Source organism: Chelmon rostratus, chromosome 3, assembly GCF_017976325.1.
Source record: "Chelmon rostratus isolate fCheRos1 chromosome 3, fCheRos1.pri, whole genome shotgun sequence".
Classification (NCBI taxonomy): Eukaryota; Metazoa; Chordata; class Actinopteri; order Chaetodontiformes; family Chaetodontidae; genus Chelmon; species Chelmon rostratus.
Window position 1 is genome coordinate 2,162,965 of NC_055660.1, and position 143,823 is coordinate 2,306,787.

Here is a 143,823-nt window from a genome sequence, read left to right on the forward strand (position 1 = left end):
TTCTCATCACACACACTTTGTCACCTCTATAAGGGACCCACTCTGAAAACACTTCCTATTCAAACGCTTTTAATCCACTGACTCTACCTTTTTCTTCTCTTCTCTTTATGCAAATCAGGTGAGTTATTGTCTTTTTAGTGTGAAATTCCCTCTTTGTGATTCCCTCAGTCTGACTCATAAGCCTGCCATCGTTATAGTTACTGCTACTCAGCTATCTGTGTGTTACTGTTGTCGCTATACGACACAACAACACACTAAGAGTTAGCAACCGACAAGCCGAAAATGGCAAGTTCTCCTAACCCTGACCTGGTTGCAAACAGTGCAAACATAGACAAGCTAGCAGCTGTTACCTTTCATTTCAGCCATTTTTTGACATTTTGTAAGGGCGCGTCGCTGCATCCCGGACTGAGACGACTGTGATCGGTTCAAGTAAAAAGTAAGAAGCCAGTGTTTTGCTCCTGTGCCAGAATGACGATGGGTTCAGAGCTTTCTCCAGCACTGTGTGGACATGGGTCTGGCTCTGCGAGGCCGTGTTTTCCTGGACTGGACTGCTGCAGAGCCGTAGTAACGCAAAGAGGAAATTTTATACTAAAATGGCTTCAGCTCTGGACTTGAAACAATTACAGTGACCAATAACTGTTTCACTGTACACATGGGCATGTGAGTATTGTTTTAAGCCAGACTTGAAAAATTGTGAACCTATCATTTAACAATGGGACTCAGTGCAGTTAGTCATGCAAAGCAAAAATAACAAAAGAAGAAAGGCAGCCTATGAAAACACAGACATACACACACAACATACACTAATTATAAGCCTGAGAGAGCAGCAGAGTTAGTCTGTTTGCTTTTGAATGTGGAAATCGTTGTGACTGGATAAATAAGCAGGGGGCTTTTTTTGCTGTTTTTGTTTCAGTCAGAGAGCACAAAAGCATCCTGACCAGATCTACAGTACAGAAAACCACCAGCTGATAGATAACCTGAGAGGTCTGACTGGAGTGATGTCAGCGAGAAGGTCAGAAACCGACTGGGAAGCCAAACCATTAAGAGCTTTAAAGATTATTAGCACAATTAATACACACATGTGATACATCAAACATGTTTTCCCTGCAGCTGTAATCTCAGTGACACAAAAATCGCTCAGAGTGCTTCATTATATCAGTGGTACTTGGGCAAAAGTAATTAATTTGTCATTATTGTGGTATAAATGCTGTTGAGGTAATCTCTGCCATATGTGTATGTTCATTAGTCAATGAATGAAAGTGGTTTGTAAGACTTCACCCAGCATCCAGGAGCGTAGAGCAGCTCTGGACCTGGCACTGTCTACATGCAGCGCACGTCCCGCAGCTCCGATCTGCGTCGTTAACAACATCACTTTAATCAAAAGTCCAACGCTGCTCTCGTAACTTCTTTCTGGCGCACATTCCGGGAGGATGAACCGGAGGCCGCAGAGAGCCGTCGGCACGGCTCTGCTCGGCAGATAATTGTTCCTATCCTCTCATTTCCCAGGAAGATGGATTAGGCCATTTCCGAAGAGTCGGGCCATCAGTCGAGAACATGAATGCGCCCTGTTTCTGCCTTTGAGTGACTCAGATGATTTAATCGATAACAGTGACCCTTCTCTGGCAGAATGCTGACCACATGAAAGCAGGCAGGGCTCTGGTAATCAAGGCCGCAGAAGGCCATCCCTGCCTCTAAATCAAACGATGCCCTCTCTGCCTCGGGCCGTGGGCCGTGGCGACACAGAGCGGCGCTGTCACTGTTATTTGAAGTCTTCTTTAAAGATGCGGCTGAACGTCCTCCTGAAGTTTCTCTACAGACAACTGATATGAGAGAAAAGGCGGCTTTGACAAGCCACCATCATGTCTCGTGGACAAATGCAAAGCATTACAAAGACGTGCACCAAATGACATTAGAGCGCAGGTATGACGCAGAACAATAGCGTGCATACGCACCAGGCTTTTGTTCGTTCTCTAACACCAAGGCCACTGCAACATTACATGGGTGGAGGAGGGATTAAATATAGTTGTCTGTGCTGAGGTTGACAGATTTGAAAAGAAAATTTCAGCCTGCGGTTCGGACTCGTATGAAGCATGAATAACAGGCACCAGGTACGCATTCAGCAGGGCTGTAAGTACCGGGGCCAGACTCTGGCAGCTTGTGGCCGACTCTCCAAATGAGATTTATGATGTGCCTGACCAATACAGGCTATAAATACCATGTTCTCATGATAAACTGTGATTTTCCAAATATTCCACTGAATCAATATGGTAAACCAGAAAATTAGATAATACCATCTGTGGGACTTTAATAGCATACTTAGAGCCCAGCACTGCATGGACAGCACAGATAAATGTAAGCTTAATTATTCCTGCTGAGATCCCCATGAGGAGTGTTGATTAGTTTTGACAGTAATCGAGTTTTAATTGAAGACAGCCCCGGCCAAATGCATGTGAGCCCGGTGGTATATATACTACGTCTGGCTCAGGCATGAACACGGCAAGTTTACCCTAAAGTGCTGCTTTAAAACGTCCGCAGTAATTACAATGGCGTACGGTTTTTGGCCTGTAACTGGCAGACCTGTCTTCTCGGTACTGCAGCCAATAGCTGTATCAGCAAGTTAAGTAATTTTATAACCAGAGTTATACAGCGTGCTATAGGTGGAAAAGCTGTACGCAGACATGCTGTGGCCGGTTTATAAAGAGTCTGAGCTGATCAACAGATATAATTTGAAGTTTATTATGTGGCTTTGCTTTCGTACATTTCAAAACTAGCACCCTATTTTTTTTCTCTGCCACATAGGTAGGTTACAGACAGACAGCAGGAGATAGTGGAGACCAAAGTGGAGCTAAAAGAACAGTAAATATTAGACTTATGTTCATCAGGTGGACATAAACATGATTACAAATGAATGCTAACGTTGCTCCGCGTCGACCGGATGTGCAAATGAACAAATGTTCACCAAGAAGTTCTTTGTATCAGCTTTATAAAAAAAAAAGGCCAAATTTTGTTTGTAGCTTGTTTCTGCTGCCCCCAAGTGGCCAAAGCACTCACTTATACAGTGACAAAAACTCAAACAGCGTTTATCGCATTATTTAGTCATGCGATAAGATTTGAATGTCCTCCTGAACCCTGACCCGGCTCGCAGGTCACATCTTGTGAGAAACTCGCCCGGCAGCTCCGTGTAATCACTCTGTTATGTGTTATTGTGTTGTGTTATTTGGGGCTCCTCAAACTCTTCCCTCCCGGCTTCACTCTGACTTCAGATCTGCCATCCTAAAAGGTGCGTCTTTGTTGTTCCTACAAGCAGCTGCGGTGACATCATTTTTCTGTGATCGCTCGCTATCGGTGTTACTGCGTCGCGCTGGATTGAATGACTGCCACACAAAGCTCCATTGTCCCCAAAGCTGTGATGTCGGTGCACAGGAAAGTCACGGAGGTGGACCTCTTTGTGCGTTTCGAGCGTGGGCTTCTGTCAGTCTAATTCCCTCACAGATCTTTTCATCCCTGCACATTTGTGAACACTCACTCCATTCAGCACTGTGTACCTGTGAAAACTCCCTGCCTGGTTTCTTTTTTAATTAAGGCATACCGTTCTTATCCTGGTTCTTACTTAGCACTGAGTGGGAGTATGCACTGTTTACTGGAGATAATAGCTTTACATAGCAGAGGTGTTGGACGTTAACAGACCATACCAGTGTGTTTGCAATTAGCTCCTTAACCACAAATCACATGTACTTTACATTTTGCTGATCATTTTCAAATGCTTGCATATTTTAGATTTTTGGATGTAATTTTCTTAATGTTCCAGACAGCCAGTTTTTTTCCATGAACTTCCGCACGGTAAGAAAATCTATCAACCGACTCACGAAAGCTGCTGGAGTTGTGTAATCCATCGCAGTGAACGTTTAACCTTTATTTATTCTGTGGAACTTTGCTGAGTACAAAGCTCTCTTTCTCAAAAACGCTCACATTCGCGCACTCGAACGCGTTTTTTTTCACTGGCAGGTTGAAGGTCTGCATCAAAGCGCCGACGCGCGTCGAGTCAGAGCGGACTCGGTGCCAGCTCCAGTGACACGATGCATCATAATCATCACAGAGAGCAGAATAATGCGCCTTTTGATGTGGGAGACTGTGAACTATGAAGTGCTGGAAAAATGACATGCATTGCCTCGTCCAAAAGTGAGCGGCCTTGTGATGCATTCATGTCACATTGTTACCATAATTACAAGTGTTCGGCTTGTCATGTCAACTTCCAAGTGGAAACTGCAACTGGGGAACTCTACTTCCTAATGCGAAAGTGCCTGAAACAAATATGGATGCTCGCATCCGCTGAAGTCCATCATTCAGTGTAAGTAGACCCATATGTAATGGTTATAGTGTTATTTTGTCAATGCGCAGTATTTTAATCCTCGCATGATCCGCTCTGACACGAGCAATCCCAAGGCGTCAACGTGGGAATCTTTCCCATCCATCCCATATGGTGCAGGATTATCCACTTTTTCTCTGTTTGCCATATAAACTCGGTCTTTTCAAGCATAGGCCAACATTAATAACCGAGTCCGACTGTCCTCAGATCCCTTATTGATTAGGTATCGTTTCATGAAAGTTGAATTATGAATGTGGGCACCAAGGAGCTTTGCCATAATTTATTTCCAATCAAAATGAGCTCACCTGCCTGGAGGCAGTCCTGAGCAGCTCCTGTGGAGCAGCGGGAGGTTGAGAGCCATGCTCAGTGGCTCCACAGCAAACCTGATCCGGGAGGGGCAAGCGCTCCTGCGTGGGTTGTGTCGCAGTCACTTCCTACAGTGTTCACAATGTAAAAAACTCATTCCAAAGGAACCTCAGGGTGTCATGAGAAAAAACTATTGACACATTTCAAATCAATATTCCCAATACCACCGTTCACCGCGTTACCACAAGCATGTGCGACCCCTCCTTTTAATTTCAGATGTTTTCCGGTTCAGTCGTGGGTCACTCAGATATGAATATTTCTGGTTTGGACAAGTGTGAAGATGTTGTGAAGTCAGAGCTCAAACTCTCTGACCTCCCCATCGTAAAGAGATCGCTCATCTCCGGACATCCAGGCTTCTCGGTCAGAGATGAACAAACTGAGTGCCAGCATTCAGTCAACACCAGCGACCGCTCGTCCGCAGAGGAACGTAGCTGAACACACATTTATTCTGGCCGCAGCATCCTGCTTTCTCAGCGACACGAACACGTGGTTTAGGTGCGTGAGTCATAAATCACCGATATCCTGACGTGGACCTTGAAAACCTCGTTACTCCCACTCAGGGCAGCCGGAAGCCATAATTGTGTCATAGACTTGTTACCAAATACTGTTAAAGCATATTTCCATTTTATTACATCTTCCTGGCAGTGCAGTTTTGGCTACTCTGTCTTTTGGTTGCTGTGACAGTAATTACTGAGATCTGGGAACAGAGCGACATCACCACAGTGAAATCCAACGGGGCCGAGAAGCAGCCAGACGATCATGAGGCTTGAAACAAAGCCAGCACTTCGTCCAACGGCCCAAACACGATGTGACTTTGGGCCGTCCCAGATGAAAAATGACAATTACGAGAGAAATGTGCCCAAATCTTTGCTCGTCAATCACAAAAATCAGCCTAACGCCGAGCTAATTACAACATCAGACTCTGAGACACGTTCAGAGATCTGGGCAAGTGGCTTCTCCTACGAAATGACGCAAAATATACTGACCAGTGCAAAACTGTGAGCATCCATGAATGTATATACATGTAAATGTCACATTACAGGCAAGAGAAACCAAGACGTTAGGAAAAAAGCACCAAATTGATGGCATGTCTCTGCTTAGATCGCCTGACGGAGATTTGATTAAAGCTAACATGCACAGTAAGACTTGAATCTCTCAGGTCGCTGTTGCAGCACACTGTAAAGAGGCACGCTGCTGTTGGAGGTTTTTTCTTCCTAGCACGTGTGAACTGGGTGGAAACTGGGGGTTTGCTTCAGTTCTGTATGATCACCCGGCTGCTGGTGTTTCTACTTTTTAGCGATACTGCTGCGTTCTGAGATCTCAGCAATCAACTTGTTGAGCACGATGTTATTATAATCAATAAAGCTGAAAATAAGAAGCTAAATTAGAAGTGAAATGCGGCTGCTCTCCACATCGTGTGTGTGTTGGATTGTAAGCAAAGTCTGCTCTCTGTTTTCACTCTGGATGTGGCTGATCAGTGCCGGTGAGACAGACGGAGGCACATCTTTGGTCTCTGGGTTTTCAAGCTCGGCGCGTGGGGCCTCGTAGCGTCAGTGCAGGGGCGTAGCTATGAATTATGGGCCCCCCGAAGGACTATTATCTCTCTGCACACTCACTTCTCTTCATAAAATAATCCTGCAGGAATTTCGGGCCTCTCAAATTGTCACAACCTTTCACCCTTCCAGCATCAGCAATATCGGCGAAGCACAGGGCTTAACCTCCTGGACAACCTCCGGACACTCGCTGCACTGCAGCTGCATGCCAAACATCCATACATCACAGAACAACGGCGAAAGAAACGTCAGCGTGTTTTTTATTACTGTCATCTGTCCTGGTGCTTGCTGTTTTTATTGGTTTGATGTGATGGGACCAGATGTCTCCCGGTGTTAACTTTGACCTGGTGAAACCTGTTTTGTTTTTTTTTTGTCTTTCGTCCCACACCAAACCCTTGAAAGGTTGGTCAAAGATGAAGCACATTCCAGCAGTGTGTTTCTAATTTCCCTACAGCAGTGTTGAAGTGAAGCGATTTGTATGTGCTAACAGTGATAAGTCAAACTGGCAACTTCCTTTCACGTGTCCTCGGCCAATTACCGTGCACTGAGCGCTCCGAGACGACAAAATAAGGGACAGCAGTCTTGTTTCTGAGCCACCATTAAACTGGCTGAGGGCTTATCTTGGCAGAGCATGACCTCATCACTTAAAAACGATGCTTTTACGACCATGTGGCGAGGTGCATCCTCTCTGCTCACAGTATGTAATCACTGGCTCCTTTGTGCCGGACTGGCCGACGCTGCTGTACGTCTCTCCCTCTGCTCATCCAGAAGCAGACGAAAAGCCCTGAACAGAGGTATTCACAGTGGACAGCTAAGAATATTCCCTTAATGGTGCAACATCAACCACGAGCTCCAGTTCTGCCATCAGCGTTCACATATGCTCCGAGCTGCTGGTATGAATAAAAATGACAGGCTTTCATGAATGATGAAAGCTGCTCCCATATGATTCTGACATTGTTTGCTTGTTGTTGAGGGTTTAAACTCATTTCATGTAGTATTATTTTCTTACAATCCCTCCCCCCTATTGTGCAACGTGATTTGCAGGACCAACCACTGCTGTTTCTAAAATATCTTCACATCTTAAAGTTTTCCTCCTCAGTCAGCTGTGGAGAGCAGCGACCACAGGAACATTATCAGTTTCTTCAGTTACTTCGTCTTGCGGGCAAGGCCGCAGATCTCATTACAACTTAGGAGGACCGCAAACGTGGAAAAAAAAAAGGCTGACGTGCTGTGCGCTCACGTCCGGGCTGTTATAGGAAGTGTGATCAACGTAACCTGCAAGCCAGACAGCTGCCTCTAGATATGGACGTAGCTGAGGATGAGTTAGCTCACTTGAGAAGGTCAATTAAGTGCTTGAAGAACCAATCACCACTAAAGCGTGTGCATGCAAGAGAGCCAATAACAACAAACTGAGTGATCAAAGTTGTCAGATTGACGTTTAAGGTGTCTTGATTGATTCATAACATGCATTGAGTAACATGCAAGAAAACATTCCACCTTAAAACGTGCCGGCAGCCTTTGAGCAGCACAGTGAGTTCATTTATTTTTTTCTCCTGAACTGGTAAAGATAAAAAGGCAGCAAAGCATCTTTTCATGCATCATTCACTCTTTGTGATGCATTTGTAAAGACACATGATAAACCCACCCTGTTAAAGTTGACCAGCGTGTGCTGCGCTCACAGCGCCTGCAGGGAATGACAGCTAGCTTAGCTGCATTAGCTTCACCGCGCATCCACAACGATGAGAATAAGACTTCAGGTTGAGGAATCTAAAAGTTCCTTATCGACTCAGCGTGTAAACCGTGTGCAGCGAGGTTTCTGTTTTCACTTGTGAACGTCAAAGCCAAAGCACTTGTTGCTTCCAGTAACGCCACTGGTTCCAAACAACGTGTCACTGGCAAGAGGGCCCAAAGAAAAAATTAAATCCAAGATAAAAGATGAAAAGGGCTGTTGACTTCGGCTTTACAAATAAGATCCATGTGCAGGCGGGGAAGGTATGACAACTATGAAACTACACAAACTGTGTGATTCAGTGTGTTTATCTCTGTAAGTGTGTGAATCCAATATGTGCTGTAATAGATGCCAGGCGCCCCGCCGCTCTCACGTAGGAGCGCGGTGAAATGGAAAAGACCCGAAAGTTGACCTCCACAAACGTGAAAACGCGCCGGCGGCGGACGGGTGATGCTGCAGTGTGCAAGGTTGCCTACAATTATACAAGACAGCTTCTGTGACTGCATGAGATGACACCGCAACACGATGAGTGATGTGAGGCAGAGCGGTGTGGGGCGAGCGTATTTACATAGCAGATGTTAGACTTCGTGGAGGTCTGCTACTTGAAAAGACCATTGATTTACACTGACTGTCTCAAAAACATTAGAAAGACTCTAAAAAGCACTGAGTCAAACCAAATTAAACGGTAACGGTCGGGTTGGCAGCCAGAGCAACACAGCCCAGTCAAAAAAAAAGGTTATTTAAATTCTCATTTTAAGAGAGCATGAACGAGTCTTCTGCAATATTCGGTCAAGTTTCAGTTGGCCCTAATTGTGGCGCAGAACCACATTTGTCATGGTGGTTTTGACAACACTCAAATGCTAAAGGGGTCTTAGGAATTTCTCAGAGGCACGTTGACCCATCACCTCCCCGGGGAGCTGTTGGGGGCATGTGTGATGCATATTGGGCATGTTTTGCTCCTCAGTCACTGCACAGATGCCGTGGACGCCGGTTGGAGCTCTGCCTCGAGAAAGTGAACAAAGTGTCTGTGGTCAGCGGGGGAAACCGCGGCACAACGAGAAGATCCATTCCTCAGGCGACAGTCGGGAACAAAATGTCCCCTTCCCTTTGCATGTAAATGACATGCAAAACATTTCCCAGAACATTTTTTTTATAACATAATAGCTCCGGGCCATGTGAAATCCAAACCCTGCACCTATTACTTCAAACCCTCCAGCAAGCAGCTCGTCTCAGACTGCGAGCGTAAAATGGAGAGCTTGGGCTGAATAAGAAATTAGTGAGTCCTCAGAGACAATTAGAAACCGCTTAGTATCATTTCTCGCAGCTGAATTGAATTAAAGCATGTAAAATGTATTTTATAAAGCACCATCGAGACAGACTTTCACGCTCACTGAACCTACGAAGCTTTGTAGAAGCAGACGACAGGGCTGAAACATGGCGCACAGTAATTACAAGAGGAGGCGATGCTGAGGATGTTACACAGAGTTCAACTCGCGAGCCGGTGACGGCACATGAGTTTGATTTCTTGTAAACAGTGGCTGCAGGATCTGAAATACCTTTTCCAAGAAGAGTTTATGTTTGGTGAAACCGAGAGGAATCCGCTCACAGCGGCCGGTCAGAGCGGCAAACAAGCTGAGGCTGACTCAGATCATGCAGATCTATAATGATGGTTATGATCAAAATATTAACGTGGTTCAAGCTCCCAGCTTCCCTCCACACACAACTGAGCTGCTGCTCCTCAAACAGGATTTCAATTAATTAGAATAAATCCTTTGTTTAGGTTTCAAGTGTCATAGAGTGAAGCACAATTCATTTGCATGTTTAATCCCGATTGATAAAAGAGGAATTTTAAGCTTCACTTAGCGGCTTTCTGCAGAGCTTTCCACTGCAAATCAGCAAATGAAGCTTTATTACTTAATATTTACCGCAAACAAACCATTAACAACCTTCTTGAAGGGGTATTTTAATGTGAACTCTTTGTTTGTTTTCTTTTTTATATATACCCTCAAAAACATATTTCAGCATTTAGAGAAAATCGATACCGCTCTTATATCTGCCAATTAAATTTGAAGCTGAAGCCAGCAGCAAGTTAGCTTAGCTTAGCATAAAGAATGGAAACGGGTGGAAACAGCTAGCCTGAACAGAGCCAGGCAAAAAACACATTTTGTGGTTTTACGGGGGGGTCCTGTGTGCAGCTGTTCAATTTTAATTCTCAAGCTATTCGATTGAGACATGAATGAACATTCACTTTAATCTTTGAGTTCTAGTTTCATATTTTATATAAACATTTTTATTGTTCAACACATAATACTCGGATGTGCTGAATGACTTTTACAGTAATGTAAGTTCATTGTGTTGCCTTCATGCATGACTCACGCGGTGATTTTGGAGTATGTCGCGAACATTATCTGTTACAGTTAAACCCCGTTATTACCCAGATACAATATCATGAGGCTTCACCTGAATTTCTGAGGTTGAATGTGAGACAAGACTGAACACTGCTTTGGTCAGAACTGTGCCAGAAACCGGGCCAAATGGAAGTGTAGTGGAAACAGTGCAGGCAAAACAAGAAGCCCTTTGAATGGGTCGTTAGAGCAAAAAACAAACGGTGTTCCTGGGAAAGAATCACAAACTCTAACCAATCTTTTTTTATCTGTTTACACTCTGTATGATATTACTGCTTATGTGTGCTTACGGTACATGAAAGCCAGCAGACAGGGTGTTCGCCTACTGGAGGTCCTTATCCCCGGGCTAATGCAGGATAATATTATAATGTTGAGGTTCAGAAAGAGCAGACTGGGCCTCAGGCAAAAACCTCTAACCACACAGGACAGGATAGATGCTCGACTTTAGAGGGAAGAGTCAACAAAATCACCTTATTGGGCATTAACTTCACCTTGATGTATAGCTCAATTAATTGGAGGGCGGTTTATTACAACAGGCTCTGTTTGATTTTCAGGAACCGCAGAGAACATGGAAAAACACAGAGTCATTCGCTGTGAGCTGGGATCAGTTTGACGTGTTAGCACAGAGCGAGAAGTGAAAGTTTTTTAGATGCGTGTTGTGTGTGACCGTTGTTTCAGTGGCTGTGCTTCATATTCAGAGCTGCACCGATCATAAAAAGCTATTGCTCTGCTGTTAACTGTCACTTGTGGCCACAGCAGGCAGCTACAAGATATTTCCCTCGGGAGCTGGTGGAGACGTAACAGTTAGTTAAAAGGAGTTAAAAGGGGAGTGAATATTGGATTTGCTTTCATCAGATGTCTGGAAACTCGACTCCAAATGAATGCTAATGTCTGCATCTGCTGCATGCGTAAACAGGCAACTGTTTGTGAGTCAACACGTTTTTCTCACTTAAACTCACTGATCTCATTAGATTTCTGCCCCAACGTGAAGATATTTATCATGCTTTATTTATTTGATAGGGCTTATGCACAACATTAAATGTTACCATTCATGTGTTTGACAGAATTAGCTGAAAGCTTTTCATCTGCGGCCCTTTGGCCGGTCGCTCATCATCAGCAATTTCTTCGTCACAAAGAAGAGAATATATTACATTTCACATTTCATTACTCTGACATTCGTTGCAGCCGTCTAATCATTTCTGTGGCTAAAAGGGGACGCGAATAAAACGCTTTCGTGATAACAAAACCGGGAGTTTTGAAACAAAGCTGCGCTCGGAGTCCAGCGTTGAAACGAGAACACGACGTCCCCCCCAGACGCTCATGTGGTAACAGGCGAAGGCAGAATTGATCTCTGTGAACGACATTGCATCCCGGGCCTGGAAACGTCAAGAGCATTTATGTTGAACAGCAGTGTTCACTTGCAGAAGACAGTGAACGAACCGTCTTGAGGTGGATCGTTGCACGTTGGCATCTGAACACACCACATCATAAAGTAATGACCTCCCTCGGGGTGCACATTTGATACTGTTGGTGGGTGCATATTTCCCTCGCTGTGTACTGAGGATGTTTTCCAATAAGAAATGTTGTGGAAATCAACCCGAGTGTTGCACAACTCCCTGCGAGGCTGGGGCTCATTCTGAAATCACTTTCAGTCTTGTTTTCCGTCAGAATAAGCTCTTCTCGAGGCGCTGGCACACACTCGCTCTGTCGTTTCACATCGAACCGCCGCTTCCCGTAAACTTAAATAGATGCTGTAATAATCCAGAAAGCGCTGTTCAGTCCTGAATGCACATTGAACATTTTATCTCAGACTAATGCGTGAGGAGTCTGGTTTTAAATTCCTGGAAGCATGACGTTCCCTAGATTACCATTCTGGACTTTTGGCTCAAATCCCAGCAACACTGGTCGAATCCCAGTCATATTTGTGACATTAGATCAGTGTGTGTCTCAGCTTGCGGCTTCGTTGTGACTGAGTGAGAAATATGTGGGAAATTATTTTGAGTTCTCAGCATGAAGCAGCCGTCATCCTGCTGCATCGTCGCCTACGTCCACTTTTATTCAGGTTGTCATCGCCCGTTCAAACACCTCAGGGTCCAAACCAGAGCTCAGTTTGAAGTGACGTTGGAGTAATGATGATGATCTGATGATCTGATTAGGACCAAGAGCTGCAGAACAGCTACTGGATGGATGTCACTGCTGCAGGAATTACCCTTCCCAACGAGGCCGTTAACTCCTCCGGTTCACCTAAAATGACACCTGACACCTCTCTCTCAGCAGGACGCCATCATTTGTTCGTGCCTTCCCAAATGTTTTCTGTTGAAATATAAATCAGCGCGCTGATTGGTTTATCTGTTATCGCCATGTTGTGTCTGCAACCTCATAATGAATGTTGCTGGATCGACGAGTCCGGCGCAGGACTTCCACCAGCGGGTCTGGGCTTTGTGTCCTGCGTGGAGCTGTAATACCGTTGACTTATTTTTTTTGAGACGTTGTTCTCTCATAATTTTCAGTTTCTTTTTTTATTTTTTGCTGTGTTTATGCAACAAAATAAGTTGTTTAGGTTTAGGAACAGATCATAGTTTGGGTTAGAATAGAGTCCATGTGTTACAAAGGCTAACTCCCCCCACATGCGTGTTTGCTCTGAAGCTTTGAAATCCAGACTGCGTGATCGGTCAGTCGCAGCGATGGTCCTGGAGCAACATGGTTATGATGATGTAACGTCAGATTGTGCTTCACGGTCTGACAATGACATGGCTGGCGAGGATGGCGGCTCGGTGGTTAACACTACCCCCCTCGCAATACAAAGCTCTGGGTTCAATTCTCAGCTGGGGCAGGGCCGTTAGGTCACTGCTCCTCGCTGAGGCTGCTTCAGAGCGCCGCACGGTGGCTGCCCAGTGCTCTTCAGGGGTGGGTTAAAAAGCAGAGAATTAATTAAGCATGTTTGTATGTGTCAATAAAGGAATCGTTCGGTTATAAACTCGTGAAAAACACAGATCACCTCGACCTACTTAACCCTCTATGGTACGCACTATGATCCCAGTTGGTAAAAAAAATGTTTGGGCTGTTTTTTTGTCTTAAAATAGACCAAGTAAACATAACGAAGAGACATTTTTAGGGTTCGTTGCCATACGGCAACACCGTACCATAATGGAAAGTAATGAAAACAAGAGAGTTTTGTTTAAAGTTGTATATAACCTTTATTTTAAAACTCATGTTATAGTATAAACGATCCCCAGCGGCCTGAACAACAACATTTAATTAGAATACATGTACTGTACTTTTTGAGTAACTGATTTGACTTGTTGATGGCCGTCTTTGCCTTCCTGCTTGTGAAAACTGATGAAGCAGTTCGTCTCAGTCGTGGGGGACAGGTAGACGTCGCACTATGTGTACTGAACTCTGACAATCCCAGTGCAGCCTGGGTATTTGCACCAGCCCTTTTTCGACATGACCTGATCTGTGTTGTGTTGACGCACAGCTGCTGGTGGCACTGGTGCAATGGGACCTCTGTTCCCCTTCCTGGCCTCAATATGCTGGGACGGTCTTCCCCTCTTCTTTAGGGCTTTCCTCTCCAACATGCCAGGCTAGCAATCCATAATGGTACGGTGTTGCCATATGGCAACATACACATTTTTAACTTTTCCTATTATTTATTGATCGAGTACAATGCATGAAACTACATAATAATGAACTTAACTCACCTATTGTTGAGTATATTTTTTTCCCCCGTTGAAAAACTTAAAAAAAACACTTTTTTTGTTGAATTTTTTGGAGTCAAATGGTGAGGCTCCTCCCGTCGATGATGTCTGCAGAAAAGGGTTTCAAAACGGCCTCCAGATAGTCATTTGACAAATTTAAACACTGCTGTTGGTTTCCTTAGAACCCCACCTCGTTTTTAATGCATTGCATCATAATTTGGGATGTATTATCTGTGTGTAAAAGGCTTAAAAGGGGGTTGTTGCCATGTGGCAACGCTGTACCATAGAGGGTTAATGCCAGTCTGTCATAACGTTACCTCACTTCTAGAAAGCTTTAATGAAGGATCCCAGAGCAAACATGATTGTAATCATTAACAACAATATACCATTCATTTCCTGATAGAGTTCAGTGTTTCATGTTCAGCTCCAGTCTGTCCGATTCTCAAAGGAAAGAGCCGGAGAGCTGAGGACGATCGGATCTCCCACGACCTCCTAACGCCACTGGAACAGTTAGATCTCACATCATTAAAGGTTTTATGGTTATAAATAGAGAATTTTTGGAATTTCTGTCACCATATTTTTGGATAACCACAGTGAGGTTCCACCACGGCCTGATGTTTAATTCCCAGAGACGGAGGCTCGTGATATTCCAGGAAGTTGCCGTTTAGTATGACAGGAATTCTAATTACAAAATTTTATCACGGTAGACACGCAGCACTTGGAATTCAAACATGTTTGTTTCCTGTTGAGGGGAGGCTACAAAGGACATCATTTTTGTGTGAAGTAGATGAAAGGCCGTGTGGCAAGTGGGGGGTTAATTGTGTGGCCCCTGTACTATTCAGGGACCAAAATGAGTCACACAGCCTGTTGTTAGTCCTGATTGCTGCTGTTTTCCAGAGTCCATAATGAACAATTCCCCGTAGTCACGTCTCAGGTTCTGCTCATTTATTTATTTGTGAGGATAAAAGGAAAGGGGAGGCGGAGGAGGAGGGAGAAACAGATCTGGTTCAATTACAGGACACCCTGTTTCGTTAGCACGTCCGGACTTAAGTGATCCGATGCTAAGTGGCCGCGCGCTGGTAGCCGAGCTGCGAAGTGCATTGTGAATGGAAAACATAAAGGCTGCATTTAGTCCGGCTATTTATCGTCTCACCGGTGCTCCCATGTACTGCGGGCCTCTGTGTGGCTTCTCCTGTTCCACGCATTGTTTCCAGAGTAATTGCTGCAATTCATGATCAAAGCTAGAACAATGTCCAAGACAAATACAATCGTGGCATCGGATGGCAGTACATCTGATGATACGGGGAACCTGAGAGTGCCTGAGCGAGCTGTGCCAGGGGGAGGCTGAAACCGCATCAACACGCTCTTCTGCAGGTAAAGGCGACTGGAAGTCAATCACAGGTGTGTGAGTCGACCACATGAACCCAGAGTGAACCGCAGCGCATGATTCATGATTCACAGAATGTGAGAGGGGTCAACAACGTACTCTAATCCAGAAACTGTGAGACAGATCTGTGTCAGGACAAATTCACTCTCTGTAAAGCTGAAGTCAAGACTGGTTTTAAGATATGAAGCTAAGAAACGAGGGAGTGTTTTTTCACAAACAGCACAGGTGTGAATCATGACACGAATGACGGCTGAAGTCCATTTAGCTGCTTCAGTTTCAGGGTCCTGGTGCGGTGCCTGCTGGCTCACTGTTACTGAGACGTACAGACACATCGACCAGCGTCGCCCTGCACCATCATCCGTCCAGCTGATTCTCCTCAGCAATCAGCTGGCAAGTCTGGTATCAATTAACCGATCAGCTGGCATTCCCACCAGTCTATTTAAGTCAGATCAGCATTTTTAAACAATTCATTTGTCTCTGTCATTGTTCAAAGCAACTTTACACTGACAGCTTTTAAATCAATCATTCAGTGCATTTTTGATACACAGATTGTGGTGGAATTATTACTATTCTATAATATTTAAACTCTCAGTCAAATCTAGACATGAGAAAACTGTTACACCAAATCACATGACATGCAGAGAGTCAGAGCCTGGCTGGGCTTTAGCATGATCTTTGTCTGTCTACTTTGTGCTCTGATCCCAAAATTATATCCAGTAATAAGGTGAAGAATCAACGGTGTTCATGCATTAGCCGTAGGATCTGATAGTTAACCCAAAAAAGCAGGAAAAAATGTTCTGTTTCGTGCAAAACAGGAGAAAAGTAAAACATAAATTATCAGTATAGCCTGCCTCTCACAAATACACTATATAAATAGCGGACAGAGCCTGAAGCCAGTGCCTCAAACCTGCATTCCTTCTGTTGGCCAGGAGGGGGCGAGAGCATTGGCTGCAAAAAGAAGTCTGATTGTATGCAAGCTTATGAGAAAATGACCCTACTTCTCACTTGATTTATTATCTCACTAAATCGTTTCGGAATGAGTTTCTGGTTTAATTCGCTACTTTTCAGTCTTCTTCAACACACCATGATTTTCATTTTGTAAATGATGGCCTCGTTTAGAGTAAAATACACAATAAAGCTGGGTATGCTTTAGCGTGTGGCCACCTGAGACTGACAAGCAGCTACCACAGCGTGTCCTCGCCCTCAGTCAGATCAATCAGGATAGAGGCAGAGCAACGTGCATCATCCCCAGTTCCACCGTCTCGTCCAAATGTGGTCACATCTGGCTCCAAATAAACAAGATGGCACATAATGCCCAATGTCCTCTCCAAGACCCTCCAAAGGATAAGCGGTTATAGATAAGTGATAATCGCCTGTATGCTTCCCCGTCTGGCAATACAGCATAAAAACATGGAATACATAACACACATAGAGCACGCGAGTCATGAAATAAACACATTCTGAGGTTTATGCAACTGAGCAAAACAAACGCAGGAGGAGGCTGAAGGGAAGACGGCTTCTGCCAGCAGCAGCAACAAGCAAACATCAGCACACAGCGTGAGTGAAAGTGTGAAGATCAGCACCCTGAGATGAGCTGGGTGCGGTGGGCCGCTGTCAGCTGACTCAGCACGGCGTCATGCTCGACTTCTAGTGCTGCCACAAGTCATTTATATAGTGCTGAATCAGAAAATGCTGGTTAATAAAATGCAGGCAAAATAAAGGGCTTATTATATGGTTAACAACTGGGCAAACGACTTTCTGTTAAAGGCACCACAGCTTTAATTTACCTGGTGGTCCGACCTCCTCCCGGCCCTCTGCCTTGACCTACATCTGTTTACTCTAATTACTCCGATATGTTTCCTGACAGATTTGTTTGTTAGCTCCACTTTTAACAATGAAGACGCGCCTTTACTGACTTATCTCTAATTTGTTTAGAGACCTTTTGGAACAAGCCGCTGTAGAAGTTAAAGTAGTCATATTTCGCAGACTCTGTGAGGCCTTCTGGGTGCAGCCCTCCCTCCCTATGCACTCATTTCCACGTCCAGATGCCGCCTCGCTCTCGTCGGTTCAGCTGCAGCCGAGTGCATCTGAATAACACAGAGCGTCTTGATTCATCTGCTCAGCAGCTCCCTCACATTCGATCCGCTCTCATCGCACTTATTTTCGAAAGGACAAACAACTGCGCTCCAAATTTTATCTCTCCCCTCCCAAAATAGGGCGGTTATTTTAAGTTTGCCGTGGCCCACATGAATCAGAAAAAATAATCGTCTCAACATTATAATTAAGCTTTCTTTATTGTGTGGACGTGATTCGCCCATGTGCTATGAGAAAAGACTGTTTTGATGCATAAGATGAGACCGTAAAGCAACAGCTCACCCGGCCTCTCCTCATGTGAGGCATGACTTCACTGTAATCCGACTACTAAACATGCTGAAGCTGTGTCCTAATGTCATGTGGACGTGAAGCGTTTTGACGGGACATCGTCTGACTGAGCTTTTAATTGCCGAGCGTCCAACACAGGAGCATTTTAATTGCATGTTTGTCAGCTAAAACTACACTTCGGTGCAGTCGCATGTAGGGAGCACTGTGACTTAAAATCCCTTCGCATCTATAAGATAATGAGGATGATTATGAGAATAAACCTGTGAGCCTCACAGGTTCCCACAAAAATCTCCAAAACTATGTTGAACATGCTTTTAAATGCTTGTTATTGATAATTCTCTGATTACAAACATCCAAATCCACTATTGCTGGGCAAAAGACACTTTTTCTTAAACTTACTGTCCATAGGATATCTTATTTTTTTCAGTTTTTTTTTTTTCAATTTTTGCAATTGTTTTTGTGGTTTGCACAGTTGTAGTTTATTGCTCCTTTTGTTCTTATTTGCACCCTTATGGTTCTTATTTTGCACCTTTATTTTTCTTATTTTGCACATTTTATTGTTCTTATTTGCACCTCCATTTGCTGTTTGCACCCACACACACACACACACACCCCTTGTGTGTTCTGAAGAGCTTCTGTAATAGTGAATTTCTCCATTGTGAGATTAATAAAGTCTTAACTATCTATCTATCTATCTATCTATCTATCTATCTAATTGATAAAATTCACATCTTTTGCATAGAAATAAATAATAATAATAAAAAAAAGACATGGAAAAGTAACAGCTACTAAATCTGCTCCACACACACACAATTTGTTGGCTGACTTCAGATCAGTGTAACTTTTAATGCCAGGAGCATTACCAAGTAATTATAATGTGTTTGGTTTTATCCATTTTTATCAATGTGGTCGATATGATCTGCGTCTTCGCCCAGTTTCATTTACTTTAACACGTTACACTCTACGGCAACACGTGAGGATTTTCTCAAATCGAGAAACGCTCTGCTGCAATCACACAATCAGCTGAGTGGGCTGTTTCATTCCAGCAACGCTCCACCTTCTTCCAGTGAATTACACCTGTGAACACACACGTTGAAGAACATCTGTAGGGAAAACAAGAAACACGTTGCCTGTTATAAACTGTCCGGGTTCAGGAAGACATTGAATTTCAATTAGCTGGTATGACTGACTAAATAAAAAGGATTAATGTTGAAGGGAATGACAAAGACTCAGTCAATTTAAAATAGATCAAAAAACCACCTACAGCTAAACACGAAGTCACTCCAATATTCAGACCAATCGAGTGTGATCCAGTGTTTGTTAGAAGCTAAACACTCTGTCCCAAAGACAGAAACCAGAGCGGCTGAGATGACAGACCATGACACATTCAAGAGACAAAACCTTGAACCACAGATTGAAACGTCTGGATGCAGAGGCAGAGAAATGTGTCTCTATCACACTCTGATGCAAAGAGTATTGATTGCTGTGTTATAGAAGTCTTCAGAGTGAACCTGCTGTGTGTCAGAGTGTGACTGAGCTCTGGGCGCCCCCGGACGCTGCACCAACGCACATTTAAAGAAGCGGCGATTGATTTAGTTATATATAATTTTATGTGGCTGTTTTTGTGTGCTTCAAAGACTTCTGAAAAAGTCACGCACATTCCTGCGGCCAATAGGCTGAAACAAATAGAGCCGCACACCACGCAGCTCCCGTTAGGAGGATTTTAATGCTGTGCAACATTCCAAGCACACCATCACCATCTTAAATACCCATGATGCATCTAACAAGCACATGTCGTACACAGCACCGGTTGCAAAGACTCATCAGTCAGATAAAGCACAGTTTAATACATCAAGGCTACACATATACAAATTATTGATTTAATACTGTGTCATATCTCTTACAGCAACACTGCTGTTTTTATATGTTCTCTATTTTTGAGTGTTTGGCTACGTTCTCCCCATAATAATGTATTATAATAGATATAGATATAATAGATAAATAGACAGAGGAGCCTCTGATAGGAAGCATATATGACGGTAGAGTACAAATTATTATGAGTGCGTGATTTGTATAAACTGTATACTGTGAATTTTCTTTGTATATACTGGAATTTTTGTCATTTACCTTTTGTATGAGCTTAATATTGAAATTCATTTCGTTACTACTTTTTGGCTGACCATTAGCAACAGGCGTGCTTGTCATATGCATTTAGTAAATTTTGTGTATTACAGCTATTTAGCCTGAGGTCTTAATGGTGGGAGCATCATCTGTAATTACTGTATCCTGTGACTGTTGTATATTTGTATGTATGTATATTCTCTCTGACTGATGACTGTTTCGGACAGTTGTGGTATGTTACTTCTGCTTGTTAAATGCATCATGGGTATTTAAGATGGCGACTGTGTGCATTTATCAGAGGTCTGAGAAGCAGTAAAATTCTTCTACAGGAGCTACTTGGTGTGCAGATCTATTTGTTTCAACTCTTGTGTAAATGCTGTCACACATATATATTCATGCATTCATATTCATATGTTGTCTATTAATTCATTCTGGAGTTCTTGTGCAGCCGGTCATGTGACCACACCGGACTTGCAGATGAGCTCTGACAACCTTTCTCCTGCTGTTTGTCTGTTAGCTCGTTTAAGTCTTGAGAATCATGTGATCGGTAAGTTTGTAAAATTTTGCGTACAGAATAAATAAATTATTTTATTTTTTGTATTTACATTCCCATAGATTTACAAAAACACAAGCAACCATGATGCAGAAAGAGGAATGTTGATTCCTCTCATAGTGAATATGACATTCTTCATCATGATAGGAAACTCCTTGTGTTCTTCAACGTGAGTTGACTGGCGGAGTTCCTCAAGGTTCAGCTCTAGACCCCTTGTTGTTTTCCATTTCGGTTTGATAAATACTTCAGTCACACTCAGACGATGCCTCAGTGATATTTCACATGTACAGCTTGTTCACATCGCTTCAGTTCTGCCTCCTCTGGCAACACATTTCCCACATTAAACATCAAGTCCTCATTTCCTCATGTTCACAAAAACAATAAAACCAAACATTTAAGAATCGCTTCTCATGTCCTGTCAGGCCCCCTGTAGTTTAAACCTGTGGATATTACACAGAAACAGATACACTGTTTCTTCTGTCTCAGCTATTGCATCCTGCACCGTAAGTAGGACCCTCGCTGTGGAGGGTCATGCCAGCTGTGGGGGGGTGTTACGTGCTAATCGTCCGCCTTTTATGCCTGACAGTGTATCTGTTGCATAGGAGCCTGGAATTCTTCTTTTCCAGTCCACCAAGGTTGTGAAACAGATGCTTTCCTTTGATGTGCTCACAAACCTTGATGCATGATCTTTCTCCCTCTGTATAATCTCTTCATATTGAGCCTCTGGCTCCTGAGGTAATGTTCCCGAGGCTGTCTAGCCTCATCCTGACATGGTGTGTTGACAAGAGAATCATAAAGCAGAGGGATTTATCAGACTCCGGTAATCTTGTAGTAATGAGTGTCTGCTGAATCCCATATCAAAGGCCTACGTGAGAAAGAAGCACAACATACATGATGGTGGCATGAAGAATGATTTCTTGCTGTTTTCTGGCTACCATCATGTTCTGTACCTAAACATCAAAGGGCTTATGAAGACCATCACCACTTGAGCAAATGATGTTATCAGATCATTGAAATTAAACCATCATACATCCATTTGATCCGTTTTAGATGGAAAGCATTAGTAAACACTGAGCTACACAGCACAGCACATCATCGTATCCCGCTGAGTCAGTAAATGATCTCGCTCAATAAAAGCACATTTCCAAGCAGACTCTCTATATTTCATAATTTGGGAGCAGAGAGTGAAGCGTATGTGAGGACATGGTGTGATGAGGATTAATTCAACCTCATCACGTCCATGCATTTTTAACATATTTTAATCTTTCTAATCTGACAGACAGTGGCTGAAGTCCGTCTTTAAATGAACAGAGTAATCCAGGATGAAGCTGCCCCTTAAGATCATAACAGAGCAGTGTGTTAACCATGTGTCAGAACCTTGTAAAAACCCATACAAGTTTTTACTGGAGCCCATGAAACAATATTATCATGACGGTTCAGATGATGACACAATGATGCGCTCTGCCTCTGCCCTGCACACACCTGTGAGCACCACTGAGGCTTTTCTCGAATCTTAACCAGCGTCCTGCATCACCGCGCTGCCTTTCGCAAAGTAAAGCCTGTTTTTATCATGACTGGCTCTGAATGAAACTCAAACCAGATGGAAGGAAATTGGAGATAAATGCAGCTGGAGTCCATGTAAGAGCAGAACCTTTTGGTGGTATGGGATGAGACGGTGCTGATGTCATGGCATACGATGCTGCACGCGTGTAGAAAAGAACACGTATGGAGGAGAAAGCTTAAACTGCTGCCTTTCACATACTTCATAATGACTAATTTCTGTCTCTTAAATGGTGACACTTTATTTCATAAGTTTGATCATTTCTTTATAGGTTTTGTTATTTTTGGTACTAATTTCCCATGAAGATAGAGGCAAAATTCTGATTCAGTGCACACGGAAAGGTATTACAACTCATTTATCTGTGCTTTTAATACAAAAACAGGAAATTATACGGTAGACATAAAAGAGGAGCTACAGTTTTAATGAAAATTAACTGAGATTTGAAAATACTGGAAACATTATTCAGATTTACAGATTTACAGAGAGACTCTATCTTAAATCACAGTATAAATCATATCATCAATCATATATATATCAAATTAATTGCTTGATCAACATTTATATGTATATTTTATTCTTTATGAGTTAACACTGATGCTGTTTATTGGCCGTTCATACAGCAGGTTTTAAGCTATGTATTTGATACTGAAACTATGATTGTATATGATTATAACTGTAGTACTATAGATTCTTTAACTGTTTATAAAGGAAAGCTAGTTATAGTACAGTATAGTCGTGTAGTTTTCGAAAAGACAGCCAAGTACTGGTGACACCAGCAGGAAAAAAGCCCTTTATGAATTGAGCATGCTGTGTATTTATCAATCATATCTTATATATATCTATACGAATAACAGTAATATTCACGTTCTTTGAAACACTCTGGTTGCAGAGTGTAAAGTCTGGCATGAAGACTTCAGTTTCACTGCCTGCAGGGAAATGTTGCTCTAAATAAAGGTGTAAATTCTGTGCAGCCATGCGAGCTGAAATGAGGTGCCGCAGGTGAGCGCAGGCTTGCAGCACGTTGTGTAAACGGTAGTCAGAAGACTGTAAATTCTTCTGGCACCTTCAGCTTTTTCTCTGGCAGGATGCCACGCTGTAGCAACACTGAGGGGGGCTGAAAAGTCTCGAAGCAAGATCTGATTGTGGGGCGAACGAGCCGAAAAAGTACTGTGCAAGTAAGATAACATCAAGACGATATGGATACACACAGAAACAGACACCTGCATTACACAGAGAGCACTGATCTCCTCCAGACAGTGAGAAAGGCCCAACAAAAATCATACGGCAAGCTCTCCAAAACCATTTGATCATTTTCTGCGTGAAAACAGAGCTCGTCTTTTGAAGTTGCACTGACGACCCAGCTTGATTACCAGTTGAGATTGAACAAGATCTGGCGAAAGGTAGAAAAAAAAAAAAGAAATGCTGCTGGCAGGTCTCTTCATTACATCTTGGAGTTGGATTAGATGAAGTATCCAGGGTATTTCTGACAGAGCCACTCTTCTCGGTCTGGATTTAACCCTGTATGCTCCACTCTCACTGCGCCGCTGCATCTGGAAGCCAGCTGCAGCTCTTCGTACACAGCGTGCGAGTGTGTCTGAGTCTGATTAGGGTCACTGGAGGGTCTGTCTCATTCAATATACAGCTGATTGACCAAATGGGAGGTCACAAAAGTTCCTCAGGCAGGGCCTAAGCCATCACGGGCATTAAATGCTGCTCATACACAGTAGATGACAAAGCACTTTGAAACAGGTTGGTCACAAAGACATGAAGAGATTTAGAGCTATTGAGTCGTCACAGGCTGCTGAAAGCTGGTGACGTCTCATCAACGTAAGCTAGTTTCTGAAATACATGAAATGCAGCGCTGTCGCTTCAAATTAAGTTGAGAAAGTTAGATATTTAAAAGTCTTTGGTGTGCACGTACATAAGTGTGCGTAACAAACCCAAAGATTACAGAAAGGAAAAAGTAAACAAATTGTTCTTTTTTGCTAAAAATGTTTTATTGGACAAGGAAGATTACAAATCTGATCCCTTGATGGTAACCATCAACCATCTGTTTGTACAGGCCAGCTCTTAAAATGAATTACCACATGGAAAATATTAGCAACCCAGGAGGGAGGAAAAAAGATAGAAATGATAAAAATGTAACAGGCACCAAAACTACATGCACAACACTGTTAAAAACAGAAAAAAATGCAATGTTAGGACAGAATAAATAGACTAAATATGACACAAAAAAAAGTTTTTGCAAGGAGTTTTCGGAAGGTCGGGGTCGCACATCCCAATAAAAAAAAAAAAACATGTTTAATACTCATCTGTGTTGCAGACCGTTTCTTCAACTACTGGACCGTTTCAGTGTAACGTTAAGACAAGTGGGACAAGAAGCAGGCGTGTGCGCATGTGTCCAAATTCAAACGAGACATCATGTGAATTCACTTTCTGAAGACCAAGGCACTCGACTTCTACATCAAACACTCGCGAGCACTTACCACCGCCGCTGGCAAACGCACAGCGCGGAGCAACTCGCTCGGGTTCCCGTCGGGAGTGACGTGAACTCAAGCAGGTGCAGTAACTTCTTAAATTTGGACGTCGCCGACACGACATTCATCCGCACGCGCCTATTTAAGTACTGGTCAACAGCACTTTCCATTGAGGTCATAACAAGCCTTTTTTTTTTTTACACAAGATTTCTGTGAGCAGTCATCAGAATATACAGTTATAAAGTTAGTGAGAAACACAAACGTCTACCTTGGAGGATCTTTTTTCATTTCTTCTCTGACCTCTTCTACTACAGTATATTTCACAGAGTAAGTTAAAGTACGTGAAAGACACAGAGTTAAAACACAAACATGGTAAGACTAAAACAGCTGAGTGTACAGGTGCCACAGACAGAAGCCAGAGCGTGGATTTTCACGGGAGATGATGAGTGGTCCCCACATTCGTCATTTGAAACCAGCGTGTTTCTGCGACCTTTAGGCCTTCTCCAGAGACTTGTAGTATTCCTTCAGCACGGCCCAAGCCTTCGGCGCCATGAAGCCGTCGGGGGGATTCTCCCCCTCGCGGGCCATCTTCCGCATACGTGTGCCTGAGATGAAATCGTAATCTTGATGGCTGAAGAGAAAGAAAACGCATTTTTGAGTGACAGACGTTTTTTTTTTTAACCAATGAAAAGATGCTCATCGCCAGCACAGGAAATACAGGCCGGTTAGCATTTCTGCAAGCGCAATCCAAAGATCAGAAACAGGACGAAGCTCATCCCACTTCTGATCGACGGACCCGATACTCAGGGTGGGCTCGGATCCTTACACCCCGCCCGGTAAAATGAGACGTGACGGCTCTGTTTTGACATTTCTGGCAGCTGATTCAAATCTTCCAAATCACTCTGCGGCTGGAGAGACACTGTGACAATCCAGTGGGCACGACACTGCAATGATGGCTGCAAAGCGTTTAAGATACTTCACGGGTCGTTACTGCGTGCCGCTGTCAGCCACAAAATCTGTTTTTTGTTCCTGCCAACAGGGGTCGCCAGAAGCAAATTTTTCAATATTACATGTGAACACATTTATATGTTAATTTTATAAGAAAAAAAACATCCTGCTTTTGTTTTTGATATTTAAAGCGTTATTATAGTATTTTTAAAGCTGAGCCCAAAAAATTTACACAAAAAGATTTGGGATTGGTCCAGGCCGGCTGCTGCAATACTTCACTTTGGATCCAAACTAACATGTTAAAACACCAAAGTCAGACAATGACACAAACAAACAAACTGTTCGAGGCAGCTGTAGCTACTCCTCTGTCCTGCGAGGTAAAATTACTGTTTTTGTCAAAGGAGTTTGGTGTTTTGAACAGAGCGACCAAACAGCTATTTTTGGTTAACAAAAGGAATCTTTCTCTTTAACACAAAGGTCTACCTCTGTGTTTTCTATACCTTTGTCAGACACTGTCAGTGGACGTACTTTGACGGGATTCACGCTGCAGCCGCTGCAGCCTGTTTCACAGCTGCTGGCTGAGGAAATCCACTGGACTTATTCTACAACTATTTATTATTATATTACCAATCGGTCATTTAGACACCAACATATGTAAAAACCCAACATTGAGCAGATTGATATTCAACACAGCCTGATTCTAACACATATGTGAATTAATGTATGAAAAACAAACATTACTGCAACTACTTTATTAAATTAAACCCTGACCGCTAGCTGAGACACGTTCAAAACCCTGGATTATCACTTTAAGGTATCACACACTACTGTCAAACATCTCCACCACCAAACTGTCCGTCTGCATGAAGGAATGTGGCCGTGACACGCTGCCGTCAGGAAGCTTCTTCCCGATAATCAGATTGTCATTTTTAAATATCTGCACATCTCCTTGGTGCTCTCTCTCCGTGACAGACGGCTTCTCGCCGCACGTTCAGAACAGACGTGAACAGCTTTGTTTGTAGCGAGCGGACGAGGAGAGCCGTCATCTAAGACCGGTGCAGAGCTGGCACCGGTTCATCACGTCTCAGCCTCGTCGATGGCTGTCAGCGATAATCGAGACATCTTGTTAGCAGACATTCACACTTATCTTACATTACATTCAGAGAGGGTGAAAGTCCTGCTGCTCATGAGGAAAAAAACAAACCAAATGACATGACAGAGCACAGAGAGGAGCCAGAGAAGACCCAACAGCTCTCATGGCGTGAGGTAAAAGAGCTCCGGGCAAATTCTTCCCAGAACATTTTTATACAGTGACAAATTAGAAACAGCTTGCTTGTGATCTGAGCCATTACACTCGAGAGAAAGAGTGGGGGCTTTTGCCGGTGATTAGGATAAGCATCCATATTCCTCCTGAAATTTGGCAAGGCGCTGTCAGCGTGCATGAGAGGATGGAACGCCGTAAATCTAACTGAGTGACGACTGCAGACTTCGGAAATCCAGTTACCATCTCGCATTTGCTCTCTAGCGTTAGCGTTGAAATGATATCAGGCCGTCAAAAAGGCGGCGCAGTGTGTTTAATGAAGGTTTAGTGAATGTTTTAAAAGCTCATTGATTTGCCGTGTTTTGATACAGCTACCAAGCATATTATAAACTTGCATATAATTTTGTCCCTTCATGATAAATAAACTTGTAAACGTTCATCCTAACGAGGAGCAGTGACGCTCAAACGAAGGTGTTTCAAACTCAGAGGGAAGCTTTTTTTTTTTTTTAACCTGGTCATGTCATAACTTCAAAGTCATGGAAACCTAAACAGATGAACAGATGGTCGGCCGTATTTTAAAGCACTAGATGTTCCCAATCAACAATTTGCTTTGGACCCGACGTCATAAATACGCATCATGGAAAACAAAGCAAATCTTTTGATTATTCTGGCCATATTTACTTTTAACTTTCCTGGCCAAACTCAGCTACGGTTGCATAACCTGATGGCGGAGGCGGCATCAAATCCGGAGGAGATTCTTGTTAGTCATCATGTGCAGCGTTCGTATACAGACTTTAATTAATGGCAGGTCTTTGTAATTTCTGAGCAACAACAAAGCTCAAACTAATCCACAAAACCTTTTCACTGTATAAGAAAGAAAAACAATTCCTGTTATTCTTGGCTTGGTGTTTTACTGTAGAGGAGGAAAGAAAATGGATGAAAGGGGTTTAAAAAAAAAAAAAACAAGACAAGCCTAATGAGTAATTAATTTAGAGAATGTAATTTGTGTTTAGGCTGCTGGCTCTAATTGGGCTAAATGAGAGGTATTACTCTGGACTAAATCTACAAATAAACCATTTAATTTAGTGTGAGCGGGCACTGCTGCTTTGACTCAAACTATTCCTTCGTTCCCCGACCTGAACAAACGTAAAGATAATGGGAAACAAGACGCCGGCTTTAAAAAATGAAATTATAGCATCAACAAGCGCTCACTTTTTGGGGTCGTAGAAGTCCATCGCTCTTTTGACCTTGTTGTAAGCAGCGACTTTAAAGGGGACGATCTCCAGGGTGATGAGGCCTGGGGCCATGGTGAGGACCTTGGCCCCGTGGGTGGGCTCGTACAGGTCCTTTCCAGTGTCAGGGTGGGGCATGCCTGCGGGGTCGCGGCCCACGATGTAGAAGTTGGCTCCGGCCACCATTCGAGCTCTGCAATGCCACTGAACCTGTGGACGAGGAAGAAAACAGGAAGAACAGCAGCGTTGACAAATACCTACTGAATTTATTTCCTTTGTGCGGCTGTGACAGCTTTTTACTGCACACTTAAACAGAAACAGGAAAAATAAATGAATAACATCAAATTATAACGACTGGGTGCCTGGCTTGGCATCATATAAGCCATTTTTACAGGCTGCTGAATGGGAGTCATTTGTGATAATGTCGGTTGGTTTTGTTTGGGCTCAGCCTGCGTCTCCTTGTATTTGCAGTAGCTGGTATTCAGACTCTGAGCCCCTCGTGCAGTTTGCTGGGGAATCATGCTGCACACCGCCCTCACAGTTCCCTTCACCGGTCTCACTTTTCCACATGAGTTCAGCCAGCCGGCCGTTAGGAATCTGCATTCACTGCAAGCACCGAGGCTCCTTTTCTGTGTCTCATTATCAATAATTGCTAAATCCCCACATTACTGCCTGACAGTTATTGATGCTAGCGCCATTAGCTTCCTGTCCATACACAGTTTGTATATTTTAGGATCTACAATTTTAGGCTTACAGAACGAGTGGAGGTCGCAGGCTTTCATTGCGTTGCTAAAGAACAATGTGGCCAGAGAAACTGGAGAAATAGCTTTAATATCTGAGTGGCAGTTAGACCTCTGCTGTGGTATGTTGTTATTAGAGGGGAAACAAGGTCAGAACAATGATACTAAAGGCTGGGGCTCCGCCTGGCTCTCTAAACCTCTCATTCAGAATTACAAACTGAATAAATTCCCTGCTTGACATCCACCAGCCTCCAATCTGCTCTCAATAATTTGTGCTGCAGCTTTCCCATTATCATAAGTGAATGATTAAAAGATTCGCTGTTACACAGCTACGCTCAGTCACACGAGGTGGTTTGTGTATGGCATGTAAAACACTAAACAGAGCGCCTCATGACAATTGTAAATCCCCTTTCCTGCCATTTTTAGCCCTCAAAAATTTGCAGACACACAGTATATGAGAGCATCTGTTGTCATTTCTCAGTGCTGCAGTTGCATTTTTCGTTCCATGACAGTTTTTAGGAAAACGTGGCTGTTTTAAAAGAAACCTCAAGCATGTAACCGCAAACACAACATTCTTGATCATCATCACCTCAGTTGGCCCGGCATACATCATGGGCGAGGGAAAGATAGCCACGATGGTGGAGTCGGGATTCAGGACGCCCTCCTCCAGCACAGCGGCGTGCTGCTTCATTCGCCACGGCAGCGGCACGTCGTCGTCCTTGGTCCAGCCTCCCAGCGGGTGGAGCAGCAGGACGGGCCGGCGGTAGCCCCGCTCGATCAGACGCTTGTGGGTGTCCTGCATCAGGAGGGCATGGCCGTTGTGGACTGGGTTGCGGAGCTGGAAGGCAAATACGGCGTCTGAACGGACGGAAAGAGGGAGGATGGGGAGGGTTTGTTGAACTGCGACCGAACACATCTGAACACATCTGTACAAAACAAACAAAAGGCCACAGTGTACCCAGAGATAATCAAGCAGCTAAGTGCCTAACCACTGAAACCACATACAGTGAAGGACTGAATCACACCAGAGCTTTCTCTCCCGTGACTTCTCCGCTCTGTCTCCCTGACGCTCTTCCCAAAGACTAAACAAAGAACAAAAGGACTGAAGCGGCGGATTACCCGGCGCGTCCTCTCCTACTTAAGAAAAAAAAAGGTAGCAGTTTATAAATATTGTGACGCTGCTGTCTCTCTGAGAGTCCCTGGTTGAAGATCTAATCACCGTTTTATGGACAGAAAATAAACAAACCTGCATTCATTTCTTTAAACTTCTGTTTGAGCTCAGTGGGCGTAAGCCGGTACTGGTCCAGTCCGTCATTCCAGCAGATCCTGTCCAGAACCTGCAGGTCTCCCCCGACCAGCCAGTCCCCGCTTTCCATCACCATCTGAAATGGGAGTCACAATCATCATGACTGGGAACACGACTCAAACATAATCCAGACTTGAGACACTGTGGTCCATAAAAACCTCACTGTGCTGGAAGCGGGCCAGCCTGGACTCTAATAAAACCAGAGTTATTGCCCAGTTGCAGCAGGGGCACACCAGCATAAACCAAAGACTGTTTGGTGTTAAACAACTAAACTCCAGCGTGCCGACTGTTCTGCGCTCGACTACCTTGATTTCAAAAACAGAGCAGAGACAGAAAAAGATTGTATTCCACAGTGTAACCTGGAGATGAGCTCATGACCACATCGGAGAGAAATTTTCCCCTCCAGAGATTAATCCAACAATGTCACAGAAGTGCTCAGGATCCAGGCAGAGGCTGCTATTGTTTCAGAGGAAATCTTCCTCCTGCCTCTTGTGAGACTGTAGCTAGAGTTACTGAAAACACCGGCCTGTGCGATGTTAATGTGATAGAAAGTGACAATTCTCTGCAGGCTCTGCAGGAACAGAAACACGGCTCCGGCACCGAGACCAAGAACTCAGAACAACAGAACACAAATGAAACCAGAAGTCTGTCGGCATCGCGAAAAGCAGATCTGGAAATTGATAACAAAAAAAAAGATATTAACTCGTTTCATTGACATGTAATTTATCATGCGGAAAAATTCAAAGAAACTCTTTGATATCCATACTTTACAAACAGACCGCCGTCAGTTTGACCTGGCGAACGATGCATAGAAATCAGAAAGCTGTCAGAACTGGAGGCGACTGCGTGATGTGATCGATAACCGCTTGGCTCCCTCGTAAGAGCTTTTCAGGATCGTGTCGTGATTTGTTTTCCACACTTCAAGTAATCCAACCTGTCCACCGCTGGCCTGAGAAGAGTCATGAAAGATGCTTAGCAGTCTTATTCTTTGGAGAGATCGGCAGCGTAGACAAGTCGCGATTTATCTCCCTAACATAATGTCTGCGTGGATGCACCAAATGAGCATGCCTCCACTTACACATGTGCTCTGTTTAACCGTTGCAAGCGCCCCAGGACTTCACATGTGAAAAGGGCCTTGGTCAAATAAACAGCCGCTACGCCGCAGTTTCCGATGGAGGGGGCTCCCGTCTGAGTGACGGACAGGTAAACAGGAAGCAGTGGATTAACTACATGTAATATAGAGCGGGTCGTTTCTGGTCGGAAAGGGACGGGATGAAAAAAGATTTGTAGCTACCAGCGCGGAGGTGTGTTGACAGACTGGCTCCGGCGCGGGGAGTTAAAACACACACTTATGTATACACACACACACTCTTTAATGAGTGAAACCTTAATCACAGCAAGCTGAACACACACGTTCGGCCGTGACAGGTTAAGAGCGGATAAAGAACGGCAGTTGTGGAAATACAGAGCACTCGGCGCGTGTTTAAAGCCAGCGCTGGGCCATCAGGTGTTGACACTGGAGAGTCACGGTACCAGTTTATGAAACTGGCAGCCTCTTTAAACACATTACCAAGCCAGATGTAATCACGAACACGGTGAGACAAAAAAAAAAGATATCTGCTGAGATTAAAAGTGTCTACTCACTGAGCTGAAATATTGAGACAGCTGTGGGCTGCTGTTCAATTTAATCTCCATCCAGGATTTTTAGCAGCATAGAGCTTTAAAATGAGCCAATGAGCCTCACAGTAAGTCTGACCCCAGGGAGAGAAATCACGAAACACCCCATAGGTTGCTATTAACTTTGTCTTGCACCTTTGCCAGTGTCCAAGTGGCCAACCAACTGCACTAATCCTGAAAACAATGGGGCTTAAAATTAGCCGGACATGCAACTTTTAAAAGTAACCTTGCAGTCCCAGTCCGTGCAGATGGGCTTACGAAAAAGGCGATCTGGCAACTATATTTGCCTGCGACACCAGTCTGCTACAAGCCGACGCCACCTTCCGCAGGGTGTGCGGGATCATTTCAGGACGTTATCTCGCCACTGAGTCTACCTGAGCCCCAAAGCAGTCGATAGGAGACAGATGGAAACAATTCGCGGGTATATTTGGAGAAGGGTCGGGTGATCGGAAAGGTGGAAGCTGGCAGGGATCCCGCAGCCCGTTGAGCTCTGCGGCGCATTCTCGGACGCATTTGGTGGAGGCTGAGCGAGGGACTCAGCATCCAAATATAACACCTGCAAAATGAGGGTGGACCGAGAAGATCAAGTGATTACACTGGGCGTCCTGACAGACTGTGAGAAAAGCTCTGTTCCTCCACCTATTCAGTCTTTCCATAAGCAGTGGGAAAAGGCCAGCTCGGATCTGTGTTCTATCAGTGCCGAATGCAGGGAGGCAGTTTGCTTTCACATGCAGTGTGTGTTTATCACAAAGCAGACTGAGGCAGACCGTCTGCAGCTCCGCAGTGCTGCTCAGTGCTTTCCAGGGTCCCACACATTAGCCCACAATGTAAACTCGGTTTTCAGTGAATGAAAGCTGTGACCCTGAACGCGTCATCTCAGATATTCACCTTGATGTAAGGGTGGTCCTTGCAGGTGGTGCCCCACTGGCGAGCACATCGCTCCTCTTTGCGGTGTTCATAAAACTCGGGGTTGCGAAGGATGGCCACTCGTCTGCCCTCGTAGACCAAAGCCATAGCCGTCACGCCATCTAAACGCTCTTTGTCCGCAGTCGACACCGGCAGCACCACAGGCACCGACAGGTTGATGACGCCACCTAGAACAACAGAAAACACAGAACATTTTAATGAGGGGAAATGAAAATAAAACAGATCAGAAGTAAATTATTGTTTTCATTGTCAAGCAATCTGCTGATCATTTGCTTAAATAATCAACTTTTTTGCCTAAAAATTCAGAAAACAGTATGCCAGTTATTATTTCGCAAAGCCCAATGAGGCATATTTAATTGATTGTTTTGACGTACGATCCAAAAATGTTCCGTCTACTATAGATCAGAGATATCAGACAGTCCAAAACAACACGTTGGCACATGACCGACTCCTCCACTGATCGACATGAATAATTGTTGCTAATTAATTTTCTGCAACGAATTCAGAATAACAAATCGTTCCAGCTCTGAAATAGACGTGAAGTGTGGTACTCATTATATTAATCATCATATTATCCGGTGAGTTAACATCCTGATTGTCCTCTGATGCAAGCAGCACAATCCTCCAGTTCAAGCTCCATTAAAGGCACCCTGTGGGGTTTATGAGCACCAGTGGCACTATGGAGCAACGTTTTCACGAGTGCCCCCTCCCCCCTTTTTTCTGCATCATGCATGGATACACAGGCAACAGGACACACAGTCCTGCCACTGTTTTCAAGCTACTCCACAGATCGGCGGTCGGCGGTGGCAACAAATGAAGGAGTGAAGAAGATCACTGATGAATGCTGTTTTAATGAAAAACACTGAATGTAAGCAGAACTTTTGTTTGTTTACAAGAAAACCCCACAGGGCACCTTTAATATCAGACATGAATGCAAGGAAAACGATGTGAAGGGTCCCGACGCTGAGAGCAGACATCCTACAAAAGGCAGGTTAAAACGTTCAAAGGTATCAACAAAACAGCTCAACCGTTCTAATTAAGTTTCCATGCTGTACCCCTTCAGGCTAAATGTGGAATATACAGCTAAACCACAGGCTACAGTGAGTCTTCAAGGCTGCAATTTAGGGAGCTTGAGGAGGAAAATCCCCTCTTAAGCTAAGCTGGATCTTGACCCTTTCTCATTTTATGATTTGAGGCTGTGTAGTGACAGCGCTCTGTTGGCGGCTTCGCTTTGCCGTCCAGGTTGATGAAAACGTTTTGGACCGGCACGCTTTTCACATCACATCAGATCAAATGCAGTGGAAACGGGAGGGGACGCCGACTGTAACAGCCCCCGGACCCTCTTCTCGTCCCCTCTGTCACAGTGTAGAGCTCACAGCTGGTTCCAATAAAACACACACACACAAGGCTGCAAAATGTCCGAGCGAGAGAGACACAAGCTTGAATTTGGGCCTGTGTTTATTTTTGCAGACTATTTGATTAGTCAAACATGCCGTTTTTTTTTTTTTTGCTTCCCAACCAGTTTTGGTGTTGGAGTGCGGGCGATCAATTCTTTCACTGTCAAACCCTTGGAAGGAAGTGAAAATGTAAAAAAAAAAAAAAAAAAATGGCGGTGTGTGGTGTCAATCAATACAGAAGCCTCTTCCTCTGCGACGGGAAAAGCGGAATCGAGACTTTTCGCATCGATACGTGTTTCTGCCTCCGTCTTATCCAGACAGCTGAGTTCCTCGGGCCAGCTGTGGTTCTGGGGAGGGAACTGAAATCATCTGTGATTTTGTTCTACGCTGTCAGAATCTGACGGTTTTATCCTTCAGTGAGGACAGTGGTTGGATTATATCAATATGTAGAAATCTGAAAATGAAATACAGGCTATGTTAACTTTCAGTTTCTTTTATTTATTCTTCATTAAACAGCGTTCGTGTATGTAACTAAATATTTGGCATGACAACATACAACTTAGGTTTGAGTGGTTGTATGGGCAATAAAAATAAATTGACTTTTTCTTGGAATTTCAAACAACACATGAGAAATTGCTGTAATTACACCAAGAGACTCTACACCCGATGTGATATTTGTTCTTTAAAAAGTGCCAAAAAAACTGAGGCTCCTGGAGATTTATGTCACCAACATGATATGCAACATCATTCTTCAAATTCTGCCTCTAAATCAGCTGAATTCTTGATTCTATCAACGCGTCGCTGTGCCACCTAGCCGAGCTGCACATCACTGCTGTATGATGGTAACTTCTTCAGCACGACGGCCTCCTTTAAGCCTCAACACATCCAGCTGTGCAAAACATGCATTGAAGTGTTTGCTCATCTACTTTAATGCTCCATTTAATCCAAGAAGGACACAGCTGACAGACATTTGAGATCCAGCTGATGAAAATAAAACTCCCAAGTGTCAAATGACAGATGCTTAGAAATTAACCTGTTGGCTGAGAGCTAACAGGTAAACCAAAAAGGACAAAATGTGCGCTGGTTTCCCGACTGAGGAATCCATTCTGTGAGCACTCATCTCCATCTAGTGCCTTTTCTCAAGTATAGCAACACTGATTTTTACAACGAAATCTTCAATTTGTATTTTTCTTGAAAACATAAAGAACTTACCATCCAGCAGACAGTCAAAGTGAAGACACTGCAAATACTCTCTCTCTCTCATAAAGCCATTCAGAGGAGTGGCCCAGCCTTCAGCCAGCACCTGCACCCACTGCATGTCCACCTGCGGATCACACAGTCACACACGGTAGGTTATATATATATTGACCAACATCTGATCATATCCGCATTTCAAATGGAAAATGTATTGGTGGCTAGATAAATAACTGCCCTATATACAGTATATAAAAGGCTCTAATCAATAGTAACTTAGCATCGCTTATTTCTTAAAATTTACCAGAACTGAACAAAAGTAAATCAGAAGCACCTTCCCAATCTGTACAGCAGGCAGAGTCTCTGCATCAGCCTTCGCCAGGTCCAGTTTATTCTCCTGAACGTACAGCTCTTTCACTTCATAAGATGCATCAACAGGAACTATATCCTGCAGAACCACAAGATTGTGAAATTAATCAGTAGAAATAAATCATTACAAAACATTCCACATAATCAACACATTGGTAACGGTTTACTATTCATTAAAAAAAAAAAAAATACATGATACAGTGCAGATGCAACAACATCAACGCTCATACAAATATGAGGCATCACTGTCCCCTAGTGGCTGATAGAGGAATGATGACACACTTGTATATATGAGTGTGAGCCTCAAGCCTTTTGCAGTCTCTGTAATGATGGCACAAACATTCTTTAAAGGTAAAGACTCTTAAAATGACACACATATTTCAAACATGCCAAAGCAGGATATTTCTTTTTCTCACCCTCTCCTGAAGCAGGTCAACAAGCTGCTGTATGCACTCATTCACGCTGCAGGAGTCGGTCTTCAGCACCAGCTCTGGAGCCTCGGGCTTCTCGTACTCTGAGTCAATTCCAGTGAAACCTGATTAAAATAAACAGAAGTAAATGCAGAGTCTGAGCTGTATCTTCAATACAAAATCAACAAGCCCTCACCAACATGAAAAGCTTATGTTTTATTCTACTTCCATTTTGTATGTGTTTGAACTGAACACTGTATAAAATAGGCATCACGATGATTAAACTGCAGCACTTCTAAACTTCATTTCAAATTTTAAAAAGTTCAATCTTGAAATACCCTTTAATCAATAAAGCTATAACCATGATAAACAACTACTTTATTCATACTCTCCAATGAAGAATCACTATATGGGTTTAGCGGAGTTTCAGCCAGGAAATAGCCATTGATAAGAAAACAGTGATTTATGTTACAATAAATCAGAGTTCTTCAGGTTTCTTAAGGATCAAAGTGGAGTTCCAGGGCCGAATTATATTTAATTAATGAATCAACTAGCTAAGACAGAAGAGAGACTCTAACAAAAGGACAATCTGCTCTCCAGAAATGAAAGAAAAGTCCGGAAATTGGGTCAAGATCACCACAATGTGTGTTCACCACCGCAATGTGATAAGAAACACTTCCTCCAACAGTGATGCATCAGTTTCACTGCCGCTGTCGTGTCATTTCTGTGTGATTTGATATGATAAGAACTAGTGCAAACAAAAAGTGTGGGAAATTATAGTAACTACATGTGACATACAACGGCTGTACTGAGTCTACTGAACTACAGAGCACTCTAAAAACAAAGTTTTTGAATTTAGAGATTTTAGATTTTCCCTGTTTGAAATTAGAGTCTTTTTAAGTACTCAGTACTATGTTACAGATGTCACTGTGTATCCATGACATATGTAACAAGGATCCAGACCTCAGATCTATGATGCAGTGCTCATAAACAGTATTAAATTATACTCTACCTCTTATCTCCCCCGCCCTGGCTCTCTTGTACAGCCCCTTCACGTCCCTCTGCTCGCAGACATCCAGTGGAGCGTCCACAAACACCTCAAAGAAAGGCAGCCCTGCAGCCTCGTGGATCTTCCTGGCGTTGAGACGATCCTGACAGACAATAACCAAACAACATGATTTAGAGTCAGCGACGGATAACGTGTTGTCCAGGCTGATCGGGTTTGGTTTTCACCAAACAAGAATGATGAGGACAGCATTCACCACAGTGTGCAGTAAGTTAGTTCCTATTGCAGACACACAGCTCAGAATTGACTTCCAACAGTAAAACACAAGTACACTGCGTATCATGCACCAAAATCCTTCATTGTAATGTTGCACTGCAAACAATATAATGCAGAATATTGAGTAAGAATATTTTTTAATCATATTTTCATTTAGTTTTGCTTTATTCAAAATGAACATTATTAATTCATTTTTAAATAACTCAAATAGTGAGTCTGGTATGCTTCAAAATCCAGACTTTATCAGGCTACATCACATCAGTTTCAGCAGGATAATGATGATGCACAGTCACGTGATCAGTAACATCATCATTATCAACCCAATATCTACAAGCACTCTAAAAATAGATGTGAAATTTACGATGCTGTAATGCCTGTTAGTGCCAGTACAATTCAATACAGACTGTTTAACAGAATGAGAGAGAGAGATACTCCAGTATATTTAACCCTGTCGTCATCCGTTTGTCTCATTCGACTGCTGGTGCTTTCTTTGGAGAGTCACTCACCCTGCTGTAGGGAGAGATGAAGCTGGCGATGCAGACCAGCCCAGCATCAGCAAAAAGCCGGGCCACCTCAGCAATGCGCCTAATGTTCTCTTCACGGTCCTCTGGGCTGAAGCCGAGGTTTTTGTTCAGCCCCTGGCGGATGTTGTCCCCGTCCAGTGTGTAGCAGGGGATGCCGTGACACACCAGGTACTCCTCCAGAGCCATGCTCACTGTGGTCTTCCCTGCACCAGACAAACCTTGACGTGGGAGAAAAGAAACAGCTATGAGATGACGCACAGGTGCAGCTGGGACACCTTGAACTTCGTGTATATGAAAGCTGCTGACATGTCATAACCTACCACTCAGCCAAACAGTGCACCCCCTGAAGCCTCCTCTCGTGCCCACAACCTGGCCACGCTTGTTTCGGCTGACGTGATGAGCTTGATAGGTGACATTAGTTGCACGTTGCATTCCCTGAAATGACAGAGGTTTACCGTCAATTCAGCTCCTGTGGCAAATGCACAAGTTTATGAAACGATTAAAAGTGGTTTCTCTTTGTAGGTAAATTTATTTTAGGTGTATTTATATCAGGCTTTTCTGGTCTGACGACCACTAAAAATGCTTTTTACAACACAAGTCTGCATCCACCCATTCACACACACACTCACACCAACACTGGGTTCGGTATCTTGCCCAAGGACACTTCGACATGTAGACTGCCGAGGCCAGGGATCGAACCAGTGACCTTCCAATAAGCAGACGGCCGAGCCACTGCCGCCCCTGTAGGCTATTCTATATTATGAAGAAAGCTTGGAACATGTATGTAGAGCTGGAAGTAACAATTATTTTCATTATCAATGTGCCATTTTGTTTATAAAAGGTCATAAAACAATGACCATCACATCTGAGTGTGATGATGCCTCACATCCTGCAGGCATTTTACCTTAAACGAATGAATCATTAACAAAACTGTTGCTGGTTATTCTACTACGTGCTTCTATGTATCGTCTGCTATTATTTTCTGATTAATGCATTGTGATTTAAGTTATATTTTTATCCTTGATGACTGTAAACACAGTTCAGAGTTAGCCTTGCAGTGTGTTTTTAGCACGCAGCAGAAGGTTACCTGACAAAAGCAAACAAGGCTTTGCAAACAGCATGTTGCTGGCACTGATGCTGGAATGAAGAATAGTGTTATCACAGCCGCGAGGGCGTTAAACAAACAGTTGATGCCCTTCTATTAACTGCATTAGCACTTGACTGACTAGCCACTTTTTCCAGTCACGACGCTGCTAGCAAACAAGGCGCTACGTGTAAGTTAGAGCTGGCGTTACTGTAGCAGCATGCTAGGTGTGCTAACTAGCTAACCGTCTGCCCAGTTAGCCTGTTAGCCCAAAAGAGGGTTAGCTGGTTAGTGGAAGTGGTCTGACGTGGCGAATCGATGTGTTCAATTAACATAAGTTGGCCAAAGAAAACTCACCCAGCTCTCGGGAGCGTTGCTCAGCTTCTGCTTCTTGTTCGAGTTGCCGTAAGTCTCCATGGTTGGCAGCAGTTAGCGGCTGTTTCAACCGGCTACCTCTCTGAAAACACACGAAGCAACAAACCGCGCGGCTCTTCCTCTGCTACTTCAGGTGTCTCTCGGTTTTTCTGTTTGTTTGTTTTTTATCTTGGCACAGGTATCTCCGGTGAATGGAGGAGACCGGAGCCGAGGAGCCTGGCACCACAACCGGGAAGCGCTTTCCACCGCCGCCACGTCACCGGCGACACGGTGACGCACTTCCTCAGCGGTCGCTCCGGTAACAAGCTGATCTGGCGTCAGTTTTGCGCAGTGAGCGCTGCTCGTTGTCGTGTCTCAGCGCAGTGACTGGCTGAGTGACTCAGCTGATCTGCAGCCAGTCCTAGCAAAGCAAACGGCTCGTGGTCGCGGGGAAAAATACAGTTCCCATTAAGATATAATGAGATTTAATGGTTTGGACTGTATTTATTGAAGATGAAAACAGTATTTATGGCTAGAAATGTGTGAAATTACTTCAAGAGCACGAGCTTAACGAGCAAAAGCATAAAAAAAAGGATTTTAATGGTGTTTTATCTCTTTTATAAAATTGTACAAATAGAATATATCCTAGTTTATCTCAATAGTAATTCCACAATTACCCACCAATAATAAAACACCCTGCAACTCAGCCCCAGCTGGTTTAAATGCGAGTATATCAGAACCCCTATTTTAAAACGAGGCGAGTTACAGGGCGATGCTCGTGCTGATTACAGGACAGCAGCTCAGAATTAAAGGGGATGAGAGGCAGGAGGCTGCACGGGGCTGAGGATGTGCGGGGCCGCGGGGAGGAGCGCTCTCAAAAGCGAGCGGCACCGTCGGGTGTGTAGCAGTCCAGCCTGACGGAGCAGCGAGCACGCAGGGCGCAGCATCAGGGACTCAAGGACCTGCGAGTCCAGGAAGAGGCAGCAGGAGGCCCGAGGAAGGCAGGTAGGATGCCAGAATGTGCAACATGTGAATGTAAACACGCATCTTCTCATCGGCGGGCTTGTTGTGTGGCTTTCATGTGTGATCGTTAACAGGATGCTGCAGCCGGGCTGGATTGTATACTCCTGATGGCATTCAACTTTTTTTTTTTAATGAGTGTTACAGATACAGAAATACATGTATGATGAATTCTGGACATATTTTATCTTTGAATTTCCATTTGTAATACGTGGCTCGTGAACGCGCATAAGGTAGATCGATGCAAAAAGTTTCATTAGGCGCATCAGTCGACATGAGCTGGAGGACTTCGGGTTTATGGTGTGATGATGTCAGTCAGTCCTCAGACAGCATTTTATCAGGGTATTTTTCAGTAGCGTCACGTGGTTCACATATGAAGCTCTCAGACCTTAGAATGCGGATCCAGAACATTAGTCCAGAATTTGCTTTGTTGCGACACATCTGCTTTAATTCCGTTTTAATCATTTCAACTCCCAACTAAGCTCTGACTGAAAACGAGAGGGCTTAATTACAGGACATGCAATGACCTGTCGCCCCACCCAGTAGTTCTCTTATGGGACTGGGTGTTTAGCAGTGTGTGTGTGGGGCCACTGTGCTACACCCCGAAAGTAAACTTGAAAACCGGACTGCCGCCCTGTAATATATGGGAGGCAGCAGCCAGTCCTGAACCTGACATTACTGCCAGGATCCACCCCACATGTGGTTCTGGCACCCAGAGAAGCGGGCCTGGCCCCATGTACACTGTGGCCTTTTCGGCTTGTACGCCATAAAGTTGGATGTCTTTTCAGAAAAAAAAACAGCTAAATTTATTTGTTCTGTCGACAAAGAATATGTGTTTGTGTGTTTTGGTGAACGGCTTTGCACAGTCAACTTGTGTTACGGCCTCATGTCTTGGTCCAGAAGAGAGCGTGGTTGTGTTGGTGAAAAGGTTTCAAACATTTGCTCTCTGTCATTCACATTATTATCACGACACGTTTCAGGTAAGTGAATGAACAGGATTATTATTAATGACAAATGGTTCTAATGTGACTGTCACTATTACCACATGTATACTTTTTCTATTAGTACTACTTCCTTTCATGTCACCTAACTGCAACCAATCAGTGGTAGAAAGTAACTAACTACAATCCCGGTAAATTAAAGCAGAATGCAATCATGTCCAAATGAACTCTGTTTACCTACAGCAGCTTCAGAGGTTTTTTACATGCATTAATCTCCTTCATCCAATCATGTGTTCACAAAGTGTTGAGCCTCGCTCCATCCTCGCTGTGAACCGCTGAGCCTTTCAATCATGATACTATCACCTGTTACCAATCAACCTGTTTACCTGTGGAATGATCCAAACAGGTGTTTTTGGAGCGTTCCACATCTTTCCCAGTCTTTGGTTGCTCCTGTCACAACGTGTTTGAAACATGTTGCTGCATCAGATTCAGAATCAGCAGATATTTACAAAAATCAATGAAGCTGATGAGGTTGAATATTAAATATATTGACTTTGTGCTGTTTTTAATTGAGTATTAGAAAGCCTTAGCCAGTATATCAGAAAGGATCAGCAGGTGATCACATTCGGTTTTATTTATGTTTTACACAGCGTCACTTTTTACTCCCACTCCACTTCATTTCAGAGGTGAACAGTGTACTATTCACTCCAGGACATTTAGTTGATAGCTATGAATACTTGAGCCTATATAATATGATGTTTTGTTTTATATTTAATTCATAAAATAGTTAAAATTAGCTCCATCTGAACCAGCTACATGCAGCAAAATCCTACGTAGATATTAAAGCATGACTAACAATCCAATAATATAAGACTCAGGGGTGATTTGTGTGGATAAAGAAAACTTTTACCTTTTTTTACTTTAAGTACATTTTCTCTCAAATGCACCTTATTAGTATTTTTACATTGAATTACTGTAGCTTTAACTTAAGTAAAGAATCTGAACTTCTTTCACCAGTGCTACTGTTAATAATGATCTTTGCAAAAGCAAACACATCTCATCATATCTCAAGGCACAAAGAAATAACCTTTTTCTCACAAAGCCATTAATAAGATGTGGCTTCTTCACTCGCATCCTTTTCAATGAGACTTCTGAACTATTCAGTTCACATTTTGAGTATCTGCAACTGAAATGAAACGAAACATGCAGGAAAACAAAACTTAAACCTAAACATGATGTATGCTGAACATGTAGTTTCATTTATCACATATACAGTCAGCTGCTCACCAGCTCCAAGAGGGCAGGGCCACCTCTTGGTCTGACTTATTTTTAGCCCTCCCTTTGATGAAGACAATCCACAAGATGTGAAGAAGAAAATGAGTGGACGGCAATAGTAGCATGTTATTATGAAGGCCCCAAAATGGAGTCACAGCCCTGGTAACCCTGGAGTAAAGTACAGCCTTCAAGGCAGCTGGGTGGCTTCTCTTGAAATAGCCTGAGTGAGGTGAGGCAGCCAAGTTATCCATTACAGCGCTGCGACCATGTGGAATAGGTTTTTCTGCCAGTTTTCCATCACCACCCATCCCTTTAGAGTGCTGGGTGCTCCGGCTGGTGGGAAAACACTGTGTACTGTACACTAGGGAGAAGAGGACCAGTGGAAAACTAGTCTAATGGAGCCACTCTGCTGACCTCCTATGCACAGTGCACATGTGCAGACCTGCACTGAACACTATGTAGTAAATATCTCCATAAATACATGTGCTTTGCATTGAATAATACACTGATCTGTCACAATGTGCACAGATACAAGAACATATAGTAGTACGTAAAGAAAACTGTTATTTTAAGTGAAAATCCACCCCAACACAGAAAGTATTGTGCCTTTTTCAGCAATGTTGGACAGTAAAGTCAATATTTACAGCAGCAGTGCTCTCCAAAAGCCAAAAATAAGAGCATGAAGACTTAAAGTGACCGTCAGCACCAGGAAAACGACAGAACAAGCTAAAATATGTTTGTTTTCCCAACCTGTGACGTTGTGTAGCTGTGCGAACAATAACTGCTTTACATCACATCACATCACATCAACAGTCACAGTTGGTTGCTGTTAAACGTGACCACAAACTTTTTGTAACCTTAGCCAAGTAAACCTGAAAGATCATTTTTGACCTTTGAAATGGTCGTTTGACAAAACCGTCCCAACTCAAGGTCCACTTACTAGCTTTTTAACCCAACCACAATCTTTCTGTGACCTTCACTAAGGAAAAGGAACCAAACCTTAAAAATGTTATGCAGGTTTAAAATCAGTGTTTTCCTGCCCTCTCTGGTTGAAAGTGTTCTGTTTTACACCCTGGAAGTGCACACCTGCACCTCTGCAGAATTCCTAATGTTTGAAATGTAAAAGAAATATGTTTTATTCCTGAAAACCAGAGGAAGCCTTCACCCCATGATGTAAACACCTTGTTCCTCCAGCAATACAGTGACTGCATAGCTGTCCTCGACATATAAGATCGCAGCTTGCAGTATAACTAACCGCAGAGCTGCAATCTCACTAATAACATAAGGGACATGGCATTGTAATTGGCTTATATTGTTTGTCTGCTCCTGTTGATCTTATTTGCCATCTTGGCCAGTATTAATATACCTTATGGCCCCTTTAACCTCCTTAAGGTCTGTGAGACTTTGGTTGTACTCTGTAGTCATCCATCAGTTGTATAACAGAGGCTGAATCTGCTGCGGGTTAGTCAGAGGGCATTCTACTATAAGCCTTTTTCCACTGTAATAATATTTTCCCAAAAATTGATCCTGAGGAAACTGATACTTTCAGCAGCTCTCATGTGTCCAGCCGTACTCTATTTCTATCCCATCTTCTGTCCCAGTGCCGGCGTTGTCTGCGAGTGGATGTGCCGTTGTGTACGTATCCCAGATGACATTTACTGTGATGCATTTGAGGGCTTATAGCAGTGTCCTCAGATCCATTAATGGAGCCGTTAAAGGGACGAGAAGCCTTTCAGATATGAAAGAATGAAAATGTTCATTGCTGCAGTGCTCTCTCAAGTCAACAACAAACATGGTACCAGCTTGTGTCCCGCGTCGCTCGTCTTCTGGTGTCATTACTGATTATTCATCTCTGGCTCCCTTTGATTTTATTTTATTTTGTTTTGTTTTATTTCATTCTGTTCTATTCTATCTTGTTAGCATTAGCAAATCTCACTACAAGGGCCATTTAGTGGCTGGAATAGAGTCACATGGTCTTCTTCAGCAGATGCAGTTTGCTCAGTTGTTGTGGACTTTGAAGCCACCATTGACAAGAAGTCCTTAAAGTGCTGTGGTGGTGAGACTAGTTTGTCATCTGCTGTTTCCAACGTCAGCAATGAACTCTCAATCTCAACAAGTTCAGTTTACTTTAGTTCAGTTTTGGGACGAGCAGGAGAATTCCTCTGCAGCAACAGGTCGTAGTTGACCATGAAAACCGCTGCGACCACGGCAGCTTCTTGTTGACGACAAAGTCGGAAAAGCAGGACGGCGAAAAGACTTTGGAAGTCTGAGCGAACGTCCAAACAGAAAACTGTCACGGTGGTTCTGGTGAGTGTCCAGGGAAAGGAAAATATAACACACGGAGCATTAACTCATACGACCACATCGAGAATAGCTGCCTGCTATAAACCCAGAAATAGCCTTTCAGTCTAAAATGGACGTTTGAGTCAGTGGAATCGAGACCTTTGCATCAATAAAAGATCCATCTCTTTCTCCGTTAATCCCTGGGATGAAGAAGAGTGGACACAGAAGTAAATTATAGTTCATCTCCCTGCTTCTCATCCTGGTGATTTGGCTCTCTTAGTGCAACCTGTTTACTTCTGTGCTTTTCTATCCTGTGCACATTATAATAGCACGCTTGAGCTTTCCAAACCGAACTGTTCGGCAGTTTCCAACCTTTTGTTTTCTCTCACGGCAGCTAAACAGCCTCAACCCCGAGGAGCGGCGTCCGTGGATGGACAGTGCAGGCACCCATGGCATCACAGGAGCTTGTGGATGCGAGAGACTCTGCCACTGATAACCTGAACCCGGGAATGGAGGGCGGCGCTGTGCCCAGCGGCGGTAAAACATGCCCCGTCCACACGCCCGGCGGAGAGGACGCGAAGAGAGGCTTTCGGAAAGGCATCGGGAGGCATAATGACTACGTGAAGATCTCTGTGCCAGAGTCCAAGGTCAACCGTCTGCCCATGGAGTGGTGGAAGACGGCGGTCGCGTTCTTTTATGCTGGTTTTAACTTGGTCCTGACCACAGTTGTCATCACTATAGTCCACGAGAGGGTCCCGCCCAAAGAAAGCAGCCCGCCTCTCCCTGATAAGTTCTTTGACTATATTGACAGGGTCAAGTGGGCTTTCACAGTGACGGAGATCAATGGCATGGTGCTGCTGGTCATTTGGCTGATCCAGTTGTTCTTCTTCAGATACAAGTAAGAACCTTTGGTCCACTTTCATTCATCTTCGAGGATGAGTCTGGAGATATCTTTTAGTTTCTGTGGTATCTATTATTTTTCACGGGATTCGCTGACAAGAAGAATAAAGAATAACACCAGCCTCATCTTTTGATGTAGTGTCTTTCAAAAACACCTGAAAACGAGATGAGTGGAGAAAACGTTCAGTTTTGGCTTTTTGTATTACACATCGAAGGAGGTAACTTGTCTGTGCCCGACACGTCTCCTCCTGTTACTCAGCAGCTGCATCATATTATGGTCTATTAAGGCTACTGTCAGTGATGAAATTGTATTTCTGTCTTCTCTCCAAGTTTTCCCTGAGTGATTGTTCAACATAGTTTAGAAAGCGGCCCCAAAACCAGACCCTCCCTGCTGAGGTTTTCATGTAGAAACCTGAAAAAGTCTTCCACATTTGGCCTTTTGCCTGCAAGACAGAAACAGCAAACTGATCACAACGTTGATTACAGCATATAATGAAGGGTTTTTATTGTCATTATGTTGTCTGCTTCATAAAATAAAAAGAATTCTGTAGATTGAAGATGATGTTGATGCATCTTCATCAGACCACTACACTCACAGCGTGCATCAGTATGTGTCTCTAACGGCGTCCGTTTGCAGGTCAATAGCGAGCAGGCGATTCTTCTTCCTCATTGGCACCCTGTACTTGTACCGCTGCGTCACGATGTACATCACCACCCTCCCTGTACCCGGCATGCATATGACTTGCGCTCCTAAGGTGAGTCGCATGCAAACATCAGAGCGGCGCCTCAGCTGTCGTTGCTCAGCCGTGTACTCTGGTGCAGCCTCTGGGACTCATTTTGCACAACCACGCAAGAGAGGCAGCTATAAAAAAAAAAAGCCATTTTGACTTTTTACTGCCTCAGGACAGCAACAATATTGAGGTGCATCGGTGTTTGATCAAAAACATGTGCTGCTGGCAGTTGTTTGCTGGGTTGTGTGTTGCAGGAGGATCAGAGGTTGGACAGTTGAGTTGTTGTTTTGTTCCCTAGATCTTGAAATGTTTTGGACAGTGTATGAGAGCCTTTAGCTACTTGTAAGAAGTGAGTTATCAGCAATTTTACCTGTAAACGATGAGCTTTGCTCAGTCATTTCAGCAACAGGAGCACAAGGTTTAAGCATGCATAGTTGATGATATTGTTGAACTATCCTTCTTTTACTTCCTCTTCTTTCTCACTTCACATTTCCCGGTCGTGTAAATTACCACTTCAGATTATGCCGCCTTGATCTGAAGAGATCAACAGAAATTAAAGGAACGGTGTGACATTTTGGCTAATCCACTTATTCGCTTTCTTACCGAGAGCTAGATGAGAAGACTGATACCACTCAAGAGCAGTTTAATGAGTCTGAAGAATGCATGAGCTCTAAACATCCCTCATGGATGTCCTATTAAACTGCACTTAAGGAGACTACAGGACCTATTTTCAAGTTGCCTTTAAGTGTGCTTGTGTGCGTGACTGATGTGCATTGTTTCATATATGAAGCTACAGACTGTCAGCTTAGGTTAGCACAAAGAGAGGAAGCACAGGGAAACAGGAAGCCTGGACCAGCACCTCTAAAGGTACTGTTGCTCAGACAAGAAGATGAATTTGAAGATGTTATGTTGAGCTCTGGGAACTTTTTTTTTTACTTTTTTCTCACATTTTAATGAATAAATTATTAATTTGAAACCATATTTAAGGAATGAGCTGACACTGAAAATGATGGTGAGGCGCAGCCCTTACGTTGCTGCTGATCCAGTGTACATTTCTCCGTCTTTATGTCCACTTCCTGTTCTCTAACAGCTCCACGGAGACTCCCAGGCAAAAATCCAGCGAATCCTGCGCCTGGTCTCAGGTGGCGGTCTGTCCATTACAAGCTCCCATCTCTTGTGTGGCGACTTCCTCTACAGCGGACACACTGTGATGCTCACTCTCACCTACCTGTTCATTAAGGAGTGTGAGTACTCCGAGCGGCACTTGTTTGTTGTTGTGCTTGTATGGAAACATTTAAGTGAATTTGCCATGAATAATATATGAACACGTGGTCCTTTTCGGTACTAATGGGGTTCAAATAGGTGACGTGTGTTTCCACCATTTATCATTTGGAGTATTTGTTTCCAGGTGTGTTGGACATCCTGCAAAGCTACATTACGTTACATCTAACCAAAGCTAATGCAGTCTTATTCAACAGCCCGGCAATAAATTGTGCCTTCGCGAAGGTTATAAAGTTCAGTTTTATTTCAAACTCTTTTAGAGAGAAGTTAATTCAGCTTTATGGCCATTTTTGAAGGCTGTAGTTTCTGCTGCTGTTGAATTATGTTGTGCTTTACTGAGAGGTGTCTTCAATATTTTATCCACGGTATGAATAGGGGTAGAGAAAATGTTAAAAGCCCCTCTCAGGATAACGCTATGTAATTCAACGACACCACAAACTGCAGCCTCCTAAATGAGTTAAATCAACGCCTTTATGAAACAGTTTCAACACAAATTGAACATTATTACCCTCATAGGAATAGGATCGTCTCTGTTTTTTGCAGGGTTTTTGTATTATCTAGCTCTAAAATGCAGTCTGAAAATGCAAAAACATGTTGTGAGGATGAGAAGCTACAAGCAGAGGTTAAGTTGTAGTTAAGTTTCTCCTTTAACGTGATCTTTACTGTGACCCTGCTTACCGTGTGGTGCAGAAAATCCCTCTTTTTGTCACACTGCACTGAAATGCGACAGACTGCCTTTTTATAGTGGAAACACGGAAGAACAGACCACGGGCGGAGGTTGTCATAAATATTGCAGACACTCTTATCTCTCCTTCCCTCCGTCTCTAGACTCACCGCGGTCGTTTTGGTGGTACCATCTGATGTGCTGGCTGCTGAGCGCCGTGGGCGTGGTGTGCATCTTGGTGGCACATGAGCACTACAGCGTGGATGTGGTCGTGGCCTATTTTATCACCTCCCGCCTGTTCTGGTGGTACCACACCATGGCCAACTTACAGGTCTGAACACAGAGCTGAATACTGGGTGGCTGTTTGTGTGTGTGTAAAAAGGAGCTTTCAAAGCTGAAGGCTTCCCTCTCATTGAACCTTGTTGCACATTAATCATTGTGCACAGAGGCCTTTACTGTCTGTCTGGTGACACATGGCTGTGTTTTGTTCACAGAGTTTACCTCAAGTGTAGCTGCTAAAGGTTACATGCCAGCACTAGAATTTATTACAGTTTATGTTTAAAGGAAATGGTCTATATATTACACATTATAATTACACATTTACAGTAAGTACAATCTATATTTTTATACTGTTTGCCAGAATTCCTTTAAACAGTCAGTATGTAGCTTCTCAACATGGCTAATTACCCCCTCTACTGGCCAGGAAATAGACAGAAGAAGTTTTTCCAAATTATATTTAGATATTTATCACATAGTTAACATGTTTAACACAAGATGATGTTTTTCTGTCCCTTTATTCAGATTATTTTAGTTAAATAAAGAGGATGGCTGTGTAATGTATTAGATTTGTACGTTTTCTCCACTATGCAAGAGAGCATCACACATTTTAAAAAATTTAGTCTATTTAAAGTAATTTAACTGTTAACAATCTTACACTGTTTTGGAAATGTGTTAAAGGACGCGTGACAACAGTATATTCCAAAATGTATGTGAAGCTAATGATGCTTCTGCAGCATGAGTATCTTTTAAAAAAAAAACCCTCTTTATTTCACTATCCCGCCACCCCAGCATGGAAACACGAGGGAAACAAAAACAGGTGAATCTGTGCTAAAAGCCTAATTTAATTAAAGATAGAAAGATGTGTTATTGTCATTGCATAATAAACACTATGAAGCTTGATTTGGCAGCAATCCACTCCACTTAGTATCATGTATCAATAAATAAAAGAAAAAAATATATATATATGTGTGTGTGTGTGTGTGTGTGTCTGTGTGCGCGTGTGAATAAATCTAAATAGTCATCATATACAGAATAAAAGCATAAATAGTTATAATCATACATACATGGTGCATGAAATTGTAAAAACAAAATAGCATTGGCAGGTATTTCCCCATACGGGCAGTATGGGGAGTATTGTTTTAAGACTTGCAGACGATCCTGTGATAATAGTAAAAATCATCCATTATCCATCCATTATCTATACACCGCTGAATCCTTTGCAGGGTCACGGGGGGGCTGGAGCCTATCCCAGCCGTCTCTCGGGCGAAGGCAGGGGACACCCTGGGCAGGTCGCCAGCCTACCACAGGGCTACACATATAGACAGACAACCATGCACACCACTCAGTAAAAATCATTAGATGTTCTTTTCTGATGCACCTTTTAGACTCTGAGGCTCTTTTGTGATATGACTTCCAGAAATATTGGACATGCAATCGCATCAAAATCAACATAATCAACTCACATCTTGACAAAAAGAAGGAAACAAAAACTTTTCTGAGTGCTGATATTGTTCTGAGTGAAGTTTTTTTCTCTTGACAGACTCTGAAATGCTCACCCAACAACTACCTCACCAACACCTGGTGGAATCCGCTGTTCAACTTCCTGGAGAGGAACGTCCAAACCTCGGTGCCATGCTCTTACAGTTGGCCCATCACCTGGCCTCCGGCCTGCCTTAAGAACCCCTGCAAGAAGTACTCCATGGTACAGAGCACACGAGAGGAGTGACCCCGGTGCCCCTGCAGCGCTGCCTGATAACCCCTCGAGTGGTCTCCTTTCATTCAGTCTGGAACAGAATGGTGGCAAACGCATCGCTGTGAGAGAAATGTTTCCTCAGAAACGTGTAGAAGGATAATCATATTGTCTCTGTGTGTTCATTGTCAGTGTAATTTATTTATGAGGTGAAGTCCCGCGAAGCCGTCATTGTTTTCGTAACTGCTGCTCGTGTCAGCTCCTAGTGAATCTCACCCAGGAACGGACAGTTTGGTGCAACTGCAGCCGGTTTGTTGCAGCATCTGCAAGACTTGTTTTGCATTATTTTAGATCTGCTACCATAACTATTTCATACTGTAAGTGTTGACGGGGTTTACCTCAATATGATATCAGTGTGCTCAAGTCACAAGGTGCCTTAGTGTGTTTAACGTCAGTAGGTGTTCTGAAACTGCCATTACGTGTCGTACCTGTATTTGTTTTTTTTTTCTATGAGTTTTTTCTAATTATTATCATTATTGATATCGCATTCATTTTAGTAGCCTTGAGTGTGTATATTCTAGCTGTAGTCTCAACATTGTACTATTGTATTAAAATTTACCCATACTAAGGCTTCACTGTGCTTTTTGATTGAATGAAACCGTCAGTCAAAAATCATAATCATGTTATATACTGCAGCTGCGTGTTTTAGACCATTTTATATTCTGTTTGTCACAAGTCACAATAAATCTATTTTTCCTCAAATAATTCCAACAATAAATGAAAATAAAGTGTAAACGACAGCATTAGAAAAACCAAAAGAGATTGCCATTCAATTGAAGAGCCAAATACCATGTAATTGATGGATTACTGTGCGACTTTAGTCACATACAAATAATGAACAAATGGCAAGAGATGTATGTAGATAGATAGCCTGGAGCCTGAGTCTTCTACGAGAGGGACAGAGCTGGAGCTGTGAGTGGAGAGAGGGAACTGGATCATGTATGAAAATAAATTCATCACATTGATACTGATGATAGGAACTATTGTGTTAAAAGCATAGGCTATATAGAAGTTTATTACTATAAAGTATCACTACTACACACACCAAAACTTCTTTTCTGTCCTGCGGCTGTTATTTATTTCTTCTAATCCGGAGCTTTCCCTGGACCCTCAGTTTAGCAGGCTCATAATCATTATCATATGTTCTGTCACATGTATATAAATACACATGTTCAACCTCTTCAGTGTCAAAACTAGCAGTGAGATCCATATTCATTGACATTAAACTTGACCGAACTCGGCAACAAAAACTTTCCTTTACTCTGATTCACTGCAACCTGCAAGCTGCTGCTTCATTCATTTTAGTCAGGATCTGGTGATGTGTTGTTCATGAGCCGGTGTCCTTTAAGTTAATGATGTGACCTGGTTTCTTTATCTATATTTTTATATTTTTGTATCTTTTTTATCAATGCAAGACAGAATCATGGGATGATCCTATAACATATGGATTACATATGATCCAGAAATGTCTAGTTTTGGTAATAACACTAAGACCTGAGCAGACTTTTGAATGTTACGCTGGTCACCAACATACAAAACATAGTTCAATAAAAATAAAATGTTCAATACACGTGTGTTTTTGATACGTTTACATTACTTAAGTTTTTTTATACCTAGGTTAATGTACAGTTATGGTATGATGGAAATTATAAGGTTTAGTATAATTGTATTGAATAATCAAAGTGATACATGAGCGCACATGTCATTCATAGGTGCAACAATTACTAAATTTGTCTGAATTAAAAGGCAGAAGTGGAACTGGATAAAGAGCCGTTTGGGAGTCGAAAGAGTCGACTCTTACTGCCGAGTCAAATGAAGCGACTCACTAAAAAGAGCCGGTTTTCCGTCACGTGACATTGTAGCAAACAGTGCGCAATGGTGCTGCCTTAAAAACTTTTTTCGGGGCTGAAAATCCCACTTGTCGCTTGCACCAATCACAACAGGCCGCAGAGCAGTCAGCCAATAGGGGGCCAGCATCGACTCACGGTGTTTCACAACAACACAGGACGCGCGTGAGCTGCTCCGTTAAACAAACGTCCCGGAGTTGACGCATTGAGAATGATTTTATAAGGATTAATTGATTGCTGGCAGAGATGGGATGTTGTTATCAGCCCACTGAGTTCAGTGTGTTTTAATCCTGACATGATGGCGCCGTGGCTGCAGCATCTGCGCAGCTGCGTGCTGTCCCACGTAAACGCCGCAGCGCTGATCGTGTTCTTGTTGGTGTATTTTTTAGTTAGTTTCTATCAGAAACGACGGCGGCTCGCCAACATTCCGCCTGGTCCGAGGTCGTGGCCGATAGTCGGCAATTTCGGCGGCTTTCTCCTCCCGTCCTTCGTCCAGAGGAGGCTCGGGAAGCGGTCCGCCGGCAGCGGCTCCAACGCCGCGTCGGTTCTAACGGAACAAGCCGCCGTGTACGGAAACGTCTACAGCCTGTTCGTCGGCAGTCAGCTGGTCGTGGTGCTGAACGGCTACGAGGTGGTGAAGGATGCTCTCTCCAACCATCCCGAGGTGTTCTCCGACAGGCCAGGTATTCCTGCCATCACCATCATGACGAAACGCAAAGGTGAGCTCCTCGGAGGCAGTGCCCACTTTACTAGGTACACCAAGCAACAGCTGATGCAGCACAGTAAGCTTTTGTTTAAACGTTAGAAATGTGTTTGTGCTGCCTTTACTCTGCTCTCACCTCTCCGCAGCCACAGCCACGTTAAAGGATGTGTGCACATCTCCTCCACTGTATCTGAATATATTAGTCATGAAATACATTATAATATGACGCTTTGGAAGAGTTTTGGGTCGGTGGGACCATAATGACCAGAGAGTTGAATCAGCCTCTCTCTGGAACTGTTCCAACCTTAAAAACTGATGATAACATTCATGAATGGAGGATTTATTGCAGGAAAGCTGTGTTAGGTTGTAAAGGTGAGTGAGTGGACGCATTTACAATGTCAATAAAGCTGTGACTTTGAATGACAAGCATCACTGTGGAGTCCAAACACTCTGAAATGTGACAAGTTGAGCTTACTTAAAAAATCTAGGAAACTGATTGGACTAAAAAGGTAAGTAAATATAACTGATAGTCTTAAGTTAGTTCATATCTACTTATTGAGTTTACTTTAAATCTAGTTGTGTTTACTTAATTTTGGGAAGTTATTTAAACTTAAAAATAGCAAGTACCACACAAACTTCATCTTTGTAAGTGTAGAGTGACTGCACTGACCCAAACCACTGACCCAGAGCACTGACCCCGACCTTTCTGCTTTAACTGAACTGCAGGAATAGTGTTCGCACCGTACGGGCCAGTGTGGAGAAGGCAGCGCCGCTTCTGCCACGCCACCCTCCGGAACTTCGGCCTGGGGAAGCTGAGCTTGGAGCCGTGCATCCTGCAGGGCCTGACCACCGTCAAATCAGAGCTGCTGCGACTGAGCGAGGAGTCCGGTGGCGCCGGCGTGGACCCGGCCCCCCTGATCAGCAGCGCCGTGTCAAACGTCATCTGCTCGCTGATCCTGGGTCAGCGCTTCCATCACGAAGACCACGAGTTCCGCACCATGCTGGGCCTGATGGTCCGTGGGCTGGAGATCTGCGTGAACAGCCCCGCGGTCCTCATCAACGTCTTTCCGCTGCTGTACCACCTGCCGTTCGGGGTGTTCAAGGAGCTGCGGCAGGTGGAAGGAGACATCACGGCGTTCCTGAAGAGGATTATCGCGGAGCACCGGGAGACGCTGGACCCTGCGAACCCGAGGGATCTTGCGGACATGTACTTGGTGGAGATGTTGGCTCAGCAGGCAGCTGGAGAGGAGGACAGCAGCTTCACGGAGGACTATCTCTTTTATATCATCGGAGATCTCTTCATCGCTGGCACTGACACCACCGCCAACTCCGTTTTGTGGATTCTGCTCTACATGGTCCTGCATCCTGACGTCCAAGGTAAAAGTTCATGCTCTTGTTAAATGCAGCACTTTATGTAGTTTACTGCGACATCTGAGATGTGTCCCATCAGATTCTGTCCAATTTTGACAAAGTTATAAAATAAATAGCAGTTATTTCTTTCTATTTGCCATCCAGAGTATTCCCCCCGCTCAGAGATGCCATGGCAGACTTCTGGTGGGACTTATTTCTTGAGTTTGTGATGAACAAAGGAACTTAACAGTGTAGAAAACGTAACAATATGCATACAATCATATTTTTTTAAAGACACAATGCAATTAATTTATAATCTCAACACATAAAATCAAATAATTTAAAATACATTTGCAGGTGAGCAACATTGTCAAGCTTTAAAGTTGAGACACTGACGGGTGAAATTTATGAAATGTGAAATGTTTTAGGCTCACATGAACCGTGTTGTCGACATATATCTGGAAAAAGGAATTGAAAATCTTCAGCAGGAAGTCGAGTCTCAATTGCTTCCTGTTTTTAAGACGAAATGTCTGTCTGGATTATGCGTTTACCCACTTCATCAGCTGTTTCTCAACCACACTGATTAGCACATCAAAACATGCATTTTACGATCATTTCCTAGTTTCTGGTGTCCAAAAGTTACATTTAATTTCCTGCTGATTGGTTGAGACGAGCGCGTCATTGATCATGCAGGAATGATGCGCTTCATGTTGCTTTGCATCTCCTGTGGATTTCAGACAAGGTGCAGGCCGAGATCGACGACGTGGTGGGCGCACATCGGGTCCCGTCTTTGACCGATAAGGGAAGTTTGCCTTTTACTGAAGCCACCATCATGGAGGTGCAGAGACTGACTGTAGTGGTGCCTCTGGCTATTCCTCACATGGCCTCCCAGACAACAGGTAAACTTAAACAACACCTGTGACCCCTCAGGTGTCACTAAATCTTCTGTTAGTGCTCGGCTGAGCTGGATTTGGCTGATTTCTCTTAATTTCATGAGCATCTGATTCACTGACGGGGACAATGTTTTACTAATGTGTTTGTTTTAACTTCCTTTTTCAGAGTTTAGAGGATACACGATTCCCAAAGGAACAGTTGTTTTGCCCAACCTGTGGTCTGTCCATAGAGATCCCACCGTGTGGGATGACCCAGACAGTTTCAACCCTGCACGCTTCCTGGACCACGAGGGAAAGCTGCTCAGGAAGGAGTGCTTTATACCGTTCGGGATTGGTATGTCAGTCATCACTCCTGTGCGATCAATACCTGAAGCATTGACCTGTGAATGAATTTGAATTGTCCGTGCTCGACCCGGTTGTGGTGGTTTATCTCCTGCATCCTGCAGGTCGCAGGGTGTGCATGGGAGAACAGCTGGCGAAGATGGAGCTGTTCCTGATGGTGACCAGCCTGCTGCAGGCCTTCAGATTCAGACTCCCGGAGGGAAGGCCCCCTCCTCCCCTGCAGGGACGATTCGGCCTGACGTTGGCCCCCTGCCCATACACCGTGTGTGTGAGTCTTCGCCGATGAAGCCGAAGACTTTTCAGTAAGCCGAGCGCTCTGATGCCGAGGACGATGCAAACGCTGGTAAAGATCTCCTGGAGAGAAAGAAGCCTGCTGATTATCTGTCGATATTTTATCATTTTATTTTACGATGCTTATCGCTGATTGACAGAAATTAGCGCACATATCCGTCTATGTAATGTCCTTATTGGGGCTTTCAGGAAAGAAAGATTTTAGTTTTCTGAACCGGAGTTCATCAATGTATTATTGGCAGCTTGTCAACAGAACAGATTGTCGTCATCATGATTACCTTAATTTCATGACAATGAAATGAAAATCAGGAATATTTGTTTTTTAATCCACTTTTTACCGTTTTCAATGTTTTTCTTTTAAATTGTGGCATTTTATTAGCCCGGCGAGGAATTTACTTTCCTTTATTCAGGACAGTGGAAGAAATATTTGGCTGTAGTGTCTTAATGCTAGAAACACACAAACAGTGCGTCTGTTGTCTTGTATCTGTCAGTGATTCACAGTGACATTCATGTTTATCATTTCAATCACTTTGGTTTATTCTGAAAGAACAAACTGATTCTAAACTGTCATTAAAAAAAAAAAATCAGTATATAAGAAACACACAGCTCAGGGTGTAGTGTCGTTTACACCAGCAGAGAACATTCTGGCACTTTTTTGAGGAGTTTACTGAAAATGCATTAAGGTCTCTAGAATGTAGAGTTACAGTCAGGTGACCAGGTATTAGAGCATAAAACAAATATCCAGTCAGCTTTCAGTCAGTCTCTTTTTAGCTTTTTTTTTTTTTTTACTGTATATACATATAAATACACACATACATACTGCTGGTTAGCCTGTGAATATTCCACCAGGGAGCAACAAACTCTGATATGATAATAATTTATTTGTTGATTATATTTTGAATCATTGATTTGAAGCTGGAAAGTAACAAGTAACTAAACTTGTGAAATGTAGTGAAGAAAAAAGTACAATTTACCTCTGACTTAAAGTGGAGGAGGAAGTGTAAAGTAGCAGAAAATATAATTACTCAAGTAAAGTACAAGTACCTCAAAACTTCCCTTAAGTACAGTACTTCAGCAAACTTTTAGTTATTAAGTTATGTTATTAATAGAAAAGTAACTGAGTAGAAGTATAAGGTAGCAAAAGCTGTAAGTAATCAAGTAAATTAAAGTACCTCAGACAGATTTTATATGATCTATAATAATGTAACTGGCCGTTCAACATGATGCTTTTCACACGTGAAGTCCAGTTTGTGAAGGGGGTCCAGCAGGACCTGGACTAGTCCGGACTGCAGCGCTGTGACGTGTTTGATGTGTGTGAAAGGTCGTGGAACGTGTCCGCGCGGTCACGTGACCGCCGACCTTCCGCCCACTTCTCGTGTGCAGCCAAGTCTGCTTGACTCCTGAAGTCCACAGCAGCAGGTCCATACACACCATGGCCTTCATCACCCACCAGGTCTGCAGAGGTTTCTGCTCCTCAGCCGTCAGGAATGTTGTTATTAAGCAGGTAACGATCATCGGAGGCGGGCAGATGGGAGCAGGAATCGCTCAGGTAAGAGACCGGAAAGCCGCCGACTGTAGTTTAGCGAAGCAGCTAGCAGTTAGCTTCTGTGTGGCTAACCAACTGTCATGCTAAAAGTGCTCTTCAAACTATAAATATCATGCTTTTCCATAATGTTTTCACTCATCAAACAGGGAAGGTGTCGCTTTTAATGCGCCTTTAATACACACAACATATTATTACGTGTTTTACATCGTGTAAATTTAGAAAATAAGAGCTCGGAGTTGTCGCTAAAGCGTCGCGTTTCCCTGATGGTGAACTGTTGTGTTGTCTCAGCGCTTCACTCATTAATCCCATCAGGAAGTTGTGTTAAGAAGTGGTTGTTATACATTAAACACGGTTGTTTCTTTGTGCTGTGACACAACGAGAAGAGACGCGTTCAGGATCCAGCTCAGGTGCGCTGCAGGACGTTTTAGGAGATACCAAAGTCAACCACGAGGTGTCGCTGTCCAAATGTTCAGAAAGCTGCTGGTGGATGTCAGCTGTGATTCTACACACTGCTGCACCCTGACTGTTCAGTCTGACAGGGTGGAGGTTGCCGTACTGGTTTATTTAGTTTTTATTAAAATGGACTGTATGTACCGTTTTCTACTAACTTCTATACAAATACATAATTTTATTCAAGATCTTCCTCAAGCTGTTTCACCACCACTTCCAGTCTGTTTTTCCTTTTGTGCATTGCATTATAGGACGTTATAGTGCACATCATTAGCACAGTCAAAAAAGTTTTTTTTAGTATAAAGATGGTCTTTTGACCATCTTTAACATCTCTGTTTCTGGTTATATTTGCGGTTTTACATCGTTTCTGAGGCATCCTGACTAGCAACAGTGGAAGCCACCATCATTTCAGGTTTAGGGTGGACAGCATCAGTGTGTCTGTGTTTCCGCTCATCTTGAACTCATTTCTGTCTCGCAGGTCGCTGCAGCCACTGGCCACTCGGTGACGCTGGTGGACACGAGTGACGACATCCTGAAAAAGGCTGTGAAAGGAATTGAAGGGAGCCTGAAAAGAGTGGTCAAGAAGAAGTTTGCAGACAAGCCAGAGGTGAGGCGGAGCAGCGCGCGGACAAAATGATGGAGAAAAGCCAAACAGAGAGTGAAGTGTGTGTGTCATTTATGGGAGATTTTGCATTTGGCTCATTTCAGGCGGGTGAAGAGTTCATCCAGAAAACCCTGCAGAACGTGTCGACCTCCACAGATGCCGGATCTGTCGCTCAGGGCTCGGATCTCGTGTTGGAGGCCATTGTGGAAAATCTAAAAATCAAACAGGATCTGTTTGGTCATCTTGACAAGGCCGCGCCAGCGTAAGCGCATTTTAAAGGACAATGAAACGGAAAGTTTTGAGCGGCACATGTCTGCTTGTTTTACATGTTAACTGTGTTTCTGCACGTTTTCTTTTAGACACACCATCTTTGCCAGCAACACATCCTCTCTGCCCATCTCGGACATCGCCAGCGCCACCGGCCGGCTGGACAGGTTCGGCGGCCTTCACTTCTTCAACCCAGTCCCAATGATGAAGCTTGTAGAGGTAAGACCCCGAAAAAGTCACAGCGTGTGTTTTCATTTGTTTGATTGTGAATGCAAAAGGAACAAGACGGACTCATGTGGTTACAGATGAAGAAATAATGCAACAGACATGAAGCTGAAGCTAATTTACGGCCCCTTTTCATGGTTAGGCTTTTAAATTCAGGTCAAAACAACTTCAACAGAAGGAGAAAACAGATTCAGGATAAAAGCAACGACAGATAAAGACAGACAGGATCTGTGCATGTGCATGAGTCTGTGCCGTGTGCACATGCTTTGACATGTAGGAGTGCTGGATCCATTTAGACCCCACTCAGAGATCACATCTTTGTTGTTGGTCACTGCAGGATAACGTAGCTGCCTTCACTAACCAGGTGTTTTCAACATCATGTGCTGATGAAGAGAAACACAGTTAACACAGTGAGACTGGTGTGTCTCCTACAGTACCACAGCTGCATGTGAATAAAAAGATAAATTACCACGGTGTGCCCCCCTCGTATTGATAACATGAGACCTAATTCGGTGCTTTATTTCTAAAAAGTCTTCCGTAATGATAAACTCCAGTTATTGATTAAACAAGAAATACAAACGGGAACAAGGATCCGGTCACTTATGAATTCCACTCCGGTTTCTGTGCCCTTTTTCCACCCATTGACTTTTATTAGATGGAGGCAGGATGAAGCAGGAGGAGGTGTTGAATTAATGTTTATGTGGCTGAATTAATTTCATGTTGCAGAACTCCATTTGAAGTCATTTTAAAATGCTTAAAAAGTAAAAAGTAATTTATTTGCTCATTGGAAATATTAACTTTATTTTGCTGGCTCTGTATTATTGATAAGCACAAGTGCGCCCTCTGTTGGCCAGGCAGCACTGCTAAAAGTTAAAGTTAGACATTTTGGAAAATACGCTCATTCGCTTTCTTACAGTTAACCAGAGGAAACGATTGATCCCAAGACTGGAAACGAGATTAATGTTGTTTCCTGTCTTTATGCTAAGATAAGCTAATGAGAGTAATACAGGGCTTCTCATCTAACTCAAGCAGAAAAAGAAAAAGTGTGTTTTTAGAGCGATGAGAATGTTTTATTAGCATCAAAGTTACTCAGGTGTTCGTCTGTCACAGGTCGTCGCAACCTCGGCAACAAGCCAAGAGACGTTCGATTCCCTCCTGAACTTCAGCAAGAAGCTGGGAAAAACACCAGTGTCCTGCAAGGTCAGCTGATGATGACTCTGCATGTTTCTGAACAAGTGTCCCTGAACTGTGTCCACTTCTTAAGATTTGCTGATAATACTTTCATATTTTTAAGTGAGGTTTTGAATGCAGGACTTTTACTTGTAATGGAGTATTTACACAATGTGCTGTTAGTACTTTTACTCAAGCAAAGGATGTGAACACTGCTGAAGTCTATGCAGAATATGTGCAGCATCAACGTGTTTTTATTCAGGACACTCCAGGATTCATCGTAAACCGCCTGCTGGTCCCGTACATGATGGAGGCCCTCCGGCTGCATGAGAGAGGTGAGTCACCTGCCACAGTCTGTGTACTGGGATCATTCACCATCATTAGGTGTCCAAAACCTTGTCTCAGGGGGATTTAAAGTGGTTTTAGGGTGAATTGAAAGGTGTGTGGGCCTGTCGTTGGTGTTATATTCGTGTTTGGGGCTCAGTTTTTTGTTTTTGACTGATTTCTGCAGCTCTGCTCGGTTTTCTTTGTGTTTTTTCTTCCTCAGGTCATGGATCCAAAGAGGACATTGACATCGCCATGAAGCTCGGAGCAGGTTATCCCATGGGCCCCTTTGAGCTTGCCGACTACGTAGGATTAGACACCCTGAAGTTCATCATGGATGGTGAGTAAATCACTGGAAAATAAAGGTGTCGATATAAACGTGTGACTCTGTGATAATATGAAAGTGCTTCAAGGAGCGAGCCCGTACATCACAAGTGAAACCACGTCCTTCTTATTGCAGGCTGGAGTGCGAAGGAACCCAACAACCCCCTCTTTGCTCAGAGTGAACTGCTGAACAAACTGGTTGCAGAAGGGAAATGGGGCAAAAAGACCAGAGAGGGATTCTACAAGTCCAAGTGATTCAGTTTGACAGTGTTGCTGGTTTTGTCGCTGTGGAACTAGTCAGAGCTTGAGAAAATAAACCCTCCAACGAGGACTGATCAGAGACAGAGATAGAAAAAGTGCCTCCTACAATAAAGTCGACTTTTGTCTGTCGGTCCATTTTTCTAATGGACGTCCACTGATTAAATCATCTTTGTGTTTGTGTGTGCAGAGATTAAATCTGATTAAAGAGATGATTTTTCAGATACTTGCTGTCTGTTCTGGTCGTTAGGGTTAGCTCTGCAGGTGCTCATCAAGACCAGAGTGACATTTACAGCACGTTTAAGACCAGATCTGAAGGCTGCAGACCTCGAGCAGCAGTGACAGAACACCTGTGTGCCTGAAAACTCTGACCTGAGGCATTTTGCTCACTTCAAATTGATTACTGATTGATAATTAACACTTATCAAAACTCCTTGTTTATCCTTGACTTTTAACAGATGTGTTCAGTTTCCTTCCTCTAAAGACAGTTTTCTTTGCACATTTGCGCCACCTGGTGGTTTATGTAAAGCTGAATCTGAATTAGACAAATTAAGTGGGTATCTGTCAGAGTTACTGCCTTTGTGTTAATATCCCTCGACTGCAGAAACACACAGGGAATTATGTTCTAAAAAATATTATTACTCAGGATGATTTCTGCTCTGATTGGCTCAGACTGTGACATCATAACTTTCGGATACATTGTTGCTCTGAGAGGGGACTGTGTATCCCCCATCACGTGCATTGAAAGGGATATTTTAATGAACAGGAAGTTACACTATTTCAGTGCTCATGTGGTCACCAGATGAGGAAAATTGTGAACCTTGAAAGACATGTTTCCACCCATATGAAGAATTCTCCACCTTCAGTAATAAGCTGTCTGACACGGATTCTCTACCTTGTTAAAATATACAAAAATAGCATCTGCTCGTAAAAAAAATGGAGAATCTGAATATGCAAACAATCATTTCACTACCAACAAGCATTTTTTGAGAGGAGGGCGACTTTATCATACATTATTATTAAAGCTTATTTACTTGATCTTGTAATTCCAAAGGGCTGTTTGAATGTTACCCAAACTGAGACTAAGAGGGTTGACAGATGCTTTGACAGTGTCACACACTTCAGGAGTGATTAGCTTTACGCCGTGGTTTCTGTTAACCCGACAGGAACACCAGGTGGTGCTGTTTCACTACAATAAGGACATTCAGGAGGCGCAAGCCCTATTTATCTATAAATAGAAGTTTCCTTTGATCTTGGCTCGTCCATCAAAAATGTTAACCAAAAAAAAAAAAAAATCAACTTGTTACTGATTGAACTGTTTTTATACTCAGATGACGAAGGTTTCTGTTTTCATTATCGTTGCAGTCATACTGTGTAAGTGCAGCCCCGAGCGGCGTGTTTAAAGTTTCCACAAGACTTAAACGTGTGTTTTATCTGCTTTACACCACCAATATGGAGCAGCACCACCTCTACAAACGTACAGTATAATCTTCAATGCTGACACCCGCTGTCACATCTGGCACTTCCAGCTCCGGTCTTTCCACCACACGACTGATCAAATGGGCCAATGGTGCCTTTTTATTTTTCTTACAAAAAAAACAAAACAAAACAAAAAACATGTTGAAACAGTTCAAATATGACCACTTGGGAAGCAAAATGCTATACCAAGATGACAGTGACCCAAAACATGATAATAAAAAAAGGAATTCATCAAGTAATACTAAAATAGAGCATTAAAATCAAAATGTTACAGAGATGCTTGCATGGAATAAACAACATGGCTAAAGACCACACTATTAGCTACCAGAGAGAAAAGACAAAGGTCCATTGCAATAAAAGAAAGACTGCCAAGTGCTGGGGTAAATATATATATCTGCTTCATTTGTCATGTTTTAGAACAATAAAATATAGGCCTCTGAGCTATCACTCTCGCCTTTGTCCTAATGTTGCCTGCAAAAATACCAAGAAAATTGACATATCCTGACAGTTTTAAAAAGTACACATACTGAGCATTATTTTACATCTGAGCAAGACTCGAGGTCACTATTTGTTACAAATAGTTATCAAAAGAAGCCTTAAGTTTCAATTTTCTGCAAGACGCTTCAACAAGAAAAATGGCTTTCCTGTGTCCAAAGCTTATTTTCATATATACCACTATATAAAAAAAAAACAATATTTAAAAAAAAAAATCACTAAAATATACACCGAGAAATCGAAACAAGGGTTCAAGATACAAAAAAGCATTCAAAATAAAACTCAGTCTAAAATGAAAAGCAAATCGAAATGTTGATCCTTTTTTGCACCGACTGGTCAGCGGCGAGCGAAGGTGGCGTCTTGAGGACGTTTCTTGGACAAGATGAGATCCCTCCGTCTTCCTTAGTGCAGTCTGAAAAGAGGTGTTTGGTCGGTTGGGCGAAACCCCAAATGGTCTCAAAAAATCCAGGGAGAGAGCGAGAGACGGGGGAGGGCGGGGCGGGGCGGGGCGTCGAAGGAGCCAACGTCGGCCTGATGAACTATACAAAGCAACAGAGGTGACGAATAAATTAGAGTAACTGAGGAGCGGGTGTTGGGGGTGTTCGGGCGGTGCGGGGGTGGAGTTTGTGCTGCTGTGATTTCAGTGCAGTAAAGCTGATTGTAAAGGAAGCTGACGTCAAATTGATGCTTTTCGGTGAGAGCGTGGTGGCGTGGTGGCGTGGTGGTGCTCCAATAATCATGATTGTCTTGTTCAGTTCAGTGTCTCTACAGCAGGCGCCTTCGGGGGGGGGGGGGGGTGGAGTCAAACGGTGAAGTGTTTTTGGTGGTGGCGTGTGATAGTATTGAAGGAAAGGGGGTTAGGTGGGATGGATAGGTGGAGGGGTGGGGTGGGATCCTCTGAGAAGTGGAGGCTTCAGTTTGGACATTTAAGGGTCTTCATGGAATCTAACAGGCCTCCATCTCTAGCAGAGGGCCCGTAGCTGCTGCCTTCGCTTTGCACGTGGAGAAACTGCTGCGCTTCCCTCCTGAAGAAGAAGAAGAAGAAGAAGAAGAAGAAACAAAGACAGGAAGAAAAGCAATCAGTCAGCTGTACGCACCCGCTTTCTCCTCATCAGTGAGGAGGAAAATAAAAAAAATCAGAAACACATCAGCAGCCCACACCAAACACTGGTCACATTCACGTCACGTTTAACCAAAACCAGACGGGTCGGGATGACTCAGAGTGACTGGGGAGTGTCTCACCGTGCAGGCATGTCTCCCCTGTTCAGGGAGGACAAATAACCGTCGACATAATGAAGCTTTTTTCTCCCCGTCGCGCTAAAGCCGACTGAACGAAAGCCTCTGCGGCGCTGCCGAGCCCGTCGATGAACTACAGAGGGGTTATAGTTCAGTGACAGGATGTGGGCCGGCCCAGCTTTGATCTAGCCTAACGTGGGGGTTGCCGTGACCCAGCTGGCAGCGCTCCGCTCTTCTCTGCCCTCCCCTGGCTGACTCAATCCTCCCCTCACGCTCTCAAGGCGAGCACCCAATTGTGTAGCTTCTGGTTGACATTTCGGGCTGCCGCTGCAGGTGGGCGGCGGGAGAACAAGGCGAGGAAATAGCTCTCCGCACAGGAGGATCGCCGTTGACCCGGTTGGTGAAAACTAGAACTATGTTGATAATTACACGAGCCGACGCGGTCCAGGTGCAGCCGACGCGGCTCGATCGACTTCACAGGACTCTCTTGAAATTGGCCCCCTTCCCTGACAGGGAAATTGTTTGTCAAGCTGCAAAAGTGTTCTTTTCCCTCTCGTGATCCGGGCCCAAGCTAACATAACAGAGTTAGCTTCAGTTATTGACAAGCCGAGGAGAGTTATTTTAGACCCGAGCAGCATCAAATGGAATCTGTGATCAAAGTGGGGAGGCAGAGACAGAGGTGGACGGATGCCTCCTGCGACTACAGAGATGGATGTTTTGTGAAGACGAAAAAAGGAAAAGAGACGGTATTAGTTTGCTTTTCCCTCGTGGCGAAGCCAAGAGTGTGTTTTTGTAGGAGAGAAGTCAGCTGAGCCCTGCTGCTCGCTGCGTCTCCACACACACACACACACACACAGAAACAGACACACACACACACAGAAACACACACGCACGCACACGCACACACACACGCACACACACACGCACACACACACACACACCACCCTGCAGACTGCTCGGCCACATGTGGATAAAAGGGAACAGGACGGAGGCCACCTTTCCCGAGGAGAGCTGACCCCGAGCTGCACAGAGCCAGAGCTGAAAGGAGCAAAGCGCTCGGAGAGGGGTGAGGGGGTGGGGTGGGGGGGAGAGAGAGAGAGAGAGAGCCCCTGTCGCTTTTATTTACCTCCGCCGCCCTCTCTCTTTTCATCCCAGGATCTCAAAGCCGGCCCGTACGCCCGACACTGCACCCTGTTTCCTGGGGAGCATTTTTCCTTCCCCCACCACAGACATGAAAAGCTCTGGCCTTCCTGCCTGGGGAAGAGGCCTGAGGGGCTGTGGGCGAGAAGTGTGTGTGTGTGTGTGTGTGTGTGTGTGTGTGTGTGTGTGTGTGTGTGTGTGTGTGTGTGTGTGTGTGTGTGTGTGTGTGTGTGTGTGTTGGTGGTAACAGCAGGGGTGTGTATTTGCGTGGTGGTTGGTTGTAGGGGGCACCAGGCCAGCTCTTCACAAGGTCCAGCCGACACAAACACTGGGATTCAGGAGCAACTTGAGCAACTTGACCCCTCCCCTCCTCCCCTCTCCTCTCCTCTCCTCTCCTCTGCCCTCACCTCCCTCCACCTCCTCCTCCGCCTCCTCCTCCCTCAACATTAGTGCTCAGGAATGCCGGCTGGACTTTTTTGCAGGAAATGAAACGCTCCTCTGTTCAGAGGGCTAGTGAAGGTTTAGTCTCCCCCCTTCTCTTTTTCTCTCTCTCTCTCTCCCCCAATTCCTTTCCCTCTACGGGACGGAGGGAGGAGGGGGGAGGGGAAGGAGTCGGACAAGCTCTCGGCCAGCTTTTGAAGTGTGGGAGGTTAAGATAACTGGCACAGCCTCGCGTCTCAATCGCCGCTTTCACCTCCCAGGCCAAATCAAAGCGCCCGCAGCTGGGGCCCGCCTGCCTTATAGCCCCCTAACCTCCAAACCCACCGACCCACCCGCCCCCTCAGCCCCCTCTCTCCCATGCACACAGCTCTGGGGTTTCTTTTGGTGCCATTAAAAAGGAAAACACCGCCGACAAATTACTCTAAAAATAAGCCAAGTGGAGAGAGGTGTCTCCAGCACGGGCTGAGGCAGACTTTACCATGGCAGAGGGAAGAGGGGGGTTCAGAGGAGAGCGGGAGGGAGCGAGTGGAGGGCTGAGGGGGGTTCAGAGGAGAGCGAGTGGAGGGCTGAGGGGGCTGAGAGCGATGCAAGCAGAGAAAGATCATTACTGCAACCTGCCTCGGCCATCGTCTTCATCAGTTATATAACTCTCTCCAGGTCAACTGTTGAGGGAACGTTGGCGACACCTGAAGTGTAATTATTCCTCCGTGAGCCCACAGCGACAGGAAGTTGTTCTGTAAGCTGAAAATTTGGGTCACCTTCATTTTCCCTTTCAAACACGGCTGGCTCACCTGTTCGTACGCTACCTGTCTGATCCTCACGCTGCCACATCGGACTTCACATCCCGGCAGAGAGTACAAACATACTGTCATTGATGGGAACGACGACCAAAAATGAGGAAAAAGATGCTTTTTATACTTTAAATCAAAATCAAAAATATTCTTTGGCCAAAATCTGGTTCACAGGTTGCAAATTATTTTCACTCTCCATGAATCCATTATGTTTAAAGATGTAAAAAATAATAATTTCAAAAGTCAAAAACTCGAAGATGTCGAATCAACTTGAAATAAAACAGAAGAGCAGCTGCAGCCAATCACGTTTTAGCACTTTTTGTTTGAAAAATGACTCAAAATTGCCCAAATTATTCGAGAAGCATCGCCGATTTCAGACCTCAGAACCAACATTTCTATCAGCGTCTGTCAGACCTGACGAGCAGATCGATGATGAAACCGCCGCCTCTTTTACTCCGAGCTGAGCCCCAGCGATCGCTCGGTGCCAGCCCTTTGTTACATCATCCCCTCGCTCGGGCTGGCTCAGACTCTCGCACTTCAGAGCTCTACTCAGTAATTGTCCACACGTTTAGATTAGAGCCTGGTGCGGCGGTGTGCTTTGGCAGCGGCCTCGGCTCGGATCGCGCAGCTGGCTTCGGTGACACCTCCCCTCCGTACGTTTGTGGCAGAGCTGCTCTTAAAGACGCGTGGGGGAAATAAACCAAGCAGGCCAATAATAAAAAAAATAAAAAAGGCACCTGGAAGACAAAGCCATGTTTGAAACTAAATGCTGCTCAGTCAGCACTTTCTGTGGCTGTGAGACTTTCAACATAAAAGAAATCATAAAAAAAAAAGCTTTGAAATTTTTAACCTCCAATCAGAAGGCGGGCTCAGGGGATGCTGGAGCTTTTCCACGGGGGCTATCAGAAAGTCAGCCAGGAGGGGCCGAAACTGAAGGAGAGCAGAGAAAGAAGATGGTGTCTGTGTTGAATGTTGGAGAGAAGGGAAGGGTGGGGTCTGGTTGTGGTCAAAAGGGGAAAGAGGGGAGGGGGAGTCACCAAAACCCCAAACCTCAGGCATGTGTGGGTGAGACTAGGGGAGTACAGGAGGGTGTGGGAGGAAAGGGGGGTGGTAGTGGGAGGTGTTGCCCACATCTGAGGCGGCATCGCTGGGGGCCCGGGCAGCTGGAGTCTGGCCGTGTGCCCCCGCACAGCTCAGTCTGAGCCGCTGCAGGCCGGGGGAGGCGGGGAGGAGGGGAGGAGGGGGTGGCTGCACATTCAAAGAGCCGGCACAATGACTGCTCCCTCTGCTGTGGTCTCGCTTCAAAGGCCCCCACCGCCACTCATATTCTCCGTCAGGACAGAGGAGCAGGAAGAGGAGGAGCGATGGCACGAAGAGAGGAAGAGGCACGAAATGAGTGACAGAGGGGGAAAAAGATGGAGCTGAGGGTGAGGTTTTACCTCCTCTGACAATGAAATGAAAAGACCCGCCGTCCTCTTCCTGTCTGCGGCCCCGTGTTACCTGGGGGGCTTTCGCTCAGAGATAAGCATCTCAAGAGGGAAGCGTTTTTATAGGGTCACATATCTGCGCCTCCTCCTCCTCCTCCGAAGAGCTGCACTGCCTCAAGGAGCCACAGGGGTGAGGCTGAGGGGGAGGAGGCGGAGGTGTGTGTGTGTCGGGGGGGGGGGGGTGGCAAGAGAAAGAGAGGAAGTGAAGAAGACATCACAAAAAAAGCCAAAAGACTGGACCCTCATAGTGTTGCTGCAGCTGGCCAAGCCGCAGCACAATGGGCCCGTGACTCAATCAAAACAAATTTCCAGCCCCAGTCTAAACAATGGCAGCACTATCGCTGCATTTCTCACATGTAAACAGAGACCTTTGAGAGGGTTATACCCCCCCGCTTAATGGTTTTTTCCCTCTTAAAAGTGTCAAATAAGGTTGCCGGGCCAGGATAAGACGAGCGTGTGAGGGTAAAAGGTTTGGACTTCTAAGCTAAGAGTAAATTACATCAGGTTTGACGTACCGCCACCCTCTGGAAGTCTATGTGCTCAGAGCTGGGGGAGAGCCCTCCTCACAGAGCGGGCTTTGTGGAGGTCAGGGGAGTGGGAGAACGGGAGGACTGTGGGGGTGAACATTTCCGATTCTATTTCCTACCCGGTGAAACATTAGCCGGGGCGTCGCTCAGATTTTAGCCCAAATCTCTCTCCTCCACCTCCCACTCACAACTGCCCCCACCCCCCCCCCCCCCCCCCCCCCCCCTTTTTTTTGTGAAGTAGCGCAGTTTTAAAAACATCCTCTCATCTCCTGTGTGCTGCTCAGAGCGAGACCCACAGTCAGTTTCTGTGTGTGTGAGATTCGGATTCCTTCCCCAATTATCCCAGGTCACTAATAAGGCGGGTGTGGAGGCACTGGGCTGTGCCGCAGTGGCCTAGAGGCTCCGAGCCAAATTGAAACGACTCTGGAAATAGAGGCAGACGCCGAATCTTGCCTAATTGCAGCTGGGGTGTGTGGCTGGCTGCTCGTGTGTGTGTGTGTGTGTGAGAGAGAGAGAGGATGAGAGGCAACAAATAAAAAGAAGAGAGGGAGAGAAATGAGGGATGGAGGCTGAGGGATGAGTGGCAGTCGAGTGAGATTGGCTAAACTCAGAACTCGGGAGAATGAGGGATTTTCTTCTGGCCCTTTTCTTACCCTCCCTTTCCCCCCCAACACACTCACACCCTCCCTCTCGCCTCCTCGCTCATCAAAGCCTTCTGACAGCTGACTTCTGGCTGCACACATCAGAGGGAGCAGAGCGAGGAGGAGAGAGGAGGAGAGAGGAGGAGAGAGGGTAGCCAACAGAGCTCCTGCTCCAGCAACACTTGCGTTCACGTTTCTGGACCGGGACACGTGGTTAGAGGTGACCCCCCCAGACAGATGCCCTCACCACACTTTAATAACTGAAGCATCATTATGAGAGACATCCTGGATCATGAGCGTGAACGCACCTCTTGACTTGCAGAGACGTCCGTTTTGCTTGTCAACAAAAGGAGCACCTTCGTAAGAGCCTGAGCGAGACAACTCGTGCGGTTTTACGGCACTTTGCAAGTGTTCGCAACTTCCACCGGCCAGATTAGAAGGCCACCTTTGTTAAGAGTGTCTCCCCCCTGTGAAAAAAATGCGCAGTGGCTGAAACGGGAGAAAGCCTGCGGGGTATGCATGCGTCTCGGCCAGATAACCATCTCGAAGGCTGTGAATCAGCGGGCTCAGTCAGACAAAAGGCGAGGAAACGAGAGGGAGGAACTAAACGAAGGGAGAGGGCTGCAGGAAAGCTGGGGCTCGGAGCGACGAGGGGACGGGACGGAAACCCTCGCTTCACATTGTCAGAGTAATGACTTCTCAGAGCGCTGTGCTCCGCTGTGGTGAGAGCCAGCTGTGCGGCGGGCCCAGTGTTTGACATGCTAAAGATAACAAAGAGAAGCGACGGCGGGCCATAAAACACAGCTCGACGACTCGTCTCCCGGTTCGCCTCGCAGGCGGAAAAACTCAGCAGAGGCCATAAAATATGTTAATATGAACATGCAATACGTCCTGTTTCCCTTCATAAAAGCCACCTCGGCTGAAACGTTTCACTTCCTTACGCTGAATATTCTTCTTTGTGACTGAAAAGAGCAAATGTTTACTGTGGTTGAACCATCCTGTGACTGAAACGTGCTCAAATTGTGCCCTCGAATTTGACTCATTAACAAATTTCCTTTCAGATTTTTCTCGTGAGGGACAGACAGACGGGGTAGAGGCGAGGCCAGATGAAAAGAAATAGACAAACGAGTTCATTTAAAGATGTTTTTTGGCGTCTACACCAAGCTAACCTCAATCCAGCTCTTTGGGATCTGCATAAATTGAGGGCTTGGGGAGTTGTGGCAGTATCCTTGGTATTATGCATATTAGTTTAAGGCTGTCACTGAGAATCAGCAAGGGTGTCCATCCCGCTGCGGCTAGGCGCTGCTAATTATTGGATCAGAGATAAAGTGCTTTTTAGCGCTCGCTCTCTCTGCGCTTTTGAAAACCGGCTGTGGCGAGGAAAAAAAAAAAGAAAAGAAAAGAAAAGCAGCCCAATTTTGGGTTCAGAGAGAGCCACTGGGTCAGGAATTGATCAAGTGGAAAACCTTTGTCTGGTTAGGGCGATTTCGACGTAAGACCAGATTTGTCACATCTGCCTGGCTTTTTCTGCTGCCGAAAGGGAGCGGAACAACAGGATGCTACCAGACTCACGGGGGGGGGGGGGGGGGGGGGGGGGGGGGGGGGGGGGCTGGAGAGCAGAAAGATCCAGACAGAGTAAGGAAGACTGAAAGAGGGAAAATAGAGTTGCCTTTGCCACATATTGGGAACGTTAATCCTGTTTTCAGCAAAAAAAAAAAAAAAAAAGGACAAGTGACAGTTCGGCGAGGGTTTGACGCGTCGTCTGAATCAATATATCTCAACAGATCATTCACATGTGAAAAAAAGCAACTGCGGAGCGCCTTTGTCAGGAAGGCATTATAGACACCCCGAAACCCCAGATACCATGAAATCTTATTAAGGTATAGCATCTCATTAAGTTGCTGCCAAACAAGCTGCTGAATCCCGCTCTGCCTCACAAAGATGCAGAGAGCGACAACACATGTAGTCCATATGGGGCTCAGCTGACATCTTAGCCCCCACCAGCAGTTCTGGGCTAGTAAAACTGTTCTCAGATGTATCGTTCAGTCCGTGTTTAGAAAACACCGCGTGGATGAGATGTTTGATTTATTAAGCAATCATTTCTCTTTTTATTTGGACATTTTTTCCAACACATGATGGAAGAAAAATAAGCTGCAAACTGCTGACACAACATCTGACCTTTCATCCAACCAGCACCCAGCACGAAAACATTCAGCCGAGCCGGTTCGACGTGCACGTTTAAACACACACACACACACACGCACACACACACACACGCACACACACACGCACACACACACACACGCACACACACACACACGCACACACACACACACACACACACACACACACACACACACAGGGAGAAAATCCAATGCCTGTTGTGCCGAGGCCGTTGAGCAAACTCCACACACAAAGCACAATCCCTCTTCAGGCCTTAACACCACTGACACAATGACTATGGCGAGGTTAGGGTGGACCTTTTTAGGATTAGTCTGTGAGTACACACTCTCAAGTCAGAGTTTAGCAGTTTGGAGAGACTTGACATATATTGAACGGATCAGACAGGGAGGGGATGGAGGGTTTGTCTTACCATTTTCTCAGATGTACGCCGTTTTCATTCTCTGGCCTGTACCTGCAGAAAATTGCATCTTTTTAAAAAATTTTGAGGTATGTGGACAGCATATATCTCTACCGTCCATCTGGCCTACACAGTGTACAGACCAAAAATATATGTATACTGACATTTTCCTTATAGATGTAATTCTCAATGGATTACAGGTTGCAGATCTGAGAGGAGGCTCATAAGCGCAGCTAAACAAGGTCAGCAGAAAGACATACTGTGGTGCAGCAGGCAAACAAAGTGCAAAGCCCAGAACCGGTAAGTAGTCGTACAGAATGGACAGACTAATCCCAAAGTAGGTGTAATATGTGAAAACGGGGATGAGAGAGCGGGAAGGAACAAATGGATGGAGGGATGTGTACAAAAAAAGTCTGCAGGAAAGTGAGGGACTATGCTGCCTGCACAGGATCAAGCCAGTCTACTGGAGCCAGAATGAGGATAGTAGGTGACATTAGTTCGACTCGTCGCTGTCTACGGGGAGATTAGTTGCCTTTTTGCAGCTTTACAGAGTGTGCATTAAGAAAGATGCAGCAGTGTGCTGGAAAGGATGACGAGTCGTCCATGGGAAGATGGTGCGACTCACGACTTCAAGATGCGACAGGCCAAAAAAAAAGAAAAGAGGAGGAACTGGAGGGACTGTTGGCTTACCGGGGGCTGTTTCCTGCATCTTCTCCCTCTTCCGCTTCTTCTTCTTTCCCTAAAAAATATACAGAGGAACACATAAAGTGTGGCTCCAGCACTCACGCTCACTAGACCACTCTGGTATCCTGCTGCTGACTGCCATGTTCACTCATCCCCTGCTGGGCAACCAACCAGCATCCCTTGGACTCCGGACTCCACGAGCAAAGTGCCGCGCTGAGCGGGACGGGCAGAGCACGCGTCTGAGCTGATGCTACATTTCTTTCTATGGTTTTCAGGCCTTTGTCCCGAGCAGACAGAGGCTCGGCTCGTCCTGCTGTCGGGACCGGTCTGCGCCATATTTCCACTACCTTTGAAGTCCCTCTAATGACAAATATTAACATGAAGTGCAATTAAAAACGCTCACTGTAATTAGGCTAGTCTAGCTCAATGACTGTGAAGAGCGCCACTCTTCTTTCAGCGAGGTGGTGGGAGTGTGTAGGGATTTATAGCTTATGCTAAATCCCCAGGGGGGAGACTATAGGTATAGATAGCAGCGTAGAGTCGTTCTAGTCAAATATGAGCAGCACTTTGGTTTCCTGCTGCAAAGTCTGCTAATCCACTTATTCATGAGCTAATCTGCCTTCTACTGCTGCGGCAGACAGGGAAGAAGAGAGACTAAGTGAGTGTGGGTGAGAGAAAGGATGAGAGAGGGGGTACACAGCAAAACTATGAATGCTGCACGCTCTCCATGCCAGTGCGTTACCTATTTCGGGTGTTTCCAGGCATGATGCGCTGTTCCTGTGCACAGCGGAGGATTTTGACTGTGGGAGGGGTCACAGGATAGCGCTTGCAGGGGTGCAACACTTATACACTTAATATTTTGCGTTATGCATATTGTTTCCCTTTATCTCTCCGGTGTGCCAAGTAGAAAGCCATTCCTCCACTTCTTTCCCTACCTGTCAAATATGTTTGTACTGACAAAGCTGGAAACTAAATGGGAACCTGGCTGACTGTCACTGGCTGATGTTGTGTATCTTTAACTGCGCTTCACTGGGAGCAGAGCTGCGAAAACCGTCTCCCCCTCAGCGAGGCATTTTGGCAGCGGAGCAGTGGAGGCAGAAGGAGGCGGGATGCTGTCGGTGTCCGAGGGGAGGCAGATAAACACCACAAAGCACTTTGGTGGTGGAGTGAATGTGAGTGCCGGAGCCACACTTTTAATAAAGGCTGGTGCTCTCTCTCACAGATTCATGCACGCCACATTCTCAGAGACAGATCTGACAACTTCCAAGCAAATACACAAAACACGTACGCACGCACGCACGCCGCGATGCACACTCGCATCTTAAATCCAGCCGAACCTCCCACATTCACAAACAAAATGGGCAGCTAGTGGAGCAAAGGTTGCTGCTGCTGAATGCTGCGTGTGCGATCCGGCCTCCCCAACTCAGTCTAACAGGTGCTTTTTACATCCAAAGCTCCACGCTGATATGGAACATCAAAGACTGGCACAACCATTACCAGGCAGTTTTCACGCACGGTGGCAATAATAATGTCCACGGTCCTACAATCCATTTTAGTGTGGATGGTAATACAACAGTGAATCACAGTGTTATGAATTACACATTAGGCTGAAACAAAGGCTCCACAAATGGACCCCATTAGCATGGAGCCGACTAGTGTGAATTGCTGTGCGTGTCATTATTGTGCGCCATTTTCACAACAAGACATGCAACACTGACATGAACAAACAACATAAATCAACATACACACACGCACGCACACACACGCACGCACCTCTGCCAATCTGTTCTGTTGATACTTACATAATTGTCTCGAGCAGACCAGCCTGGGTAGAGCTGCATGTGGAGCTGCCGTTCCTTGCGGGCTAACTCATAATACTTAGCTTGCTCTTCCCGAGATAAAGCATGCCACTGTTTCAGTACAAAAGGGGATTAGGGAGAAAATAGCATATAGTCAATTACTGGCATGCAGTTGCATGTTCCCTGCATAAAGAAGTGTGCTGGTGTTTTGGTAAAAAGAAAAAAAAAGAAAGCTTCTTTTCAACTTCCAAACGTTTGGTGTAGAAAAAAATGTTGAAGGGATGAAAGAGAGACAAAGAAGAAGGGGGGGGGCACATGATGAAGAGATTAACATGCAGAGAGTCAGAAAGAGGGAGAGAAGAGAAGGAAAAAAAACTTTGATTTCATATCAAAACACTGGTTCCAATTTAGCAGCGCTTTTTATTCAAACTATGTCAGCGAGCAATTACCCTATGCAGGCCACAAACTAGGCTTTGCTGTGGCTGGCTGCCTCGACCGCCGGGCCTATTCGTTAAGGCTTTTAACATGGCTCTGTGGTTCCACTCTTTTCCCAGTCCTCAAAAGGAACAAATTTTGTCATTTCCAACCGTGCCATTATCCAGGCATATTTTATTAAAGCCAATTTGATTAAATGTCAGTTAGATAGGCGTTCTGTATCTGTGCTACTGAGAGGGAAGTAATTGGCTGGCGTGATCATTATGACAATAATCACGACTAGTTCATAAAAGACTGTATGTTAATAGAGAGAGGAATGCTTGTACTTTTTAAACTAATTGGGACATGAGTCCACGCAGCCTCTCCAGAGCCGCGGTTTGAACTCCGATCTCTCTGTGTTGCAACTCAATCAACAAAGATAAACTACGGCGACAAAGAGAACGAGGCGGGTGCACCTACCCTCCGTCCCAGGATCTGATTGATGGCGGCGCTCTCCTTCAGCGTGCACTCGGCGACCACATTCGCGCGCATCTCTTTCATGTAGAGCATGAAGGCGTTTAGCGGCTTCTTGATGTGCGGTCTTTTGGGCTCCTGCTCCTTTCTCTGTTCGTGCTGGGGTTTCCTGTAAAGACAAAAACAACAACAACAACACGGATGGAGGTAAAGCAGAGGAAGAAACAAAATGAGGGAATAAAAGAGCAAAGCAGCAGAGGGGGGAAACCGTGGTGCCACAATGGCGACAAAAGCAGCGAGGGTCTGGTTGCTCTCAGCCAATGGGTGAGGCAGCGTGAGAGGGGTTGCCACGCCATGGGCCCCTGCCTCTTTAATCATGTGCAGTTGCACAGTCGCAGCCCTTCATGCGGAGAGATTACTTGGCCGGTAATGACAACCAAACCCTCTCGTCCACAGCGCGTTGGCAATCGCTTCAAACCAGCACACACTCAAAGACACTGCTCCAACTCCTGCCTTACTTTCTAATAACCTTTTGATACTAGTACAGTCGTGCCACTAGGATGGCCATGAATAATGGAAATATCAGTGATAACCACTTCAGGGCGCTCACAGCACTTCCCACTGCACACACTGGGGATGTGAATTCAGTTCATCCGAGCACTAATCTAGGACCTGTATCTGTTGCCGGCTAAGTGTGTTGTGATCCCCGAGGCCAAATGAAGCATAGGCCCGTTATCAGCCGAGCACGGGCTCTGGCTACTTATCTACTCACATCAAGGGAATGAGAACAAGGCTCTGACAGAGGGTCTGTTCAGCGATGGCCTACTGTAGCGGCGGAGCACACAAATACCTGGAAGTATGTCGTCCCACCAGGCCGCTGATAGAGGATGTGAGGGGAGAAAGGAGTGCGAGAGGGAGTTTGATGAAGGTATTTTCGGGACTCACATGTGCATGATGTCTGTTTCATGCAGAGGCTCGTGTTTGACCTGTGGGTTGACGATGGCCGGGTGGGGGATCCCTGTGGCGTGGGGACCTGGGGGGCCGGGCACCACGTGGTGTGAGAACCTGCAATAACAGATACTAATTAACTAAAGAGGACGAAGAAGGGCATGTGAAGGTTCCCCTGAGTGTCACCTAAGTGAAAGAAAAGTGCAACAGCGGTCACAAACAAGGAAAGAAATCCACCCACACATATTTATTCTCTTTTTCGAAGTGATTTCATCAACCTTTTTCCTGCAGTATGAAGAGTAGACGAGTGGAGGAAAAGAGGAAACTAACATTCTCATCTCTCATCTTTGCTTCTTTCTAGTGGAAAACTGTGTTCTTCACCTTTTCAGGACTCCAGAAAATGATCTAAATGAGCTGCTCACAACTTATTAACATGCCAAGGATCACAGTTACATGTTTGTTTTGCACTCTACGCTCCCGCTCATTATCGATTAATCCGCTCATCACAATTTCCCAGAGCCCAAAGTGACGTCTTTAAGTTGCTTCTTTTGTCCAACCAACAGACCAAAACACAAAGGATCAGAAATGACAAAGCAAATCCTTCTATTTAAGATTTTTTGCTTGAAAAATGAATGAAACAATCAATTGATTACTGAAATAATTGGTGATGAGTTAGTGTATCTGACTGCAGCTTCAGAACAATCAGGGAACAGGAGGAGCTGACAGACAATCATATGGTGGGAGTACTTTTAAAATCTGCTTCAATTTGTTAGAGCTCCTTTCAGAACGGCTTTAAATAATCATTTCTGCTAAACAGAAACATTTTCCTTCCCATGTTACTGCCTCAGACTCTCTATGACTCTTCTTCTGACAAAATAAAGAGTAATATTTGTTTCTTCAGTGGGTCCATGATGTCTATATCTCCATTTTGCTCCATTTGTCAATTCGACTCAACGCTCACTTCTTCATGCTGTGTTTCAATTGGTTGCTGGTTTAAAAAAAGAAGTTCAGTGCTGCAAACACAATGCTTCCTCAGCCCGTGGGACTCGTGGGGTTTAAACTATTGCCAAGGATCCAAAATCGGAACGAGGTGGAAAAGTGGGGAAAAAGTTCCCAAATCAAAAAACACTGTATGTGTTGGGGGGGTCTGAGGAGAAAAGCAGGAGGAGACCGTGGGCTTCAACCATCCCCTGATCCTGCACCTTCCATCTGGCTTCACTCAGAGTCTGCCTAAAGCCCCGTCTTTACAAACATCATGCTGACAGAGAAAGAGACGGTGAGGAAGAAGAAAGAAGGAGGGCAAGAAAAGGAAAGAAGGCACAGGAATGCTTGTGACAAGGATGCAGTCAAAGAGGGAAGAAAGAAAAGTGGTGAAAGACACTAAAAAAAAAAGTGCTTCACAAACATGAAGTGAGGCTCAGAGAACGAAGCGCTTCCAGGAAGCTTTGATGGAGGTTAAGCAGCCATATGGTTATGCAGGGGCACGTATGATGTGATGTGTTTGACATGTGCTGGGCACACAGAGGAGCGGTGTGGATGAAGCCGCAGCAGTGCAGCAGGAACAGCCAGAGGCGGACCTCCCCCGTGCAGGCTGCTGCTGCTGCTGCGGGCCACCATCCCTCCACTCAGTACTCAAAGCTAGTACAGCGTCAGCGTGCGTCTGATGTGAAGAGACAGGATGGTAATCGCTCCCTGTTTACAGGAATCAACTGTGCATGCTCTTGTTTTCATTTGTTAGTGACTCACCATCCCAGCGGTGGTGTGATCTGCCCCACTCCTCCAGGAGACAGGGAGTAGAAGTTGGGCATGTCTGGTCCAGGGTGGTGCCTTGGCATTCCTAGACACACAGCGATACACGGCCGTTAAAGTTCAATCCCTTTTTACAATTATATCTGCATCCTGCGGCTCTAAGTGGCAAAATGAGCCTGTAGCATTGAGCTAGTTGTGCAGCAGCACCTGCAGCATAAGGAACAAGTTTATTGTGAGACTGCTTGTGGCTTTCATCAGGATCATACAAAACACAGCACAAAGAACATGTAAATAGAAGAAGAACACAATAATAGAAAAGACACCTGATCCATATTACACACAGTTTCTTCTCTTCAGCATCATTAAACACATATGTTACCTGATGTAAGTGTGACACCACACAGTGAGGTTACATTTCTGGTGTTGGCTCTGTACTTGGCATCATTAGATACCTTGAGTTTATATATGAGAACGTGTCTCAGGAGAGGAAGGGTTGGATCTTTGCATCCATATAACTCGTAACAATTTGTGAAAGTTCATTCTTTGAAGCTTAACAAACTCAATGTCTACTTACTAGCTTTTTACTGAGCTTTAATCCATGAAAACTGAGCAAACATCTGTTGTGAAGACCACGAGCTACTGCTGAACACTAAGTTTTGTTCACTCCACCTCTCCGGCACACATGACGGGGCTTGATCGCGCCTCTTGACCTCACACTATCAACCGGTAAGAAAAGTCTAATATTTCCGCGCTTAGCTCGAGTCCTTCCAGTGTGTTCAGCGTCTTTAAGCTAGTTAATTGAGGCTTCCTCTTTGTGGCAGAGGCTGCAGCTCTCCCTGTAGACACGGGATTGACTCGGACTAACTGTCGGTGGATCTTCAGGACTAAGCTCCTCCATCTCCGGCTCGCCCGCTGCAGCTGGGTTTTCAAGGTCGAGGGGGCCCTTTTTGTAGGAAGACTAAAGCGGGGATGGATCGAAAATTACTAAAATCTAACTTGTCCAACACTTATTTGTTTTGCAGAGCAGAGTAAAGCGAGCAGTAATATGATTTAAAGTCTGCAGATATCGTGAAACACACACACACACACACACACACACACACACACAAAGAAAAGAGGGCAAATGCCTCCAGATTAGCACCATCTTCTAATCCCTGCTGGAGCCTGCCTTTTCTCCCTGCCTCTATCTTTTCTCTTCCTCCTTCTCTCTCCAGGCTGTGGTCTGAAGGGGCCCCCCTCCTCAGAGGAGCAGGGCAAGCAGGGGGGCTTATATCTCCAAAGCCAATGTTGCAAGGCTGGATTCATAGCGTGCATAGCACTACCCCCTGCCCACTAATCCACCACGTAACACTCCTGAGGGCCCTCCCGAGGGCAGAAGGGAAGGAGGCAAGGGGTGAGGTGGCGAGGGAGGAGGAGGGAGCCCCGGCGTGTTAACCTTGTCACTCACACCCTGAAGGTGCCTAATTACTTCCCCCCCCCATTCACACGTTCCCACTGACACCCAACACAGCCTCACACTCGCATTTCCTCTCACAACAAGCAACGATAACACAAATCTCAGAGTGAAGCTGGAGAGAATAAACATTCAACTTAGTGTCGCCGTGTTCTATTTAAATTCCTTTAAACAAAACACATATAAGGTTTACATGTAAAATTCAATCTCCCCGACCCCCCACCGCCCCGCTCGACCTTCCATCCTGCAGCGCAGCCCAGTGCATATTAGAGCTCATAATGATAAAATCCATGATTGTTTTTCATAATTAACGAGCAGATCAAAGTCTGAGCCCGCTAAGGAAGGACGGAGCAGCAGCCGGTCGATAAGAGCGAGCGAAAGAAAGAAAGACAGAATAAGAGAGATTTCGTTTTAAGCATCTTTAGCCCGGCTAGTATACACGCACATGAATATGCCTGGGGAAATCATTTGCAGCTAATTCTGCAACTGGATCGCTTGGACATGGATTTCTGTTGGGCTGCGAGTGCAAAGATCAAACATAGTAAGAGAAAGAGCTCCAGGGGTCTTTCTCTGCTCCTCAGCGTTTGTCAGAGACTCAGTGGATCTCTGCGGACCAGGGAGACCGACGCAAGCTCTAAAACGGGGAGCGATGCCTCATAAATTGTACTACATGACAACAAATTTCTGAAATCAAGTGCGTGCATGTGCGCACAGTGTGTTTACTGCTCGGTTCCGTGTCAACACAATTCTCTCCTGCTTCCATTCGAGAAAAATTCAAGCAAAAATGTGTCTGATGCATGATTCCTCTGACATATGTGGAGCACAGTTTCTTTATACGTCTCGCTCCCTTCATCTCACTACGCTGTGTACTCTTGTGCTCAGTTCCACATTGTTATTTATAGCTGGTCCCTCAGAACCTCCCAGACTCCTCCTCATCATCATCATCATCATCACCATCATCGCCTACATCCTGTCTGATCCCTCTCCACCTTTTCAACTGGCAGCCGCAGGAGAAGAAAGCCAGGAGAAGAGAAAAGGTGCGGGACCGAACCACGGAGGGGCCCGCGCCGTCTCCAGCTGCGCCGAGCCGAGGAGCTCGTCCGACGTGCTGAGGAGCTCCTCCGCAGCTGTCAGAGCTGAGGCTTGATGTTGTTGCCGAGCGGCAGAGGGTGCAGAGGGAGAGGGCAGCCGTCCCACCGGCTGCTTCAAATGTTAGCAGCTGAGAGAAAGCACGCCTTCACTGTGACACATTTTGGTTTGCGTGTCTCTGTTGATTCCTGACAGTGTTGGCAGAAAGGGATGTTAAAGAAAAAAAACATCAGGTATTCAGGTTCAGTTCAGTGTCGACTTGAGTTCACCGTTATTGCAACGCGCTGAATAAAATCGCTGTTTATTTCTGGGTCGGCAAAGCACAAACAAGCGCCGTGGTGACCCGTTAGAGCCCGATTCTCTGAGACTTCTTCTTCTTCTTCTCCTCAAAGACTTTTGAATGCCGGTTCAAATAAAATTCAGCGACGCATATTGACAAAACTGAGCGCTGCAAAACCTCTCCATTAAAGCCCAACAGGAGAGCGACACACAGCCCAGCCCACTGCAATGACAACATAACATTACTGTTAATCACGGCATCAAACAGTGTCACTGAATGATGCACGTTTAGTTGGAGCTTGTTGAGGCTCAGATTCAGGAGAGGACAGTATCAGCAGTGATACTGATCACGTATCCAGAATGATCAGACTGATTACAAAAAATACAGATTCGATGTTATCATACAATTCTGTGTTTCTGCTGTCAGTTAAATTCCTTCAGTCATGTTGGGCAGGTTTTTAGGTGTCGGATCTGGCCCCACCCTGAGTGGAGGTATCAGAACGGGTCTCTGGAGAGGAAAAAGTTGCATCACTGCATCTCTAATTAGTGGTTTTGAAACTACTACTTTGAATTTGTAAAGCAAAAGAATGAAAAAAAAACATTGATCATTCACATTAACACTCATACACACTCATTCGTGGTACCGTCCGTGCCCGTAGTGTGTCACGCTCTCATTTACTTGCTCGCTCTCTACCTTGTTTGTTGCTGGCGTCCTGGGGGTGATGACCAGAATGGGACCCCGGGGCAAAGTGCTCGTCACTGTACGTGATCAGCGGGGTGAGTGGGTGGACTGCATGGGACGGCTGCACCACAGGGACTTTGTTGGACTGTGGAGAAAAATACGAGAAGATATGAAAATAAATACGTTATGCAACGGATTTAGCTACATGAATTCCCCGCTACATCATCTGGGGGAGTGGAACGGCACATGCAGGGCGGGTGGCTTGGCTCTTTGTTGATGTGGGTAAAGGAAACCAAAAAACATTTCTTTAATTTCTTCTCTTTCAGTGGCCTGAGCCCAGCACCTCAAAACTTTGTTTAGCCGAGGTCAGCAGGACTGAAAACCCTATCCCCTGAAGGAGGGATGAAAAGCAAGTCAGAGGTGCAGGAGCATGCCTGAGACAGCAAAAGGGAGTGAAGACGCACACAGAGCTGGAGCGAATAGGAGCGAACAAGCGATAGAGCAAAGCGAGGGGAGAGAAAAGAGAGATTCAGAGGGTAGAGTTAGAGCAGAGGTCTTAGGCGTGAGATCAAAGGCAGTCATTAGCTGGTGAATAAGGGGAGTTCATTACAGCGCAAGAGCCGGGGGAAGGAGAGATGAGGGATGGAGGAGGAGGAGGGGGGCTGGCTATGCAGAGAGAGCGCAAGTGAGACAGATGTCTGCAGCGGTACTTAATGCAGGGGTAATCACGTCAACAGTGGCCCGGCCACAGGCCCCCCCATCCCCGGCTGACTCAGAGAGACCTGCCTCCTGACAACTAAAATAGACCGAGCCGGGCCCAAAAAACCCTAACACCCAACCCCCCAGCCAACAGCGCTTACATGCTTCAGCAGCCCAGAACACATGGTAATGCTTAGCCATGCTAAATCTACTATTCACGATCTGAGCCCAGAGCTGAGCCGGAGTCAAAATATCACCTCCACAGGATATACGGCTAATCTGAGAGACATCAGTTCACCGTTGGGTGAGAAACGTCTTACACCACGCGGCTCCCACAGGCTCGGAATCAAAGACTTTCGTGAAATTGTAATCAGGGGCTCTCGCGGGAACAGCCACCTGATTAATAATGTTGTTGGAGATACTCTAATCTAAATCTAAATTTAGTTTGAGCATAAGTTTCTGAAGGGACGAAATAACCCAGGGTCCGTTCTTTATTAGCTCTCACTCTGTTGTCCCAGGGAGGTGTCCGTCGAGGTGACATTCCTGCAGGGCTAAGTAGTGATTGGTGGTCTCTCTCTCTCTCTCACACACACACACACACACACACACACACACACACACACACACACACACACACACACACACACACACACACACACACACACACACACACACACACACACACACACACACACACACACACACACACACAAAACCCCTCGGACACAAGGGTGGCTGGAATGTCCGCATTTCCCCGAACCTCTCGCAGACTGGCACTGGTCTCAACTTAAGACCCCGCTCCCCTAGCCGGGAACACAAAGGGTGGTGTGTATGTGTGTGTGTGTGCGGGTGTGCGTATGTGTGTGCGTGTGTGCATGTGTGGAAAAAGGTCTCAGTGTCCTCAACCACATGACGCGTCATCCACGTCAGACTCCTTATCGGGCTGGGAATCTCATCACCCAGGGCCAGTTTCTTTCCCAGTTCCTCTCCTGATACGAGCCTCATCTGGCACAGCCCACATGGCCCCGTTTGCCCAATTCAGCAAAAATAAGACAAATCCTGCCTGAGAACTAATTAGGCCATCATATAGAGGCTTTTCACATCAGCCCAGGTGAGGTGGTGCTTTGACCCCAGTCAAGAAGAGCCAAAGGTGACGGGATAATCTGCAAGTGTGGGAGTGTCGGACCTCATCCCACAAAGGGGAGGGCTTATTAGTGAGGGCTGCTAACCCTGAAGGAGGCTAACCAGGACCGTGGTGGCTGGGACATGCCTGCACCAGAGGCTAAATGATAGCATTCTCGCCCATATTATTTTACGCCTCTCCACTCCCATTTGTTATCCTGTGGGAATGAGATAAGAACCTGGGCCATTATCATTTTAGCTGGAGGTCTTCTCCAACTTGTAGCAGAGAGCAGAGAAAGAAAAAGCGAGTGGAAACAAAAGTTAGTCTCTCATGCTTGTTGACACACACATAAACTACGATGCTGTAAATAAAAAAATTAAAAAAAGGTGAATGACTCCTTAGCACCTCAGACAGCTCGAGGCTTCAGCCACAGAAGAGAAGACCTCTTTCATGCTTTTCCCATTTACAGCTGCCAAACCCCATTTTTCTCAACTTCTTAATAAACTGCCTCCATTGTGGCAAAATCCACCAAGGAAAAACCTCTGGGACCAATGCAAAATTGATGGCTACTGGGTGCACATTTACATAAACTGCACGCCACAACTACCAGTGGTTTACTTCCTGAAATGAATTGTCATTTCGGCTTCTTACGTCTTATCTCTCTGAGCGTTCACGCGGCACGCAGGGGAAAAGTGAGATCCTCGCATGTTCCGACTGTTTCACTTCAAAGTTTCGGTCATTACGTGCTAATAAGCCGTCACGAAGCCACCATTTTAATTCTTCCAGGTGGAGACTCGCTGGCTCGCTGCACCCGCTCTGCAGCTCTTGGCAAGTTTACGCACAAAAATCGCACGACACCCTTTTTACCAATTTCCTGGAGGAAGTAGTCGGAGACACTAAAGTGACCACAACCGTGAGGGTCACGCCACGTCGCTGCAATTTGATCCCCTCTCATCCCGATCCTGACTCTAAAAGTCCTTAGCAGCAGCGGTGTCGAGATGGAGGGCGGCCATATTGGAGGTCCCTTTTTATTGTATGGGAGAAATAATAGGCTTAGGATCTTTCTATTCATATTTTTCAGGGAGAGCGAAAGAGGAGAGGCGGCGAGGATTGAAAAGAAAACGTTCCATTTGGAATTTCATATCCAGGCTTGGCCGGCCCTTCTAAAGAACCTCTCAGATGTGGTTTTAAGAGAAATTCATTGTGCGGAACTGGAGCTGGCAGGGAGCCCTCCATGGAGGAGACACTCCAGTGTGTTTCAGCACGGGGAGCCAATGACTTGGCGTGCCGTCTGAAATTGGGGGTGGGGAAGGGAAATGGGACGTTTCTTTTTTTTTGTTTCTTTTTTCTGATGGAGGATTTTACTGACGGCACGCCGGTGTCTCTGGGCTTGTACTCTGTCAGATTCCACCAGCATCCTGCCATGGCTTCTGAGCACGAGTGTGTGCGTTTGCACGTGTGTCTATGTGGTACATGCAATAACTATCCCTGCAATATTGCCTTTTTAGCATCACTCTCCCTCTCTCCCCTCACAGCACGGCTTTTGTACTCCACTCAATTATACCACTTCTGCAGAGTGGAGTGGAAAAAAGGGAAAGCGGGAATTTTATAATAATCACTTCCCACTTCTGTAATTTATATGCAATGAGGACTCTTCGCGCCTGCAGCTACAATCAAGTGTGCAGAAACCATGTGAGGGGTTTCACAAACAGCTGGGGAGATGGCAGCTCAAGTGGTGGCTATGGATTCCCATGCTGCTAAATCTTCTCACTAAGAAGCCCTTCTCGCCCCAAAACCCAACCTCACCTACTCACGGGATTTTCTGCACTCTGGAGGAAAACAATGCACCAAAAAAAATAAAATAAAAAAAGGGCCAGGATATTAACAGAAGAGAGAAAGATGAGGCAAGAAATAGTTCTGTGATTGCAAACAGTTTCGTCAAGAGTTTGCCGTAAATTTTCAATAACACGATTCCGACCGCCTGAAGAAATGATTTACAATAACAGGCAGGGAGCACACGCCCTCCTCTGATTGTTTAAATACCATCTTTGGCTACTGTTTCCACTGACAATGTGATCATAAAGAAGGCGAGATTACAGACGGAAAGCCTCTGCAAATCCAAAAGTAGGAGTATGAAGTAAGGGTGTGCCCACTGCTGAAACCCTACAGTCACCCTCGGACCAGGTGTTCACTCTCAGGTGTGTTTGTGGGCAGGTTGTCCGTCCTCTTCCCAACAAAAGTGAACAAACATTCTCCCACAGTAGCTTCGCAGCGCTAAAGAAGAAAAGAAAAGGGACTGTACCGCCCCTCCTCCGCTCCCTCTTTACCAAAACCAGTGGAGACCAACCTGAGGAAGCTTAAATAAATAACCAATTACCATTCGCAGAGCGGGTTGAACCCCACCAGCTTGGAGTGGAGTGCTAAAAATGGAATGTTTTATTGGCAGGATGGCCCCTTGGCCAGGGGGCTTAATGTAACGAAACCCAATTAATGGAGAAGAAAGCCCGGCCGCCAGCAATCGAAGGAGCGCCACGCGCCCGGGGTAATGAGACGAACAAGCGAAGCCAACCACAGGGACAGAAGTGGAGGAGGCTACGAATAACAGGAAAAGCCTGCCCTGGAGAGAAATTTACATCTGTGAAGCCGCCCAATCTCTCTTTCTCCCCCCTCCTTTCATTTCAATCGTAAATCCTGCGTGCTCGTCACAGTCCGGAAGTTGAGGAGAAGCAGTGAAACTGAAGAAAAACGAAAAACGAGGTGACGTTCACGAAAAGGAAAGAAACATGAAGAGGTGTAAAAGGATATCAAACTTGAATCTGAACGGTGCTTGGCATATCGCTGAGCAGGAAGAGGCCACGTTCTGCACCGCAGTGTTCTGGTTTGAGCGGCTAAGTTGCAGCACATTTTTATCATGCGAGGAAACTTGTCACGCTGTCCTCTAAATACCACGTTACACCCACACGGACGCACAAGCCAACACTCACATTAACACACATGACTGACACATGCCACTGCATAAACAGGGAATTCACATGCACAAAAAAAAAAAAACCCACCAGCTCCAAAGGCACACAGCTGTAAAATATGGTCATGGTACACGGTGGTCAGAGTCTGCAATAACCACACAGTTAATGAATTTAGCACATACACGCTACATATGAACGCAAAGGAGCTGTTAGCAGATGACTGTCTGCTTTCCCACCACCGCCGCCGCCGCCGAGCACAACCGAATAGGACGAGGTGGATTACCCATCATCCTTCAGTTGGCATGGAGAGCGTGTGCTCCAAGCAAACCAATCACGCTAGCTCTCACACTGACATTCTGAACGTGCAAAGAAGATAATTTGTGTGAAATCTGCCTGCCCCAGATGAAAAGACTTTATCCGCTTTTTAAAGTGTTCAACTCTTAATTTCTATATGTCGCGGAGCTATTAAAAAACCGAGGGAAGAGCAAGAGAACATTAGAAATGATCTGGATGCTATTTTTCTATCCCTGTTAAGCCACAGCGAGTTCAGCAGAAAGAGTAAAGTCTATTACAGCAGCCAGACTGTTTGTGAAGCGCCGACGCTTTAAAAAGGTCAACGCGAGAGGTCACGACTGTTTAGATCTGACGCTGCAGGACAGGGCTGGACAGGAGTTCAGTAAAAATGTATGTAATCATGTCACATCCTTGTGATAATATAGTGTTATTGCTTTAAGAGATAACTTTCTAATACAAACTGCAGCTAGAAGAGCTTTTTTTAAGGTTTTAGTTTTGCACGAGGTGAACAGTTTTGTCTCATGTATATTTCAGACATGTTAATCCAGCACTGTGACAGGATGAAGCTGATGGTTGAATGTGGACTGGATATGGTGGACTCAGACAGGAACAGTTTGGTTTGCTGCTGTTTGGCCTTTGGTTCATGATGAGGATTGTTGTGGGACAGTCCGGCACTGAGGAACAAGGCATCACGCTTTGGACACAGACAATTTTCATGGCATTTGTTGATAAAGAGGAAAAGTATAAATGTCAACAAGCTTTTCCTTTGCATGCTTTAAAGATGAATTACATATTCCACTTTGTTATATACTGCTAGTTTGGAAATATCTTGATACTGATCACCACATTGTCAGGCTGGACTGTGCATGTAGGTACAGGTGATTTAGATTTTGGGTTTTTGTGTCACATGATTGTCATCATGTTTGCTGTGCACTGTGTGGAAGCTGGTCGGCGCTGAGTGGTCGGCTTCTCCGCCGTTGTGTTTGCACAGTGTGTGTGTGTGTGTGTGTGAGAGAGGTGGAGGTGTGGTGGGGGTTGGGCCGCTGCTCTGGCAGAGCCCTGGGCGAACGGCAGGATGTTCACCTTGCAGCGGGGCACAGGGCTCATTATCACAGCAGGACCTGGTCACATCAAAGGACTGAGGAAAGGGCAAACATTCTGCTGAAGTGCCACTGTCAGCAGGCCTGCGAGCACACATGCAAACACATACACAAAAGGCAGACCGCACACACACTTGAGCACCCTCTAGGCATCTATACCCCCACAAAGAAGATGGCTGCTCTCTGTAGCACCGCTAGCACAAAAGAGACATAAACACCTGGTATATCTGGACAGTGTCACTGCGCGTAACTGTATTAAAATCGCAGTCAAAGAGCCTTTAGCTGCGCCTTTGCCTCAATTACCTGATGGGCCGTGTGTTTCGTACCGGGGGGAATGTTAATCTTGGGGCCCCGTGTTTGAACTCAGCCGTTAAAGTTGACCACGAGCACAAAATGTTTGGAGCACGCTTTATTTTTCTTCCCGAATCAATCGGCATCCCTCTCCGGCAACTATTTATAGCAACCCTGCTGCTGCATTAACACACTGCATGATTTATCATTAGAAGCCGGCTCTGGTCTGCTGAGTAGCTGCATTCATGCCAGGCTGCGCGGCGGTGCCAACATCCACATTCAACAACAACACTCGAAGGCCCAGAGAGATGTACACAAATAAATTCGCAGCACAAGCTAACTTTGTGTGGCAAGCGCGCTAAAACCTTAGCCTCCGCACAATGCCAGAGACGGAGAGAAAGAGCGAGAGGAAACGCAGTGCAGAATGGGAGAAAAGTGCTGATGAGTTGCCTTATGCAGGAGCTTCGTAGATCCGTCGAACAAGAGCGGATTTGCCTGCTACACCTAGATAGTGCCCCCCCTCCTCAGCTTTCGCCCAGGTATTCTGGGCATGAATGGCTGTCAGTTTGGATTTGGGAGCTCAGCGTTGAGGGGGAAAAATAGAGTCTGGTGGGGGTCTTTGTGTGTCTCTACCTGTGGAGACGAGAGCTAGAGACAGTACGCTTCTCGCGAGCCCAAGCTGGCTCCAATGCAGCACTGCATGTTACGTCCGCGGAAAGGAAGGGGTAAATATTAGCGCTGCTCGCTAGCCAGGGAGAGCTGGGTGTAGGCAGGCGGCAGCAGGCTGTGGAGGCGCTGCCGCGCTCGCAGGGACGGTTTTCAGTGGCACATACCAGGAAAATGTGGATGGGGAGGTGATTTGAATGAGAGCTGCCTCTGCCTGAGCTGTAGAGAGTATTGACCTAGTTTTGCTTCTGTATTTCACTCAGACAGATGCACTGCCACAAACAGAACGCACATGAATAGAAAGAATAAAAATATTAATGGGTTAGTGAGCCTGAACCATTGACGCCTCAGTGGAATAAAAATAAAATTCACAAACGGCTGAATTTGGTAAATTTCCTTTGACGGGGTTAGTCTATAGGTTATGTAATGTTTTGAAAACTGCAGGTCACAGAGGCCTTGTTGCCTCAGGTGTAATGACACCTGTGTCCTGGCCTTTATTTGAACTTTTGACCTCGCAGTCACATGATCAATGCGCTTTTCACCTCGGTGAACCATTGCACTTGAGGGTATACGCATTGTGTGTCCTTTCACCTCCAAAACGAGCTTTTTACAGAATCACTGAGACAAAGCTGCGTTTTTCACCACGTTCCAAACGATATGAGCGTTTTGGTGGCAGTTACGATGAGGCAAGGTTCACGCCACAGCGTTAAGAAGAAGCATTCATGGCTCAGGATCACACTGCAAACCTTTCGGCTTATTCACATTATGGACCGCGCAACAATACCGGCAGCCCACTGTTTGGGTGTGATTCCACGTTTTAAGGGATTAACTGGTAAAGACTACCAACAACTGCCTTTCAGCCTGGAATTAGTCATTAATCAAACCACACATTTTAGGGCTCCTTTCTAGCCAGGCGCACACGCCCCTGTTAAGATCTGAATGAAAAGCACAAAGCTATTCAAATCTGATCCCCTCCGAACAAATGGCTTTTCTCCATCCCCACAGACGCAGGGAACACTTCGAGGACCTCTCCAAGGATCCGAGCGGTCACACGAAGACTCCGCCTCGTCAATTAGCTTTGTGGCAGGGTTTTGTGTGGCTTTAATACAAACAAAACAATGACCATGTACAACATGGCAACGGACAACGTCTGCTTATCCCTTGATACCTCTAAAGAAATGGTAATAGTGAATTTCTGGAGCACAAAAGGGGCTCCTTAGGCTCGGGGCATATGGTTACAGCAACATTATAGGGCACACTCATGCACCTGATGCCGCGGATCTGAATGATAAGCTATACAATGAACACACCACGGTTGTAATTCAGGTCTTAGCTGGATTTATTCATGGGCGACGGTGCATATGTTTTAATATAATCTCATTTGTCTATTAAGAAAGCACTTTTAGACGCAACGAGCTGCCAAACAGTCAAATGGGAGGACTGAATGTCTTTTTATGCATGACAGTAAACTGAAATAGCAGATTTGTACATATTTGGGTTCTGGACTGTTGATCAGACAAATTAAATGTGAACAATGTCATTACATCACCTTTCAATTTTCTGGACTGCAAATTCTGGATGTTGAAATGACACTTGGCAACCACGAACGCATCTTTAATGTCACCGCTTTTAATTTGAAATCCTAACACTTAATAAAATGTAGAATATTTTGATTTACGTGATGAGGGTTTAAGTCAGTTAAACTCAGTTCTGTTCAAGTTGCATCACGTTCACTCATCTCGGGCAGCAGAATTTACACTAACACACCCTAAAGTGCTGATATCCACCACAGCAACAGAGAGCTGCAATCCCACAGACTATAATAACACCATACATATATATATTTTTAACATATATTCACCATTAACTAGTTGCTTGTTAGCATGCATATAGGTAGCATATTTGCTCTTTATTACTCACTATAAAGCTCTTTTTAATGCCTAATTCTAGCAGTTAGGGTTAAGACTGTAATTCATGTACAACAACTTCCTCACTATCAATAAGCAGTAATCAGGAGGTTATTGAGGGAAAAGTTTGAGAAGTTGCAGAATAAGTGCTGCATAATGACTAATAAAGAGCCAATATGCTGCTAATAAGCAGCTACTTAATGGTGAATATGCGTACCTTAATGTAAAGTGTCACCCTTTCATAACACAGCAGGCAGGTCACCACCGTTGAACTTTTCAAATAATAGTCAAGCACAACTTTTTTTACTGTATCGTTGCGTGGATGGCGAGGGCGTGTCACTGTTTATGATGGAGGACTGAAAGCGTAGATTTGCGTCGCAGGGCGCGGCGGCCACTCAGATTTCTCCCCCGTCTTTCATCTGGAAAGACGGGGACACGGTGAGGGTGGATTGATTTGATGTTTTGATGCATTGTTTGATGACGGGCAGCTCAAAGTGGAGGAGGGCTCTGTGATGTTTCTCCATTGGAGGACATGAAAAGCGTCACCTGGCCCCTGAGCTGAGGGTTATGGCTGCTAGTGGATTTAAGGGCTCCTGCTGAGCTGGACGGTGGCTCCATTGATGCCACATAATCCATTCAGCGTGACCTTTATATTTTTAGAGTCAGCTCCACTTCCCTGTCAGCCTGCCTTGTTAAAACTATCGCAGACATCAAGGTCCTGATCAACTACGTTCTATTATAGCAGGACGGCATTTCTAATTTATTCACTATGTACATCCAACGAGGAAAATAAGTGCCTTCCATCACCAACCAAGTGGTCCAATGATCAAAAGAAACATGGAGCACAAGGCAAGCTCATCAGATGAACAAACACATTCTTGCTAGATATCTTTGTGGGTTTCATCATCCTGCATCAAGTGACTGCTGAGGAAAAAAAACAAAGCCTTGTTCTCATCTCTGGGACATCGGCGCTTGCAGACAGAGCGCAGGGGAAGAATCAAAGCCCAGGCAATCATATAGCTCTAATTAAATACCAATAATGTGAATCTGTGAATGTTCCCTCTGCCCTCTACCAAACCTCCAATTAATTGTTTCTAAAATCCCACATGAAAATATCACAGGCTCTAAAAAAAAAAAAAAGTCACACAAATAAATAATCTCATAGCGTACGCTAGGTGGTATTAGTCATGAGCATCAAAAACTCCTACCACATCCCAGATTTGCCTAAACTAGGAGCAAACATAATTGGGATAAATCTCCTCAGTAAGCCACATGAAAAAGCAGAGGGGTGTAAATTGTTCCACTGCTGTGTGTTAAGACACTGAAACAGTTGCACAGATCAGACGAACTGCAGCAGCAGGGAAAGAGCAGCATTCAGCTCTGCTGTTTTCCTCTGTGACTCGGGGCCACTGAGTTTTTCTCCAGCCATAGTAAATTGGGCGCCTGGGGCGGGAGCCTTGGCCGAGCTCGCATTTCGAAGCCGACTGTGGAGGGCATGAGGGATAGAGATATGGCACTGGAGGGGGGACGGGGCGGCGGATGGTGGGGGAGGACTGGAAGCACAGCGGAGGTGACATTACGCACATGTTTTAACACAAAAAGGGGACCTGGCTCGTTAGCGCACCGGCTAGCGAGCTCCACGGCAATCAGCGCTCGCCATTCTCTCTGCTCTCTCCATCCGCCTCGTCGTAAATACGGCTACATCTGCAAGTGTAATCACTCCATTGTACTCTGATTTTCTGCTCTGCTGGACAGCGGCACGGCAGCCTGCTTTTCAGCACCTCTCCCTCTCCCCTCGAAACCCCTCCTCTCCCCTCAAGTGCCCTCGCCCGTCCCCGGCTACTCCTCAGCCGGTGAGGCCGGTGTGTCTCACAGATTACAGAGCTCCGGTCGCTCAGGTAACAAGAGTCACTAATCTGGCTGGGGTTGAATTACACATAATTGCCTCGGCACCGTGATTGATTTCAGTCCTGGAAAGGAAAAGACGACGGCTCTCCCCCCCACCCCACCCCACCCCAAAAAAACACCCCCACCTCCCTCCCTGCCTCTCTCCAGCGCTCACGAGCGGCAGCCAAGACTCTCCATCTAGTAGGAGGCAGGAGGCTTTGAAGAGATCAAAGCCAAGGCCGGGAGCAGTTGCGCGCCCTGGGAATACGGGAGAGAGGCTTTCTGCTCCTCAGCCCTATTTTCTAGCGTCATGTCGGATTGCAGCTGTATTGCATTTCGCCAGTTTTCTTAATGCTCTTGGTTTTGACTTTGACATCAGTGATCCCCCTCGGTTTCTTCAAAAACAAGGGGGGAGGAGGAAAAAAAAGACAGTGACTGAGAGAGAGAGAGAGAGAGAGAGAGAGAAGGGGGGAAGAAAAGGAAGGAAAGAAAAGAGAGGGGGTAAAGAGATCTACAGACTGATTTTTATTTTCACAACTCCATAATTGGCCAGTTCAAAGGAGCGGAGGGGAGAATGTAGCATTTGTTTTCAATTCTGCAGCCGATATGAAAGGAGCGACAAACTTTTATGGGTTTCCCAAAAATTAAAGACAGGCTTTTTTCACAGCCAAAGAACAGGGTGTTTTTTATGGCCGAGACCACACAAAATGAACCGATAGCTGAGCCCTCCTCTTTGTCCTCCCACAGAACGCTCGGCGGCGCAGCGTAGCCCCTGCGCTCACGCACGTGTGCGTGCACGTGCCCGTCGAAAAATGCCCGTTCAGTGTGTGTGTGTGTGTGTGTGTGTGTGTGTGTGTGTGTTGGAAACTGTCAGACGAAGGGAAAGCAGTTTGATGTTTAAAAAAAACACAAAAGGAGGCATGAAGAAAGAGTGCGAGCTATATATCCATCTATTCATTTAACAGCTTGGCTAATAAAGCCTGGTGGCGAGAAGGCACCCTTTGTACTGTAACTATGCAGGCCCTATACCAACCTCCTACACTGGGGACCATTAATATTTCAGTGCTGTCAGATACACATTGCATGTGAGCCTCTTTAGCACTCACACCCACAGCAGAAAGAAATAATGAGCTTCTGAAAAATACGAAACAGCAAAGAGAAGGAGGGAGGGCGAGCGCGCGCCGGAGACTGACCAACTTCACACAACAGAGCAGCTATTGATCATAGCTCTATTTCTTAGCTGGACAAAGTGAGGGCTGTTTGAGCTCCTCTGAAGTCTGGACACAGCCGGCAGGATTTGCACCCATGTTTCACTCCTGTGGTCCTATTGTTCCCTTTGCGACAGTTTACTAGCTGGAACACTGCTCGCCTCTATATGGACCTACAAGCTGTCAGCATGAAGTCAATAAAGCTATTCATGTTTTTACTCATTTTATGACTGTATCAGACAACAGTGAGGCACTGTGATCAGCTTTGAGGGACTAATGTCAAGCTTCAATCACAGCTTAAAGATTGACCCGGGTCGATTACATGAAACTTGCGCTGCGGGGGCAAATCAAGCGTATTTTTAGATAACAAACAACGGCTATAAACTACTTTTGAAGCTTGATGCATTTAATTATTCTGCAGTTCCTGAACCTCTTCACCAACTGTCCGACGATTGCACAATAAATTGACATAAAAACACTCCACACATGCACACGCACCGCCCTCTAGTCTCCATTTCTGATCCACCCTTACAGGAAGTCCACACCCAGGCCATTCAAAACTGAATTGGGCATAAGGGACAACCTTGGCGAGGCCCTCCTCTGACCCCTGGAGATCAGCGGCAGGCTGCTGGTGAAGAGTGAAGCCCTCGGAGCAGGTGCTGTGGGCCCTGGAAGCCTGACTGGCTGGCTCCAGGCAGCACAGCTTGATTGGTTAAGCTTCATCCAATTCAGTGGGAGGATGGGGAGCGAAGAAAGTGTCATCATCTATGAGTGCTTGGCTTTGAGCAGTAACACATGCCCAAAATAAACATCACACTGGGGTTAAGTGTGCGCCTGCATGTCATGCTCACGACCATGACACACCCGATTTCTTTACTCAGACACGTACAGAAACACACATTTTCAGCACTTGGAACCGTTTGATGATTTAACTTCGTCCATCTTTCATCTGCGTCACTCATTTTTAAACTGGTGACACGAAGTCACAGGTTTCTGATTATATCTGCTGCTTGCTCTGTTATTTGATTTTTTCAAGCAATTACACCGCCTTAAAATTGATAAAATTGACGTGTTAGTCTTGATGCTGTTAGAATAGCACAGATAAAACACAAATAAAATCATTTCATTGTTGTATCATCTGTTTAAGAGGATAAACACGGTGAAATACGGCCAGAAAAATAAAACCAAGCAGAAAGTTCCCGGTCCTGGTAGACAATCGCCCCGCTGTGCTCCATTTAACAAGATGAAACACACTGATAAGGTGATTGCAACCACATGGCGTCATTAGCGCCGTGCATATGGAGTAAATGTGTCAACCGGCATCACCGTACAGCCGAGGACGAGGAGAAACCTTGGCGTTAATGGCGCTGTTTATAAAACGCCGCGACCCGGCGGCACTACAAAGAGTCTGAGACGCCAAGTGTTTCTTCTGCGTGAGGTCCTTGGTGCTGCCCTTCATGTGCACGCACATGTTTCACCGTTTGATAGCGCTGCACAGCAGATGACATCCATGTCAGCGGCACTCTTTGATACGTTCGCTGATTTGGTACATACGGCAGAAAATGAGCCAATCGGACTTCTGTCTGTTGACAGTTACTATATTTTCTTACTTTATTTTTAGACTGAAAAACGGAGACAGTGCTGTAGCAAAGACTTCTTTTAGAAAATGAAATGTGCTGAAAGTGGGACGATCATATGGAGTCCAGCTACTTAAATGCTACACTCAGCTGTAGCAGCTCCACCCTATAGTGAGACTTTTAAAGAAAAAACTACACAAAGTGCCATAAGCTGCCATCTAGAACATTATGTGTGGACATGGAAGGCTGCTGGTAAATGTAGTGTTCTCTTTAACAGGGATCTTCCACGGTAGTGCTGGGGGCATGAGCTCAGGACACACATGGCACTGAGGGACACCAGAGCGGTCCTACCAAATCCCGTTAGGTAAGCCTGGGTTAGTGATTCCACGCTGCGAGACACTGGCTAGCAGATCCGTCACGTTCCCACTACATCAAAGGAAAGTACAGCGCTGCACCCCCTCCACACCCCCTCTTTCTCGCCATGAGGATCTGCAATTGAGGGTCCAAAGGGAAAAAAAGAGTGCACGGAGAAAGGAGAGGGAGCTCTCTTCGCTACCCCTCACCCCTCCACCCCCGCCAACACCACCACAGCAGCAGCAAAACTCGGCTTTAAAAAAAATCATAAAAATCAGCGATTCTATCCGTTTCACTCCTCAAGCTGTCGCACAGACCACGAGACTCTAACACAGCTGGAGATCACCAGCACACCTTCACAGTCAGGTAAAAAGCCTCGTACTGTATCTCTGCGCTATCAACACGTCAGAGCCACGAACACGCCGCTGCGTCTTTGTCTGAGTTGATTCAAAGGGTTTCGGTCGGATGTCGTGAGCTCAGAGGTCGTAGGATTTGTGCACAACAGGAGTTTTTGCGATTTTAATAAAAGGGAAATGTTTGCATGGCAACAGCAACGTGGCATGAGAATAGATTTCAGGTCATTTCAAAATCCATCACGTGCACCATGATCTTCACTTAAGCTGTCATTTTCAAATTCTCACACCTCGAGTTCAGGAGGCTGCAGGACCACTTACTTAAAGTAAAGACAAAAGCCCTCAGAGCTGTGAGCGATGACAACCTGAACGCTTTGAAGTTCATACTTTGCAACCATCATCATCAATCCCACTATGAGGTATTATGATAATTCCAACCAAAAATAGTCAAAGCATGTTTCATTTATAAATACAAATGATCACAAAGGCACAGAAGACTTACGAAACACATTCCTTCCCCATTTTCCTAATAACCTTTACTAGTTTTACACAACGAAGGACAAAGTTTACAACAACAGCAGTATGAATCAGTACAGGTAGTGAAGTCTCTTCACATTATCTGATGGACCTACAAGGCTCAGGTGGGCCACTGTGAGAGAAAGAAACACTAATCCTGATCAGGACGACAGAAAAGACAAACTCAACAGCTGGATTCCTTCTGCAGAAATGTGACTTCCTGATGATATATATGCTTAGCTGGGTTTTAACGTGTACACATGTGCACATCAGCAGACTCGGGACAGGAAGACACTGCTGTTGTGTCGTTGAGGTGGGATGAAAGAGAAGTCAATCAAATGATTCAACCTTTAAAAAGTGTTGATTTCTGCAGCCAAACAAGAAGCCGTTGTAAAAGTAATAATAATGCAAGTACAGTCCAAACACACAAAGACATGAACACACATGAAATAAACCAGCCGATTAACCTCACGTCTCAGAATATAATCTTTTTTTGCGTGCATATAAATGCTTCAACAGGAGCATCCACATCACGAGATGATGACCCCAACCTCCTCCAGCTTAGGCTGCCCTGCAGACCCCACATCCTACATCAGCTATAGCTTTATGCAAACATCAGGGTATTCGTAACACACCAGTGACTCTCTGAAGTGGTCGACATTGTTTTAAATCCATGTATATGCAACTGAACACCATTAGGCATCTTGACACTGAAATCTCAGCTCTTGTGGCGGAGGCAACTTATCAAGCTAGAAGCCCCAAAATCTGCTGACAATCAGCTACTCCCCTGATCGCTCCATCATGACTGGACGGCATGTGCAGGAATGTCATGGTCAATGGAAATCAATCTAAACTACTGGGATCGGGGGCGGCGGTGGGGCTGGGGATGGAAGAGAATGAAAGAGAGAATGTGCCTTTGATCTCGGTGAAAACCGATCCCAGGCCTGCAGATACTGTGGCTGCGGTGGCCAGCAGCGGAGGCAGCAAGCTGACATCAGTGAGAGAGCCAGAGGACTCGTGTTCCGTGATCCCTCCACCGAGCCTTGGCTCTTTTTATTGGATAAGTGAGAGAAACGTATATAAAATGACTACCGTTTTATTGAAGACAGGGTGAGTGGGGGGGTTGGGAGGGGAAAAAAAAGCAGCCATGGTAAATGAAATGAAAGCGGGGCTTTAAAAGTTTTGGCAGCGAGTGCCTGGCCTAATTCATCTGCAGTGAGGGGTAATTTCCTCTCATACAGTCAGCTGGTCTCCATACAGGACTCTGAGCTTCTCGGTGCGCACGATGGACTAATTGAAAAAATTGACCAGAAAACAAGGAATAAAAAGAGAATTCGGAAGGCACCACATCCCACGTTTCATCAACCTTTCTGTTAGTTAACCGAAGCGGGTGAATCATGAGGTTATCAGCATCACATTTTCCCCACAATGTCACACACTTTCACCCTCTGCAGCTTCGGCAGAGGGGGAGCGATGCAATTTTAACATCATTCCACGATTGAGTTGCGTGTGAACGAAGTTCCTTTACACGCAGCATGTGGCATCTGCCCCCGACAATCACATCTGCCTCCGAGAGCCGATTCTTACAATAACACAGAACTCACATTTCACAACCTCGCCCTGATGAAACTAACCCGTGTGCACTGCAGACACACAAACAACCCAGAGCCACTGGTCCCTCTGCACCACGTGTGAGTGCTTCCTGTATGAGGGCACCAAAAAACCGAAGCCAGACCAGGGCCGCTCGTCTTCCCAAGTGTGATACAGAGACATGGACGAAACAGGATTAGAGTGGACAGCTGCCTGTGTGCCCTGCGTTTTGTGTCTGTCTTGCGAGGAGAAATTTGCAAACGGGACAGACACAGGAAGCCGGCAGTGAGAGACCTGCAGCTGGCCTGAAATGAATACCGTTACAGGGACGATATCTGCAACAACACACTCCTCTGCAGGCCAGCCTCAGAGACACGGTGCTGCCTTCAGGCCTCCTGTCATGCTGGGCTAATTAGAGGGCTTACTTGGGTCATGTAGACATGCATCACTTAAGATTTTAACAAGATGAGAAATACGGAATATCTCATGTTAATCTCCTGAAAGGTATGGCAGGCATTCGCTTTCCAAGGGTCACATATGGTCGAGAGAGGGACGGGGAGTCCACAGTGCTGCTACGAGAGTGGAAATATTGCGGAAAGATTTTATGCAACAACACAAACGTTAAACATTACGAACGCTAGGAGTGATTTTTTTGTTTCATAATGTGAAGTTTATTCGTTTGTGAATAAAGAAATTATTTATCAATTCATCAGCTCATCATTTCAGGTGCAAGCTGTTGGTCGACTTTGGCATTCTGAGCTAACTGTGTTGGTTTTTTTTATTTGATAATATTTTACGTTTTGACCCAAGAGCCCTGGTAAACTATAAACATCCCAGTTTCTCTGCAAGAGGCCATGAAAACAGATCTTCCTCCTCGTACAGAGCTGCAACTAAGAGCTTCTTCTTATCTGTCTAATTCGATGTTTTATTATCGATTAAATGGTTTGTAAAATTTTACAAAATTTACCAGAACATATAACAAGTTATCACGGTTCAGAGCAATATCTCAAAATTTTGTTTCGTCTCCCCAACTGTATAAACTACAAAGCATTTAATTTACACTGACTGGAATCAGAGGAATAGAAGCAAATGCTCACACAAACAAAATCACCCAGAAACATGAAGGTGCACATTTTTGTGAGTTCTAGTTATTTAATCACCATGGATACCACCGGTAATATAACATGATCATCGGGATGTTTTAACAGTGAACCAGGTAAAGCAACAGGTTGGCCTCCTTCTCCTCTATGTTACATTAGCAGACCATGTGGCATTACGGTGGCGGAGTCTACCTTCAGTTTCCGTCTTTAAGCGTAAAATCCAAAAAGCATGACCTTTAACCTGAGCAGGTGCATCACGAAGTCAAATCTCTGCTGGTCAATCATCAACCTCTGCAGACGTGTTGTTTCAAACCAGCAACACTTTAACAACTTTTAACAGAGAGAAAAAAACATAAACCTGAACCCAAAGAAAATGAAGTTTAATGCCACAAAATACATTCAGGCGTCATTTCTCTCGCCCCTGATTATTATAATTCCTGTCAACCGACTGATCTAAGTTTGATTTCACCTGCTAGATATCACTGCCGTGCAAATTTCAGCAAGGCTCACACCTTTGTGCTCTTCAGAACGGCGTCTCGACACATGCAGGAGATTTTTGTTTCGGCTGATTGGGACAAAAAGTGCTCAAGTTCACTGTTACACCAGCAGCATTTCACATCATGTATCAGAGGTGGTACTGACCGTTCTGGGAATGGGCGGCGAGAGGGAGCCATTGTTCATGTAGGAGTCGTTCATGTTGCTCATCATGATGTAGCCTGGGTAGCCCGGGTACGGGTGGCCTTTACTGTACAGGTCTTGGAGTTTTCCTGATTTTTAAAACAAAAAACAAAACGGTGTTTGCAAAAGGCTCATGAGACATTTTTTTATTTATTTATCAACATGAAAACAAATCCTACAAATGAGAATATTCTAACTGTGTTTCAGTCAAGTAACAACGAGCTGTTTAGATGCTGTAATCATATCACTGTCGATCGCTTTAACCCGTGCCCCATTTTGCCTCGGCCTTTTTTTTGTGCCCTTTCTTCCCGTCTTGGAGAGGAGGGTCGTATTATGCAGCGGAACAATGGAGCCCCTCTGTGCCAATTAGCACCAATTAGAAGAACATACAGACTGTGTCAAAACAGGAGACGCCCCAACTGTTCCTCTATGCCTTTGACCTGAGAGGGGGAGTTTTATACAAGAGGCCTCAATGCAGCGCCACTTGCCACTCAACTGCGTGCTGTGTAATAAGGCCAGGGGAAGGGGGGCTGGGGGTGTTTGTGGTACATAGCCTGATGGTAACATGGATCTTGTTGTGAAGAAAGCCAGTGTTTGGTTTAAGGGGGGATCCTATTCAGGAGTGAAAGGGGAACAAAGAGGGGCCACACGCCTCCTCAAAGCCCCGATGATGACCTGCAGCAGCAGAGAGCAGCGAGCAGGAAGCAACATATTACGCATGTGACAGTGGTGCCGGGAGGAAGATGTATATGCAGGAAGAGTTGATTGGCTTAATTCCATAATAAGAAACACAAGAGCTAGATAAAAACATGACTGATCTGCCCACAGTTGTGGGCTTGTGGCAAAATTAGCATCCCCAAATTAAAACATGAGAAAAGTGCATATTCACGCTCCTTTCCACTCCAGTATTCTTTTGTTTTGAGTTCCTGCAGGCACCCTCATCTGCGAGGGAGGTAACAGGTAGCTGCGTCCACGAAGGTGGAGCATGTCCTGACAAGAACCGGATCAGAGATTATGGGTCTGAGAGCAGCAGAAACAGGGCTCTGATAAGACCAAAGAGTGGGAGTGATCACTTCTGAGTGGGGAAAATGAGGTGGCACTTTCTCACACTGTCCCCCTTCAACCTCGACTACAGCGAATTATTCTGCAGCCGGCCGACACGCCGGCTGTCCTATAAAAGCACGCTGATTTAACGAGCTCTCGCTCAAGGCGGTGTCACTTACCATCTTCCGGATGGTCTCTGTGTTTTTCATGATATGAATCTTGCGGTATTTGGGACTGTCTAGCTGCCTGTAAAAAAAAATAAAAATAAAAATGTAAAAAATGATGGAGAATCAATTAGGAAGGCCTTCAAACACAGTTACACACACAGACATGCTGATACGGTCAGACACCCACTAACACTGCTGGGACAAATGCCGTCCCTGCTTGTAACTAAAGCAGAACACGAACACACACACACACACACACACACACACACACACACACACACACACACACACACACACGCATGCATGCACGCACACACACACACACCTATCTACAGAGGGGTGATGGAGCAGCCTGCATCAAAGCTTCAAAAGAACCACTTAATTAAGCTTCATGTCCTTAAGGAGCTTACAAATTAACTTGTTTCCAGTACCACAGGTCCACTCTCGTTTTCATCTCGCAGTTTAAGCCGTCTACTAAATTCAAATAAACAGCATATTTGTGTTGTGAATTAAATGCTCCGCTGCAAAGTGAAATAAAATCAGCCCATAAAAAGAGAAAATGGTGGAAACAGTTTTTGCTTCAAAAAAAAAAAAAAGAAAGAAAAAAAAGCTTTTCTTGCAGACATTTCGTTTCTCTTTTCAAGTCAGAATTGGGAAGAGGACCTTTTTTTTTTGGAGTTCAGAGCCCTCAGGATGGCTTCAAGCTGAGCGAGGGAACTTCACTGGATTCCTAATTAACATTCAGCCTCCGTTTTGTGCGTCTCTAGGACATTTGCTGGTGAGTGTGTACAGTCTCGTTCAGGATGTGCCCAAAATTTCATTAACACTGCGGTTAATGACAAAAACAGCCGCCTGACGCGGTGATGGGGAAGCTGCAGCCTGCATCCTGAGGTCAGTGCACGAGGTCGGCGGATGCAGGAAAAATTAAAAACACATTTTTAGCTGTGACGTTTCGTACCTTCTGTGTGTCTGACGAAAGGCCATCATGCAAATACAAATTATAAAGCATGACTGATAATTTCAGAAACATTAAAAAATCACCGTTAATAATTCTTCCACTGAGATTCTACATGCATTTACATACACAGAGAATTGAACACATTTATACATTTAAGGATTTAGTCTGACAGAGCCATTTTGCCTCCTTTTCATCTGATTGGTACGGACGGGGAAAAACAAAATAGCTGCAAATGTGTTTCATTAATTTCTCCCCAAAAGAATGCAAAAATAATTTATGGGAGCCGTTAAAGACACACAGCATGAATGAAATATGAGAATGACATTAGAAACAGATAATCAAGGACGTCCTGGTGAAGATATAATTTGGATATTGTCCTTCTGTTTGGGTTGTATTTTATTAACTGTGACTTTTGAAATAAATTAATCATCTAGTTGATCAGTACAGGTTTAAATTCATGTGTGTGCTGCTGTTTACAGCTGCTCAGGGTTATCATGCACCCCTGCAAACACAGCTACCAGCCTGCTCGTCACAGGCAGCACACAAGGCCCCAATTCCTCCCTCTGAAAATATCTTCTCTATTATTCTTTCCAAATTTCAATGCAGATTGACGAATAACAGCAGCCACAGAAGCGTGAAGTGTGTTTTTAGGCTTATAGTGTTTCCAAGAGGAAGATTTTTTGGGTGTTTAGGGTGTAATATGAAGAGGAGGAAAAGCTGGTACACCTGGGTGTGCAGATGAGGGGAGTCTTTAAAACGATGAATTAAAAAAAAAAAGAATTACAAAGTGAGAAATGCAGCTGGGCTTGTTTTTTGTTTTCGGAGATAAATCTTTACGATAAAAACTAAGAACATACTTTACAAAAACGCAGCATGGTCTTCACATGAGGAAATTAATTTTAGGCTCCTGCTGTCAGCTTGCTCTTTAAAGAATCAGCCTTTTTTTAAGCTGACAAACGAGAAATTAATATCAAAGTGCCACCAGCTGAAGGAAGAGCGGCTCTTTGGGATGATTAAAGGATAAAGAGAAGTTTGTTTGCAGGCTGCTTCCCGTCTCTGATGGAGTTCAGAGTTGATACCCACCTTCATCACTCACTCCTCATCATCCACCACATCAGTGAACACACAGCATTACTCACATCGTGGCTGTTGCTGTTGGGACTGCTCTCTGACTCGTTGACCAGAGATGACTTGATGTCTGCCAGGTCTCCCTCCTCCTCCGAGTGGCTGAGCTCGGCGAAGATCTGCTCCTTATGCGGGTCCCCTTCGTCTTTGAACGGGATCATTTCGTCCGTCGCGCACAGCTCCGGGTCTCCGCCGCCGCCTGATAACTGTGGCATTTTTTTTAATTTATTTACTCTTTACTCTTGTTTGTTGCACCAAGAAAAGTGAAGGCAACACACACGCCAGCACTGTCCGAAACTACAGAGGGGAAAAGTCCCACTAAAATCCCCCGAACCCGAGTGGGAAGCGTCCCCCCTTCTCTGAGCGGAGCGTCGGCCGGGAGTCGCCGGAGAGGAAGCGGCGTGCGAGCACGCTGCCGGAGCGTTTTCACCGGAGCAACAGGAGGAGTGTGGCCGCTGTCCGCGTCCGCTTTCAAACTAAAAAGGACTCAAAGTCACACCCGAAAAACTTGAGATGCGAAGGCTGAGAGCGGGACTCCGGGGCGAGCCTCAATGTCATGAGGAAAAACTAAAAGAGGAGACAAACCACGAGTTAAAATCTCATCACCAGTTTTCTCTCTTCTCAGTCAGCACAGACGCAACCGACGGCGGATACGGTCCAGTAAAAAAACACTCAACGTTACAAAGTGCATTTATAAAAGTGGGAGAATCCGTCCTCCCCGGGGTGGGGGGGTCCAGCGGAGAAGCAACAGCAACAACAAGAAAGTAGGCGAGCAAAACCAGGAGAGCGCCTGGAGGTGGAAAGGTAACTGATGGATGCGCAACTTGCGAGAAAACACAGTTTCAACACTCAGACGAGACGGCGAGCGGCGTTCACGCTTCAGAGTACATCCTGGAAGCTGGAGGATGAGGAGGGATGAAGGCAGAAGTCTTACAACAGGCAGAAAAAGAAGACAGAGGAAAAACGTCGTGGATCGACTTCCCACTGCTCCCGCACCGCTTCCACAGTGTAATGTAACCAGTGTGTGTGTGTGTTGGTAATGTAGCCGTGCTCCCTCCTCCTCCTCCTCCTCTGTCTCTCCTCAGTCATTGGGAGGAAGGAGAGATGAAAGGGAAGCCGAGGCTCTGATTGACACCGCACCGATTGACACTCCTCCTGAGAGAGAGATTTATACACGGCTCACAACAAATGGGCAGACAGGAGGAAGAAGGAGAAGAAGAAGAAGAAGAGGAGGAGGAAGAAGAAGAAGAAGAAGAAAAGGAAGCGGCGAGGCTGACACGCGCACTGTCTGTGATTGGCTCAAACAATCATGATAAATAAAAATGAGAAATAAAGAAATAAAGGAAAACAAGACGAGCTCGAGCTTGTTCGGCCGAAGAGGAAGAGGAGTTTAATCCAAACGCAAGAAGTGGCAACAGGGTCGGAGTCAGCGGAAACACCCGAGCGACCCCGGGCCACCGCAGAAGAAGAAAACACATTTAACACCTTTCCACGAGCGAAAATCAGGTGTACACCTGCCTATACATGTTCACCAACCAATCATATGATTTATAATTTATTTATTTCTATATTTATTCAGCAACATTTGGGAAGAGGGGTGTGTTCGCTCTCTTTAAGCTGTTTTATGCGTGTGTTACACACAATATGTGCAAATATTAAATTTACGTTATTCAACACAATAATGTTGCATTCAAGTATTTTCCACAATGGCGAGATGATGTCAGAATGCGACATGATGGTGTAACGAAAAAAGTGAGAACAGGCCGGAGGCTCTCTGAACTTTTGCATGTTTGCGACCCCAAAATATACAAAGTTTGAGATGTCAGAGACCCATCTGAGCCATTATCATCACATCAAATATTAAAATTAGATTAGACATTATTTTCAGTCATTATTAGCACACACACACAAATAAAAAACACTTTTTGGGGAGGGATGGCGGGCACAGAAGACTTCAACTGTTCCCTGTTAGAACTGGAAAAAACTGCACACACAGACATACACAAAGTAAACGAGCTGGGTAATTAATTAGGAAAGAAGAATGTGGGCACAGAACAGCGAACATGCGAGGAAAGAAGAAAAAGAGAGAAACTTTGAGTCGAATATTTCATGAGAAAATACAGGAAAGGGAAAAGGAAAATAAAGTGTCGTGCTTTCTGTGTCTGCTGAGCGGCGAGAGATTGCGTGAGAATCAAAGTTGGGATGGGGAGGCAGATCTTTATAAAGCGCGGGGGTGGGGTTAGCGGGGCGGAGCCGCGGCTGCCTTTGATCTTGCGGCGGCTGGCTCTTTCATCCCCGACTCCCCCCCGCCCGACTTCCCCCACCGCCTCCCCTCCTGCCTCCCTCCCTCCTCCGCCCTCCTCCCCCCTCTCTCTCCCTCGCCTTTGTATGACTAAATTTGGTCCGAGTGTGGAGCCGGGCCAACATTTCCACGTGTGCGTTCATCCCAGCTGAGAGAGAGAGAGGGGGGGGGGGGAGAGAGGGAGAGAGAGAGAGAGAGAGGGAGAGAGAGAAGGGGTTCTCTTCCGGGTAAGGAGACAGCGGAAAAAAAGAGAAAAAGATCAAAGGCTTTTCGGTTTTGGAAGCCGAGTGTGGATTCAAAAGAGCCGAGACTGGCTGCATTCCAGAGTATGGAGGGAAACGCGCGCTCACACACGCGCCCACTCACACATGAGCCCGCACGAGCATGCACGCACGCGCACGCGGGTTCCAGGCACCAACACGCGCGCGTAAAATACAGCAGTGAAAGAAAGAGAGTTAATTAGAAAGATTTCACACAGGCAGACCCGAACAACCAAACCTTCCACCGCGAAAAAAAAGCTTTTAACGTTATATTTGTTGTTTCCAGCCAAAAAATGAGAAGAAGAAAAATGTCATACAAGGTAGAAACTCTGGCTGTTTTCCTTCCTGCTCTGGAGAAAGTGCCGGTTCTACTTAATTAATGTACTTCTTTAATTTAATTATCCGCCACTTTTTTCTGGCACAATCTGAAACGATGCTACCTACACCAGCACCCTAAAACCACGCTGGGAACAACCTCATTGCCTTGAAATCTTTTTTTTTTTTTTTTATTCTGTGTCTTTTACAGCATTCACCTTGGATATGGTTTTAATCAGAAAATTAGGAGAAAGGGGGAAATCAGGGGAAAAAACGATTTTTGGTAGGCCTGTTAAGAAACTAAAAAGAGACGTGCAGGCCTGCAGGGCCTGAGGTAAGAGGTGAAGAGATCCAAACTGTGAAAAATGAAACAGATTAAATAAAGCACAGGACTGAATGATTCATGTTTTTTGGCTTTGGTTTGTTGGCGTTGTAAGTTATTATAAAATGCAACATATCTGACTTTGTTAGGGATAACCTTAATCCTAATGTTCTGTTTGGGGTCCTTGAGGCCCTAAGTCCTCTTTAACAGCTCAGAAAGCACACTTCATATTGTTTAATCACCTTTACACTTAATGGCCTTTCATATTTTTATAAGAATTGATTATACATGATTTTAACTGATGGCACAATACTTCCGTTTGGGGTCTCAGACTATGACCCAAATCCCAAATATTTGAATTTCTGCAATTGAAGTAAGAAGTAGATCTCTCAAACATAAGTAATGACACTATTTAAGACAACATATTGTACGTTCCTTTTCAGCAAACAGATGAAGTATATATTCATAATGCACAGCCCATATAATATATAAAACATATACTGTATAGGCTAATTTATCATTCCTTTTCTGGTTGTTTCTGTTTGTGGCAGATATGCAGAGCAGATATCACTTCAATACTTTTCTATTTTAATAAGTTAATAAGAAAAGCAAAAAACATTCAAAATTAAAGATTGATTTTTCAATTATAATTATCATTTTGACACATACAGCGGTGGGTTCTGTGGCACCCCAGCAAACAATGAGGAAGTAAAGCCAATGTCAACAAAACAAAGGAGTTAATTAAGATGAAGACAGACACTCCCTGAAGACCAACAAAATATTAGAGAATAATAAACGCTGGAAAATTCAATTGTAAAAAAAAATAGTGAGTCCATTTTTTAAGATGCATAAAAGTCAGCTGATGACAATATTCAGGGTGCAAACATCAGAGAATTAAGAAGTAAAATAAAATTATTTGACCAAAAGCATATTATTGCAAAATGCTACATAAAGTTTTGCAGGCCAAATATTAAGGAACAAGAAAACAAGACAATCAGAGATTCAATTAAACTGTTTTTCCTGCACAGATATTTTCAAAATGAGACCTAAAGCTTCACTAGAATTTCATATTCTGGTCTTGCAAGGGGAAGTGAGTGAGAGATTCATTATTTAATGCCCTCTGCTGCATGATGAGAGAGCACTGCAGAGAAGCCGATCTTCCTGGTTCGAAGGCCTGCGAGGAGGGTCATGTGTTCAGCCCTCATGTACATATTTCACTGAGCAATACGGATTTTCTTCGCCATCGTCTTTTTCATGTATTTAATGAGTATTGTTTGCAGCAGCAGAACCAGCACATCAGCAGTAAACCACCGCAGATTAAGACCGGGATGCAATTGCTGTGTAATGATTCGAGCTCAGCGACAACGAGACGACAGCCTCTCTAACGAAGACCCTGTCAGAAGCACCTTACACACTTTCCCTTCGTATCACAATGCATTACATTCTCCAGCGAGGCTGTTGTGTATCGCAGCCCTGGTTGTTAAAGTACCCAGGGAAGTTGGAGTGGAGAGAAAAGCGAGAGGGAAGGAGGAAAAAAACAGAGCTACATTAGCATTTCTCTCCTAATGAGTTCATAAGAGTGACCCCTCTGGATCTCACATGAAAAGGAAGATTTCCTGCTGCGCTGTGACCTGAATTCAGTTGTCTCTCACTTTAGATACTACATTTTGCATGTTATATAAGGAGGAAATATATCTATATACACGGCATAATTTATCATCAGCAGATTTCGATTCCTTATCTCTCTTCTTAAAGACTGGTAGTCAATCTGAAGAAGGAATAAATAAACCAAAGCTCTACCAATCTTGCCGGCGAACATGATGCACATTTAGCACATTTTGTTTTATATGATGTTTTTTGCTGCTCTTATAAAGTTGGGAGAGCGCATCAGTTTAGCAGACAATATGAATTGTGTCAAACAAAATGCTCGTTGTTGGAACAACGTTCAGTCAAGGTCCTCTTTAGATCTATTATTGTCTCATCTTTTATCTGTTCTATTTTCATTGCAATGCATAATACTTCAAACAGAAATTACCCTAATTATCTCTCGTTCGCGCTTTGTGCTGTGTGTGTGTGTTTGTGTCTGAGCGTGTGTGTGTGTGTGTATGTGAGCCTGTTCAGTGTGATGATTTGTCAATATCAGTTCCTAAATTCACCTGCCAGGTGAGTTCAGTGGTGAAATCCCGACTCTGTTGTCTATTCCACCTGCTAGTCATTCATAACAACTTCCTTGATGTAGAAATTATAGCCCTTGAGCTCGCAGCCATCTCCAAGAAAACGACAGGAAACAAACATCAAATCATGATGAAAAGAGCTTGCAATTAAAGCTGAGAAAAGACACCATTTATCAAACGTGCAAATCAAAAACAGGGGAGGTCCGAGGTGAGTGATTATTTGTGCTGCTCTTTGATTGGTAGAAGGTGAGTCATCTTCTTGAAGGGGAGGAAAGTGTCTTGGGGGTAAGGTGAGGAAGAGAGGGGAGATGTGTGATCTGATGATTTATGGCAACACTGTCAGGAGGCTGTCTCAGACAAACTGTCATTAAAATGAAATTATCTCCTTGATGGAGAAGGAGGGGAATTTGTCATGCAATGTATATATTTTGGATGGGTCCAATTTGGGAGCGGCTACAGTTTACAAAAAGACAGCAGTAAGTCCAAGAATGTAGGCAAGGTTAAAAAAAACCCATGATACTCCTAAAATAAATTAAAACAAGAAATATAAAACGTTGCTATGCTAGCTCTGTGGTGCTGCACAGATCTGCGTTGTGCTATATGCTAATATCAGCATGCTAACTTATGCTCAATTTTAACATGCCAATGTAGCAGTTATACAATTTACCATGTTCTACCTTAGTTTATGGTGTTAGCATGTTAGCATTTGCTAATTAGCGCAAAACACAAAGCATAGCTGAGGCCGATGGGGATGTCAAGTATTTAGTCATAAACCAAAGTACTGGACAAGAGGGGGGCTTGACTATTTGTATCAAATTCCATGGATATCTATCCAATAGAGGTCCTGTTGGGAAATTTTACCCAAAACCACAGATGTCAGCCTCATGCTATTGCTAATTTCTACTAGTCCATGCGGTAATGTAGAGATATTTCACTGGATGAGTAAAAACCTTGATCTGCTGGTGGTGCCAGATGAAATCCAAAAAGGGGATCCCAGACGTCAGTGGGATTCATCCTCTGAGGACCATGAATATGTGCACAAATTTTCATGCTAATCCATATAATTGTTATTGAGATATTTCAACCAAAGTGGTGGACGAGCCAACGGGCCGAGCAGCTAGCATGGCTAAAAAGGAAATGCTGCAGCATGTCGACACTTGAAACAATGCAGAAAAACAAGTTTCCTCGTGAGGATCCACTCCTCCGCCCACTGCACAGATTACCAAATCCAATCAGCAGACTCCTCTATTGTCTTGCTCGCAGAGATAAAGAATGATTCACACCGAGTGGCACCTGACTCCACCCTTCTATCCTCGCCAGTCAGTGATGCTGACAGAAACGAGAGAGGCACTGAGTAAGCTCCTCAGAGAGCGAGCGGGAGAGTTAGGGATCGCTTTACCCCCGAGACTTGGCTCACTCTCGCAGGCGAGACGGCATTAACTTCAAAAACCCGAGCACTCGCATGCCGCCATCATTGGTGAACAACATTGTGCAAACACACACACGCACAGACACAATCTCTATGTTGTCTGATTGCCCTCATCACACAACACATCCACATCACGCGCTGAAGCCTGTAAGTGTGGCCTCACTACAGCAAAAGAACAACCCTCTGGGGCATATAATATCATGACAGGCAGTCTTTCTCCTGAGTGAGTGTGTGTGTGTGTGCACGCAGCCCCGTCCCGCTGTCACTCGTGAAGACTAATGGGCAGATTAACACTTGGCTGACCCAGGTGCCTGGAGGGAAAATGGTGAGGGTGTTTACCTACAAACTTCACCCAGCTGGGACGGCCACCTCCTCTGCAGCGGACTGTCAGTTTGCAGGAATTTCTGGAAATGTGCTGAGCTCGCCCATTGGCACCACAGGTTCCTGCTGTTGATAGGGGCAGTGGTTTAACTGCGTGTGTGCTGTGAATGATCTGAAATGTTTAACAGGAGATCAGGAAAGAGCACATCTTGTGCAGCTTTTTCTCCTCTGTGTGAGAGTTTAGAGGTGTTTCCTTCAGTTACGCTGTTGGGAAGTCTCAACTGGTGTAATTGATCAGGTTAGAGAGGCATGACAAGGCTCCTTTTTATTGCGCCGGGCCTGCACATGTCCAGAGGCTGGCCAGGCTTCACCACCAGCCGCCCTCCACGGTGCGCTGCTGTGTTGTGCTACATTCTTCAGGTCCAAAGGGGAAGTGGTCCAGTCCTCTCAGCGCACACAGCTACTCCTTTCATCCCACTGTGTTATTGGAGAAAGCGCTGAGCGCTGCGTTGGAGCCTGCTGTGTCGGGGTCATGGGTGACAGCTGACCTGCTAAGAGGTCGCGGGGCCCCCATCCAGTCTGTAATCAAGCACACAGCACACCTCGCTGACCCCGCTCCTCCGTCTGTCCCCGTCAGCCCGCCGCGGCCGCCTGAGATCAAACACGGAGCGGCGGTACCTCTGGCCCTGTGTTATCAGCCTGGGTGTCTCATCACATCAACACGCAGGGCTAAACAGTAAACACAGCCAGCCTGGTTTTGCTCACTGTGTGTGTGTGTGTGTGTGTGTGTGTGTGTGTGTGCGCGCGCACATATCAGTATCAGTATCAGCCTGTGCGTGACTGCACCTGGGAGCATGAAGGTTGGGGTCTTGTTTACATTTGATCAGGTCTGATTTAGATTTTAAATCTGTTTTTCAGTTGCGGCTCGTTACAAAACTGCTTCTGTTTTATTTGACCAACAGGAATAAAAAGAATAAGCAAATAATATGTTAAAAGACAAAACACTTATTTTCAGCAAATTTAAACTTGCAATAATTAATTTTTTTCATTTCATATTATCCCCTCGTAAAGTCGATATGGCAAACAGCTGCTGTGTTGTGCTAGTTACTGAAAATAGTCAAGTTATGGGCACTAATTACCCTGTCAAAAACTGAATTACTTTACTTCTGCCAAAAAGTAGTGTATTACTGTGATAACATCTTGGTTACTATCTAAATGTCTTTTTAAACATTGCCATCGTTAATAGTTCTGTGTGATATGACCAAAATCTCATATCCTGATAATGATACATGAGGTCACAACACAGCACATTTCCTTAAATTCAGTGAGTCAATAGTTTATATAAAATGACTGAATGGACATTTCTTCTAACATTTTTAATTATATACTCAACCAATAAAAGGTACTTATTCATATTTGATAATTTTTCTTCTTTTATTCAGAACCTTTGTGCTAATGTACAAGATATATAAAGGTAAAAAGGCTTTTCAGCTATAGTTGCAAACATATAGTATTTGAAGATCAGAGTCTGGGGTTTGTTTTGAGCACTCGACTGTACTTTCGTGGTTTGAGACTCTCTCAGTACTGATTGACATGATTCTTGCGTAGGTGGTAAAATATTCTAGCGATGTTTCAGCTTGTTTTGGCGGCCGTTCTGCAGCATTATTTTCAAAGTGTGGTTTTCTGGTCGATGTCAGACTTTTTTGTTTTGTTTTTGACTGGTCGGAGTCCATCTGCTGTTCAGAGCGACCCCGCTCTGTGGCACCATGTTTGTTTGTTTCTGCTCGCAGTCGTGCCGTGCAGAAGAACGCAAAGTGTCGTCCAAGTGTGATGAAACATTTCCCATTATGCATGTCCAGTGATGGACTGAGTGGTTATTTTTGCTGCTTTATGTTCCAAAGTGCAGATGTTTTGTTAGTGTTTGTAATGTGTCTGTTCAGAACACAGCGGTCTATGTTGGTAAGCAACATGTCTGTGCTGATTTATAGTTTTAACCATTAGTGTAATGAGGCCATAAATTTCAGTCATTGTAATTGCGTTATTTAATTTGAGAAAGTATTTTGTCTCATCTGTAATTACTGTTAAAAGTAGTGGAATTACAGAACACATCGTTCCCAACACTGTCCAGCAGACATGGGCGACTGTGATTGGACAAAGTCCGTCTTCTTTTAGCTCTGTTTGGGGCTCTACCAACTCCTGAGGGAAATATCTGGCACTTGAGCTGCAAAATGCTGCGTTGTTCACCAGCTCGTCACTAACTTTAACCATGTGCCTCTTTCCCTGCGTCCTGTGGTGGCTGTGAATGGAGTAAAAAACGAAAAGAAGCTGAAACACACTGCAGAGATGGACGGTGACACTTGACACACATTCATTTGAGCCATTGTTAAAATAAAAACTAGTGATCAGAGCAGCTTTTGGTCATTTGTCATAAATTATGAAATATTTTTGCCATTCTGTTTGTCTGAAAGGTAAAATAAAAAAAAAGCGCCATGCAAAAGTTTAATCTTTGCTGTTTTACACGAATAAAAGATTAGCATTAGTTACATACATTAAGGCTTTGGCTAGAAACACTATAAACACATCATTCTTATAACATGTCACATCAAACTCTTCATCACAGATTGCATGTAATTATTTTAGCACAGTGAAACACCAGGTTCATAGGTTGCTCTGAGGAGTTGATTGAGCCTTGGATACCCAGAAGTTAATATGTTTATGTTTGCAGCCATGTGGCTATTTAGGTTTATTATAATGCAAATTTGTCTCCATGGCTGTGGGCTGCAGAGGGTCTGTGTAAACTACCCAGGCAAGCAATATTTGACCAGGTTGGCTGATTTCCTGTGTGCACCGGCCTACACCATGATATTAACTGTTAAAACCACTGGAGTGTGATACTTACTCGTGCTGATTGATTTCTTCCAGTCTCACAGAGGAAAAGTCCACAATTCCCGGGAGTTGTTACTAGAGAGGAAAGCGTTTCCAGACACAGGCACATGCTGCCAATTTGACAGGTTTAGTTAGGCACCTTGGCTCTGCTCCTTTGTTGTATTTAAAAAGCATCAGATGAGTGGGGTTTTTTTCTTCGGCGGCCAGTGTTTGACTCTGTTTCAGAGTGGGGAAACAACTCATTTCATTCCTTTGTCTAAGGGTTTTCCCCCCACGTCTCCCAACATGAAGAAATTGTTGCAAATGAGTCATTTCTTCTTGGCAGGCCTCAGGCGCAGGAGAAAAAAAAAACGAATGGCCACGTTCTTGAGTAGACAAAAGTGATTTATTTATCCTGTCACTGCTTTAATTACTTCTGATAAAAGCAGCGATTACTAATATTAAAATTTATTTTCTGTGATATCTTAAATTACATCTTTGAAAATTGTACTGTCTTTATCATGGTTAAAAAAAAATCTCGATTCACACACATACCAATTTTAAAAGTTCTGTCTGGGATTGTGTGTGAGTAATTGTGTGTGTAGAAAAAGATTTTGGAAAATGAGTGTTGAGGTTTATGTTTGTGTGCATGCATGACTTCACGTGTTGGTAAATGAGTGTGTTATTGTTCTTGTCGGTCTGGGAGGGGAGATCAAAAGCAGACCTCGTCTCCATCTGTAGCTGGCCTTCATTTCTGAGCTCAGTCTAAACTGAAAATGTCACATTTTCCCCTTCAAGCTCCAACATGTGCACGCAGGTAGTATTTCTCAAGTGCAATACATACAGTACGGGGGGCCCCGAGACGTAGAGTCTACTGTAAAGCTACAGCCTGTTTTGTCTTGTTGCTAATTTTATTACAGCTGAAATATGCAGCCAGGAGAGCGTTTGAACTCTTGGCCTCAGTCTCGCCCAAGTCGCGGCCCAATTTGAGCCAAATCTGAAACAGTAAAATCCCAGAGGATGTATAGTAAAGTGGCTGTGCCAAAATCCTTCTTGCCCTGCCTCGCCCTGCCATCTGCTTCATAAAGTGCAGTCACGAAAGGCCTGCAAGAGTGAGATTTAGTGCCACCGCACCTTCAAGAATGTTCTGTAAACATTCATACTTTTTCCTCCTTTTTCTCCATATTTCCTCGACACATAATTGAGATGCATCGGGAAGGGATTTCATCCAGGATGTGGGGACCTACTGCCCCTGTGGGTTTTTCCAATGTTTGTGTCTTCCCTTGGCTGTTAATATCATTTGCCCTCTTCTCATTCACTTGGCTCGCCCAGGCTTAGAGTGATGCTCGTAAACAAGTCTCCCATATAGATTTCTCTGTTTCCATCTCCATGCAGTGCAGTCGCTGCCTGGATGTTGGATTTGTGTGGGAATGCCAGTGATGCTGGGGTCACCTTTCTCAGGCATCAATGTGAAGACAAAGAGACAGAGAGTCCTCCAGACAGGACACTTAAAATGTCCACGTTTCCATTGACAGAATCCTTCCCAGCACACGTAAAACATGCGAATGTGTCTTCTCTTTGTCGACTGCCTCTGGTCCACGTTCAGACCTCTTTATCGAGCCTTCGAGCCTCATTTTTTATGTCGCTCCTTGTTAATCCAACACATTCAAAGCCTGTTCTCACGTTGCGAGAATTCTTCAGGTCAGTGGTAAAACAACTGATACGGAAAAGTCTAGTTCATCAAGAAGCCTGTTAAAGGGGAAGTCGTGCGATGCCATGTTAGCAGCCAGCACTGAGGATGCTATAATTTTATCGGTTATGCCAAATGAGTCATTGCAGACGTATGCTTCTGTAGTTTCTGTGGAAGAGGATGTCTCCACCTAACTTCAGTCACAAGGACTTGAAAACTGCATGTTGCTCATCCTGGTATTTAAAGGAATAGTTCAGTATTTGGGGAAGTACATTTCTGCTGCAGAGAGAAAACCGATACCACCTCTCATGTCTGTCAGTTAAATATATAATAATTTTTTCTGCTACACTTGGACAGTGACAGGCTTGCTCTTCCCCCCTATTTCCCTATAAGCCGAGCTAACCCACTGCCTGCTGTTGTCCTGCATTTAACAAATAGATGTGAAAGTAGCATCGATTTTCTCAACTTACTCTCAGCCAGAAAACGAATAAGCGTTTCCCAAAATGTGGAACTATTACTTTAAGACCCACTAGGCAGCCAGAGAAATAGTAACGACCACTCAAGGTGACATTTTGGCAAGATTTCAAGGCTATTTTGAGGTTGTTGACATGAGCACCAGCGCTGTTGACCCCTTGATCCTCATCGTGCAGTCTGGATGCAGAGTGTCAGTGGACTAACATGACCAAAGACAGAAGAACGAAACATTTCCATGTTCCCCTGAAAGCCAGAAAGCCGTCCATTCAGCGAATTCAGTGTTGTCACGGCCAAGCTGCATGAATGGAGACATTATTAGTTATATTCTAGAGCCAACACTATAACCGCGCTGGACAGCGCTGGCGGCCCAGCGTGAGTGTTGGAGCAGTGAATGTGTGTTTCAGGCACCCTGAGTGCTGCTTGGCTTCGCTGCATTAGCAGATCCGGCCAGATGCTCGGTGTGATCTGTCGCAGGGGATCGGGCTGGATCACAGCGGGCAAAGATGAAATTAATCTCGGTCCAGCGCGACATCGCACAACTGTTCCGTCTCAATGATATGAGAAATGAGAGGAAACTGTGCGTATTGTGGTCGGACGATGATGTGAGAGAAACGGGTGGGGAATTCTTTGTTCTTGCAATTAAGATCAAATGTAATGATTTCGCAGACAAAAACATATTTTCACCAGATGCCGTCATCAAGACAAGGAGTGAAATTCTCCTGGAAAGTCCAATTAAAACACACCTTTTTGATGTATAATTAAAACTGCTTAATATATAATACAACTTTCAGTTGAGCATTACAGTTTTATGAGGCCCAAGTTTAATCCTCTGACACTAAAATGATTTAAGATTTTGGGATACACAGAAAGGTAAATATAAAGCGTTTGTATTTCTTTGATTATGAACTTTTATATCATGTATTAAGTTGTACTGATTGCCTCCCTACACGTGCTGCACTGTTTACGAGTACATCACGCAAAAACAGACAAAAAACATCTTGGAACAGTGAGACAACCACGAAGAATACGTGCAATTATGAGACTACGGGACATGAAATGTGTGTGAACGATGCTCCTCAAAAACAAAGCCCTTCAACACACCCTTCCTATTTTGAGCAGATGACACTGCCTTAGCATACATTACACATGCATATTATCTTCACTAATCACGCTATTTGTGGGCCTGATTGCAGTGTTGCTTAAGACGGGGCGAGCAGGGGCCTCCTTTGTGCCGGAGCTAATGATGTCCCTTTGTGATAGGGCTGGGTGTGAGGGTTGAGGACACTGGAATAGACTCCGAAGAGCTGCTGTGTGGGTCTTAGTGTGACTGGCAGCTGCAGTAATCCGCCCTTTGTGTCTTCAACAGGGCCCCACTGAGCTCCCCTGACAGGGACCGATGTTCCCAACTCCACCAGACAGCCCAGATGGGCCGAGTGACACGGAGGGAGAGGAGGAGGGAGGGAGACGGATAGAGAGAGGGAGCAAGAAAGTCAAAAGAGGAGCGGGAAGTGAGAGGAAGGAAAGGAGAGGATCATTTGGGGTGAAAGGAAAATCCTGGGAGGAAACTCTTAAGGAGAAAGCGTGGAGGAATGGGGGTCTGGTCCGGAAAGCCTCTTGACAGCTCTGTTGCCGCTAAGACAGGATGGGCTCAGTGGCTTTGGATCAGGGCTGGTTTGTTTGCCCAGCATTTGTTTTTTGTTCCTCTGCGGTCACCCTGAAGCGTGCCTGAGTAAGGAATATGATTGGTGGAGGCATTCTGGGCACAGCGCTATTAAAATCCACAGTCGCACACGATTGCATAAATACGTCTCCCTCAGTCTGTCACTCGCATGACACAGTGTTTATTTACACTGAGCGGCCTTCTCATGACGTCCGACGGGACGAGATGTTTTTCTGTTGCTGCTAGTGCTTCGTGTTTGTCTCATCTTATTGTTTTCGCCACGTGACGCGCGGGTTTCCTCCGCAGCTTCGCGTACAGTGAAAGCTCAGCCAAACAGCTCCACTCGTCATATCTGCCATCGCATCCTGCTCTGCAACGTCACCAGAGATCACCGATAAGACCAAACTTCTCACCAAAATCTGTCATCTGGGAAACTGTCGCTTTTCAAACACACATACACTTCTATAGATGTTGTCAACATGAGAAAATTAGCGGAGTATCTTACTAAATTAATTTGATGTGTTTCGTGGAGGAGCAAGATATTGGGATTAGACATACCCAAGGGATGGATTAGGGATTGCACCCAACCAACATGACATATGCCATTTAAATACCAGACTAGTTGATAATTGTTTGCGCTATAAAATATCACGAAATAGTGAAAAATGGCCATCTCAGTTTCCCCAAAAAACCCAAGGTGACGTATTGAAATAGCATGTTCTGCCAATCTGAAAACTTGAGTAGCATTTTGGCTTCATAAAGGACTGAAATGAACAACGGATAATCAAAGTATAGCTGTCAATTGATTAATTAACTTGTTCTAAAGGGGTGCGATCATTTCAAAATCTACGATGGACTTATTGATTGAACGTTTTTGTACGTCTCCTGTTACCTGCCACTAGTTTCAGTATCCAGAAATGAGTAATGAGATTTTGGGGCTGCCCTGGTGGAAACAGGTTAGGACGCAGATCATATAACCGCAACAAACCCGGCGTGATATTTTCCGTCTGTTTCTAACCGCCCGTTAAGGCAGAAATGCCGTTATGCTCTCTAAAAAACTGAAAAAACTAATGAGATTTTGATTTATTGTCACACAGATGTATTATATGAAAAAATATTGTCTATAATATACAACCCACTTTCCCTCATAAATCTATAGTGCTGAAAGTGCTAAAACAAAAGGAATTCATTTCGTAGAGTCACGAACTAGCTGAGGAGGCTCACTGAGCTCAGCTTTCCTGTGTGGGTGGAGTCACAGAAACTGGTAGAAGAAAAGTAGAACGAGGAGTCTGAACAAACTCATGCTGATCTGCCCTTCTAATTATGAGATTTGTAGTATTTTAGGAAGGTAAGTATGAAAAGTGTTGTGCTTTAAGCAGGTTAAAAGGTGCCTGTTTGCATGCCTGCATACTGTTTGACTGATTTTCACTTTAAAGAATGAGAGTCCTCATTTTTATATATATAGTAAGTGGAGTAAACATGTTGGTCAGCAGGCAGCGAGTCAAAGACAAACCCGAATAAACCTCCAAGTGGAAACAACAATTTCCTCAAGGCTTAAAAACGAACCCATAGCCAAAGTCGCGCACCATGATATTATCTGCTCTTACTGCAACCAAGATGACAGGTCTTTGATTTTAGTGTGAATGAGCTCCTCACTTGAGACATCAAACAGAACATAAAGCAATGGGGATTTGAGAGTGATAGAGGCCCCATTGATCTTCCGCTTTCTTCTTAATTTATATTTAACCATTGGCTTGGCACCAAAAAAGATTGTGTTGATGGCCTTCTAAAATCCATCATTAATTTCTTACTGCTAAACCCAGGCCAAACAATGTCGTAAATAATGTTAATCGCGGATGAAACTACGCGATTTCACCATCAACATTTCCTCAAACAGCACGGTGTTTACCCCGGCTCCCACAACAAGCTGTTGAGCCTTAAAGTCTTGGTGCTGCACTGCAAGTACAAAAAATAATTGTCGACATTGAATTGGAAATCGCTCAGATGTGTTTGGAAACTATACGGGAGACAGAAACAGCAAGCAGTGTTGGTGAAGGGAGCTGGGTCAACGTAAATGCAAACAGCACAAATTCAGTTTCAATAATAAGGAATGCACCTAACCAGACAAGATGTGTGTGTGTGTGCACGTGTGTGTGTGTGTGCATGTAGCATGGCGGTCGTAAATTAATCCATTAATTCAAGTTATTCATAATATATTTATAATCAAAAATCCAAGCAGAATTGATTTTAAGCCAATTTAAAGTCACAATAAAACATGTTGAGAGTATTTTGCTTTTTTCATTTGACATATTTCCAACTAAAACTAAATATTTGGGTATTATTTAGCTAAAAAGAAAAAACTAATTTGGTAGAAAAATCTAAAAAATTAAAACTTTTTTTGCTATTCAATGTGCAAAGCAGCTACAGATAATATGTTTGCATTAACAATATCTCACAGGACTACTTTTATGTAAAGGAATCGCACACAGGGATTTACTTTGTGGCTCTCCTCAGCTCTGCAGGGAGTTTCAGCATCTTTCAGGTCATTGTTTTGGTTTTCCTACCCACAACTTCACCTTCACCGCTATCATCGCCGCTGTTTTCAGGTGCAGCCGGCAGCTGTTTTATCAAAGAGCTCTGAAACTCACTGTATGCGACCTGCCCAGCACCAGCATGGAGAAAGCAAGAAAGTGATTATTGCTAATGTTGTGCTAGTGTTGCTCTGCTGGACGGGTAAATAAACAGCTATTTGCTAACAAGGATGCGTTCACATGGTTGTCATCATGTGCAGCCCCAGACCCTTGCAGTCCCTTGCAGACCCATGACGAAATGCTGTGCAGATGCAGAAAATATAAGCTGCGCTTTAGATGCAATTAGTGACAAAACTGGAATAAAACAATTTTGCACATACTCTCATTCCTGTGTGTGATAACAGATGTGTTAAATGAACGGCAGCAAGTGAACCAAAGCTGATGCACTTGGTCCAGAGATTTCCCAGTTTGGGAGCAGATTAGAAACTGGAGAGCTGCACATCCATCTTTGTATCTCTGTCTAATTGGCATGTGATAACTGCCACTCCACAGAGCCCAGTGAAGTCTGGACACTGCATGTCTAAAAGTAGGTGTCTTTGCACCCCACGCTATTTGGGCAGCAATTTTGGTGAGGAAATGCGGCGTTTGAGGCCTGCAATTCAATAGTTCTAGGAAGGGAAAAGCTCAGGTCAGGGTTACAATTCAACATAATTAATGCCTATCAGCATCCAGTGACTCACTTTTACTTTTCCTTGAACTAAGAACATTATGAACATGCATGGAGATCTGAAGATAACAAAACTGCAAGACAAACAAGCAGCAAAAGCTGACATCCACTGCATGGAAAAGTGGTGTAGAACTGTAAAGGGCGCAACAAAACTTTCCAGGGAGTTTATGCTAGTTTCACATAAGTCATATTTGAGCTTGGTCTCAAGTGCAGCTTCATGAACATGATGAAATGGCCTTTTAAAGTACTCTCTGAGGAGCCAACACTTCAAGGGCTTCTTAGAACCCACACCACTGCCTTGTATCACCCCGGGAGAGGGAGAGAAAAGAGGGCCAAAGAGAAATAGAAAGAGAACGCAAGAGACAGCGAGCAAGAGGGAGAACACTCTAAAACCAAAATGCAAAAGATTCATAGGGGCTGAGATGAGCAGAGAAATCATCACAGAGAGGAAAAAAAACTCAAAATGAAAGAGCACAGAGCCCCAAAAAAACTTTTATTCTGAGCTGATCCTCAGATCAGATGAGATAAGAGCACAGTAAGTTCACTCTCTGCTTGCAGCAGGCATTTCTTTTTCCAACTTACTGAGTGTTGGACTAAAAGGAGGACCAGAGGAAGAAGGAGGCAAGAGCAGCATGAGCGTGCCCACTAGCTTTTAGTCAGGAAGCCTAATGAGTTCCTATGGGATGGGGGCTGGTTGTCAATCACCCTCATTCTTCTCCAACACTATGCCGTGTCGTCCTGCACATGCAGAACCAAGGGGCATGAAATAATTAGAGATGGTCGACCAGCCACAGTGTGACTAGGTTGTCTGGCAGAGGAAGGAAGTCACAGTGTGTCTCTGGTGAGAGGGGACATTTGAATTTGTTGGATTGCGGTGTTGGAAGACACCGTGCCCGCCTTCGCGACAACGCTAAAATGTGACAATGAGGTAATAGTGTTACAGCACGTTGCGTAATGTTGCCATGATTCCTGACTTATTGTGAGGGTGAAGAAAGAAAAAAAAGAGGCAAGCAATGGATTCAGCATGTGATGAAAGGCAGCCCCTGCTGATGGAGCATCTGTGAGCCCCTTTTTAAAGACGGGGTGGCACAGAATGAGAGGGGAAAGAAGGAAAAATGGATGAGCACGGAGAGAAATATCAGGCCTATTGTTCCGCTGATATCTTTTTAAAGGGAGGTGGAGGGTGGAGGGGGGGGCTTCACGCCTACAATGAAATATTTATCAGTCGTCATCTATACTGTCACCCAGAGCGTGCAGGGGTTGATTATATAGACCACGCAACCAATTAACATTTCTGTTAAATCCACATTTGGGCTTAACCTTTTTTTTTGGGCCATGAAGACACAAACAGAAGGAGAGGGAGCTGTGGGAGGGGGAGCCAAAACAAAATGAGCCATCCGCCATCGAAAAACAAGAGGAGGATTTAGTAACATCTGCATGTGAATAGATGCTGCCGAACATCGGCAGCGGCAGTAAGGGCTTTATGTAATTGCTGATGAACAACGTCACAGAGCTGGCAGATTGGGGGAGGGACGGCTTAGAGGGTCATGTGACGAGAAGTAGCTTTACATTGGAGGAGTGTTTGAGCCGTATGACTGTGCAAATCTAAATTTGACTGTAACCTTCGCGGATGACGCCCTCTCAGTCGGTGAAGGTAAAGGGTGTGGATGGTTACTACCTCATTAAAGTTTCCAAAAAAAAGCGCTTCATAAGGGGACGTCAGACAACCATCGTGATTGGCTGTCGGCTCGAAGCAGGAAACAAATTATGGTTTGAGATTTTTTCCAACCATCTCAACCTCCACCCTCTGTGGCTCGATAACATGTCAAACTGCTTTTGATTCTGCTCCGGATGGACAAAAGTCATAATTCCTAAAAGTAAATGTCGTTTTTGGGGCTGATGCTCTTGTTTTCCTTCGGAGGACACTTACAAAATCCAGTGTACTAGAAATGCAGCAAATCTCACATTTGAGAAGCTGCAACAAGGGACCAATCGTCTAATTCTTGCATCTCTGAGTATAAACCTGCGGTCTGCGTTTTGCTGTGATCCATCCAGAAGCCCAGGCTGAGTGAGCAGCCAGTGAGCCACCAAGGTTAATGGATGGCTTTCTCATTAACTTAGCCCCCCCTCACACAATGCTAACACTCCTGACTGTCAGCTAACCTGTTTCCGTACCTCTCCACGTGTCTTGACACAGAGTAAAAACACCCAGGGTCCAAGGTTAATTACATGTCCATCTCTTAACAAAAACACTGCATTGTATCCTCTTTAGTTTGTGTAAAAAGCTGGCAGGGAGAGGCGGGAGTGTCGCTGCCAGGGGTGGTGGGTTGGGCATCGGCTCAGGGGACGGAGTGCGAGGGTGTAGAGAGCAGCCAAGGTTGACCTACGAGGCGGGGCAGGAGAATTGGCCCGGGATCTGAGGCAGTGGTGTGAGGACGCTGGGGGAGCCGCTCTATCTGCGGGCATCCAGCCAGCTGTGATCTACTGTATTTCCCTGTCAGACGGGCCAGTAACACACTGATGCCAAGAGGAGAGGAGAGGAGAGGCGAGGAGACGAGAGGAGAGGAGAGGCGAGGAGACGAGAGGAGATGAGAGGCGAGGAGACGAGAGGAGAAGTCATAAACAAAAGAGGTGACAGCTGTTAGCAGGAGAGTTGGAAAAGAGGAGGCAGATAACAAGCAGGATGATAAAGCATGCACAGTGGACTCAGAGGAACATTTGTTTGCTATCGCACGGTTCGGATCAGATGTTTAATCGTGACGTGCAGCCTATCGTCAGCCTCGGCCTGAGGACACCACCAGGGCGAAAGGATCAGATGATCAGATGGACGTCTGTCCGCTCTGCACATATGACACTTGCTGCATGTAAGAGGAGTCTCTGTCGGTCGCCTGTTTCTCCCTTTTTTCCTGTTACAGCTTTTGTTTTTTCCTCTTTCAAATCAAAGGTCAAAGGGCAGAGGGTGTGATTTGTCGTTCAAGTGGACTGTAAATCTGTCTCAGACAAATTAGAAAAATAGAATTAACTTGACTCGACTACACATGTCAACCCAGATAAGTGCCACCACCCCTTTTTGTAAACTGTCTTTGATGGACAGTCTTTTGCTTGTTGTGGAATTGACAGCTTTCGTCTCCTGGTGTAGTTTTAGATCATCTGAGGCTGTGACATACAATCCAGCAGCAGTATTCTGACTGGTAGGAGTGGGAAGCTCAGGCTTGTTGCAGTTTTTTTGTTCCTTTATTTTTGACAAGGTGCGTCTAGCTAATGTTTTGTTTGTTTTGGCACTTGTCACTTCAAAGCTTTTCCGAAGAAGAAGAAACCTGCTGCGCTGAACCTGATTTACGATGGTCACGTTTTAACCAAGCAGAGTGACGAGTCAATACTGCACATTAGTCCAGGTTTCTGTAGGCTGGAACGCTATCTGCTACACTTTGTCTCCATCACCCAAAGGAATAGTTCTTAAATGCTCTTGAACTTACTGCAGCTCACATTATCTCTTCCCCTCAACCACCAACTATCATCTATTTTTTGCTTTTCACCACTTTTCTCTCCCTTTCCAATTTCGCCTCTCGGCTCCTTCCCCTTCTCTTCTCCCGTCTTTTTCCCCCCGTTTCTCTATTTCTCTCCCTTTCTCCTCGGCCTCTGCTGTCCCCGGGGGGTATGAGACAGGCTAGGAGACTCGCTGTATGTGTCGCTGTCATGGCCTGAGCTCCCTAGTTGAGGATCCTTTGATGGTGTTGGGGATTATTCATCCTGTTCATTGGGCCGTACACCACTGTCACACAGCAGCAGCAGCAGCAGCAGCAGCATCACATGCATTTACAGACATACACATTCAGCCTCACCATACGCAGGAATCTCTACTTTTTCCATTGCCACACTTTGATGTTGGAGCTGCTGTTGTTATCAAGATACTGTAAAGTTACCATATGGAGTGCTGATGATTCTTAGCACCTCACGATGGTACAGTCATCCTCAGACTTATAATGTAAGAAAGTAGAGTTCAGTTTTTTTCCAGTTAGTCATCAAGAATTTGTAGGTAATACTAAAATGTCTACACGTTTGTGGAAGTCTTTTCAAATTAATCTCAAAATCAACCAACAAACTGAGGTTAACAGTCTGGGATTAAAACATGATTTTTATGGCAAACGTTAAACAAAACTAAACTTGGGACATGACCTGTGATAATTCATTCCATCCATTAACTCTATATTGAATCTTTGAACTGCTCGTACTGTACCTTAATGCCCATAGTGACCACCTCTCCTTAGCGAGATGAAGCTGCACGGTTTTACCTAAGCACTTCCTCTTTTTAGGCTTTTTTCCATTCTCCAGTTCAAACTTGTCAGCTGTTCGGATTTGCTGCATTTCTTTAAATTTCTTTAAACTGAATTTTTGATTCTTGAATTCTTGATACTGAACAGCTGGTTGGACAAAAGCAATTTGGTGAAGTTTCTCAGAACTCTTTGAAGTTGCGAAGGGAAATTTTCACAATTTTCTGGCATAATTTGGACTAAAAGATGAATCCATTCATTGAGAAAATAATAGTTAAACAGTAATTTAAATATCATTAGCAGTCCCTTAGTAAGTCAGCTAACACATAACTCAAGTAAAACACTTCAACTTGTGCATTCAGGCAGAGAATACTAATATTTTCCTTTATTTTACCGGTTTCAGCAAAACAATCGCAAAATATCCAACCGCTGATGATGAATGATCTGTTATGGTGGCTAAAATCTGCAGGAAATGAAGGTGCTCTCAACATATTTTGGTTCCTTTTCTCCGTCAAATAATAGTCCAAGACTGAGACAGAAGCACAAACAATAAGAAGAAGAGGATCTTGTTTGCTGAGTGTGTGATGCCACGGCTGCAGCTCTCTTCACTGAGACAGACGCTGGACGCACTGCTGAGTGTTGGTCAAGTCTGCTCTGTGAGAGTGTGTGTGTGTGTGTGTGTGTGCTGGATGTAGGGTGTGGCTGCTGGCGACTGCAGCGTAGTTCTCTCCCAAACTCCCGTCTGGCGATCTTTAAGGCCGTTTTTTTTTTTTTTTTTTTCAAGTTTTTTCTTTCAGGGTCCCCATAGGAATTTGGGAGCATCTCCTTAATGATGGTGAACGGTGCAGCCGTGGCAGTATGTGGGCTGCTGGTGTGTAGGCGATGGGAGATGGAGCAGCCGAGCTCCACAGCACCTCATTAGGCCCAGGACTCCCGAGCTGGAGCCACATTAAAGAGCAGCCATGCCTTTCAACATGTGCCGGCTGGTCTCTCTTCCGCTTTCCCCTCTGCTGGAGCAGTCGCTCGCATTTCAGACGCATCCACACATACAGAAAGTGTGATGTGGTGCAGTATGGGGAGGAGGTGCACAAAGAGAAGGTCATATAATCCTGACTGTTCTGGTGTGTGGTGGGATGTCAGCTTTTGTATTGTTGTGAGTAACTGTGTTCATTAAGATCTTCAGCATACCTGTGGCCAACGATGGTCAGGTACAATTCAAAACGTACAGGAGAGGTGACATCAGGGAAGCAGTGATGGCAGCGGCGGATCCTGCTTATATCCTGACTTCCAGCGCAGACGCTCCCATGCTTGTGCCAGCCAGGCAGGGATCACAATAATCCACTAAAGCCCTCCACCTCTTCACACACTTAACAGAAGCGGAGGGAGCTCCTCCTCCTCCCTCTGTGAAGTTTGGATTCGGAGGCTTCACGAGGTCAGCCCCGTTGTTATCGTTGTTATGTTGATGAAACACTCAGCTCGCAATCGGTTCGCAGCCCGCCCATATTTCAGCTGACACCCCGGCTCGCCTCTGTGAGGAGGGAGGTTAAGTTTCTCCCTCCGCAAGTGAATAGAAAGTAAAAAGGGTGTTTGCTGAGGATCGGTAATCAAATTGCTGTGGGAATTTTGCATGCATGTGTTTGCTATCTGTGTTTATGATTTAGTCGGGTTTCGCTGTAAACAAGCAACCATGAGAGAGCTGTTTGGATGATATCATAAAACGCACGTCTCTTTTAAGTGCTGGAATCAATATCCCATATAATCATAAACATGAGGGCATTAGAGAGCGATGTTCTTCTTTGGTTGGAAGGACATACAGTATGTCATATTAATGCAGTTTAATTCAATTAGCTCTTTGCTGGGAGTGCCACGGAGGCCCAGAGGGATATTTTGTTGATGGTATGCAGCATGCAAAAAAGTGAGCCGAGAGAGAGAAGATTGCCAGTTAATATGATGATATGATGAGAACATTTGGTGCCATAACAAGCAACAAACTGAAAAGTTTTAATTAAGTGCAAACCCAGCCGGCGATCTTTCACACACAAAGTTGGCTGCAGTGAGGAGTGAGAAAGCCCAAGGTTTCGTAAAGGGCTGAAAAAGGTTTTTAGATGGAAGGAATAATTAAAATCAGACTCACAGTGTCTCTCTGTTTCTCCGACTGTCAAACAAAGAGCTAATTTGAAGGACGAAACTCTCTGTGCAAGCAAATTTAAGGAAAAACAGCCATTTCCACCACATTGAACAATGTTAGAAGAATAAAAAAAGAAGAGGACACAAAGGAGAGCCCAAAGGTTTTTCCTCTCGAGCGAGTCCCCGTCACGAGTGGCACAAGCGGTTATTTTCCTTTTTTCACTGCATTTCATTTCAATTTCCATTCTGTGTCTTAGAAATGAATATTTGATCTTTTCCCCCTGAACCTGTCACCGATGGGCCTTTGAAGCTACGAGGCACTGCATTGTGTTTGTGACACTGCGGGATATACAGGAGAAAAAGATCAAACTCCTCTGTGCACAGAGAACATGAAATGGTAAACACTGTGTCCTGGCGGTTTACCTGTTTAGAGGCCCTCTTTGTTTCAAACGTCCCGACCACAAATGTTTAGGGGCAACAGTGTTGTACAATGTTTGCTTTTCTGGAAACGATTGTCTGCTTTAATGTTTTTTTTTTCTTACTTGGACTGTGTTTGTTGTGTGAACGCTGCTGCAGTTTGCAGAAAAAAACTGAGATCTTTGCAGTTCTTTATGTTCTGTTGACTTTTCTACTGTTTGTATGTTGTTATGTGCCGAGCATGCATGCTGTGTGTGTGTGTGTGTGTGTGTGTGTGCGTGTGTGTGTGTGTGTGTAGTACACAGCAGTACTGGAGGTCTGCGCAGTAGCAACTTTTGGAATTCCCCTACTTGAGATCAAATGGAAAAAAAGATATATGGGCTCTCGCTGCTTTCCAATTAATACTTCACCTGCGTCTACGAGAAGATGAAAAGTGATAACGACAGAGCTGGGGACAGCCAGAGGTTGAAAGAAAGTGTGAAACAGAGTCGGAATGAGCTTTATAGGTGTTTTGGAAATCTTGAACGTGCTCTCACGCTGATCAGCAACACTCCAGCGTAACAACTGTGGAGGAAATATACTCGAAGGTGTGTAACAAAAATGTTGATTCTATGCTCCAGATTATAGGCCTGTGTAAAAATAGAGAAAAACATGATAAGCACGGTCTCATAAAAAAGTGGAAATTGAGCTCCCTAGTTAGTCATAATTGGCTAATTTTGTGTGTAAGGTCATGATAGCACTTGAAGCCTCTCTGGATCCTTTCCCGCAGAAATGCAACATGCAACACAGGCAGCCCTTTTGTGTGCCAGCGAGCACTGATGTGCTTTCTGTTTCCATGCCAACTCACTTTCATCTTTCATCTTTCTTACCAGCTCATCCTACGCTTCAGATGAATTAGGTTTGTTGCAAATTCTTTTGAAGTGCACACACAACCCCCCCACCCCCACCCCCAACCCCCCGCCATACCACCCCACTTGAGCGAAACAAAACAAAAACACTGAGGAGCTACAAATGTAAGCCAGTAATCTTGCTCGTTTCGGCTCCTTGGCTAACCAATGGCACCACGGACAGGATATTTCCACTTCATTTCAATTTGGGATACATCCCTCGCTCCTTCTACCTCTTGGCTTCCATTTTCTGCTGTTGTGAGCTGTTCTGCGCCGCACAGTTCATTTCCATTATGGAGACGGTCGCTGAGAGGGTTGCATTGTGGGTTGGTAATGATCTTCAATTACACTGATGCCTGTACCTAAGGGGTAAAAGGAAGGTGGGGGTCTCTTAAGGATCAAAGGTTTAGACCTGAAGAGGACTTCTGTGTCCTTGCAGATGCATTTTCTCAAGATGCTCCAGTGAATTCTGCCTCTGGACACAGAGAGGCAATTTCCAGGCCCTGGGCTGTGTGTGTCAGTGATAGAAGTGCTAGAAAATCTGGTATCGGCTGGAGCTCTGGCCTTTGAGATACCAACAATAAACACATCAACTTTCTTCTGCACCTCCATTTTCCCTTCTATTTTGAGCTTAAACTTGATATTAAAGCTTCACAGCTGCTAATCAACATTTCTGTTTTGTTAATGGTTTAAAGGACTATTTGAGAAGCCGTGTTTCGCATTTTTGTTTTGCCTTTCACAAAAAGCTCAATTTTACCAAAAAAGGTTTTTTGGTTGATAAAGTGCTCTTTATGGGAGCTGGAAACACCTTTTTTTAATAAGTTCTGATTCTGCGTATCTCAATAAACCAACTCCTAATAATCGCGTAACAGCAGCAGACGGAAACAAGCATTAATTTGCATTTTCTTTTGCTGATTTTCTTGAAATTCCACTAAAATGTGTGACACATTTGGAAGGAAACCAGTAACAACTCCCTCTCGAATGACTCTGCAGCTCCCCTCAACTCTACTGAGGATTTTAACGTCTTTCAGCTTTTTGTTTTGGTTATACGGCAGCAACTTAACTGAGGAACATTTTATTTTACAGATCCTGAAATTGTTTAATAATTACACTCCTAGTTACTAACTATATAAAAATATAGACTATGCTCTGAGACAGACATTGTAAAAAACGTCTTATTTTAGTTTTTACACAGGAACAATGTAATGCTGATTTGTCTCAGAGGAATTTCATTGAAGCTAAAATTCATGAAAATCTAAATACACCAAAGCAAATATTAATGTATTATTAGAAATTTAATTCTCCATATTTCTTGAGCAGCATGCTTGCTGCTAATAAATTCCTATTACACAGAAACACAGATTTTACATTTTTGCAAATTCAGGTGATTTGCCAACTAAAAACACTGTTAAGAATGTTATGCTACAATTAATTGGAATTAATAATTGAAAGTTTACCGACAGAACACCAGTGACATTGTTTTAAGCCGGAGCGGGTGGCTGCTTTCAGTGGAAAAAGCACTAAACCCTACTGTATGTTAACTGCACAGCACCAAACAGCAGACAGACAAAGTTAGCTGGTGAACATAGTGGAGCGTTCAGCAGCTAAAGAGACAGATATTTCCCTCAGGCGTTAGTGAAGACCAAAAACAGAAAAGAGAGTGAATGTTAGACTTATATTCATGAAGTGGGAAACATGCCTCCAAGTGAATGCTAATAATGCTCTGTGTCTGTGAAATGTGTAAGTAGGTTATTTCTTGCTAGCATGTCCACCAGAACAGCTTCATTAAAAGGGTGATAATATGCCAATGTTGTGTTGAGAGTGTGTTCTGCTGCCCCCTAGTGGACAACAAAAATCAGTGACTACTGCTTAAGGAGATATGGGTGCAAGCATACAGAGATCTTTAAGAGCTGTGTAAAATGTGTGTTTAATTCCTTGAGTCATTTCAGAACTTGATTAGGAGTAATTTAGACAGTCTACACAAGCCAGTTGGAGATTTATAGCACCATAACACAGAAATATCAGTTCAAGAACTGAATTATTTAACTGCAGTGGTTGCAACTGATCAAATCTGCCTCTGAAGCAGAGGAAAAGTCATGGAAAACAATTAGATTAGTGACAAAAAGCCACACAGCCAAGAACTGTATTTTATGGTAGTTCAAACAGGAAACCTACTGCCAGAAAGCCAAAACTGTCTCACTCACCATTCCCACAGTCATCATTTAGACTTCAGTCTGTAGAGAACAACACAGCACACATCCATGTCAGCCTCATTTCTGACTCCAGCGACTGTTTGTCACACACAGCGACTCAAAAAACAGAGAAAAGCTCATTTCAAAGGTCAACTCGGAGATATTATAAATTGAATCCAAACTCATTTCAAAACACAAAGACTGAATTTTGCCATATATGACACACAGCAGTAAGTCTTTTTCTGTCTCTCATATTGAGCTTTTCACCTCGCCTTCTCCAACTTTACACCAGTCTCGGCTGCAATATTTGTCCGTGGTGACATCAAACGTGCTTCACACTATCTGGGTGTTCTTTTGAAGTTCCTCGACTCAAGAAAAGAAGGAGAAATAAATAACACGCTATCTGGAGTTTCACATCTGGACAGGAAGGTTCTGATTTCTTTGCTTGGAAGAGAACAGTGCAGGTGGAAGCTTTGAGCAACCGGAGTTTAGGAGAGAAGTGAATGAACACAACAATGTTCTCGGGTTATCGCTGAAGTTCATCTGAGCAACAAAAAGCACTCGAGGAAAAATCAGACCGTAAGAAACTTGCAGAAATGCTTTGTGTTTGCTTGCAAATGAAGTCTCACACAGGTCAACAAATCACAGCGCACACTGCAAAATTATTTCCCAACACATGCACAGACTTCAATCTGTGCATGTGTTGGCAGAGAAGCTTGCATCTTGGTTGTCAGTACTGGACCTGCTTCTCTGTGATTTATTCTGCCCATAATGTTCAGTTTTAGCCTCTAATTATTTTCCTATCTGCTTGGAAACACTGACAGCAAACGGACACGATGGTGAAGCATGAACACGACAGAGGGTAGATTTAAGAAAAAAAAACATCACAGTGATACCACTGCCAAAGCACGTCAAAACGCACACAAAGGAGATGCATGTAAACCAGTAAAATGCATGTAGACCATGTTGTCAAAAGATCAGCTCATTTAACGCCTGATTATGCCTGGTAGTTTGTGACGAAAATTAGAGACACTGAAATTCCTTGGTCAGCCTTTCAAAGCTGGGGTGCTGTGGTAATTTACTTGATTGGAATACAATTTTGAGGTTCAATTAATTCCAAGATGATTTAGAATACATTACAGGAAGACTGATTTATTTAGGTTAAGCTTCCATTGGTGCCGTGCGGAAGAGTAAGGAGGCTTTAACAGAATGATATTTCATAGTACAGAAGTGAAAAATATTCAAGCCCCTTGAAAAAGCGTTAAAGGAGCATGAAAGGAGCCAAGGGTGATACTATACCCCTACAACATTTGGTTAATTGGAGATTGGTCACGGGCTGTAATATTTGACTGTAATCTGAAAGGCCTGTGAAAGCAGGAGTGTGCAGAGAGAGAGAGAGAGAGAGAGAGAGAGAAGGGGAGAGAGAGAGATCAGCACAAGCTATGAGGAGCAGCCAGTGATAAGATTAAACCCATTCACATCCTATAATGAAAAATGAGCAGCACTCGCTCCTTTTTATCAGCCTCATTTCTAACACCGTCACTCCTCTGGCTTGTTTTCGCGTAAATAACTAAATAAGAGACAACGCCACAATGCTCGCTCCCTGGCATAACACGCAATAACGTATGTTCAATATGGCGTCGAACACCGGGAGGAATCAGAAGTGGAGAAATAACGGCATAAACATCGGCCCTGGCCTTATTTTCTCCTCGTTCCTCCGCGTAACCAAACTGACTCATTATGAACTTCAAAGACACAGATAGGAGTTTTAATTAAGAGAAATGCAGCAGAGCAGTGGAGATAAGTAACATCCCCCCTCCCCCATTTTCCCCTGCCCACCCCCATGCTCCCTCCACATCCCCACCCCTCAGTGCTCAGACAACATCATTAGGACAGCACAGAGGCTGGTGGAGCGCAGCAGCCAACCGTCGTCCCACCGCATGACACCAAAAGCACCGCGTGGCTTCGACGTGGTAATCCTCACATCACAGGTCCTTTGTGCTGATGTGGAGTGACACTGTGCATGTTGCAGCACACGCATGCAAACATAAACACGGGATTATCCGGCACCGGCGGCAGCATCAACGCTTCCACCGGCGCTGTCAGTCAGCTGTAGCATATGTGGAACAGGACTAAGAGGCTGGGCAGGCAGAAAGGTAGCATTGTTTTCCAGAGCGTCATCCTTTTTTTTTCTTCTTCAGATTATGTAACTTTGCAAAGGTCACAGCTCATCCATACTGCCACAGCAGTGCCTTTAATCAAAGTGAGCTGATAAGATCAGATCACTTGATCTTCAGCTGGTGGACAGTTGACTATGAGCTCTTTTCAGTGTCTAGCCATCAGCTGTGTCATACCATAGAAGCAAGAGTAGATCTGAAAAGATTAGCGGATCAATAAATCGAACAAAAAATAATAAGAAAAATTTTTGATAATTAATTATTTTGGGGATTTTCCCAGCAAAGATGTCTGAAAGTCCCTTTTTCCAGTTTTTTAAATGTGAACATTTGTTGGTTTTTATTGTCTTCTTTGATAGCTAACTTTACATCTAATTAGTGCTGCAACTAGCTGATTAGCTTCTCGGTTAAACTGACAAACTCTTAACAAAAGATGAATACATTAAATGTCTTCTTTTGTCCAACCAACAGTCCAAAGACCAGTAATCAGTTTACTGACATGTAAGTCCAACAAAAGCAGCCAATTCTCACATTTTTGTTTGTTATCACAAACTAGTTGCTTAAAAGTTTTCTGTCAATCACCAAATTGATTAATTGACTACATGTTGCAGCTCTAGACAAAACAAACAATTTGAAGAAGTGAGTTTGCTCTCTGGGAGTTTGTGGTGGATTTTACAGACTAAACGAGTGATGGATTAATCAGGAATAGAATTGGTATATCAGTAAATCATGACAATAATCGTTGACTGCAGCTGTAAAGGCGAGAATAGGCTACATGCTCTTTTGTTTAGTCTCTTTTAGTAACTAACATCAACAGACACTTACATATTGTGTAAATGCAACTGCAATTTCTAGTTGCAATCTCAATTCAACCCTCCACCTAAATTAAATACACAGAGCTTCAGTCATATTTGTACTCATGTATTTGTCTTTCATTACTGATGTTTGAAAACTTTGTGCCTGCAGTCCTGGTGATTCTCATGTTATCAGATCATTTGAAGAAAAAAACTAAGAGATGAGACACCCTAAAACTCTGGAGGGGCTCGTAAAAGCCTCTTGAAAAAAACATCCGATGATGTCAAAATTCATTGTCATCAAAGCAAACCCTTCACTGTTTGACTTAGATCCGAAGAAAAAAGAAGTCATGCTTTGGAGAGACAAAGTTTTCACATGACAACATTGTACTCGCAGTTGACAAATAAAACTTTCCTTTCACCAAGTAGGTCAGTTAAATGCCAGAGTTATAATGCCAAACAGTCTTATGAGAGGAAGATCATGACGAGGAAAATAAAACATTTTGAATTACTTCCAGCACTTTCTTACACTTAATTAGCCGACGATCACAACTAATCTTACATCACATTATCTGCGCTGCCAAGCCAGGTGAGTTCTGCCTCGAGTCTCAGGTGGATCCCCTCCTGCCTGAGTAGACTGGGTGAGCGCTCAGACCGCCCACACACCCCCGGGCCTGCTGTGCAGTGGAGATCAGTGGCAACAGAAAGAAATCTACCCCCCCACCCCCCCCTCCAGGGTAAGGCCTGATGTCGGAGAGATTAATTGCAGACTACGGAGCTGCAGCATGCTGGGAGCACACATCGCTCGCAGGCTCAAATATATTCATCTGCGTATACACACACACACACACAACCCCAGTCTCCCTCTCCCCTCACAGGCAGGATCCATCAGCATGTTGAATCCCAGATGAACATCAAACCCCCCCAGAGGTGCTGCTCCTTTGTCTCCAGGTAGCGCTGCCTGGCGTTCTGCCCACCGCCTCCCGCTTTCATGTGGCCGAGGGAATTATCCTTCCTTTTGTGTGTCTGTGTGCAAGCATCGGTGTGTATGGTTTGCACCAGAGTGTGACGCCTTCACAGGTACTATCTTTCATATCTGTTTTCTGTCCTGGCAGCGGGCCAGCCGGCCTACCTCACAGGTGGCTGGCTGGCCTGTTTTCCCGGAGGCTCCTGAGCAAGGCAGCGAGGCCGCAGCCAGCCGACGATTACGAGAAGAGCGGTCGGAGGAGGGACGTAACTCTCAGACTGCTGCACTCTAGTTAGCGGTAAAGGGTTAGGAAGTGGTTTGCCATGTGTGTGTAGTGTGTGCATGCGTGTGCGACTACAGTAAATCACAGAGGCTTTTTCATGTATACAGCGTGCCCCTGAATCTAAAAGAGTTTCCCTGTGTGCTCATGCATGGCTGTGTGTGTTTGCGTTTCCCCCATGTTTAGTTTTATTTGTACAAGGAGAAAAATTGAAGGTACAAACCCGCAGTGTGCTGTGCTGCTTATTTTGGGGAAACATAACAACTGGTATTTCCCACTCTTCAAAGAAAGCTGTATAATACTTGGTTTTGCTGTCTTCTGAGCGTGCTTTGTGGAGATCCCCACTGTGAATCCAGCTTAAATGCTTTTCCATCCCGCAAACTCCTCTCTGAGCGCGGCGGCTGACTGAACCTTGAAGATGGCTCTAGAGTCTCAGCTAACTTTTCACAACAAAGATCATATGGATCTTTGGTAGTGCCATTAGATGTGTGCGCTCATGTTTGTGTGAGCGAGTAAAGTCTCGTCATCGAGAGCTTTAGAGTTATCTTTGGTCCTCTGCAAGTCTAGCTCTGTGTGTGTGTGTGTGTGTGTGTGTGTGTGTGTGTGTCCTCACTTCTTTTAATTACTCTGTAAACTCTGGTTCAGGTGAGTCATCACACACGCAGACAAAAATGAAAGAAAATGTCTTTACTGCAAAGGAAATTGTTGTTTTTGGTGAAGCCATTGCATGTTAATTGTCGTCAGATTGCTGACATATATATATGATGACCGTGACTTATAATTAAAGAATGAAGTGCTAGCTAACTGCATATTAAAAAGAAGTAAACTACTGCGGCTGCCAGTTCAGCCTTTCCTGGCAGTGTGTGTGACTCACCACCGCTCCTCTCACCAGAGTCTTTACTGGAATCCAGCAAAGCCAATCCTTGTCCTGACCTCAGCTATCAGTAAAATTAGCACCTGTAGGCCTCAAGAACTGGTTCTGCGCACTGTGTGTGTCTATGTGTGTGCGTGTGTGCTTGTCCCTGATGTCCCGGTCCTAGAGCCGTGCAGGTATGTTTATGCTGCAGCAGAATGGGCCTGCAGGAAAAGCAGCAGGTGGCCCCCGTCTCTGGTGACAACAGCTGGGTCCCGTTTGTTGATACTGGGCTGCAGGAGGAGGGGAGGCCCTAATGTCCCTCCACTCTCTGTATTTAGAGCTGAAGTATGTTTGAGAGACACCTACTCTCAGGTTGTGTGTGCTGTAAACAAGCACTGAAATGAATAGTTCATTCATTAATTCAGTGGTTCTCAACTCTTTTTTTTGATATGCTCCCATTCAGAAGCCGGAAAACGTTCACACCCTCCCACGCCACAATTCTGATCAATCATTAACTAATAAAGAGAGATCCAAGCTGGATTTTAGTGAAATAAAGGTCAGCAAGATGGCATCAGCAATGTGTAGTCTGTTTATTTTCTCTACGTTAATCATCTTCTCTTTATTTCTCCCTGGTCGTCCAAAGCCCCCTGCAGTGGATCTATGGCCCTCCCAGGGGGGCCCGACCCCCAGTTTGAGAACCACTGAATTAATCAATCAATTAACAGAAAACGAACGGAAAGCGACTAAGTACACTTACTCAAGTACTAGTAAAATTAGGGGGAAAATGCAGTACAGTTTTTAGGCACTAACATACGGATTTTAATATCCTGCTACATTATTCTTTTACTCCATCACATTTCAGAGGGAAGTGTTTTAGTTTTACTGCGTGTATCTCACATCTATAGGAGATACTTTGCAGATTAATACTTAACATGCAAAGACTTTGATCATCTTATAAAATACGATGCATTGTTATAGCTATACTGCCCAACAGTAAGTAAAGCAGTTCAAGTCAGCTCTACCTCAACAACAATCCAGTTAAAATGTTGATGGATAAATAAAAATAATCTAGTAATAAAATATATAATAATGTAATACAAACAAGAGTCATACTTTGGCCTCTGCTACTTCAGATTTTGCCAATAATACTTTTAATGAAAGAGTTGTGAACATGTCCTCTGCTGCTGCTTCAATGTAAGAATCTGTTGTTTTTTCTGCTTTATATTATTGTAAATTAAATATGGTCTTGTTTTGTGAAGAATTATGATGAATATTTTTCACTATTTCTAGATTTTATTTAAAAAACAGCAGATTAAGTAAATCATTAATTGCAGCCCTGAAAAAAAAACCTGTGCAATATTAAATGATGAACACAGCATATGAACTAGATCAGAGTATGAACGTCAGACCATGTAAAGACAATACAAGCCGTTTATTAGCCTTGATGTTATATCTATCCAGGAGAAATTTCCACATAATTCGAAACAGATCAAAATCATATTTTGAAACCAAAAACACTACGATAGTTTATGATAGTTTGATTTAAAGAAAAAAAAACATTTTTAGATCCTCTAAAATAACATAAAATACAAAAAAGGTGGATGCCTCATCACTTTAGTGCCTAAAGTCAATATTTCTTCCAAAATAGAAATCCATTCTCCCACCCCCCCAGTTCCCTTTGATGTGTGGGTGTCTGGGTCTTACATCAGACATCAGGGTCAAAGCCTGAAAAGGCAAGTCAATTTACAGACAGACATCAGAGGGAGAGGCTTCTCCTGCTCAGGTAGGGCCAAGAGAGTTGGGGCTGAAGCTCCGCAACCTCCTCATCTGTCAAATTTGAATGGAACAGACAGCTCGGACAGCTCGGCTAAAGCAGGTTCATTGTTGGGTTCGTTACACACATCGATTTACGAGCAAGAGTGCAAACAGTCCAGCTCGGAGTCCTGAAGCGAGGGTTGACTATAAGGTGGTGTGTCCACCAGCAGCCATAAAGGTTCGTATGTCGGCACATCAAAGCCCCGAGAGAGCATGCTCCAACAGCCAGTAAACTGCTTTATGGTATTAGCAATTTGCTCATGTGCCTTTATCTTCATGGCTCTTAAATATCACTGAGTTCATCCACAGAGACATGAGAGGGATGACAGGAAGTGAAAGCTCACTATAGCAACAGCGGTTTGTCCGGAGTGGCTGATTCCTAACTTGAAGTAGCATAAGGTACATTACGCAAACAAAGCAAATCTTGTTTACATGCCTGCGGGTGTATTGGAATTTGAGTTTGACCAAAGTTAAGATTTAACTTTTCAGCTTTGATCTGCATGAAGAGTATTCAAACCACTGTAAGCGAGAAAAAAATACATATTTTACTTTGAACTGCATTGAAGTCAAGTGTAATATATGTCTTTGTATGAGGAGTTGTCAGACATCAAATAAATGCAGGAGCAAGTAATAATACACTTTTTTTTTTCAAATCATCTTCAGTAGAATGTTTTAATCTGTACCCCACAGGAACGGAGGCTGTTTCAGAGAATTAACTGCTCCGACTGTTAAAAAATATTTAATTTCTTGACCAAAGCTCGTTGAAAATATGAAACGTGCGCGCACGAAATCTCTGAGATGTTTGGCAAGATCTCATTTCTGAGCACAAGAAAACTCAATTACACACCACCAGCTAAACTTGCTGCATTTCAAATTGCTGCATTCATTCATAATTTCCATTTGTTGATGCACCCAAAATGAGATCGCGTTAACATTTGAGAGACTGTGTGCATACATGTCTCTTATTCTGAGCAAGATGCGGTGTGGAATTTTAATGTCTCAGTGTTCAAAGCAGTTTTTCCACACAGTCCACATTCCTGGGGGGTCGAATGGACAAAGTTTTCTTCTAGCTGATGTAAAACAAATATGTATTATCACAGGCTGCAGGCCTCAGATAAATCTATTGATTTCAGTTAACGTCAACGCAATTCAAATTGTCTTCAGTGCGTTTTACTTCAAAATCTGATCTCTGCATGATGCGTTTTCTATAAGGAAGAGCGAAACACATTCACTACCAAAAGGCAGGACCTCAAAGCCATAAACAACTCTCCCTGCAATATAATGATCTGGCAGGCACACATCAAATACAAACATGGATGAAAGACGAAGCCAAAGCACCTCCAACACAGCTCCTGTATGTGCCATTACATGCAGCCGAGTTCATTAAGCTGAGTATGTGAGGAGAGATAAAGGCCCCTGTATTGGGGGATTTCCCCCTGCTAGCATACTGCCTGAACATGACTGCCAGTGTCTTTGAATACTGTACAAATGCATGGCTCAGGGCGTATTTCTCATCAGGCCTCAGATCCCAGATCCTGTCTTCTTTCCACACACAGATGGAAGTTCCTTCTCTTTCTGTCTCTCCTTTTTACTAGCATGCTAGTTAAACGGTACATACAGAGAATGAAATATGCCTTTGATAAGGATGAAGAATTGATTTATGGCCATACTTTTATCATCGCTCACTCATAACCCGCTGCCCCCAAGCACTCTATCCTGTGGAGAGGGTTTTTGGGGAGGAAACCACCTGCTTTGATTTATAACCCCCATGGATTGAAAGTTGTAGTCTGGACTTGGAGTGTGTGAAATCCCTGACATCTCCTTCTCAGTTCAGTCGCACTGCTGGGCTCTGTGCACTCCAGACGTTGAGCCCGATGGTCTAAATTACGAGTTAGACTTGAATATGGACAGCTAATATGAAAAGAAAATCTACAAAGGAGACAACTGGTAAGAATTAAAGGTAATGTGCGGTCCACCTTAGGGTGGCAAATGGTTAAAGGACATTAGGAGGCATTAAAAAAAACAAGCGTCTGCAACTTGTATACGAATATGAAGTGTGGCACACAGGGATAAATCAGCATCATCTTTTCACCATCTGAGGGCACACATGTAACTGTATAAGCCAGAGGGTTTGGCTATAAAACATCCATGTTTCAGAAATTACAGCCAAAGCGTATCCCAAAAGAGGAACTCCTGCCGTCAGACGCAGGAAGTGACTGAATAAAAAGAGACAAGTGCTGAGCTGAGACTTCTGAATGCTGCTCTCAATTTTGTCTGAACTTTTCAATATAAATATATACATAAAATTGATATATATATATATATATATATATAGGCAGCAAATGATGTGACAAATCAACATTCATGAGAAATCTGAATATATTATGTACACACTGTATGTATAAATACACAGTGTACGGAACTTACAATGAATGCAGAGGTGCATGCATGTGCATTTATTTACATTAAATACATGTATGTGTCTGCATGGACTACAAATATTTGATCTTTCCTTTCTTTTTTAATATTGATTTTGCCATTTTTGTCTTTATTAGATAGTATTCAGTAGATCAATGGAGGAGGGAGAAAGAGATTAAATTGGGGGATCGTGATGTTGTGTGTTGTATGTTCAGCATCTTAAACACCAGCAAACCTAATTATTATTACTATTTTTGTTTTTTGGCATTCCTGCTGTATTTGACAGTGATAGTGGAGGGACAGGAAAAGAATATGAGAGAGGCAATGGCATGCAGCAATCCACCCGGGCTGCTGCTGTAAGGCCCCCTACTTGGGCGCCCCAATTGTTATTACCATTACTACTGCTATTACTATGACTACCGATGTTGTTATTGTTTCTATTATTACTCATTACTTTTTATTAGGTACTTATCCTTGTTTTAAAGTTTTTATTGCTCATTTTTTGCCCCCTCTTCTTACATAATAATACTCCTATACATCATGTAACATCAGTAAAATGGCTTTATGCTTTGTTTTGTCAAGCAGAGTCAACAGTTGTTCATAACATGGAGCCACAGATGGGATTTCCTCCAGTGAAACACACTAGCAATAACCCGACAGGGGCTTCCGATACTCTGGGATCTGCATTGGAAATGCAGTTCGTCTCCTAGGGCTACAGGCCCTCCTCCATTGTTTCACGGCTATCTTGACACCCACTCACCAGAATGGAGGCATGCCGCAATGAACCCTGGGATCTGTGATCCTGCCACCGATAGGCACAGCAGTGCCACAGATTCCATTAAGCTCCAAATTAAAGCAGGCACATCAAAGGGCCTGTAAGGAGGCAGCATGGAGATGTGACAGTGAGAGGGGGAACGAAAATGAGTGAGGGGAGAATAAAGAAAAAAAAGAAGCCTCATTTACGCAATCCCCGAACGTGACAGAGCCTAATCCAAATCAATATCTGTGAGTGGTAGAGTGTTGTTACAATGCTAGTGTGGAACATATTAGGGGAAGATGAAAGCATCAAAGTGGTTAGCTAGATGAAATTATGTCTTTTATATCACGAGAAATAATTGGAAGAATCTGGGAGAGCTGGCATATATTTTTGCTAACATGCAAATGTTCTTATATGCGACGGACCACATGGGAACTGGAAGCGGTAGCTTTCTTTGGCCCAAGTGGCATTTTTCAGCCAGAGTTTCAATGATACCTGACTGACAGCTCAATGGAGACTCTGTTCCCACTTCACCAGCCAAAACAAACAGACATTATGTGCAATTACATCAATGAAATCACTTGACTTGAAGACACGCCTACTCTTCCGCACAGCTTTTGACAGCAGGCTGAAACATTTATATGATGCCATTAGCTTTGTCTAGCACATACACGGTACATCCAGTTGCATTTACTGTACATGCTGTCCAGCTCAGAAGCCTTCATTTTTTCCACCGATATCTGAGAAGCTTTATCTGTGTCCTCCATGCAGAGGGTAGAGCAAGGGGGGGACCACTGGGATATATTGTCTCTATAGATAATCTCTATTTATTTTTCTGTCCAGGGTGGAAAATTTGCGACGAATCCCTCGGGTTTCTGTAAGTGTTTTATCACTCGATGTTACTTGTGATTTGGGATGGGAACGATACTACGTGATACCGCCTGCATAATTCCCATGGCCTGTCCAGGAGCTTCTGCTGCTCAAACAACGCCCAGGGACCCTCACAGTGCTCCAGGAGCATCTCTGTATGGTCTCAAAAAGCAGAAGAAGGGCAATAAGGGCTATTGGATGAGAGGGGTTGGGGGGTGGGGGTTTGCGGCCTTACAGCAGTCTGCCTGATTGCATCGCCACACAAGCGTGCCTTCAAAGCCTTCCCCTCCCCACCGCCCAGTTTGACCAGATAAGGGCCCCCTCACGCTGCGGTTCAGCTAGGGGACAGGAAGACACACGGAGGGGTCAACGGTAGTGCCATCTGCTCCCTATGAACAACAAATACTGTACATCTACATCAACAAACTGCCTCACTGGCCAAACACATATCCTGTCCTGCATTGGGGCTGGCTCCTCAGACTGTGGCTTTGATCGCTCTATAGGCTTTATATCGGGGCATATACTGTGAAATACATCCAGGATGTTTGTTTCACTGCTCATACACGTTTCACGAGGACAAAGTTGATTGAATCAATGTCTCTGTTCCCTTATTTTGCGCCCAAGACAAAATATGTCTCGTGTTAATGTGCGGCAGAGAAGGCAGGCAGCTGCCAGCAGGCTGCGTGGTATACACAGCGTTAACGATCTGCATTAAGGGCATGCTGATATAGGTCAGCTCCGCGTGACATCACATTCCTGTGTGTTGCTAACTGCGAGCGCCGCGACATTGATTGACAGCGGGCACGACGCGCAAGACGTCTCATTCTTGGAGTGAAAGGCACGTCGGAATGCAATTCAATCTGCAAGTAACAATTCTAAAAAGGGAGGACGGCGTATCATTTGCCTTGTGGCATTTTTTGGGATAAGCATGCCAACCCCGACCCCACATCGCCACACAACACAGACACACAACTATCCGCGCTCCCGTGCCTCCTGACTGGTTCCACAACCTCTGCAGTGTCAGCAGCTGTCATAGAGGCCATATCATGTTTCACAGAGACAGCCCGGCCAGTGCCTCCAGGTTTACTGCTCACTAAGGTGGCTTTTTACAACAGCGTTTCATCTTTTCTCTCTCTGCTATACCTTCTTGATATGTCTGTCTTTTGCTTTTATTCTCCCTTCCCTCTCTGAACAGGTTGTTGGCTCCTGGTACTAACACATTATCAAGCCAATCAGGAGATAATGACTATCATTGGGATCTGTGCTTAATTAAGTCGTTTCCAGTACGTTCTAACAGCACACTTCTGTTTCCCCTCTCCTCAATCTTCCACCACAAAACTGCTCCCCATGACCTCACCTGAAAAGGTGCTTTCCACTGTTTTGTAGGTAAGACCTGAGGGAGTTTGGCTCTCTGCAGCCAGGGCCCCCCAGAATCAGCGATCACACTAAAAACTTCAGTTACATCTGTGGGTCCAAGCGTTTTGATGAATGAATGGTTTGCCTGCCGTGACAACAAAGGAGGTAGCTGGATCCAGTCACCACGCCGGGTAATAAAACCGGCGAATATCAAAGCGCTTAGTCGGTTTAAAGACAAGCATGAACTCTGGCGTGAAAGTATGAGCTGTTCCCGAGCATGAATCTCTGCAGTGAGTGAAACTGTCATATGAGGCCTTGTCAACGAGCCAAAAACAACAGAATCAGCTTTGCATAAAGGAGAAAAGTTACACAATAGAGCCTGTAATACCTGGTCAAACAGACCTGTGATTGATGCGTTTCAGACAATGGAATAGTTCAAGAGTGAATAGGATCATGGGACTGTGACCAAATAGTCTTTAGATCATTTTTCTGGGAGAGGCCTGGATGCGGTGAGTGCTTCACCCAGTGGTAATCATGTTTTGTTTGGAAAACCCTGCTTCATATTGTTGCTAATGGGAAACAAATTGCCTGAGCATGTTGTCCCCTCAAAGTGAGGGATTCCCTAATCCAAATCCACAACCGACAGAGAGAGGGAGAGAGAGAGACGGCTTTAAACCTCATAACTTCTTCTGTTTGGTTTTGGTGGAGAGGGATAATGACAAGGAACACTGAAAGCACTGGGCTTGTCTCCTGGCATGGGCATGGGAACCCCCAAAAATGAATAAGTCACATTATAATCCATCACACCATGAGGAGATGAGATGAAGAAACACTAAAGAGGGCCAAGCAAATGGCTGCAAGAACCAGAGGAGGAGAGCCAGAGAGAAAAGAGTGAGAGACCACAAACAGGCAGAGTAGAACAATAAGGCTCTTTCAGTGGGGTTCGATGATGAAGGGAAGATGAGAGGGAAGAGGATAGATGAGGGTGAAGTGTCAGTGCAGCTTCCACGTACAGTACGACTAAGATCAAGGCCCCCCGAGAGACGACTGAATCAATGTCAGGCCTGGATTTGAGAGGCAGTGTTTCTGCAATCTTGCAAATCTCTGGATGTGGTGAACATATGGTGGCTATAGAGTACAACGTGCAGGGATTGATGACAAAACTACTTGCTGTGAGTGCGTATGCCTATGTGTGCATACACACATGCACGCGCGCACGCATGCACGAGTGTATGCGAGTGCATGTGTGAGTGTGCGTATGGTGAAAAGGGTGGGGCATTGAACAGAGGCCCCTCTAGCCCAGACTTGAAAAGGCATTCTTTCATCATTGCTAATCTCCCAAACATAAACATGAGAGCATCCACACAGTCTCTCTCTCAGGGCCAAGGGGTGACCCTCCCATGACTGGGGATGAGGGACTGCACGAGTGCAGGACTGTGCGTGCTTCTGGCCGTCTCACTGTTTGTGTTAGGGATAGCTGCGCCGACTGTATCAATCATCATATCAGTTTTATAATAGCTGTTTGTGAACATGCTGAGAGATATTTTTTGTGGGTGTGT

General features: G+C 44.6%; 5 protein-coding genes across 8 annotated transcripts; 3 read left to right on the top strand and 2 right to left on the bottom strand.

Moving 5' to 3' along the window:
* Window positions 1–24,761: 24,761 nt before the first annotated feature.
* papss1 (3'-phosphoadenosine 5'-phosphosulfate synthase 1) lies at window positions 24,762–39,570 on the bottom strand. Its single transcript, XM_041933499.1, has 12 exons — window positions 39,307–39,570; window positions 38,186–38,300; window positions 37,848–38,083; window positions 37,072–37,210; window positions 36,066–36,184; window positions 35,615–35,728; window positions 35,299–35,410; window positions 32,651–32,856; window positions 30,026–30,161; window positions 29,369–29,637; window positions 28,020–28,249; window positions 24,762–25,229 (listed from the first exon to the last, which is right to left on the bottom strand). The coding sequence occupies exons 1-12, from the start codon at window positions 39,364–39,366 to the stop codon at window positions 25,091–25,093; spliced, it is 1,875 nt and encodes a 624-aa protein (XP_041789433.1). The 5' UTR covers window positions 39,367–39,570; the 3' UTR covers window positions 24,762–25,090.
* Window positions 39,571–40,210: 640 nt separating this feature from the next.
* Window positions 40,211–51,071, top strand: sgms2a (sphingomyelin synthase 2a). The gene is made up of 6 exons (XM_041933500.1): window positions 40,211–40,308; window positions 45,217–45,720; window positions 46,360–46,477; window positions 47,544–47,697; window positions 48,563–48,729; window positions 50,218–51,071. The coding sequence occupies exons 2-6, from the start codon at window positions 45,272–45,274 to the stop codon at window positions 50,401–50,403; spliced, it is 1,074 nt and encodes a 357-aa protein (XP_041789434.1). The 5' UTR covers window positions 40,211–40,308; window positions 45,217–45,271; the 3' UTR covers window positions 50,404–51,071.
* Window positions 51,072–52,438: 1,367 nt separating this feature from the next.
* On the top strand, window positions 52,439–56,491 carry LOC121604133 (cytochrome P450 2U1). Its single transcript, XM_041933553.1, has 5 exons — window positions 52,439–52,993; window positions 53,704–54,354; window positions 55,065–55,226; window positions 55,387–55,554; window positions 55,667–56,491. Exons 1-5 carry the CDS (start codon window positions 52,570–52,572, stop codon window positions 55,846–55,848), a joined length of 1,587 nt encoding a protein of 528 aa, XP_041789487.1. The 5' UTR covers window positions 52,439–52,569; the 3' UTR covers window positions 55,849–56,491.
* Window positions 56,492–57,208: 717 nt separating this feature from the next.
* On the top strand, window positions 57,209–61,183 carry hadh (hydroxyacyl-CoA dehydrogenase). The gene is made up of 8 exons (XM_041966525.1): window positions 57,209–57,402; window positions 58,328–58,456; window positions 58,558–58,715; window positions 58,813–58,939; window positions 60,056–60,145; window positions 60,378–60,450; window positions 60,663–60,779; window positions 60,900–61,183. Exons 1-8 carry the CDS (start codon window positions 57,286–57,288, stop codon window positions 61,016–61,018), a joined length of 930 nt encoding a protein of 309 aa, XP_041822459.1. The 5' UTR covers window positions 57,209–57,285; the 3' UTR covers window positions 61,019–61,183.
* Window positions 61,184–62,585: 1,402 nt separating this feature from the next.
* On the bottom strand, window positions 62,586–104,002 carry lef1 (lymphoid enhancer-binding factor 1). Of its 4 annotated transcripts, none has more exons than XM_041966514.1 (11): window positions 103,028–104,002; window positions 100,943–101,009; window positions 99,684–99,808; window positions 81,423–81,555; window positions 77,905–77,995; window positions 76,156–76,275; window positions 75,217–75,379; window positions 74,326–74,433; window positions 72,530–72,569; window positions 71,852–71,893; window positions 62,586–64,020 (listed from the first exon to the last, which is right to left on the bottom strand). In XM_041966514.1, the coding sequence occupies exons 1-10, from the start codon at window positions 103,226–103,228 to the stop codon at window positions 71,859–71,861; spliced, it is 1,083 nt and encodes a 360-aa protein (XP_041822448.1). In that variant the 5' UTR covers window positions 103,229–104,002; the 3' UTR covers window positions 62,586–64,020; window positions 71,852–71,858. The 4 variants fall into 4 exon arrangements, with proteins under 4 accessions (XP_041822448.1, XP_041822443.1, XP_041822437.1 ...); XM_041966509.1 differs by having other exon boundaries at window positions 72,530–72,572; XM_041966503.1 differs by having other exon boundaries at window positions 71,852–71,887; window positions 72,530–72,578.
* Between the last annotated feature and the right edge of the window lie 39,821 nt (window positions 104,003–143,823).

What these genes read in the sequence shown, in the direction of transcription:
- papss1 (XM_041933499.1), bottom strand. Translation starts at nt 39,366, where the DNA reads ATGGAGACTTACGGCAACTCGAACAAGAAGCAGAAGCTGAGCAACGCT. An exon ending in CTGCTGTACAGATTGGGAAG is followed by an intron (nt 35,411 to 35,614) that starts GTGCTTCTGATT and finishes TGTGATCCGCAG; the next exon opens with GTGGACATGCAGTGGGTGCA. An exon ending in GTTTAAAGAAATGAATGCAG is followed by an intron (nt 29,638 to 30,025) that starts GTTTGTTTATTT and finishes CCGTCCGTTCAG; the next exon opens with ACGCCGTATTTGCCTTCCAG.
- sgms2a (XM_041933500.1), top strand. Translation starts at nt 45,272, where the DNA reads ATGGCATCACAGGAGCTTGTGGATGCGAGAGACTCTGCCACTGATAAC. An exon ending in CTACCTGTTCATTAAGGAGT is followed by an intron (nt 47,698 to 48,562) that starts GTGAGTACTCCG and finishes CTCCGTCTCTAG; the next exon opens with ACTCACCGCGGTCGTTTTGG. An exon ending in ACACCATGGCCAACTTACAG is followed by an intron (nt 48,730 to 50,217) that starts GTCTGAACACAG and finishes TTCTCTTGACAG; the next exon opens with ACTCTGAAATGCTCACCCAA.
- LOC121604133 (XM_041933553.1), top strand. Translation starts at nt 52,570, where the DNA reads ATGATGGCGCCGTGGCTGCAGCATCTGCGCAGCTGCGTGCTGTCCCAC. An exon ending in CATCATGACGAAACGCAAAG is followed by an intron (nt 52,994 to 53,703) that starts GTGAGCTCCTCG and finishes ACTGAACTGCAG; the next exon opens with GAATAGTGTTCGCACCGTAC. An exon ending in CATGGCCTCCCAGACAACAG is followed by an intron (nt 55,227 to 55,386) that starts GTAAACTTAAAC and finishes TTCCTTTTTCAG; the next exon opens with AGTTTAGAGGATACACGATT.
- hadh (XM_041966525.1), top strand. Translation starts at nt 57,286, where the DNA reads ATGGCCTTCATCACCCACCAGGTCTGCAGAGGTTTCTGCTCCTCAGCC. An exon ending in TGGGAGCAGGAATCGCTCAG is followed by an intron (nt 57,403 to 58,327) that starts GTAAGAGACCGG and finishes TCTGTCTCGCAG; the next exon opens with GTCGCTGCAGCCACTGGCCA. An exon ending in CCTCCGGCTGCATGAGAGAG is followed by an intron (nt 60,451 to 60,662) that starts GTGAGTCACCTG and finishes TTTCTTCCTCAG; the next exon opens with GTCATGGATCCAAAGAGGAC.
- lef1 (XM_041966495.1), bottom strand. Translation starts at nt 103,228, where the DNA reads ATGCCACAGTTATCAGGCGGCGGCGGAGACCCGGAGCTGTGCGCGACG. An exon ending in CAGAGACCATCCGGAAGATG is followed by an intron (nt 99,809 to 100,942) that starts GTAAGTGACACC and finishes TTTAAAAATCAG; the next exon opens with GAAAACTCCAAGACCTGTAC. An exon ending in GGACGCCAGCAACAAACAAG is followed by an intron (nt 77,996 to 81,422) that starts GTAGAGAGCGAG and finishes CTGTGTGTCTAG; the next exon opens with GAATGCCAAGGCACCACCCT.